The sequence below is a fragment of the Thunnus thynnus genome, chromosome 16, assembly GCF_963924715.1.
Source record: "Thunnus thynnus chromosome 16, fThuThy2.1, whole genome shotgun sequence".
Taxonomy (NCBI): Eukaryota; Metazoa; Chordata; class Actinopteri; order Scombriformes; family Scombridae; genus Thunnus; species Thunnus thynnus.
The window spans coordinates 26,306,184-26,428,677 of record NC_089532.1 but is presented as its reverse complement, the minus strand read 5'-3'; the positions used below and the strand labels follow the sequence as shown (position 1 = coordinate 26,428,677).

General features: G+C 40.9%; 3 protein-coding genes, 1 long non-coding RNA gene and 1 other non-coding gene across 5 annotated transcripts; 3 read left to right on the top strand and 2 right to left on the bottom strand.

Annotated features, from left to right (window-relative positions):
* Positions 1 to 19,212: 19,212 nt before the first annotated feature.
* Positions 19,213 to 22,282, bottom strand: LOC137200325 (uncharacterized). Its single transcript, XR_010931943.1, has 3 exons — positions 21,845 to 22,282; positions 21,352 to 21,403; positions 19,213 to 19,937 (listed from the first exon to the last, which is right to left on the bottom strand). It is a non-coding gene; the product is annotated as an uncharacterized lncRNA (long non-coding RNA).
* On the top strand, positions 20,439 to 20,520 carry trnas-gcu (transfer RNA serine (anticodon GCU)). The gene has a single exon. It is a non-coding gene; the product is annotated as a tRNA-Ser (tRNA).
* A 1,025-nt stretch (positions 22,283 to 23,307) lies between the features above and the next one.
* Positions 23,308 to 26,907, top strand: adi1 (acireductone dioxygenase 1). Its single transcript, XM_067615040.1, has 4 exons — positions 23,308 to 23,511; positions 24,044 to 24,163; positions 24,919 to 25,098; positions 25,745 to 26,907. Exons 1-4 carry the CDS (start codon positions 23,386 to 23,388, stop codon positions 25,859 to 25,861), a joined length of 543 nt encoding a protein of 180 aa, XP_067471141.1. The 5' UTR covers positions 23,308 to 23,385; the 3' UTR covers positions 25,862 to 26,907.
* Positions 26,908 to 26,960: 53 nt separating this feature from the next.
* trappc12 (trafficking protein particle complex subunit 12) lies at positions 26,961 to 63,392 on the bottom strand. The gene is made up of 12 exons (XM_067615038.1): positions 63,297 to 63,392; positions 61,049 to 62,380; positions 58,454 to 58,570; positions 43,314 to 43,427; positions 40,422 to 40,560; positions 36,503 to 36,615; positions 36,130 to 36,202; positions 34,854 to 34,927; positions 32,827 to 32,925; positions 31,486 to 31,589; positions 30,031 to 30,118; positions 26,961 to 28,302 (listed from the first exon to the last, which is right to left on the bottom strand). The coding sequence occupies exons 2-12, from the start codon at positions 62,369 to 62,371 to the stop codon at positions 28,060 to 28,062; spliced, it is 2,487 nt and encodes an 828-aa protein (XP_067471139.1). The 5' UTR covers positions 62,372 to 62,380; positions 63,297 to 63,392; the 3' UTR covers positions 26,961 to 28,059.
* Positions 63,393 to 63,490: 98 nt separating this feature from the next.
* On the top strand, positions 63,491 to 121,372 carry eipr1 (EARP complex and GARP complex interacting protein 1). The gene is made up of 9 exons (XM_067615039.1): positions 63,491 to 63,694; positions 64,983 to 65,066; positions 75,765 to 75,897; positions 79,324 to 79,480; positions 89,778 to 89,877; positions 99,568 to 99,704; positions 111,235 to 111,402; positions 114,943 to 115,110; positions 120,914 to 121,372. The coding sequence occupies exons 1-9, from the start codon at positions 63,653 to 63,655 to the stop codon at positions 121,086 to 121,088; spliced, it is 1,164 nt and encodes a 387-aa protein (XP_067471140.1). The 5' UTR covers positions 63,491 to 63,652; the 3' UTR covers positions 121,089 to 121,372.
* The last annotated feature ends 1,122 nt before the right edge of the window (positions 121,373 to 122,494 follow it).

The window sequence follows — 122,494 nt, the reverse complement described above, 5'->3', positions numbered from 1 at the left end:
CAGATAGTGGGATGCACTGTTTTTATCAATAAAACAATCTTTGGTTTTTGCTCACATTAAACTGTGGCAAGACATCTAGTTTCACTGTGATATATTAAGGATAAATTACTCTACACATCCTTCACTGAATTTTCTAAAATCCAGTAACATCAGGCCATATGCGTAATATTTTGCTGTTCATATAAACGCTGATCACTGTTAAAGCTTATTGGTGATTAAGAACTAAGACCTGAGAGGGATTCTCAGTGGAAAAAGATGATTTATGTGAAATCTTATTGTGTGCCGTATTTCCAAGCCTTGTTGAAATGCATTAATGTACAAATAAAGACTAAACTTGATGGTGGAATGCGATGCACTGTGGTCTGTTTACTATTGTCTTAGTAAACTTACTGTTGCCCCCCCCAAATAAATAGAATAGAAAACACACATGCACATACACACAAACAACAACAACAAAAATCAATTATTTCAGCTTTAATCTTTACACACTGGCAAATTTGAAGCCTTACAGGATTAACAGAGCTCATCACAACTTCAATGTTATTTTTTCTATAACATTATTCATTCCTATTGGTTGTAAGAAAAACCCCCAGGTTAACCAAACTTACTGTATTTGGCAGAGAAAACAAAAGCTCAACAGTTCAATTATTAAACTGTCTGTTGTGAATCCATCACGGTTTACAGACTGACTTCCTGATTCAACATTAAAGGATAGGTTCAGGTTTTTTTTCAAGTTGTCTTAATACAATACTGATGTGCCATTATGTACATGGAAATGGGTCTTGGTCGCTGTAACAATTCCCACTCTCCATACTGATCATGAAGCTATTCTCTTGGAATGCAACTACATATTAGGGGATGGTAAAACAGAACGCAAAGCAAATTTGCAAACTCACTTCATTTGTATGTATTTGACCTCTGGACCATTTGTGTTTATTCTCCCCAAACAGCCAAAATATCAACTGTACATTAGCTGTAAGCTAGCTAGCAATGGGCACACCAAGCGTGTGTGTATTCAGAACAGATTCTAATTGAACTCAGTGTATTTATGTTCATTTGACAGCTGTAGCCACAACTTGGTCCTTTCAGGATCTCTCATCTCTGGAACATATTTGTCCATCACTTGTTTCTTTCAAACACAGACGCAGACCATATTCCATGTCTTAGGCGCAGAGGCGGGAGCAAGTCGAGGTCTGGAGGACAATAAGAACTCAGCTCTGAGATGTCACACATACACCAAAACACTCAAAGAGTCAGAGCAGGTTGTTAAAATCTGCAATAATCACTTTGAAGTTTTGTCTGAGCTTGTCTTCAGTAGTAAAAGCCAGATAACAGCAACAGACTTAAACAACACTACCACAATTTATCCCACTCCCACAGCTCAGCAAGGAACTTTAGTCCACAGAAACAAAAAGATGGGATTTTGTATTAACCAGACTGTAACTTTAGAATATACCCAATCTAGCTAACTCAGACTGCTGAAGCCTCAGTTTAGCTTCAGCTTAATTTAGGAATGCATTTTTGCACAGAATGAGGGCTGTAGATGTTGTCCTCCATTTGTTGCAGTGTGGTCACATTTGGAGAGAATAGCTGCAAGGCCAGTATGGAGAGAAGAATTTTTATATGGGCCAAGGCCCATTTCCACGTACATATTGGCACACCAATACTGCATTAAGACAGAATTGAAAAAACCCTAACCTATCCTTTAATCTACCATACTTACCGTTAATGTATGTACAGATTATTCTGATGCAGTGAGGGATTATTAGCAACGTTTCAGGTATGCTCACTTTCAGTTTCACATCCAAATAAAGGGGTTTGGATAACCTGACTGACTCCTTAAGTTTCTTGACCTGTGGGACTTTGTTAGCAAAATGTTCCCAGATGTCAGTAATTACTTTGGTGAGTACAATGTTATCATAACTGATAGAGATGATGGCCAAGGCTATAAAAATAAGATCAAAATTATTATAACCTGACATTTACCTTTCACAAAAGGATAATGTAAGAGGTTCATTTATTTAGATTTAACTAAGAAACCTAAAACGTCCTTGTCATTTGGAAATTTCAACTGCAATCTCATACTTAGAAGGGTTAATTATAAAAAATACTATTATTATTATGTACTGTAATATTTTTAAGGGCCATTGTGATTTCACTGATATCACAAATGGAGCAGTATATTTGATTACTCATTACTAGGAATACATCGTTGTAATGTATCAGTGACACACAACTTTGTTGCCCAACTATGGTCACAAGAATTCCACTATTATATCTTTGTTTATGATTACACTCTTCATTCTTCATTCACACACACACACACACACACACACACACACAAACACACACACACAGCCTGTGGTGCCATCTGTGTATTGAATAGTACATGGTGTATGAGGAGTTGTGTCAGTAATGTAGGTCTGTCCATCTATTTAAGGCTGATTAATTAGAGCACTTTGAATAAGGCCAGAGAGAAAGAGAGAGAGAGAGAGACTACGATTATGAATAGTTAATCCATGTGCCAGTTCCACAGCCACCAGGGGGACTGTGGTGATTTATTGGGCCAGATGACACAGTCTGTTTGTCACACAGTCTGTAAAAATATAAGACCAGATTTACTGTAATTCTTAAAGTAATTTGAACAAACTTTTCAGGATGAGTGCACTATGAGAAAGATGACAGTCAGATTTCAAAGAAGTCTTCAGATTAAATATAAATGTATGGGCCTTTCTATTTTATGTTTTTTGTTGGTCTCCTCATACAGAGGCAGCAATAACTCTTTATTGCAAAGCAACTATAATATGTCTGCAGGGACTCATGGGGTTGTTGATCAATACAGGCTGTAAATGGAGGTCATTATTTTCTCTCTACTTACTCCACAGGAAATGTTTTTTAAAATTCCCAAACAAAAAGCTATTCTGAATAGATGCCCTAGAGTTATATTATGTTTTGTTCAGGGAGTTAAAATACACCCACTAATGTTAAAAATTTTGCTCTTTAGTTTCTGATTTTTTTTTTTTTATAAAGAATCAATAAGAATCAACATTGGGTTTACTTAGATTTCTTACTTTCCATCCTAAACTCATCACTCACTCCACCACCTGAAATTTCATTGCATAACAGGTACAATCCTCTGACTAATACTAACGATGCTGAACACAGGGAAGCTAATCACATCACTAGCATTAAGGCTAACCAAAACCTGAGAAATAGCCCAAAAACCACTGCTAGGCTGAGGGCCAGAGTGCTGTTAACTTTGCACCTGATCCAGACACTATTCTGATTGAGGACTCTATTACCAAGCATGTAAAAATGGCAAAGACTGAAAATCTAACTGTGGATAACACATCTGTCAGGGAGCTAACAGAGATGTTGCCAACTATCCTCTCTACACATCCAAGTGATATGAACATTTTCATACACACTGGATCTATCGACATTCTGCGAATGAAAACTGACTCTGAGATCTTGAAAAAAGACTTTTCCCTGCCACTGGAAAAACTGAGTGACTGTCAACTGCAACATTTATACATTTCTGGATCAATACCAAGTTTTGGGAAAGGAATTGAATCTTTTAGCAGACTCCTTGGCCTGAATACATGGCTGACATCAGCGTGCCTCACCCATGGGATAAAGTTTATTGACAACTTCAGTGTCTTTTGGAACTGTAAAGACCTATTTAAACTTGATGGGGTTCATGCAAACATCATTGGATCCAGACTCCTTAGCACAATCTACGTCATGCCCTTGGGAGGCTAAACACAAACAAGAATGTGTGGATAAGCGTCAAGGTCAGAGAATGTCTCTGAATGCTCTCCTCCAATCAGGGACCCAACAACCCCCCTCTCTCTCCCCTCCACCACACTCACCAATCAAGGTGTTAGTTAAAACAGCAAAAACCAAACTCATCACCACTCAGGTGTCCACAAGAGATGACCCCATGCCACTTCATTAAACATACTGGTGATCTTAAACTTGCAATACATGACATTCAGCCACTAGATGTCGCACTATAGCACCAACATCTCAGACCAAAACAAATGTTAATTTGAGAAAGTTTGTGATGCAGCCGCCATCTTGGAAACAGACGCGAAGGACACAGAGGGACTCACATGCACTAACATGCACGCGCAGATGGCACGGCTACCAAAACAAAGAATAGGGAAGCTTGGATAACAACACACACAGAGGGAGTGTGACTTCATTCACTGGTAAGGACGCCATTACTGTGTGATATCTCTACATAGTAAATAGTTGTTTTCTGACAACTAATACGGCTAAATATTGTTTATTTCAACTTTAAACAGCCGGTGGCATGGCTAAACACATCGTAGCAATCACAGATCATCTGTTACGTGTTTCAATAATCTTAAATTTGTTAATATTCAACCAGAACCAGTCTCCTTTCCTGTCACAGAATCCCAACAGCTTCTAAATGTCAGATCATTGGCTAACAAATCCTTCTTGATTAATGATCTGATAACTGAAAAGAATATGCATTGTATGTTTTTAGTTGAGACCTGGCTAAACAGCACTACTAGTGTAGCAACACTGATAGAGGCTTGTCCTCCAAACTATAATTTCTATCAGTCCGTCAGACTAAACAGGAAAGGAGGAGGGATTGCAGCCATCTTCTCTACACAGTTTGTGTGCAATGGCATTGACTTGGGTGAATTTACATCGTTTGAATATCTTGCTTTGGAACTCAAAGCAGAATTATTATCTATCATTACATTATGTCGACCACAAGCATATTCATCACTATTCCTACAAGAATTCTCAGAGCTCATTGGTGTCACTAGATATGATGGTCAGTCCCAAATGAGGACTTGAACATTCATATTAATAAAAAGAATGACTCCAAAGCTGTGGAGCCTGTAAATCTACTGAACAGTTTTGAACTCACCCAACATGTAAATGAAGCCACTCATCAGCATGTAACACTCTAGATTTAGTAATAACAAAAGGGTTAAACATTGATAATGTTTTAGTATTTGAATGAGCTATTTCAGACCATCATTGTGTGTTTTTGATGCCAGCCTAATCTTAACAAAGACTAAAAGGGAATTTTCCTTAATGACAAGGCTGAAACAATGTTTTTTAATATTATGAGATCATTTGAGCCGTACGGTTGTGACTGCTCTTTAAATGACATGGTTGAAAATTTCAACAATACATTGTCATCTGCTTTAAATACTGCTGCTCCACTAAAAGTTAAAAGAGGTCGACTGACAGAATCTCCCCATGGTTAAACAATAACAGTATTAATGAGATCAAGAGAATCTGTCGGGCGTCTGAAAGAAAATGCAGGAAAACTAGGCTCACATTTCACTGTAATAAAGAAGCCATGACTGCATACAACAAAGTAGTACATCTAGCAAGAAAGAATTACTTTTCCAAAATTATTACAGAGAATACTGGGAAATCAAGAATATTATTCTCCACCATTGACCAGCTGCTCATGTAGCCATGGGAAAATTCACCTGTATTACATTAACTGAGCTTTGCAAGACTGTCACTGAGTGTAACTCCTCCACCTCATGTATTGACCCTGTACCTACAGCATTTTTAAGAGGGTGTTCAATAGTGTTTCGAGTCATGAACATTATAAATACATCTCTTCAAACAGGCATCTTTCCAGATACCTTCAAAAGAGCTGTTGTAATACCCTTACTAAAGAAATCCAACCTAGATGGTAATGCACTGACCAGCTATACGCCGATTCTCGTTATGACCTGGTAAGGCTGTTTTTCTGTGTTTTGGGCATTAGAACCTTCTCATTCTACCTGCCTGTCTGTTTAGTCTCCATTTGGGTCCTCCACCTGTCTGCCACGCAAACACATTTGTAACATAAAGGGACTTGCCAATAACCCTTTAATAGGTCAAATTTGGTGATGAATTTGTTCTGAACCAACCCTGTCCACATGTTCTCCATTTGGGGCAGAGGAAAACAAAAATGTGTCATCAGGTTTGGGTACAAGCAGACATGGAGAACTGCATGCACTGGAGCTGGGGACAGCTAAACCATTTTCCAGCATATAGGTGAGCAGAGGTCCAGCAGGAGCAGAGCACGTTTAGCAAGATTAACCCAGTAAGCGTGCTGTTTCATTGGGGGATGATCACCAACATTAATATCATGGGAGTGGTGCAGGATGGAGTGTCTGAAAACAGAGGGATGTTTTTAATCAAATGAATGACATCTTTCTGAGCTGAATTATTCAAATGATGTAAATGGGATCTTGAATCTTTCAGAATTTCGGAAATGGGAACAAGGTTCAACACTGTTGACACGCAGGCTGTCACTCTAAGGAAGAAAGGAAGAAATAGAAAGATACAAACAGAGAAAAAGAGACCTGAAGTGAGATTGCAGCAAGAGTACACTCCACCTGCAAGCCCACACAGTGAACATAGGTCTCAAAGTAAAGTGCTAGACTATTCTCAAACTGATTTTGTAATGGATTTAATATATGTAATCTTAATGCCATTAATAAAATGTACCTATAGCAAAACCCTGTGTGAAGAATAACTATATGCTGCATTCTGTTTATTTTAGGCAGTGCCTTCAAGCTAAAGCCCAATCAAGAAACACAAAGAGAAAACTTTGTCGTGACTGAGAGCACAACTTGAAATGGATGAAATTCATAGGAGGATAGGATAGGATGGCAAGATGGCGGCATGAGCATTCTTTGTCTCTCTATTGTCTGCAAATTTACAAATAACTTGTGTAATACTGTTTTTGTCAGATTTGTCAAACTGTCTCGCAAAGCCTGAGTGCCTATTTTGAGGTTTGAATTGTCCCCATTTGAGAAAGACAAAAGACTTTGACTCTGAGAAAAGTGGCAACTCTGCATTAATGAATGGACTGAAGTTGCGTAATGCAAAACACAGTGGAAAAGAGAGTCCACAATAAAACTGACAGTCTGTATAGATTGCTGGAGAAGCTGAGCCAAGATATCTCGAAAGAGGTAGAAAGAACAGTCCAAGAATTGTGATTGAATTTGGAGCTTGAAGTGGGCATCTGAGCTCTAGAATGGAAATGACTGAGTTGAAAATTGCTGAAATCCCCAGAAACCTCAACATGGGGTTGGAATACAGATATACTTTTTAGCCATTTTATTGAAACTGATGTACTCCAATGATGTAGACTCTGTCTATATTAGTGGTGACATGAATAGTTGTATTGCAGACTTAATTTGATTGATAATCATAGTGGACTTTGTGACCAGTCAGTGCTGTGTCAACATTTCCAAACAGGAAAATGATTTACTAACCACACTATGGTAGGCTCTCAGCAACAAGTGAAAAGGCAAAATAGAAATTTTCCTGTTTATTTTGTTTCTTCAGAGATATGCCATAAAGCTCTTCTTGAGGTCATAGATCAATTGGAAAATGGCTGGAAACACAGGAGAATGTTGATCAATGTTATGACTAATTTTGTGACCTTACGTATAAAGAAATGGATAAATACTCTGCAGTAAAACAGGATGTGTTAAAGAAGCACTACAGAATAAAGCAACCATATTGGATGGACGAATTAAACAAGTTATGGGTTGACTTGTGCTTAGCAGAGAAACGTTTCTTTAGTGTAAGGGCCAGAGCAAGTGAAGGATTCTAAAAAAATTAATATAAATGTCAATCTAATTTTGATAGAAAGCTAAGGTTTTTCAAGAGATGTTTTAAAAGAGGACAAACTCTCCTGTTAGAATATTTACAATTCTGAAAGGAGGGAAATAAGTAAATTGGGGCCATAAAAGAGCAAGTTGATTCAAACACAGATCTTAATGGAAAATGGCGAATCTTCTTTTGAGACTGACCAGATATTGAAGAGGTGGGAAACAGATTAAAGGTATGTGTATGCATGTAATAGCTCATCTTTATTTGATGTTTGATTCTTTAATGAAATTTGTAAAGTAAAATGTGAGCTTGAAAACGGGATGAGTAATACAGCACTTTGCCAAAATCAAATGCTGAATAATGAGATCACTCGAGGAGGTGCAGAAAGTGGTAGATAAAGCTAAAGCAAATAAAGCTGTGGGTGTGTAGGAAACCCTGAACAAGGTCATTCCTAATTTAATGAATATTTTACATTGTCTGTACCAAACATGCTTTTAGAATGGTATTATTCCATCTGTGTGGAATAAATCTATGATCAAACCCATCCTTAAGTCTGCAAAAGTTGACCCTACAGTTCCATAAAACTACAGAGTATATTAGCTTGATCAGTACAGTGTATACATTATATTCAGCTATCCTAATAATAGACTTCATTCATCCATCATAACAGAACATTTCTGTCATGTAAACCAAATGTTCTGAAATATACTCCTCTTGAATTTGTGGAACTGTACATTATGCATTCAGGCCATTTTGGGTTGGGGCCCCCATCAATGCAGATCATGAGACCTGCCAATGAAAGACGTATGAAAGTTTACAATTCACTGCAGATGCCCTCTACCATTATGAAATTACATCCAGTGCAAACATCAAGGATATGTTAGATGCAACTATGGGAGACCTGAAATCCAAAGACTGTGCCTATGGTGATTGCCAGGAATGCCTTCTCCATGTCCCTGCAACATTGAAGATGCCATGCAATACATACATTGTGTTCAAGCAATAGATAATGGAAAACAGAAACCAAGATGATGACAAGAGGATCACCATAACTGTCAAAAAGGAGGTGACAAGCACTGAAACAGAACAACAGTCAACTTCATGACTCTTCAAGTTCTGAAAGCACATATTCAACATTAGATGACAATATGTAATCTACCGACATCTTAAAGAAAATCTGGCATCCAACCAGTGCTTAATACATGTGGACTTCAGCGAGAATTACACATGCAAACACAACCAGGAAATACAGTTTGTGCATTTTAAAAGGGTCTCACCAACAGGCTACTCTCCACACACCGTACTCTATACAGCCAGAAAAAATGAACCAATTACCTTCTGCACTATCTCCCCATTTAGGCGCCATGACCCTCATGCTATCTGGGCACACTTGGTTCCTGTGCTGAAAATTATGAAAAAAGAGTTTCCAGATGTGGACCAGCTGCATTTTTTAAGCAATGGGCTGGCTACCCCTTACAAACAAGAGGGCAGTTTTCTACCTGTTGGCTACAGAGCCATTCCACCAAAGGTTCAAAGAAGCCAGCTGGCACCTTTTTTTCTGGCCAGTCATGGCATAGGAGACCAGATGGTGAGTCTGGGAGAGGATGGGTCTGACCCATCGTTGTTATTTGAAAAGCTGAGGGCCTGTCAGACATCAATTAAACTCATCTTCAACACTGAGGAGGGTGTGTACTGTATATATTTACTGTATACATATGCAGTATACATACTGTCTATTCTGCTCCTGCTGACAGATGTAAAGGGGATGATGAAAATGCACTGGGCCATGAGCACCTGTCCTGGCTACCAGGTAGTATGATGGGATAGTCCACGAGATGATATTAGCTTGTACACTGATGACAAAATTGTGTGTTAATAATAAAAGATCACTCCAACTAGACAAACTGACGTGGAATATGTTATGTAGAGGTAGGCTATGTATCTGTTGGAATACAAGTTGATTGTTCTGACATATATCCATACTGTTGACTTTTTTCACTGTTTTATGTTTTAATGATATTATCAAAATGAGCTTGTTGATGAATTAATTTTCGGCCCATCAGGAAGATGTGGAAAAACAGTTTTATGCCTAGTTGTTCTGGGGCTCTGTAGCGTCTGTCAGAGGGGAGGAGTTCTGAGATATCATGGCTTCGGTGTTTAGTTGGGACTTTGATGAATTTTTCTGCAAAATAAATCCATGTTGTTGATTGTTTTAATGGTACATGCTATGACATTTTATGTAATTCCTTGTGACATTTTTATAAAATTCCTTGTCCAAGTTAAAATAATGTTGGTATTTTGTCCCCTGTGTTAAGGAGGGTTTGTTTTTTTTGTTTTTTTTTTACAATAATTGAATATTGTTAGAAAATGTAATCAATATTTCAATGCAAATGAAATAGTATTGAAGGGTCAATGATTTTAAAAATAAACAAATAAATACTTGTATGCATTTACTGTATGTAGCTGAAAATGAAAAGGTAAAATGAGGTGCTGGTGAGAAAATCAGTAGAGTAGTTAAGAGGATACATGGGCATATATTTTCTTAAATAATATACACATTGCACATGAATTTAAATTAGTATTTCAAACTGTCCTTAACAAGGTAAACATTATTTATCCACCATTTTAGTCACTTTGTTTAATAAATGCTGAAATATACTGTATATGCCTGAGCTTGACCAAAATAACTTTTCAGATGTTTTACATGTCCCTTTCATGATAATACAAGAAAAAATTCAAAAGCTGTGCACTGAATACCAATAATGACCCTAATGCATCACCACCATACACTGATCACAGTACTTGCACCTTTGCTTTTAGGACACAACACTCTATTATTCGCACAGCTACAAGAGATCAAGTTTTTCCTCGTCATAGATCATGTTCAGTGTTTGAGAAAATGATACTGTTGTTTTTCTGGAGAGAACCGTCTCACTGAAATACTGTAGCTGGTGGGAGGATCTGTTCATGTTCTGTTCATCTAACCAGTACAGAACAGCACTTTGCTTTACACCAGGTGCTTCTGGCTGGTCTGAGCAGGTGGGTGGCTGCACTACACTGCCTGATAATTCAGGGCAGGTTTTCTGAGCATGACAGCTTGTTTTTTCTGTTTATATGCGGTCATATTCACGGTGAATTACCACAATATCAACTGGGAACAAATGAGTATAAAAGCTGCATGTGCCAAGTGAAAATGCCACAGCACCACCACATAGTGTCATAAAAACACAGCCCTTTATCTTCCCATTGACCAGGCATTGATGGCTTTCTGTATCTGCAGTGACCATTAACAAAGTGCCTACATTTAAACTTGCCTGCTGCAGGGAGAGACAGCAATAATTAAGTTTAGCCCTGTCATCATCATTCTTTCAGTGATTATCATACATATTAATGTTAACAGAGGGACTGGCTGAGTATGAAAGTACTCATTCCATAAGTGTTTCTCTGTGCCTCTCTCTCAGTTAGGTGTCTTTCTCCTTTGGATTGTTGTGAGTTTGACAGTGTGTGGGTGTGTGTGTATGTGTGTGGGTGGCTGCTGGTTTTGGTCATTGTCTATGCATGTGTGTTTGTGTGTGTTTGTGTGTGTGTGTGTGTGTGTATGTGTGTGGGTGCTAGCTGTTTGTATGCACTGCATGTGTTAAGAGAGAAGGACGAAAGGAGCTGCTGAATCTCAGAATCTAACACACACACACACCACACGCACGCACACGCACACACACGCACACACACACACACACACACACACACACACACACACACACACACACACACACACACACACTCACACTCACACTTGCCAGCTTTTACTCAGGGTTCTTATTATCATCATGAGCTATATGAGAACATTTACCTACTTGTGCCACCTACATGCATCATGGAATTTGCCAGGCTGAGTTGAGATCAAATATTACATGTCAATGTACAATATGTTTCTTTTGTTGGGGATAGCAAGAGATGAAGTTGTCACAAAATAAACAAGGTCTTTGGTACAAGTAAGATGAGTCAAATCAGGCCCATTGGCATATTGACATCTTTTACATTTAAGGCATTTTTAAACCTCAGTCACCACATGACAAAGGCAGCAACAAAATGCATTTCTATGTTTGCCAGCCTGTCTGGGCTGGAGCAGACAAAAAATATCTGCCATGAAAATTACTCTGACAATTTTCTCTTACTCCCTCTGTCAAAGCTATGGAGGGGAGAGTGAGAGAAACAGATATAGGCAGGCAGAATGGGATACAAGCACTAGGATGAAGAGGAAGAGAAGATCAGGAGGTGCCGATTATATAAGACCATCACAAATATCATGGTAAAGACCTGAGAGGGAGCAGAGCTATTTTAAACCTGGGCTAGAGCTCAGAGAAAGAAGCAGTGTGGGCTGATATGTTGGCCATCACAGCAAACTGTGCTTGTGTGTGTGTAAAGCGTGCGTTCCCCTCCCTGCAGAAACCTGGCAGATAGCGGACTGGGACTTTAAAAGATGTGTTACATAATGCCGACTGGAGCTTTTATCACAGTGAAGCACCTCCAAATTTGTCTCCTGGTCAAATCATTCCAAAAAATCCTGACTGTTGTTTCAGGATTTTGCAGGAAATGGACAGTGCTGAACAAATTCAGACTGAACTGCCCAGGATTATACAGACATGTACTGTACAGAGAGTGGATGTATGAGATGCTGGTAAAGACATGTTTTATTGGATGAAGCAGATAATAAAAAGTCACCTTCTGCAGGAATATGGCACTAACTCAAAGATAAAGTGGATGCAATTTCTTCCAGACAGAAGAGCATAATTGAAAAGTGCATTGTTGTCACCAACATGCATTGCCTCACTATGTTAGCTAGCTTCACATGAAGCAGTACATATAAAAGGCAGAGTGGAGATGTGATGTAAGTTTAGCCACCTTAAATTTCACCCTGCCCCCAAATTTTTAACTTCTTTATTATAAAATCGTTTTTTTGTTTTTTGTTTTTTTTTTGATTAGCTTCACCCCAACATGTGTGACCCAATGGTAAAATTAAAAGTTGCATTAGTATGTTTCTTGGCCACTTGGGGGCACTGCAGCAAGCTGTTATTACCATATTGACATATCAACTTATAAGTTGACAGTTGCCTATTTAAACATCAAGCAGACAGTGATATTAGCATTCATTATAAGTTGTGTTTCTGGCCTTTTGACAAATGTAAGTCAATTTTCATTCTCTTTTTAGCTCTGTTTTGCTCCACAAACTCCTAAAGGAAATATTTGAGACCTTGTCTACACTTAGCCACACGTGTGTCTTGGGTTAGTTAGCTGTCAGATACCCAAAAATGCATCTAAAATGCAAATGAAGGGTTGGATTGAAATTTTGAAGTTTATGGATAGTCATTAACTAGCTGGCTAAACTGATTTTGTGTCAACTAAACAGCGAAAGTGCATATGTTATTCTTTGTCTGCATTACCATCACTCTACACTGGAGGAAGGCTTACCCTGATTTACATGTGGCCCAGGAAAATCAAGACTCCAAAACTCTTATTTGTAACGTGGCTAACAGAGACACATGCATTTAAGTTGCTAAGTGTAAATGAAAGTGCATTCAATTACATCTGGATGTTATCTAGACATGAGACAAACCACCTTTCACAATACATAGTTATTTGACTATGTATCCACTATGTTTAAAATATTGATTAGTGCAGCTTTAAACTGCATCAATATTAAATATTGAATATAATATTTGTATGTATTTCAAATTACACCAACGCAATTTTTTAAAATTTAATTTCAGCTACTGAGTTTTGCATTACTTTGCCACTTCATGCATATAAGCACCTATTTTTGATCATGACTCGGCTGCTACATCTTGCCTGGTAGAAATCACAAATCAGTAAAAAGAAAACAGCAAAAGATTTTGGAGCAAAAAACATTTTGGTAAATGACTTAATTTAACTAAATGAGAGGGGGAATTAAATGATACTTAAGTACCATAATTATATAACTGTCTTGTTGAATATAGTACAGCAGAGGTACAAGGCTCAGGAAAGAATGAGCATAAAAATAACATCTGTGACTGCACCCTCAGTCACTGATGGTGTTACTTTACTGTATGTTTATTGATTTTACATGTTGAGTCATTTGCTTTGGTGTAGCTCAATGACCTCAAGTCATGTTGTTTCTATAATTTTCTCCTCACCATGTAAAATGGGAGACCTATCCCTTCAAGAGATGAACAGAAATTTCATATTAGTATTTGTAAACATACATATTATGTCCTGTTTCTTTTCAGTATGCTTATTAAAATTCTAACCAGCCTGCAGCAGATATGGTTTAAAATGGCTTTGTATTCCAACAAACAATAAATGTCTGTCTTCCAGAGGTGATATTTTCCCAGCTGTCTAAGCTAGAAATCAAGACCAGATGATCTTTTAGTAGCTTTTATCCTTAATGCTTTATTAAAAGTTGCATACCGTTAGATCAGAGTGAAGATATTCAGTCTAAAGAAACTGTATCTGGGAAGATATGTGCTGTCAGGAATAACCTTGAGAAGAATCCCACTATTTGTTGTAGTTTGTACTGTGTGGAATCTAGTCAGAAGTTCAGGAAGCTATGCCACCTGTCTCTTACAGTATGCTCTGTATCTCAAAGCCCTCCACCTCCCACATGTCTTCTCAAGGTTCCTGATGGGAGGGTTCCTCACCTGAGTACTGCTAGACACCTGTCCTGAACCCTGAGCCAGGAACACTCATGGCTTGGACATTATGCACCCAATCCTCATCCCTACCAATCGACGCATTTATGCCTCTGACTTTGGCTTCCAGCTGCCAGATCATAATTATTCCATCTTAAAGTCCTGTCTGTAAACTCACAACTCCTTATTTCACCATAGGAAACAGGTGTCCACTACTGTCTGTGCTCAGTCTTAGAACAGCATTGCTGTTGATCAGCATGATGGGCTGGGCACCTCTTGTCTCACTATGTTTACATGCACAAAATATTGTGGTTTTTGCCTTTATTCCAAAAAAGACAATATTCCTACTAAGCTATTTACATGGCTAATGAAAATGAATATTCCACTAATATTCCCGTTTATATGCAGAGGGTTTTCGGGGTTTCCCTTTGCTCTAGTGGGAAGGGGAATCACAAGATCTCAAGAAACCACCAAGGTGAAAAATGTTAGTGAGCTGCTGCCTGATATTTATAAGTGATATTGATATGACTGATATTATAGATTTATAGTTAGAGGCACATCCAGTACCTAGGTTGTTCCACGATGTTTACTACACTGCTGAGTGTTTTTGGTCCATCACTCCGAGTCGTCACCATCAGTCCATGGCTGCATGTCAGGAAAATAACTGATCCCCTCTGTTGCTGTTGTGAAGAAGGCACGCTCTGTTTTTCCAGCCCGCCCTGAACAGCTCTCCACTCTCCTCTCATTCCTCTCCTCTGTCTGCCTTCCTGCTCCAGTATATGTCATTTTGCCCGCTCAGGGGTGCATTACACAACCATCTCGTCATGCATCTCTATCCCAGCCTTGCAAACTGTTGGCTGGTTGGCTTGTTTACAATGCAGAGCTTACCGTAAACAGGCAAGAGGTGTGTAGCAAACTGGCGTAAAAACTGCAGGTGAGACACATGTTCAGAATGATGTTCAATGTTCAGAGTCAGAGATATCTTTTTCTTTAGTCCACACATTCTTATTCCTTGTCAGAATCTGGCTCCTGCATCATCCACAATGCAACTTGACCGCCACAGCCAACAGTTCAGTTGGAGATTGGTGTGTTACGTTAGCTAATGTAACCTAGAGCTGCTAGCCTCCAGCAGAGATGAGGAGCGGGCTACAGAGGTCTGGTAACCTCACTTCTTTCGAACTCCGCACTCCAGATGTCTTTCATTTTAAATCTTGTAGCCTTCAGCGCCAACCAACACTGACTCATCACTTGAGGCAATTTATCAGATTTCACACAGTTCCCTCTGAAGAGACAAAAGGCTTTATACTACTACTAAATATTTCATATTTACTGTACAGAGAGGAGAGTGGTATCAATGTTCTCTAACTCTTGCTAAGAAAGCAAATAAGCCACATATTTCCCAAATATCAAACTATTCCTTAAACACAATTTGAGAGATTTAAAGTAGTGTCATGTAATGTTGTTTATCATGATGTACCAGTCTAGATCCGATCCTAAAAGCTAGCTAAACATTGTTTTGTAGAGTGTTAGGTGTCAAAGAAATTCTAAAGCTAAATAAATACAAGGCTACACAGGTTGACATTAGCGTAACTGTAGGTGATATTAGCATGTTGGGAAAAAGATCATGTGCGCGGTGAGACAACCACATGTTACAGATAATATACTGTATATATCCCCTGGAATAAAAATGACAGTTTCTCATCCTCAGTAAAAAATAAATGTAAAGGATATGGCTGGCATTTTCTATATTTTCAACAAATCTCATGTTTCAAGCAGGGCCTACAGCAAAGCCAGGGCTTCTTTCTCAACAGTGCTGTAGTTTCTCTGGGGTCTGCCAGAGCTTTCTGGAAAAATTGCAGGCAGGGTGGTCAATAACTTGAACCAAATAGTAAAGCTGGGGGCAGCAATAACTGGTGAGCTGCACAAGGATGGCTTTACAGCTTGGAAGGCTTGCTCACATCTGAAGTCCCACACCAATTCCCTAGCAGGACGACAAAGTCAGTCATGGGAGAAACAATGGCAGCAAAGTTATGACAAAATGCTCTACAGTAACCTGCTAACCCTTGGAAACGGCACAGCTGATGTTTGGTGGTGGGAGCTGGGTGCTCAGCAACAGCACTTATCTTGGCTGCAAGGGGCGAACCTGTCCTCGACCTTCTTCCTTGCCAAGATAAGTGATTGTGGCCTTTCCAAACTCACACTTACTAAGGTTCAGGGTCAGTGAGGCATTTTCAAGGCCTTGGAAAACAGCCAGTGTTCATGTGGCTCTCCCTGTCAGGTGAATACATTACTACCTCATCTAAATAGACCTCATAGTTAGCCACACCATACAACACTTTCCACATGAGTCGCTGAAAGATTGCATGGGCGTTACTCATGCCAAACACCATCACAGCGTACTGAAAGAAAGGAAGAAATGAAGTTGTCAGGAGTGGCAAAGATGGAGATATCAGAAGCTCTGTGTACTTGCCAGTAGCCCTGAAGCAAATCTAGCTTTATCGCATAGCAAGCAGTTCCTACCCTTTCAATGCAGTCTTCAATATGGGAAGAGGAAAATTGTGTCCATTATTATGTTAAGGTTGGCTTGGATGCCAAACACAATAATGGATACAATACCAGGAAAGAAGTTTACTGCATGAAGGTTTATTGAAATAAATTAATAGATAAATGAAAAGCATATACTAAGTACCACAAAGGTGCGGCTGCAGCAGGGAGAGGGAGCTAAACAAAAAGGCCTGCCTATGTAGGTTTAGCCCACAAGTCCACAGGTGCCTGCCAATCAAATGATCAACCTGGTGTTGTGAAAAGGAAACACCAAGACAGAATATAACAAAAGTCAAGAGGTTGTGATATGTAGCACAACAAGCTAGTGAAGCTCTGTCAACAGAACTGCGTTCCCGCACATGCTCAGTGGCATCTGCCTTAAATGGAACTAGACTGGAAACGTGATCACTGTTATTAGTTTTTGGAGCCATTTCTAAACAAACTAACGTGTCCATAATTTGTTGTGGTGAAGGAACATGTCACCCAACGCAACATTGTGACTCATTGATGAGTTTTTAACAACAGCTACAACTCAGAGGAATGAGATATATCAGGCTTTCGATAAACACACAATACTTGTTAGTAGATCAGTTCATTATTGGTTTGGGTCTGCATGTGAGATTTGTTGACAGTAAGAAAAAATATAGAAAAACATAGAAAATCATCAGCCTTATTCTTTAAAGTAGAACCTGGGATCACTCTAGACTGACTTGCTGCTATCCTGTTTTCATGACCAATTTTTGGCGTGTTTGTTTTGTTTGAACGCTGTCACATCACATTTTGCTGGTGGAATATATGGAACATATTCAGATCAAGCTGTCGAATCTCTGAAATTAATCTGAAGTTAATCTTTACCACATTCTGGGTCATTTCTTTGATCTCATGATGTTTGAAGTGTTGAGGCCCGAAGGGAAGCTGTCATTACATCAGAACCTGATGGTCTATCTGTGACTGGACTTACTTCTCTGCTCAGATGAGGAAAAACGCTCATGGTCTTGATGATTATCAGCTGAAACATAAACAAAAGTAAACAGCAAGGATCCAATTTACCTGACATGTCATCTGGTTCTTGTCTGACAGTGTTTGTATGTCTGGATCACAAATATGTTGAACCCCTTAAGGGAGTAAAAGTGGCAGATAGTGTAAATGCAGAGGCGGAATATGGAGAAATATATCCAAAATGTTAATACAAGTGAAATATTTGGCTGCTACTAAAGTGAGGTATAAACAATCATAAGTTCAGCAACTTGCGTCATTCATCATTTGTTTTATGGCAAAGAATCAATTTCATCACTCAGCTCCTGTGAGTCAACTGTGCTTAAAGGTCTCTTCTGGTCTGTGTCCAGCTTTCACACACAGTTCTGTTTCCTTCTATAAACCAGCAAGTAGTGCCAGCTGATATGACACATCCACATGACGTCTGATCTTCCTGCTGATGCTGCAAGTGTTAGGTTCACCTTGAAATAAAGGACAGTGAGCCTCCCTTGGTTATTTCACACATACTAAGCGCCATTGTCAAACTAAAATAGATATATTCCTCCTGCTGTTCAAGTTTTGTTTGCTTGAGTTCAGATGAGTCATATCAGGGTACAGCATCATCATTTCACAGCTATCTGGCCACAGCTCTCTAATCCAGTTTTATTAAACACCCTCCAGGTGACGCCAGGTGGAGTGTAGGCAGTCTCTTGGTGAAGTGTGGCGCCATCTGGTGTATTATTTTACACAATACACCTAGATCCTGCCTTTGGCTGGACTTGATTTTGACTTACTGCTGGTGACATTTTTATTATGTCGCTGTCATTGATTGCACTTTTTACATCAGTAATTTGGAAGCAAGGAGGATGATTTAGCCTTGTGGCCATCTGACTCTACATTTCTTGCAGGTGCTCATTATAACCTTTGTCTCCGCTATCAATCATGTTACTATAGGAATAAGAGACGTTTGTCTGCAGAATATTAGTACAGTGACCAGGTCTGTAGATGAGAGGTTTAAATATCAGCAAGAGTACTAATGTGAAATGGTTTTATCAGCTGTAGCTCATAGCCTAGAGCTTTCAAGTGTAGACGTTTCCATAAGTGAAAGCTTTAAAGAGTTCTTGCTGGTTTAAAAATGAAACATTCACGATAAAAAGATGGTACAGCCTTCATCAGTTGTTAAATGGTGACCTTGAGTGCAGCTCTTTGTGCCTCCTGCCTGGACATCATGCATTTGAGAAGCAAATTGTGTTAAAGAGATATACAGTATATGTTCTGAGGCCTTGGTGGACACACCTTGGCAAGTGCAGAGACTGTAAATCAAGCCATCCTCAGTAATTCTATACAGAAAATTATGAATGCAATTCTTTTTGTATTAGTGTAGTTCTTTGTTTTTTCCTCTGTCATGTCTATTCTGTGGCTGATTTAGCTTTAGACAGCAGGTAAAGCAGTATGTTAATGTGCTTTAATGTGCTTGAGTGGTTTAAATGATTATGGCTGTTCTCACCAAAAAATGTATTGTTTTGGCGAGACTGTTGGCTGTTAACTGACCTTATTTGATTGGGATATGACAAGGTGTAGGCACATGGCTGGCCAAGGCTGGAATTAGTAACCATGCAGCTGGCATACCCATGCTTCACACTTGGATTTACTCAGGGAAAATGGAGCAGCCCAGAATTTGTGCCCATTTTTGGAATAACAGAAACTACAATACAATCTACCCATGAATGTGTTATCAGACAGGCTGCACACAGTTTCAGATTTGATATATGGACAATGTGATTAGCTATAGAGATTATATCTGTATGATGTATACTGTATATGATGTTTTGGTACATGGAAGTATTCTGAAGAGTGTTTGCTGACAGTTTAGAGCAGCTGTGAAAACCAATGTGACTTTGTTGTTAACCACAATGTTCACTGATGCTCTGTGAAGTGCAGTAACTGATAACCATTTGACCCAGTTATGTGTAGCCTACATTACATGATAACACATACTCCAAAAGTGTACATTTTCTATATATATCTATCTATTTATCTGTGGGTTGGTGGTGCTATATATATATAACATACATCACCACTGGTCCTTGAGAGCGATTGTTGTGGGGATGTGTTAAAAGTTGGTCTACATAGCTGAAAGAGAGAATAGGTGGTTTACATGAATTCACTGAAAACAAAACCATATTACTACAACTGATCACATCACAATTACAAACTGGAAGGGACCGTTAAGCCCCCTGCCACATATCATTTGGGGAATCAGTGCTTCAACACTACAGCTAGGGAAAGTCTGCCATCAGAGACATGCTAGCAGCAGCCATAATCCCAATTTAAAGGTACAGAAAGTTAACACAATATGTTAGTTGGGCAGCTTCAGATATAAACTGCTGTAAACTAGCAAGTCTGTCCATTTTAGACCATTTATAAAATCTAAACATGGCTGTGTTTTAAGACAATGCTGCAAATCACACCCGTGATAAATGATTTGCCTGCTAATGAACCACATTCTCTGAGAACCAACAGCACACACCTCTCATGCCAAACTTCTCCCAAAACTATCCCACTGATGGCAGCCTATCTAATCAGGGTTGTACAATTTGTGACAAATCAGTACTGTGAGACACAGGGTATACAGACGAGGTGGCCGAGTGGTTAAGGCGATGGACTGCTAATCCATTGTGCTCTGCACGCGTGGGTTCGAATCCCATCCTCGTCGATAAATATCTGTTTTCATGCGCTTGATTTCCACGAGCCGCATAAACACGCGCCAAATAAAACTCACCTGGAAGACATTCCGTCCCGAAATGTACCGTACATGCACTCCAACGCCGTCAACACTAACACACGTGACAATTTTCTAAATAAAACAATCAAAATGGATATCGTTTGCACCCCACGAAAGTGTGTATTGTGAATATAGATACTGACATGACAATAAATATTGGTACTTGTGAGAATGATGGTAATATTCAGTATTATGTTTCTATAATTTCCATTCAAGAATGTGAATTGTAGTTCCTCACTGTGGCCACTGGAGCGCAGCAAATACTCATCATTGTCAACACGCACACGCACATGTAAATACACACACATACACACCCACCCACACACACACACACACACACACACACACACACACACACACACACACACACACAATCAGTCAATTCCACGAGTGTAAATCATGGCTGTAAAGACACAATAGTAACTAATAAAGCATTCTTCTCAGTTAAACCTATCAAATAAAACGGCTAATAGTCTGTCCATCCACAGTTAAGGATGTATTCATGCAGATATTATTAAACATTAGTGTTAACATGCAGACAGGTTGGAGCCCACACCAGTTTCATCAGCGGTAACAGGGTACGTGAGTGCAGCAGGCGTCACTACTGTATACAGTCATGTGACATGCAACGCAGTTTTTTTGCGATGTGAGTTTTGTGCAGCCAGCACATAGACTGTATGTGGGTACAGCACAGATATTGATTACAGAACACCCCGGTGAAGTGTAATCAGCCCAGTGCTATAATGATAAATGATATCTTACAAGACGTTGGGACTGGTTTTGGACTTTCTCTGCTTGCAGATGAAGATGCAATCTGGAAAAGAGGCATCAAACAAACAACTGAGCGACTGCAGGAAGCCTTAAACAAAACAGCTAATAGCGGTGAAAAGTGGGGACTCAAGATTTCAGTGAAAAAAGCCAAATATTTGGTGGGTAATAAAAAAACCTGAATGTCAGGGTTTATTTGTGTGTGGACAAGCAATTGAGAGAGTAAAAGAATTCAAATTCTTGGGAGTGCACTTTGATGAAAGACTAATGATCTACATGATAAGGTCAAAACTATATTATGGTTGTTTATGTTATGGAACAGCAGTCAAATTAAATCTAAAAAGGTTGGATGTAGGCCTAATACAGGCTAGGGCACTGAGAATATGTTGTGGGGCCATCTGTTCAATCCCGGCTTTACTTGTAGAGATATAAAAAAAAAACACTGCGAGCAAAATTAAGCGATATTACACGACAGGGTGTACTTTACCGTCATAGTTGGCACGACAGTGTTGTGGTCAGGAAGCGCCTCGTTCCTGACCGTCCGTTAGCGCGACGTCACGGTCTGTAGTTCTAATGAACGGCGGAGTAATAGTTTTAGTGATGAGGCATTTTTCATTTGAGCACGGCAAGGTGTGCTGTCATGCTGATTTGAGCACGTTCTAAATGTCTAGTTGACCAATCAGATTGCTTGGTCGGAACAACCTGTTGTATAATTGGCAATGCAGTAGTTACACCAAGGGGACATCAAGGAGAGAAAAAAAGAGTGTTTCATTTTCAATATGGGTAAAGAGGTGGAGAAGCTAGAGGCCTCTCAGATACACTGGTCAGTTATACCACCATGGATTCTACCCACACCAGAAATAGACTTCAGTATATCAGCAAGCATAAGAACATATGACAGTGCTGCATATCCGTGCATGGTAAAGAAAGGCTAAAAAACAACTGGGAACATTATTTCCAGATTTATGCAGATGGGGTCCAAGATCCCAAAACTGGAAAATCAGTCTTTGCCTTTTAAATCCCAGACAGTTTACAATTTACATTTTAATTTAGCAGATGCCTTTGTCCAAAGCGATATACATCTGAGAGCTGATACAACACAAGCAAACAGACCTTGAAACTGTAAAGCTCAAATGACTGTCTGAGACAGAGCTAATAGCTGTAATATGGGCACTACAGTGGGTAGAGGAGGTCAGGCTGAGGAGGGCAGTCATATGCTCAGACTCAGCCTCAGCTCTGATGACACTGAAAGAAAACAAGTTAGGGGCTCGACCAGACCTTGTGGTGGAGCTGTTGGTTCTGTTGTATAAAACTGAACAGGTCAGAGACTTGATGGGTTTTCTTTGGGTGCCAGCTCATGTTGGGGTGGAAGGGCATGAGGCAGCAGACATGGGATTTAAAAGGGCACTGATGAGACATTGATGTGAGTGTATGTATCAGGATACCTGAATGTTGATCTGTCATCATAGAAAACATAACAGCTGTGTGGCAGAAAAAGTGGGAAATTGAAAGGAAGGGTCGTCATTTCCTCTCGATACAAAAGAGTGTAAAGACAGAGCATTGCTATATGGGCAACGAGAGAAGGCAGACTGCCGTTATGACCACACTAAGACTAGGACACTGTGGATTAGCACGGGATCTATAGTGAAGATGGGCAGCATGAGGATGGACTGTGTGGAACCTGCAGAAAACAACAAACTCTTAAACATCTACTTATGGCATACAGCCTGTATGAAGAGCACAGTTATATACCACATTATCACATGTGGGAATACAGTCAGTCACAATGAGGAGCCTTCTTGTTCCCACTGAGAACCAGTCAAAGACTGTCAAAACAGTGTTTGAATTCATCGCCGCAACACGATTACAATTTTGAAACAGACTGCAACCTAATCCCGACCTGCGGGGGGCAGCAATGTGCCGCAAAGCATCTAGCCTGCCGGAAATACACAAGACGAAGAAGAAGCGCAAGCGTCCAGATAGATCCATGGTCCACCTGTGAAGAGGTCCTGTGGTTGTAGCTTCAGCATGTCGGGGATAGAAGCCTGGTACATCGACAGCTCTGATGAAGACCAGAGAAAGCCGCACAGACTGAACCCGAACCAGCCTGTTTCTCTGGAGGAATTAAAAAAGATCGGCGTTTTGCACTGGAAGGTAAGTTACAGCCACGCTAGCTGCTGCCTTTAAGTTTCTATGTAAAAGCTTAACTACGGTAAATTAAACGTTTATTATCTGAATAGCTAAAGATAAAGTTTGTGCTTTATGTCTAGTATATGTACAATATTAAGTTACAAACCCTCGCTGAACTCTGCTTTGTGTTAACTTACATAACTAATGAGAAGAGCGTCCGAACTGAGAGACGACGACACATATGTCAACATTTGGTGTGTAAGTTAGTTCTTAAGTTGTTCAACTTAACTGTTGGAAGGAAATGTTATGAATAAAAACCTGTGTTTAAGCTTGAGGACATGTGGAAATAAACACACAAATAAAAAATGAGTTTCAGTTTTCAGCGGATTTCTTACTGCTAGTTAAGCCCCAGTCTGTGCCTCTAATCTCATGACCGCACATGAGAGGCGCTATCAGGGGCCAACGGCTGTGATGTGTAAAAATGTGTTAAATTACAAAACAGATTTGAGTTTCCACAGTTTGTTTGCTGATCAGAACTGTTGTCCTGTGGTTGCAGCTGAATGCTGATATCTATGAAACAGACCCAGAGCTGCAGCAGATCCGGAAGGACCAAGGCTACTCCTATATGGACATCATCACTATTCACAAGGACACACTGCCCAACTATGAGGAAAAGGTCATTTTACACTTGTTACACAGTTCAAATCAGGTCATATCTTTAAAAAAAAAAAAAAAAAAATCAAATACAGTAATCATTTTATACTGTGATACTGTCACTTTGTTGGAGAAGATGTTTCACAGAGTGAAGTAACATTATGCTCCAGAGAGGTTTACGCACTCAGTGGTGAAGATGATGATTCAGTCCCTCCAGGATTTCACAGATTATTGTGACTAAAAATGTTTGATTTTGCAGCAGCTTTTCTCATAAATTGCTTTACAATCTGTGATGTTTTATTTGCTCTTTTTGAAAATGCAAGCAAAGGAAAATAATGTTATTTAAAAAAACAAAACAAACTACTACCAATGATGGAATCAGTTCCTTCTATAAAAAGCATACTGCACATCACAGAAACAACTGTATTTCTGTGCTAATTTTTAAATGTATTTTCTGAACATGAGAACCATGAGATCAAAGTTATACACAAAAGAAAATACAGTACATGAGTTCCATCTGTTCCATTCAACATCATCTTGTATTCTTCTGACTAACTCAATGCAAACTACATTTTGGGAATTGTTTGCTTGGTCTATGGCATCATTTTTGTTGTCATAAGCAGTTTGTTGATTTGGTCATTTCATGCTGGGGTGTTTTATTATTGTCATCACAAAATCGCAATTTCCTGGAGGGTCTGATTAGACAGTTTCCATATGTACTAGGTATGAAGTCTGATAATTCTTTCAAGAAAATACCATTCTTATTTGTCCTCTCAGCTGAAGATGTTCTTTGAGGAACACCTGCACTTGGACGATGAGATCCGGTACATCCTAGACGGCCGGGCTTACTTTGATGTCAGGGACAAGGAGGACAGATGGATCAGAATCGCTATGAGCAAGGGTGACCTGATCACCCTGCCGGCCGGCATCTACCACCGCTTCACCATGGACGAGACCGTACGTCTGACTGCTAAATTACATGAAAACAGGCAGACAAATAGACAGAATATTACTGACCCCAAAGATACAAGAATCAACTAGATGAGAGGTATAAATGATAGAAACATCAGTTGGATTGAATAATTCACCAGGATACATGTTGGTGATTTTCACTGATATGACAGCACATTCCTTTGAAAAACTTGCATGTAGTTACATGTTTTTTTAGCAATCTTGGGTAGCATGGATGCTCAACACTGACAGTCTCACAGTGCACCTCAGCATACTGGATTAGATGAGATGAAATTTAAATGATGCCTGAGGGGAAACTGCTTCATTGCTGCAGAAAAGACTAATATTTGAATAAGACCAGAGCAAATATTGACAGCACAAAGTGACAGTTACATTAACATCTTAAAAGAATGTAGAGCTGCAACGGTTAATTTATAGTTGCCAACTATAAAATGAATTTTCACCTACTTTGATAATCGATTAATAATTTAGTGTGAATATTTTCTGGTGTCTTTGGTAGTATGATAGTATAGTAGGAAACGGTGTTGGACATTTTTCACCACTTTCTGACATTTCACAACCAAACAACTAATGGTTTAATTGAGAAAATAATTGACAGATTAATCGATAATGAAAATGTTTGTTTCCACAGAACTACACTAAAGCCATGAGGCTGTTTGTGGGGGAGCCGGTGTGGAAAGCTCACAACCGGCCCGCTGATGACTTTGACATCCGTAAGAAGTACGTGACATCTCTGCAGGAGTCCTGAGAGAAAACTGCGGCAGCTACAAAGTCAACTCCATATGAACACTGTTCACACTAGATGCAGAACCTCTGATGTGATCGTGCCGGGCCAATAAAAAGGTTTTAAGTCAGAATGTTCAGAAAGATCTCCTGTAGCAAAGAAGTCATATTATGAACTGAGATGCTTTTTAGTGGTAAATGAAATGATGTAGACTGAAAAATACTCAAGTATTTTACTTTACAATACACAATTTGAAGTATGAGTATTTCTAGTTGATGCTACACTTTTACATTTCAGAGTGAAAAACTACTTTACACTTTCCTACAATTGACAAATATTGTTACTGGTTAGATTTAGATTCTACATACAAAACACATGATTAGATAATAATATTATGCACATACAAAGAAGTTTAAAATAGCTTCATCTCAACTATCTAGATTTTAATGCTGCTTACAGGTTAATCCATCATTAATGACAATTTGATAATATGTAATCTCCATAAACAGATATCTGCATATGAATGCATCTGTAGGAAATGGGACAAGTTGTCTAGTAAAGTGGGCGTGTCATGTAGTAAAGTGGGTGTGTCGTGTAGGTCTGTAGGACTGCAGATAGACCCTTCTCATATCTGCTGGCTACACCGGAACCTCTGAAATATCAGCCCCAGAAGCTAAATCATCATCAGACTGATAGCCGATGGATTCAGAGATGGAATAGTATGTAACATTTTGAAAGGGGCCCATTCTGTATGAGTACTCAGACATAAAAAGTAAAAGTATAATACTTGTGTACTTAAGTAGATGTTTGAATGCAGGACTTGTAATGGAGTATTGCTGTTTAAGTCGAAATACTTTTCTCACCACTGGACAATCTGTAGTGCCTTATTCCCTTAAATTGGTTGTTTTTAGTGTTAGGTGTTGTTAAACTTACCTCATGTTCTGAATCTGAATTATGCAACTAATATGCAGTTTCTATTTTCATACAGAATCTCTCTGAATCAGTAGCTAGAGATGTTGCGGCGGAGTGTCTGTTGTTTTGTTGAACTGAAAATAAACTTGCTATCATAAGTCTGATTTCTGTCTTTTATATCATCTGAACTCTTTCCATTAAACCAGACAAGTTAATTTAAAAGATGCATTTTATTTAGGATAAAACAAAATTCCATTTTTAATATACATAAATATGATAAACACAATCTGTAAACAGTGATGATTAAAGATCCAACAGGATAAATCAATAAAAGATTTAGCAAGAAAATCATTTTGATATCATTTAACAGAAAGAAATCACCTACTCTGATATGTACAATTTTGGATATTTAATATTTTACATGTTTTGTTTAGTGGAGAGGATACACTGCAATCTGAAGGGCTTATTTATGTTTTCTGTGTGAGTTAATGAACCTAGCACAAGCAGACAGCTGAAATCAAGTGGTCTTTGACTGTTAATCCAGTGTTACAGGTGTCTGCTGAGAAAAGGGGAGGAAGAAGCTTTATAAAAAGGACCTCTGTGGACACTTTAGTCTTTTAAGCACGCTGAAGCTCTGGATAATGCCCGTGTCAAGTCTCACATTATGAGCCTGCATCTCCCTTAAAACCACTACCAGTCTGTAGTGCAATGAACATCTGTATACTGAGGTCTCTTCAAACCACAAATACTTCATTTCATGATTCCTCTGTAGTAATGGGACCGGGATTTCTTTGATCAAAATGATCATGAGTTTAAAGGAATAGTTTGACATATTTTGAAATGCGCTTTCTTGCCGAGAGACAGATGACGTTTAAGAGCGGTATCCATCTTTTCGTCTAATTTTCGAAACCTTTCCTTTAATCTGTAAATTAAATTTAACATCGACTCCTGCACCTCCCAAAATGTCACTCCAGCAGCAGATGTGAGCTGGCCGCTGTTTTGTTTTGTTTGTTATTACTGGGTCACCCCCTCAATAGGACAGGAGTCCCCCCTGCGGGCTCACATGAGATGAAATGTGTACCTGGGTTTGGCTTCCTGAATCTATTTTATAGAAGAAAAGCAGTGCTGACAGATCGATAAAATCAACATACTTCTGAAAAACCAAACCAAGCGTTAAACATTTACTTTTCTGTTACAGGAGCTAGTTCTCTCTCCTCCTCTATATATTTTACTCTTGAGGTGTTATTCCCTGTCCCACAGAGGACAATGCAGTAGTGTGTATGTCCTCTACCAGTCCATCCTCTTGCCTCTTAGACCAGTTTGAGGCACTGTGTGTTAAAGCTGTCCCCCTCCCGGCAGGCCACAGACTCCAGCAGCGCCTGTTTCTTCTGGGTGCTACGCGATGACTCCAGCTCATACATAGTGGTCAGATTAAAGAGGACGCTCTCGTGGAGGTAGTGTGCAGGGTCCTGCTGCACCAGGCCCTCCAGCTGGCCCAGGGACTCCTTCAGCCGGCCCAGGTAGAGCAGGCACACTGCTGCGTTGTTATTGGCCTGGGATGTATTGATGGAGGGAGGGAGGGAGGGAGGGAGGGAGGGAATGGGCATAGACAGAGGAGTTTAAATGTCAACTCATCATCATCATCATCATCATCATCATCTGTGTTGTTCTATTTGGAACTACGCTGCTGTGAAAGGAAAACTTTTTCAATCTGGACCAGGACCAATTTCAAAAACTGTTGTCCCCATTAGTCACTTACACACAAAAAGATGGGAAAATAGGACCCAGGTAGAAACATTCTGAAGCTTTCCTTTAAAATTTTGAATTAAATTTTTGCCACTTGAGTTCCACAAATGAGATTACTTTCAGCACATAGTACTGGGATGAGCTTCATACAACCATAATCACGTGGATGAATCGATAGCACTTCATGAACTGTCCCCTGAAGCTTATTTGAAATGATGTTTAAAATAACCAAAATGTAGAGACTAAAATTAAAAATGGATAAAGAAAAAAGGGATGATTATGTTAATTAATGAAATACTTCAAAATTTTGGAAGATACACACTTAATCACGTTCTTTGTGTGAGTGACATGAGAAAATTACAGAGCTGGAGTCAGGATGTGGTTAGCTTAGCTTCAGCCTAGCCTAGCTGAAGACTGAGCGTAGGGGGAAACAGCTAGTCTGGCTCTGTGCAAAGATAAAAAAAAAAACACCTCCCAAAACCTCTAAAGCTCCCCAATTAACATCTTGTATCTAATCTGTTTAATTTAAACACAAAAAGATACGTTTCAAGGGGAGTTGAACTATTTCTTGGTGATAAACAGCAGGGCACAGGGACTGTGTGCAGCTTCCTGGAGAGAGGTCCTGGGCGGATGGATACATGGTTGTTTGTCAATAAATAGTTCCAGCACATAACTCCCCCTAAAACCACTAACTACTGGTTTTACATTTCTGTTTGAGTGTGGATTAAACAAACAAGATTTGAGGTGTTTGTAGTTGTATTTTTGAACTTTGGGCAGAGCCATGATGGCCGTTTCCCTGTTTACAGTCTTTATGCTAAGCTAGGCTAAGCTAGCTACCTGTCTTCAGCTCCGTACTGAATGCAGACATGAAATTGGTATCGATCTTCTTATTTCACTCTCAGAAATAAAGAAAATAAGCTTATTTCCTAAAATACTGAATGATAGTCCAACATTTTATACAAATGTAAAAAATGTTATTACAGTATCTGTATATAATATCAACTAATATCATATCTGGATCAAAGTTTCCTCAGGCTGTGAGACTCCTCAATTCATCCTCTGTACTCCAATATAAAAAAAGTTTTATTTTTATGACTTATTATTTATTAATCCATTTATATAATATCTGTTTTTGTGAGTAGCATAAAGGGACTACAAACTACATTTCGTTATCCAACCTTGTGTAGTAAAATGATAAAAATAAATGAATCTTGAAGATGAAGGCTGATTGTTCCAATCTATTCCATCCAAAAAAACCCAAACAAAAAGATCTTAGTTCTATTTAATGGTTTCAATTTTAAAAATATAAATGTTTTAAGGACCTATGAATATCAAACAATATCAGAGAGTGTCTTCCTATATGGAACTTCCAGCTTGCTTTTAGCAGGAGATTAATTTAAGCAGATCCCACTAATATAATATAAAGCTAATAATTTCACCAGTTCTGTAATTTGAGCTCGTCTCCAGCATTTAACGCTGCTGTAGAGTGAAACACTTGTGGTGTATTACAGTGTAGTGGATGTGGCAGCACTTACCACAGGGTTTTTTGGGTCAATTTTTAAAACTTCAATGAAGGATGCGTGTGCTTCAGCGTAGTTGTTCTGACTGAGGTAGACGAACGCTCTGGAAGACATACACACATATACAACGAGTCATATAATGATGAAATATGACCCAACAACACAAACACGGCAGAAACAAGAACAAGTGTTTTCATACTGGAGCTGCGACTGAACATGTATTCATGGCCAAAAGTATGTGGACATCCAGTCATCACACCCACATGTTATTGTTGAACATGTCGTTCCCAAATCACAAGCATTAATATGCCACAGCCACAAGAGCATTAGTGAGATCAGTCACTAATGTTGGATGTTAAGGTCTGGCATGCTGTTGGTTTTATAGCTCAACCCAAACGTGTTGGATGGAGTTGAGGTTTGTGCAGGCTGGTCAATATTATCAATTCAAGTCTTGGCATTCCTCCCTCCAGCTTATACAGATATTTGTCTTTTTTTATAGTGACTTTATTATACAACAGTATCGGAACAGCATATTGAACTGGTGTTTTAGGCTGATATTTTCCTTTTCAAATCTAGAACTGCCACTTTTCTTGGGTACTCTGATTTGTTTACTCCATTTCCTAAATTTATGGGCAGAAATTCCCATGTTTTTCTTGTAATCATCACTAAGAATTTGATGTCAATACTGTCAACACTGCGTGAGTTTCAGCCATGTTTTTCAGCCTTCTTAATCAGTACAACCAACTAATTGACGCTATAATGGCTCGTGTTTCACTCACAGGTAACAGCAACCCAACAACTGATGGTTACAAGCTCTCTATTTTGCAATCTTGTGTCAAATTACAACTCTAAATGAGAGTTATGTATGTTGCTATGGTTCTATGAGTTCTGGATGACAGCCACCGATGGTATATAAAGGGTTTCCATAGTCTGGTGGTCAGAAAGAATGACAGAATTCTACGTTGGTATTTCTAGATTTACATGTCTTGATAGTTGATGGTTATGATATGAGTGGATGTGATGTTGCCTTGTACTTGAGGAGCAGGATTATGTCAATCTATGACATTTTGTTTTAATTCCAGTTTTATTCCCCATGTGATTAGCCTGCTTTTTACAGCTAACTCTACGTTAGTACCAATTTAAAAGAGTATAAATAAAAACAACCAAACACTATAAATAACAAGAGTGTATGACGATATCAATCACCTGCCTTTGTAAAGAGAGCATCAACACACCCAGTGTGAGCGAGATGGGTTCTGTCACCTGAGCTGTGCCTCATACTCTATATCTCCTCAGGCCAGAGCTACAGAGGTGTGACCTCTTGTGCTAAATCACACGCCAGGAGGAAGCACGAACCTGCGAAAAGCCCTGAAGGAAGTGCCGCTACTGTGGAGCCAAAAATGGTCCTGAGCAGCATAAAGTAACACACACTGTACAGAGTCGATAAACGCATGACACACACACACATACCTGTTCATCAGCACACATGTGGTGTGACTGGGCTGGCTCCCTTTCATCTGGCAGGCTTTTTCCACATCCTGGAAATACTTCTCTGCTGTTTTAATGTCTCCGATCTGGAAAAAAGCAGCAGCAATGCATTAACCACTGCTCTTTGTGTGTGTATTAAGGTGTGAGTATACTGTATATTGTACATGGAGGAAGCACCAATTCAAATAAATTAGATTACATTTCATGATCCTCAAGTGAAAACTGACTCATTGCATCAGCAAAGGATACACACACGGGTGGCTGAGGCTCATGGGTATGTAGCAACATAAATATATGTGACATTGAATTTTCCTGGAGACTCCAGTGATCCTTTGTTGAGGAACATTGAGAAAAGATATAATAAACTCACATAAGAAAACAGATTGACTAGATAGTATTTAGCAGCATAGCGAGGAATAGTTGTGTGTATCATGGATGGAATACTGAACTGACCTAGTGACTCTTACCAACATTTCTAGTGAGAAAGACAAAGAGCGGGATGTCCTGATCCACTTTTATTCTCCTGATCTCAAACAGAGAAATTAAATAAACAGTTCTATATTTTGGGAAACCACTTTCTTTTTCTAGAGTTACATGAGAGGATCAAATGCTAATAATGAGGAGTTACATGTTGTAACCATTTCTTAGCAAACAACAGCCAAATACAGTGACTTCCAGAGATTTACTGTCACCGTGAGGTTGCCAGGCAACCCGTGCTGTAGAGGGGGATGTTGCACAAGTGCTGGGCTTTTTACGTATAGATTTTAAAAACAGAGTTTTATATACTTTGTACAGAGTCAAGATGGCTGTTTCCACTGCTTCCAGTCATTTTGCTAAGCTAAGCTAACTCCAACTCTGTACTGAACACATACACATGAGAGTGGTACTGATCTTCTTATCCTGCTCTGGAAAGAAGCAAATATCTGTATTTTGAATGTTAAACCTTTCCTTTAACACTGATGATCTGATGATATATACCATGAATACCATGAAACAATAAATAGTCATTAACTGGGTTACTGGGCTCTTATATAACCTTTGCATCAATGTAATAAATATGTTGATTTGTCATTAGTATTTAATTTGCTGACATTACTTGACATTCCTGTCCTGCTTTTACCTATTTTTGCAGGAAATTTACAAAATCGTGATATAAAATTACATGTACTGTCATCTGAGATTTAATCACTACTATCCACTCCTAATTTTCATTGTAGTTTTACTTTTTCTCTACATAATGCAGTTTCACAGCACAACAAAACAACAGCATGTATGGTTAACCTGTAAAAGTGTGTGTGTAAGTGTGTGTGCACATGGGTGGACCTGCAAGAAGATGCGTCCTATGCCACTGAGCAGCTGCACTCTCTGCTGGGGTTCATACTGGATGATGGAATGATAAGTCTCCACAGCTAGAACATAGTCCTGATGAGAGAGAGATGGAAGAGAAAAAGAGGTAAAGAAAAACATGAGTTAAGAACGGAGGGCGAGAGAGGTAAAGGTAAGAGATGTCAAAGACGAGTGAGGTGAAGTGAGGTAAGCAGCGGGAGGCAGAAACAGGTGGAGGGTGAGCGAGGTAAAGAAGAGCAGAGTTGAGGCGCGGAGAGAGAGAGAGAGAGAGAGGGCATTAATCAAACATATGGAGTATTAGCGGGGCAATGTGACCCTCCTCCCACCTCCCACACTGCACTGCTACACATCGCTCACATGGTGACTGGACTGCTGAGCAGGGCGAGGGAGAGAGGTCAGCAGGGTGTGTGTGTGTGTGGATAGAGAGAGAGTGTGCACTGCATATATGTATGTAGTGAAATACAGTAGTTTATGATTGATTTGACTCAATGTGCAAAACTCTTGACATTGGACTTAAAATCTCATACAGCATGCAACTATCAAATGCACCTTATTTTATTAACTGTTGACTGTACTGTGTCACAGTAAATGGATGATGTAGTCTAGAGTCGGACTTCACTACACTTCATCACCACAAATTTGGAATTTTATTCAGGACTCGGTGCTGTTCACTGGTGATATTATACATTTTCTTACTGTCAACAAATCCCACGTGCAGACCAAAACCAACAATGATTTGGTGTTATTAGCATGTATTGTGTGTGTGTGTGTGTGTGTGTGTGTGTATCCAGAGCCTGATATATCTTATTTTCCCCAAAACTATTAAAAACACATCAATGAGTCACACTGTTGCACTGGATGACATGTTCCTTCATTACCATTAACACACACACTGTAATTTATCTCTCACACACACATAATCATGCTGCTGGAAATACTTAGTAGAGCACCAAATGTAGATTAATCCGCTGCTGAAAATAGTCCCCCTTCCTCCTGTTTATGTAACTTTGCCAAAAACTACAGTGCCCAACAGTTTTAAAATTACTGAGCCTTTTTTTTAAATAATGAAATTATACATTTGTGACTTGTTTTTAAAGATTTCAGTGGGGAACCAATGGGCTTAGGCCACAGACAGATTGAGAAAGTCAGAGAGAACTGTGAGGCGACTGTTGCACTGTTGGTTTTGGTCTTAGTTGTTGAAAATAAGAAAAAATTCAGAATAATGCCAGACATATCCTTGAACTACAAATCATCTACACACTATATTGTAATTGAATATTTTCCCATGCACACTGGAGAATTCCAGATGTGAGTTTTTCCTCACTCATTTTTATACAATTTAAAAAATTGCTTCAGTTGTGTTACCACTCACACAGACAATCATGTCTGCCTTTTTTTATTTACTTCTATACAGTATTGCTTTGAAAATCCTGCACTGCATTACCTTACAGAGATAATAAAACACTGACAAAAAACGATGCAATAACATCCTACATCCTACAATGTGCAAAATCACTGGTATGGTCCTTAACAATTTAGTTTTGCATACTGAAAATTTAAAACCAAATACTGTAATTTGGTCTCTCACCAGTAGATGGCACTGTGGTTCTCTCTACAGTCTGATCCACACCCCATCCCCTCTCTCTCTCTCCCTCTCACTCTCTCATTCGCTCACTCTCTCTCTCACTGACCAAGAATCCAATTAGTGGTCAGTCTGGGGGGATTTCACTGTGAATCCTCCACCAGCCTGGCATCAGAGATCTCTGAGTCTCACACACACACGCACACACACACACACACACACCTACACACACACACATACAGAAACACTCTCTCCCGCAGACACACACAGGCAGACTCAGACACGCATACAGGGACACATTCACTCAATGTGTCTGCTCTGCTCTACAGGTGGCTTGTTAGCCCAACTGGGTTGTACTGGGTTGTGTGTGTATGTGCGATACACACACACACACACACCATAGACACACACATACACATACCTTCATCAGCAGCAGACAGTTGGCCATGGAGTACATGACCCGGCTGAGACGAGACCTCCACAGCTTAAGAGACGCTAAAAACAGGAAGACACAGGGTTTATTATTTTTTTTTAGGGTGACTTCCTATTTTCAACTGGTTTTTTGGGCGTCTCTGCAATGTCACCCTTCCCCCCCCCCACTCCTCCATCGCCTTATCCCTCTATCTCTCTCATTACATCTCCCCTCCTCCCCCTCCACACCAGGGTTTATTTTAAGGCGAGGTGGTGAGGAAGACACTGCGGCACACTCCACTTTCCTCTTTCCCTCAGACAGTGCGCCCTGTGGAAGAGCTTGTGTGCAGGCCTATTAGTATTCATCGCTGCACACGTGTGTGTCTCTGCGTGTGTGTTGGGGGAGAAGAGCTAATCACTCAGTAGGGGTCTGATGTGTGAAGGCAAGGCCCTGCGTTATTGACTTGACTGCCGACTGTCTGCGTGGGCAGGGAGAGGAGAGACAGAGGGCACAGCTATTACACTGCTTTTAGAAGGGGAGAAACTGGCGGAACCAGCGCACCCTCACACATACATTCATACGCGTGTCACCCTGCCAATTTACCCAATTACAAGTAAGCGACGTGGTACATTTAGATCAACTTCAGCACGTATATTGTTGTTATTAATTGCCCTGAATTAGGTGATTAAATGGCTTCTAGTCTCTTTTTCAAAAATTGACCCTCAGCCTTGGAAAAAGTTGCAAAATTTTTAGTCACGAGACCTGCAAACACAAGAACGAGAGAAGACTGCATTAAGATGTAATTCTGTGTCTTTGAGAAGAGAAGTCCATTTACATCAGGTTGTGTGGACGTGTGTCTACCTAAAAACTGGTGAATTTCAGATTAAGGTGCCTGCCTATTTCCCCACCACACTTGTGCAGGTGTGAGTGGATTGGATCGGATTGATCTGTATTGATCTGCTTGGCATGAAGGGCTGGAGAGACCATTTGATATTCAGGGCGAGTACCGAAGCAGTGAGGTGCTAAACACTTTTAGAGCACCGCATTGGTGTGTTTGTGTGGTTCAAAGTGTGTGTATGTGTGGCCGAGGTATGCTGCAGTCCTGCACCAGGTGTGCCTCTGCTTCAGTGCTTTGTGTGTGTGTGTGTGTGTGTGTGTGTGTGTGTGTATTACCCACTGGGGCCCATGACCTCACTCTCCTCCCACAGTGTGATGCAGTCTGGGACTGGGGCCAGGTCTGTAGCCAAAAGTCTGTGCGCGTGGGTGCGTGTGTGTGTGTGCTTACCTTGCCTGTTCTCCTGTGTTAGGGTGATCATGCTGCCATCCTCAGCCAAGCCTTTCTCCAAGTTCTCCAGAATCTGTTACGGGTGGGGGGGGGGGGGGGAGAATTCAAACTTCAAAGGGGGAAGTTGTTTCACTGCCAGCACTGAAGGCTTTTCATGTGTGTATTAGAATCTGCATATTCAATAATGCTAAAATCCAACCATATTTGGCTGTTTACACAGGTGGGCTCAAGGATTTGTATGGCTAATGTGCTTTTCTGTGGGTGTGTAGTTTTATTGTGTGAATACTACAGAGTATGCATATCTTTATGTTCATCCAGAGGCTGTGTTTTTGTGTGTGTGTGTGTGTGTATGTGTGTGTGTGTGTGTACTAACGGTGAGGCAGACGGTTTTGAGATTGTGCAGGCGGTCCAGAGCCTCCTGGGGCTTGGCCAGGTACTGGGGAAGCTCGGCATGCAGCAACCGCATGGAGAATGGCACCATGGAGCCTGGTGGGAAGGGAGAGACGGAGGGAGGACAAGAAGAAAACAAGAGACGGAGGGAGAAAATGTGCGAGGGAAAGGGGGGAAGTAAGAAACAGGGTGGGATGAGGCCATAGCGGGAGAGAGGGAGGAAAAAAAAAGAGAGGGAAGGCGGAGAGAGACAGAAAGACACAGAGCGCTAGATGAGAATATAAACCCATCCACCCACACACAGACTGCACACAGCCCTGGAGGCAGGAACCTACAGATGGCATTGAGCTACGTATGGCTGCTTATTAAACCCTCTCATCTCTCTCTCTGTGTGTGCTGCACAGCTCCATCACTCATCTCTCTGCCTCATCCCTCTGTCTCTCTCAGCCTCTACATCATTCACACTGTCTGTCTCTCGCTCGCTCACACACACAGGCGCGCACGCACACACACACACAGGCACACATATCCTTGAGGAAGAGCCTGTATTCAGGTGAGTCCCCGGGCTTTGATCAGGGTCTCTTTGATATTGTCATCAGATCTGAAGCTCAGCTCACTGGTCCATCTTTGGCTGCTGCTTCTACCCGTCTATGTATCTCAATTTCTATCTCTCTCATCTATCTGCTTGTGCTTCCTATCTACCCATCTATGGTGCAGAATACACTCTCCTTTTTCCCATTTACCCCAGTGTCTGCATTACTGCCCTCTGTTACAGGGAGCAATGTCTACCGAACTGGCATATGACGATGTCCACAGTGAAACATTGTGATGGATGATTCTTGTTGGGGGTGTCTGTCCATCTTCAATTCACCTGGTTCACAGTCTTCACCACTGTCTGTCTCTCCTTTGCTCTGTGTGTGTGTGTGGAGGGACTGAGCCCCGCCCTCGGTGAAACACAAAGAGCAGAGGAGAGAAACTAGCGCGACCGTAAATGACAGCAAAACACAGAAGAGACTCTCACACTGAGCTGAAATGAAACAAGTGCACATAAATTAGGTAAATAACATAAATAAACATATTTTGTTTTCAGGAGCCGTTGGTGGGACCCCCAACACTCCTTAAAGAAACAAAATATGTGTTTAATTTCAGCTCAGTGTGAGAGTCTCTACTGTGTTTTGCTGTCATTTATGGTTGTTTCTCTCCTCTGCTCTCCGTGTTTCACTGAGGACAGGGCTCAGCAACGGTGGAGACAGTGAACCAGGTGAAGTGAAGATAACGTTTTACTTGAGTTGACGACAACTACACCGGTGTCGTTACTGTGAGTGCAATAAAAGCTTTGTGAGTAAAAAGCCAACAAGAGAAGAGTAATTTAATAATGTAATCCCAGCAAAAGATGGACAGAAGACGAGAGGAAGGGGCTTTTAAATCATGATGTTACGATGGAGGAGGGCTCAGTGGCTGATTACTGTCAGCCATTGGCGATGGACGAGGCCCAGCCCTACTCTGTTACATTATTTTATCTTTCTGCTGACCGAACATGGCTCTCTCTTGGCTTAATTCTTTATTCTGTTTCTCTTGGGGTGTCAGCAAGTTTCATCAGCTTAAAATTAAGACTTTTAATGCCTTTACAGTGTCTGTTAGAAGAGTTGGAGCAACTTTGTAACTGAGAGGGAAAACAACCTATGAAACCACAACACTGTGAAGCCCCTGGAAAATATATTTTAAAAAGGTACCCTGTGGAGGTTTTGACCACTACGGAGCAATGTTTTGATGTGCTGGTCCTTATTTTGTTGCATCTCATGCTCTGTCAACACAAGTACACACATGTATGTGCAAGAGCCTGTAGGAGATACGCATTCCTGCCAATGGTTTCAGGGTACAGTCAGAGCAAACTTTATAAACGCCAGATTTCTGAGCAATATTACTTCATTTCAACCATAGCTAATTATTTCTGGGTATTTTGGAGGATGCGACTACACACATAGTACAAATGTTTTTAAGGCCCATTTTGATATTTTTCAGGTGCAGTATCTTAAAATTTGATTGTTTTTAGGCAGAAAATAAATAAATCAAAACAAAAAGGTTTTTCCACCAGAAGCACATATGTGGCATGTATAACATATGTGGGAGTATAAAGAAGGTCTTGAAGTACAATTTAGCCCATAATGTAAGGAAATAAAATGTAAAGAAAGTGAAACTGATCCCTAAATTTAATAGATAAAATTTTGGTGTTCTTTTGTTGCATTTAGTTGGTGGCTAATCAAATATCTCTTAGGTGGGTGGGGCTACCCGCATGCTACTGTACAGCGAGATTCCACATGTTGGAAGTGGATGTAACAACAATGTAGTAACAACGATTTAACAGAGCAAATGAAAGCAGATCAGGAAAACAAAGAGGCTTCGTACTAAAATATGAGCAAATATACTTATCAAACAGAGGGAATTAGAAATAAAGGCTCTCTCTAATATAAGCCTGCTTCCAATAAAGGCCTGGTATCCTCTGCAGTTTGAGGTAAATAAATTATTTGAGGAAATATGGTGGATTCAGCTTCAGACATTTGACCACTAACAAGACTTGGAGCTCCCCTGCTTTCTGCCTACCTGCCTGCCTCAGCATATTAATTCGTTTTCCAAGTCTTGTCAGCGTGGCCATCTTTTTGTTTGGCTGACATGTAACCAGTTGACTGTGTTTTTTTTTTTTAAAGAGCACATGTGTAGAGGCTGTTATTCTTCCATCCAGATGAGGAAAAAAACACAGGGACCCTTTTCGAAGAAGCAGGGAAGAGTAGTGTTTGACCACAAGCACATTTTACTTGAGACTTTACCTGAGAAGACTGGTATATCTCTCTCTCTCTCTGTTAATGTATTGATTCGTACATGAAAGGAATCTAGACTGAAAGGACAGTGTAAAGATACAGCTTTAAAAAGGACATGATTGAATGCAACTTTTCAGGCATGTGGCATTCAGGTCTTAATATTTCTGAGTTGAAATTGGACTCAACTTTTCATTTGGCAAACAAATTAATAACTGACAAACATTGATTCTTTCTCGAGCGCTCGGTCAATCCTAATTCTTCGGAGAGTGATACATGGGCAGCCGTCTCTTAAGGCGTTCTAAGAGTGTGATCATGGGTAATAGATAGTCGATGCAAGCGTTGGGCCGGAGAAATGTTCGACTTCTGATGCCAGGCTACAAAGCTCGTGCCAGTTTTGTCTGCGAGCACCTAGCAGGGCACAAAGCGTTTAATATTGAGCAGTGGAAAGTCAATCGGTGCTCTCTTTAGAAGGCTGTGCGGTGTAGCATCAAGTCTGCTTTTGTGTGTGTGTGTGTGTGTGCAGCTGTGTCTCTGCTACTGCCTTCACTGTGGTAGCCTGAGGGGCGAAGCAGATCCAAAGTAATGGGAATACATTAGAGAGCAATTCATGCAGTGTAAAAAGAGGAAAAACAAAACCAAAGAACTGCTGGAGACAAGTAGAGTTGTTGGAGCTTCTCAACGATACAGTCTAATATCAAGCTCCTGGCAGAAACTTTCCTTTGAATATTTAATAGGACAGTGGTGGTGTGCTTGTGCATCCTAAAAAAACGTGGGTAAAATGCTAAATCTTTTCAGAGACCGGGCTAATAACGCAATCAAAACTCACAGATACCAGTTTAAGAGATGCTTTTCAGCACAGTCGTGAATACTTTTCAACCCTTAAGCCAGCCTTTCAAGAAAATTTATATAACAGCTTTTGGACATATGAAATGTGAAAAACGATATGATTTTACCATGCAAGAGTATCTATATAACAGTCCTGGGGATCCACATTTGAAGCGCTCAACAACATAAAGGTAATAAATAATTACCCTAGAGGAAGGAGGATGGTATGGTTTATTACAGGCTGTGTATGCATGTATATACCTCTCCTTCCAGGGTAAACAGCCGGGTAATACTCATAGTAGAGGTCTGGATGATCCAGGTTGCCAAAGGGCTCAAACTCCAGCTCAGCATTTTGGAAGAGGTTCAGCTTGGTGAGGAGGGCCAGCCGCACAAACCAGAGCTGGAACACACACAAACACACCTCCTTCTGTTTGTAAAATGTATAAAACATGAATCAAATAGTTCCAAGTACAAATACAAGATGTGAAACAGTTCTTGTTCACAGAGGAGAGATACATCATGCAAATCCTCCAATGTCCTCTGGTCACAGCTGTATTGTACTATAGAAACTGTAAATAATGTAAGAACATTTCAACAGTAATAACTTAATCTATAATGTAATACCTTATTACATTATTGGGTCTTACATTAGCGCAGAATTTATTAAGTAATCTGTAGTTCAAGATTTAAGATTCATTTATTATCATCATTTTACAAATAAGATTGTATAATGAAATGTAGTTTGTCGTCTCTTTATGCTACTCACAAAAACAGAAATGATATAAATGGCTTAATAAATAATAAGTCATAAAAATAAACCTTTTTTATATTGGAGTGCAGAAGGAGACTGATATATCGTTGGGCTCTAGTTTTAATTTTTCTAGGGCTGTGACTTACTATTATTGTCATTATCCATTAATCTATATATATAGAGTCCATTATTTGGAATTACATTATGGGGTTGCAATTCTGACCTGACCAATGCTGGATTTTTGAGGCCGATAATGACATTTTTAATATAAGTATCCCTTAAATTTGGTTATTAAAGACTTCTGACCAAGATATACTACTGAGTGGAGACACTTTATAATTACAGGTTAAGTTACAAGGAAAATTAATAAAAATGGCCAAAAACAATATATTTTAAAGAGCAAAAATCACTGGAAATAAAACTATAAATATCAGGTATTAATAACAACTATAAGCAACAACACAAATACAACAAAACTGAGATATATCTTTGACATTTCTCTGGCGTTTCTGTGTTGCAATTTCTTGTTAACAGACATATAAACAGACTAATATATGTTATTTAGCTAAAAAAGGCCAATACCACCCCAGTTCATGTACCATTCCCTTTATTGTTCCTCTACCAGCTGATGGTCCTCTGTGTTTGTCTGGTGTCTTACTGTTTGTGTTTGTTGTACGTTGGAGGACCACCATGGAAATAACCCACTAGGCTTTATAGTATTTCTATCCTTAAAGATTATAGCTCTGCAGTGTAGAGTTACTGCAAATATTTTAATCGTTTAACAAAACCCGACAACGGAGGATGCTGTACTGTTGTGTGGGCCTTCTCTACATCTGGAGGTCACAGGCTGTTCAAGGACCATGTTGTGCAAATTCAAGAGCTTTTGACAGCACAGAGCCAAGTGCACTTGGACGGAATCCCAGACACATGCAGCGGTATCCTGATCTGATCAGTAATCAGAGATGGACTATGTCTCTGAGAGACAACAACATGGAAGGATCTAGAAGCTCCTAAACAGCATGTGAACCCGCAGAGAAACTGTTCTCTCGACCCCTGTCGTCACTTTGTAGCACCACAACACTGCCTCCTGCTGTTAACACAGACTCTCAGATGTCAGTAGGGGCTGCATAACTAATAGTGACGACACAGCCTGGCGGAGTTCAGTGTTAACAGATGAACATCTTTATGATGGATTTGGAGAAGACTTCAGAGCAAAAAGGGAGCTGATGTGAATGTATATGTGTGTGATGAATTATTTACTATTTTTAATTAGTTGTTAGAGGCTTGAAATGAATTTGGACAAATAGCACTTCTCACTGCCAGACTGCTCTCAATGCAGGGAGACAGCATATTCTCATGGTGTATAGTTGTATACTCTGCCTTGCATTACCTGGATTATTTATACAGCAGGACATCCTTTTTTCAGAAATAATCTCATCTATTAGTAATACATATATCACATGTTCATATTAGATTTGTAATTGAGAAAATAATTTACAGATTTATTGATAATAAAAGTAACATTTAGTTGCAGCCTTCGTTCATGTGCGTATAGCTTTTTATAGTGCTAGCAGTCCGTGACAGTTCCACCCACTGCTTGGGTCCTGTGGGTGGAACAGTGGGTGGTAAAAGGTTAACAGAGCTGCCCAGCACTCATCATTTTGTTCTGATGCATATCCCTTTGGAATGAGGATGATGTTTTGTTTTATGGCTACAGTTCAGGCTATCCAGCTTAGGGAAATAAAGAAAAAATATCCACAAAACACATTAAAGACACATCCTTTAAACCTGGACTTTAAAATTGCTAAGATGGTTAATTCATGGTTGATTCATCTCAGATCTTATGCACAGAACCAACCATGGGGGTGGGCTTCTTAATGAGCTTATGCAGCCATCCATCTTCTGGATAGAGCCCCATAAACAGGAACAAAAACTGTGCTCACATCAACACTGACTGAATGTATAAAAGCAATGAAAACTATGCGTCCTTTTTACAGATGTCTGTGTTAGATGATACCTAACCTACTGTGCAGATATATTATGGAGGAAGACAAATTCTACATCTATCCTCTCGAAGTGAAATCCAAAATTATCATCATATCATCAGGTTGGAAACCAAAAAATTGACAAAAAATAGGGTGTTAAGTAATCAGGGAAATGGTTATACAATATCAGTAAGAGCATTTCATTACAATATTCAAGTACAAGCATATTTTTAGGTCTGTCTTCAACTAAGTTAAGTCCAAAATATATTTCATTTTCACTTATGATTGGGAAATTATTACATTATTGTGTCATACAAGACATGTCCTGGCTTCAACTCTGTCCAACACCCACAGAAACCCGGAGATAGACAGACAGATGAATGGATGGATTCAGAGAGAAAGTCACTGGCGTGCTACCTGCAGTGAGTCGGTGGTGTGGGAGGTTGGCTGGCCAGCCTTTCCATATCCCTGACCATGAGCTGTCAGCAGTCGGCCTGTCAGATCCACTGCAGCCCGCCAGTTCTTACTGCTCTGCAGGGGGAGAAGAAACACAACATACAGGATCTGAAACACACACCAACATGACTGAATGATGAAAATATGGAAAAAGACCTGGGGATAAAATATATCAATGTGATTCTACTTATCATACTCACAAACACACTCAAGAGGACACATTATGAACAAGGTATCACTATCAGGCACCTGGTTTTGAGTGTTCAAATGCATCTATTAACAGTTTCATGAGGAACATTTTAGTCATGGTAGCAGCATGGCAATGTCAGTCTGTAAATCAGACAATCATGGTCCCCAGAGGATGAATCCTGATTACTTTGGTCATCCTCTGACTTTACTTTTAGTGCCACCATGACGACGCTTTTGTTTTTTAGTGAGTTCTTTAGTCTTTACAAATATTGGATGGATTTCCATTAGGCTACATTTTGTACAGACATTCATAGTGCTCAGGAGACGAGACCTAATGGTCTTTGGGGATCCTTTGACTTTTTATCACCACCAACAGGTTAAAGATTTTCATTCATTCATGGTCCCCAGACAATCAATACAACACACATTGGTAATCCCATGATTTTTACCTTTATTGCTGCCATTATGTTGACATTTTTGGCTTTAGTGAAATCTCTTGACAACTATTGGATGGATTTCTAGGAAACCATGACCCAGACCATCAATGTATGTGCAAGATTTACGCATAAAAATGATGGCAAAACCAATGAAAATAAGACCCAAGTTGTAATAGAATGGAATACATTTACAGAGCTTTTAAATGCCAAATTAATCACATGTCAAACTAATATCTGCAATGGGAAAAACAACAACACAGATGGTATTTGAACAAACAGTGAGATTTTTCAGTGGAAAAGTAGTGCAGTAAGAAAAAAACAGGATATTTAAGACTTCTAGAAGACAATGTTTAAAAAAAAGAAAAGAAAAAAATCAAAGCCAAGGATCTTTTTAGGCCTTAAATGTACAGGGGTTAATATTTGGGACAGCTTAGATGCAATAAAGGGTTGTTCCATCATTACTAATCATCAATCATCAATTTCAACTGATAATAATGTGAGGTCTAATGCTGCAAAACAAAGGACAGCGAATGAGCCAGGTGTGTTTGTATGTAGGCGCACAATTGAAAGCCTTTACACAAGTGTGTAGAACTGCCAGCCATTGAGGCTGGAGGACAAAGCGCCCACACACACACAAAAATGGTGGACAGGTGAGTGTGTGCATACATATACACACACAAAGACACGCACACTCCTAGATATTAGCAGCATCTGCTTCCACAGGAGGTGGCACAATAGGTAAGAGGGGGTGCAGAGGTGGGAGAGGGGTGTAGAGTCACCCCACCCCATCAACACACATGACAAGGTCGGTTCGCCGATTGGGTCCTAAGTGCTGTGCCATTCATCACAGCCAGGGAGCTAATTAGCAGAGAGGAAAGAGGGCTACTTTCTTTCTAGTCATCTGTATCACAAAACTCATCAGCCTTTCCCTTCTTCCTCCTCTCACCAGACTATTTTCTTTTGCCTGCCTCGCTGCCTATCTCTCCTCCTCGTGAATTCTCCCACAGTCTCCCCTCTTTCCACCCCTGCCTCCATCTTGCCGTTGCCTCCTTCCTCTCCCTTTCTTCGAACTCTGGTTTCTGCCTCCCCTCTTCTCCCGCTGTCATTGCTTCCTCCTCTATTGCTCCTTCCCTCATCCCTCCCCTCGCTCATGCCCTGTGCCAGTAGCTGCGCTGCCTCTGAATCTTCATTAGGGGGGGAAATGAAGCTGAAAACGAGGAGGCAGCCAGGATGGCCAAAAGCAGCTGCAGTCACTCACACACACATATCCTACAGTACGCTACAGTACACCGCTGCCCTGCCACAGGGCATAAGAAGACAGGTGTGAGTGTGTGTGTGTTTCTAGGTTGTCTGTGTGAGACTGGGATATGGGGTGAGTAGGGGAAATGAGAACAGCCAGCAGTAGTGAACAGTCTCTGCATTCCTACACACACACACATACATACATACATACGCAGAGAGTTAAGACAGGGCACAGAGGGATAAGGAGTTTCAACAGAGGTTAAGCAGGATATGGATGGAAGAAATCTGGCCCACATGTATTGAAAGAGTGCAGAAGTCAATGTTGGCCATAGTGGAAGGAAGAAAGAAAAAACTGAAACTCTGGGCCAAAAGAGATGGAAGAAGAAAAGAAAGAAGCAGTGGGTAGCAGAGTGGAGAGCAGGAGATGAAGAGAGGAGAGCTGAGGGCCAAAGCAGCTGCAGAGAGGCACTGGGAGGAGCTATAGTGAAAACCCCCTCCAAGCTGAGAAAGTCAACTTCAGCTCAGGACTTATGTAATGATGAAGCATCGCTGCTACGCATAGCTTTATGGTCTGATATTATCTCCTACTAGCCTATAATTTAAGGCCTTGAACCAAAGCAATCCAAAGCAAAGATTACAGGCATAATAGAGGAGCTGTGATTTGAGTGGACAGCAGGCAGGATTTGTGGTTCGATAGGCGATCTTCTGTGACCTGAAGGCAATGGGTTCAGTCTCCATTAATACTAGCGCCAGGCTGTGAATGTTTTTTTAAAAGAGAGATATCGACGGATGTCTCTCTGCTCCGCTGTCATCTCAAATGATTGAACCTGAGCTCTGACCCCCGCTGATGAAAAAAGTGTAAGAACAATCATAAGATAGACTCTGTTCAAGATGCTAATCTAACATTAAGAAATGTATGGGGTCTTGTCTTCAGCTGTCAGATTATATTACATTGATTGAACTTCCTATTCTGTCTTTTTAATTTCACCAGGTCAGACTCTGATGATGTCTTTTCCACAGGAGCAGAATAGCCCACTTTAGCCACCGCTGTAGGCATGGCATATAACCACACTGAACTTGTTTTTCAGAAAAAAAAGCTAAAATTGTATGGCTCCAGCTTCTTAAATATGAATATTCTCTGCTGTCTTTAGTCCTTTATGACAGTAAATATTTTTGGGCTGTGCTCTGTTGGTCAGGAGAAAAGAAGACATTTTATAGACCCAACAACTAATAAATTAATCGAGAAAATAATCAATAGATTAATCGATAATCGTTAGTCAGTAGTAATTGTTAGCTGCAGCACCTAATATATTTGACAGGCAGATAGGAAATGTGGGGAGAAAGAGAGGGGGATTACATGCAACAGGTCACCAACCAGATTGGTATTGGGGACGTAGCGATGGTGGCGTGGCAGACGTCTTTGCCATTTTAGCCCATTTTATTGTGAAGCAGGTACAGGAAATACATTGTTTTTGTCAATTAGCGTTGCTTTGTTAGCAGTGCTACTGTTCAAAATAAATTGGTCTACGCAACAATATGAATATATTCAGCAATCAGTTTTAAATATTATAGGAAAAAATGGTTAAAGAACCAAAACCTGCTGCTGGGTTTGTTTCCATTGCTTTAGTTGGGTTTCAGAAATGTTTTTATCTGAACTTTACAATGTGGCATTCATACATTTGCTAACACAAATTGTAACAAAAATGATACATTCTATTATGATATGCGTAGAAAGTTCAGGTAAACTTATTTCTCATTCACACGAGAACATACAAAGTGTTTAACGATAGCTTGCCGTAAACGCCATCAAGCATACAGGTTTGAGTGATTTCAATTAACACCAGAAGGGCGGCGGGAGGACAAAAAAAATAGAATAACAATAGCTTAATGGTGATTAATAATTTAGCTCAGCTCAAATGACTCCACAATAAGGCATAATCAGATCCCTCCAAATCAAATGAGGAGGCATTACCATGGTGATTTATTGCCAGTGATATTAAATGAGCAATTGACTACAGAGGCTTGGTGAAAGAAGTGTGCTCAAGCTCAAGTTTTATTTGTCACATACACATTATCAGGACAATGGCAGTGAAATATGTCCACCCCCCCCGTCCCCCCTCATTTAATACCTGGGCTGTCTGAGGAAAGAAGCTCCTCCTGAGCCTCTCGCTGTTGGTCCTCAGGCTGTGGTATCTTTAGCCTGACCGCAGCACTGAGAACAGGCTGCGGTCCGGCTGACTGGGGTCCCTAACTATCCTCACTGCCCTGGTTTTTCACCACCATGTGTAAATGCCCTGCAGGGCAGGTAGGGGGCACTTAGTGACACGCTCGGCTGAATGCACCACAGCACTTTGCGGTCCTGCTCAGAGGTGTTGCCAAACCACGCCGTGATATTCCCAGCCAGGAGGCTCTCGGTGATGCCTGCGTAAAACGTAAAACATCCTGAGCGCCTGTGTGGAGAGCCTGAGATGGCTGCTGTACATAGCAGGGATCTAGGGTTCTCTCACTCCTGGTGCTACACCTGATGTGTTGGAAAAAGTAAGGTAAAACTTTTGGTATTGACTGAAATGAGCAGATGTCCTTGTATAGAATAGAGAGTGCTGTATCGATGTCGGCCTGTGGTGGAATACAAACATTGACAATTACAGAGGAGGTGAATTCCCTTGGAAGATAAAGGGGTCGACACGTCAGAGCCAGTTACTCCATGCTGGGTGAGCAGGACTATCCACAAGGATATGGAGTAGCCAGCCATTGGGAAAAAGTAGCCTGCTTGGGGGGTCCGAGGCCAAGCCCCCCTGGAGAAAAATTATGGCTGTAAAAGTCCAACTTTGGTGGCCTTTGACACATTCTAATGCCATTATTCCATAAGATACACTGATCTGAATTTACTGCATATTAAAAATGACCTTATTTATTATTTTTTTTATTTATTCATTGACACCTTCACTGTGAAGTTTATCAAGACATGCCACAATGATGGTTAATGTATTGTTTTACTAGAAACATAAATGTTCTTTTATTCAACAAAACAAAGTTATTTTTAGGGGGAACACGTTTTTAATCTCATGTCTTATCTAGTCTATGTATTGCAACATAGACTAGATAAGACATGAGATTAAAAACACAGCAATGTACTGATTCTAATATACTTGATCAACTGACTGACAATTGTCTTCTTTAAGAAGCCTGTCAGTCTGTTGATTTCTACCAGCTACACTCTAGCTTCCTTTTGGGTCGTATCTTTCCTCTCCCTTCTCTTCTCTATTGATATACTCCACACCTAAGGCCAGTAAGCAGGTATGATTTAATTATAATTTGTCAATGCCAAAAATTACAAAAGTGTTCTAGGATATTTTAAACTGTAAAATTACAGTGTGAGGCTCAGCCTTCATTTTGTTCATATGACACAGGCCTGTTACTTTGACAACACTGTCTGTTGTAATGTGTGCTTGCAATGCGTCTTAGAGATGGCTCTGATGTAAAAAGCACAGTGTAAATAAAGATAATTCATTCATTCGTTTATTCAAACCCATAAACGTCTGTGTGGCGTATATGGAAAATGCAGCGCTTTCATTGGACTTTTAATATCATCAAGATGCTGCCACCGGTGTCCCCTGCAATTATGTGTTTTCTCATCAATTATTTTGCTAATATTTGTCAAACATTGAAGACGACTCTCTGCTCTCTGCTCTACAGGACAGCAGGCTCTGAAGTCCCACTGGAACCTGATCCTGGCACTGAGGTCCAGGATTGGATGTTTGCTAAGAGGATACAGGGCAGCAGTATCCATGTGTGCCCGGGCCTGCAGCTCGTTCTGTATGCCGGTGCACTTCCCTTGGTGTTTCCTCCACTGCCTGGGGGAAAGCTGGCCTTTGTTCTCCTGGCCCCTGAGGAGCTCTGAGGGCCAGTCCGAGCTGGGGTGAAAAATCTCATAAAAATGGTGAGTAAAGCTGGTCTCATCGGCTAGAAAAGTTTCCAGGTCATATAGTATTTTGTGCGAAGAAAGTTCAGAAAAGTAGACATACGACAAAGTAATTCCACAAAGTTCTGGGGGCAAGAGCGCAGGCGTCCGTCGTAGGCGGTGCTATCTACTTTGCCATCTGCCTACACGCAAGCCATCGTGTACGTAGGCATGTCTCTAGCAAGATAATGGGGAAGGGCTATTTTCTTTTGTTCCTTGTTGCTGGTTTTTGAGGCCGGTCGGTAGTAAACCTGCCTTTGTTCCTGGCACAATAGAGATACCAGATGAAAGAAGAGAGGAGAGAAAAAAAAAAAAGAGTGGAGAATCCAGATGTGACCCCACAGGGTGACGACGCTGCTGCGCTGAAGATGCTTCCCCAGGAAAATACTCAAATCCAAAAGCCACTGAAGCAGCTCAAAATTTCCAAAGAGAAAATAAATCCAACAATTTTTTATGGAGTAATAACTTCTATTTATTACTCATTTCGCATTGAAAAAAACCCCATAATAGCCAGTTTTATTTCTCTTCTGCGGCAGTAAACACAACACACGAGCCCTTCAAGATTCAATGCTGATGAATCCGACTACTATAAACAGCATGACTGTGTACTGGCATTCCTCACAGATGTACAGATAAAGTTCACTGATAAAAGAGTTACAGTTATGTTACATGCTTGTCTTGCACTATTGGAGCACGTTTCTATAGTTTGTCTGATGGGTTTTTGTGTAGTTAACTGTATTACCTTTTAATATTAATGGGTTTATTGTATGTTGCTCGGACCCAAATGTTTTATCTATTTGTGTTAATAAAATAACTAACTACAGACTTGGAGAAGCTCTTGTAGGACAGACGTTCGCCCAGCTACAGCACGGGTAACTATCCAGCACAAACATGGAGACGGAGACTTAGAGACTGTAAATCTTCACTTTGATAAATGAGGGAGGTATAGACACAATCGGTAATTCAGTGAGCACATGCCTAAAGCACGTTCAGCATAAGAGAAAAAAAACAACATTCATTGATTATAATTAACAAATGTGACTTCAATAGTGTTACAATGCTTCACACAGACTCCTACATGCTCACACCCACTCAGACAAACGCAATACAAATGTGCACACATTTCCATCCTCTATCTCTCTCACTCACACCCACAAACACGTATAATTAGTCTCGTTGCAAGTTTAAAAGGGGTGAGGCTTCTTAATTGTGTTGAAGATCGCAAGTTCAGTGTGTCTTTCCTTTGGTGAGTTTTTTTTTTTTTTTTTTTTTAAAAACCTGCATAACAAAGCTTGATGAACAAACGAACGCCCACTTGTTCTCTCGCAAGACCCGAAGCCTCCAGGCGAATCAGACTTAAAAAGGCTTCCTCCACCCAGCTTTGGTTAACACAGAGCTCCCTTGCAACTTCAATTAAGCTCCGGCATTTTGGATTACACAGAGGGTGTGGGGAGGGGGGGAAAAAAAAAAAAGTAATATGCTAAAAGTGCATGCCAGTCACTGTAACAGTGGCTAACTTTACTTTGATGCCTCTGTAGTTGATGTACAGACACTTGAAAACAGGGGACAGAACGCTGCCCTCCAGTTGGAGGACAGCCTGCTTGGCTACTGTACTGATATGAACTTCACACAGCAGCCATTTTGTCTCCCACAGGCAATTGCTGGACTCTTCAAAAAAAAAAAAAAAAAAATCACACTGAGACACAAACTGGCGTAATATATTATGTGAAGACGCTGCGGTAGCTCATGCCTTGCGAGAGAACTCCACACACTCCCTGAGATGGTTCAATACAGCTTCCAAGTTCTAAGCGATGCTCCTCTGGGTAATATCAACCACTGAGTGACTGGTGGGCAACTGGATAGCTTTTGATGGCTTGGTTGTCAACAATAACAGCATGTCCCATTTCCCTTACACTTTTCCTCTGAGAGCGCTGTTGAAGACAATATTCAAGATAAGTTCTGTCTCGCTCTTACTTCACATCCAATGACTCCTAAAGTATAGCACGCACACAGTAAGTTTTCCCAACACTGAGAGACCTGAAGTTGATGCTGACTGACTTGGGAAGGTTATTAGTTGGCCATCATTTCTATTGGTTATGATAGCATTGTTCTCACAAAGCTAATTGCTAAGGGAACGTGGTGAAATTGCTAGCGTGAAGCGAATAAAGCGAGAAACAATTAGCCAGCAGACGACTGAGGTTAAGGTGGGGGCATGCTTGAAACTAACTAGCTCATACGACGCGTGGTCTGAACATGTCTGAAGGCGAACGTGTTTATACCTGTTTAGAATGGTCACAATAAAACGTGAGGTGAGGGGCGATAATATCACAAATGGGAATAACCACTCACACGTTGGGGACAGTCTCTCCTCGAAGGCAGCGATCGTGTTGCGATCATTTGTTCGTAAATGATGGATGTAATTGTGTGAAGAATGAAAAAGAAAAGCCCGCCTACTTTCTCCCCCTCTGGCCAATCACCGTGCAAGGTGTGATGGTTAAAAAAGTACAAAAATAAAACACCTTGTAATAAATAAGCAGGCAGAAAGAACAGTCTTAACTCCATCTGCACTTTTCCAGTAGGTCTGAGCATATGGCTGCAGCCAACACAAACAGAGCAAGGTGAAAACAACTAGCACTAAGGTTTAAACATGCCCTTCAGCTCTACAAAAGCTGACAGTGCATTACCCGGACCTCAGCTTGCAAGTGTAACTGGTGGTGGAAATGACAGCTATGTAAAAAGGTTACGATAATGACAAGTAAAGGTTACGGCAATGATATCAAAGTGCGGTGCGGCAGCTGGGTCGTTGCAGTGATTATGGGGGTGTGTCTGTCTGACCCAGCCAAGGTGGGTCTCTCTCTCTCTCTCTCTCTCTCTCTCTCTCTCTATCTCCTGCACGCACACACTCGTACTGGCCCCCGGCCCAGACGGCATCACACTGTGGGGAGGAGAGAGAGGTTTTGAGTCTCTTGTGGGTAGTACAGAAGGAAGGAAGGGAGAGAGAGAGAGAGACAGAGATGAAGGAGAAGGAGGGAAAGAGGAAGAGGAGGAGGAGAGAAGGGGGGTAATGAGAGAGACAGATGAGGCAAGCCCAGGGTGGTGCTGAGCCAGAGACTAAGCCCACTGCTGACCACACCACAGTGGGGACACGAGAGGAGACAGAGGTCACTGGGAAGACAAAGGGAGAAGTAGAGGGGAGGCCAACACAGTATATCCATTTTTTTTCTGAAATGTACTATTTAAAAGAGCCGTCCAAACTATATGCAGCACAACCAACGCATTTCTTGCTAGTCATTCTTGTTTGCCGTGTTATCACTAACCCTCGCACCGGTATCGTTCGCAGAGGCCAAAATCAAACTGGGATGTGAGTAGGATCTGTGTGCCAGGAAAACTGTTATATATGTAGTGCAGATTGGACGGGATCAGAGAGACAAGTGTATAGCAAGAAAACATTTCTAGCAAGTCAACTGAGAAAAAAAATGTATGAATAGAAACTGTGATAATCGATAAATTATTGAAGTCGTCTGTCAAGGAAAAAACCCAAACATTCTCTGCTTGCTGCGTCAAATATGTCAAAAATGTGCAGCTCCTATCTGTTTTATATCATTCTAAATTGATTATCTTTAGGCTAAACAAGCAATATGAAGACCTTGAGCGCTGAGACATTCTGATTGCTGACATTTTATAGCTTAAACTTTTAATAAAACAAACCAACAGATTAGTTCCTTTTCCTTTATTTTTCCTTTTACATGCATAATGACTTATTGACTCATTCTTTAAAGAGACATGAAAGTAGAAGTCATAGCGCTGCGATAAAGGTACTTCCAAAAGATGGAGGATATTTCCACAGTCCTCCTCATCAGTGGACTGCTGTGCTACAGCTAGCCTGACGGAAACATGTGAGGTCTTACTCTACATGAAGATTCATCAGAAAGCAGTACTGAGAGCGCTTCTATGTCCATAATGGCAGCTCTCCTACAGAGTGCCTGATGGGTACTCGCTGGTGGATGTCCACATATACTAGATAATGAGAGAGACACATACAAAGAGACAAAGAGAGAGAGAGAGAGAGAGAGAGAGAGAGAGAGAGAGAGAGAGAGAGCAAATGCAGACTCTTCTTCTCAAGCCTCTTGTGTGTTGAGTGTATTCAGTGTCCGTGTACACGGTTGCACATGTGTGTATGAACAGAGAATAGTGTGCGGTGGCAGTGGGTGCAGTCACACTCTGGCTCTGCAGCATGACTCATTCTGCCAGCTCATAGCAGAGCTCCGCAACACACACACACACACACACACACACACACACACACACACACACACACACACACACACACACACACAGAATGATGCCACACGGTAGAATAAAGCTCTATGGGGTGACTACCACTTCACTTCATCCATGCAAAAGGCAACACACAAAGGATAATCACAGCTGACGACAAGTACAAAATAGGGAATACATACGTGTACATACATGTACTTGACACCCCTGACATGTAACTACAATCACACACAGGAAGAATGACACACACATACTCACATGTATAAAAGGAAAACGGATCAGCTTTCAGATTCTAAGTGATTGATCAGATGTCTCGACGAGCATCGAGCCTCAGCAGGCTTTTAATGACCACTGGCTTACTGACATTTCCACTTCCCTATGTATGCACGTGTGTATGAATAAGAGTGTGTGTGTGTGTCCCATTTTCTCCATTTCAGCCTCCCCTCCCCGCTTAGCGAGCTACATCACCTACGACAGCTTTGATCTACGAGTTTGTTTGATCTTAGAAGTTTGGAGATTTCATAATTTATTGGTAAGTAAATCATCTGAATGCAAGTAGATGGTAGTAGATGGAGAAGGCAGATGGTGTCTGATCCATTCATCAGTGGGAGTGACTCAGTCAATGATTATTATGTCAGCGGAGCCGTTGCATGTGGGCTGCTCCGATCAAGACCATACCGTGCTCCCTTATTATTAGGGAGCGGGATTTGTTGGCTCCACAGTAGGATATGGAGTGAGTAGAAAAGCTGTCCTTCAGCTGTAGGGTCCGGGTGAGTCGGCAATCATCTACTTTATTAAAGTGTTGTTGAACAAGACACTGAATCTCTATCAGCATCAAGAATGCTGCTGTGTAGCTGACTTTTGCACTCCCAGAGAAAAAAAAGTGAATGAAAAGAGAATTTTCTGTCAAGGATCACAAGTATCACATTATACTGATTTTCCTGGTCTTGGTGATGCCACTATGTGAGGGCCTGATGACATCATGTTCTAATTTACAATAAGAGGCATAAGATGTATTCATGTCATGGTGTCTGAACATTCATCAAGGGGAATCTAAGATGTTTCTAGACATTTGTAATGCCATTAAGAATGAAATATAAGACAGTGGGCATCATTGATGTAAATGTGGCAATTAAGAGTCACGACAGTCCTGTAAACCGTGACGTGAATAGCGACAGTCAATCGATCTGCTGCGGTTTACAGGGACATGTGACTCAGGATGGTTAGCTGACTCTGGATGTAGTGGATCTAGAGATCACATCTATGAGACGGATTGATCTGAGCTCTTGGTTTGTGTTTGTGAATAAGATATTATCTCTAGCAACAAGATGTGAAGCTGTGGAAGTTGACTGAACTGTGTTTGGATTCTACTTATACATGTACAATTCAGCCAAGGAAATAACAGTGTTGCTTACTTGTTGAGTGTAGATGAAATTTAACTTCCTACAATAAATTAAAAAGAGCTTTCAACAATATTCGTATTTATCTCAATGAATCAAGAATTGAATTGTAGTGAATCTGAATCGAAATGAAATTAATTGATTCTGGACTTTGTTAATTGAAATCCAATTGAATCAGGAGATCAGAAACCACAAACGTCAGCTTCATGGTGGCACTTGAGGAAAAGTCAGAGAATCACCAAAGTCGGTAGGATTCATCCTCTGGAGACCATGAGTGTCAGCACCAAATCTCATGGCAATCCATACAATAGTTGTTGAGATATTTCAGTCTGGACCAAAGTGGCGGACGGACTGACATTTCCATCCCTAGAGCCACACCACTACCTGCAAGACAAATACGACCTATAACCTTCTGCTATGGAAGCACATGGAAGGTAGCATGTTCTCTGAGGATGACGATAAAAAAGTTGGTAGACCTACGATATTCACACTGCAAGTTTCCACCTGGAGTTGGAGGAGAACCCACAGGAGAGCCCTTGAGCAAGCGTCAAAAGACTTCGCCCAACATAAAAAAGTTATAGTATGCTTTTTACATCATTTATGTCCAAGTTTAGACAGGAGTTTCCAGAGGTCATGGGGTCATGAAGTTTTCCATGTTGAACTCTCTTTGCCTGGGGATAGTTTATGTTATCTATAAGTTTTGACACCAAAGAAGACACATGTATGGACTCAGGAATGGAGTAAAGTAACAGATGCTGTTTATTTCAGCATATACAGTATAAAGCAGGCTCATGCTCACTCCCTGCCTGTGCACTGGATGATCCCAGCGCTTGTATTAAACTACCTGAAGAAGTGAACTGTGTCGTCTGATCCATTCTTAGCTGTGCAGATATCTTTGGAAAATCATTATTACAAAAGGTAGAGCAGATGAAATCACAACTCAGTGTTTCCCCGTGCGCCCCCGTACGAAAATTTTGTACATTTCAATTAGTTAAATGCATCAATCTGGTGCACTCTGAGAGCAAAATTAAGAACCTAGATCTATGAAGAACTTTGTGCTCTTGTAAACAATTTTATCATAAACACATTGGTTGTATAGATATGAATGGTAATACTATAATAATATTATAACTATTTACTGACACTGTTTTGTGTTCTCTACTTATTTCTGCTGGATAATAAAACAGTCATTTTGAAAAGAAAAATGACAAAATTTGCCGGTTGCAGCTTCTCAACTGATAATTCTAAGGTCATAAATGAAGGTAAACTGAATATATTTGGATTTGGACAAAAAGTGACATTTGAAGACATCACATTAATTACAACAACCAACTCTAACTTTTCTGATATTGTGTTTATTACTTGTTTCTGCTTGTTTCACAGGAGGACAAAACATGAGTTAATGCAGGTTGAATGTTTTGTGCCACTGTGCTCAGAGATATCAGTTGAGCTAAAATTAAAAAGGGCTCAGCTGAGAGGCGGTGAAGCCTGTCAGTCACTCCAGATACCCCGGCAGCAGCCAGCGTGAGTGGCCCAAGAACCAACCATACCTGGCGGCGGGAGAGGAGCCGCCGTCTGGTTCACAATGAGTACAGCTGACTTTGCTGCGCTCAACACTGGAGCACAGGAAGAGAAATGAGCTGTTTGTTTCCAATACAGCTACTTTAGCTCTTAGATAATGTTAAGACAAGACCTTAACATTTACAGACGGTCATGCTGTTGTCCTGTGTTGCAAGTCGACGCTTGAAAACCAATATTGAACCGTTTGTAGTTTTTTTCCCCAGATTGAATGAAGTAAACTTATAATGCCAGCACTGAGATAAAGTTGTTGCTCTATCTTTCAGAAATTCCTCTCTTTATCGGTGAAATGACATACTGAAGTTGCAGCTTTGTGTTAACTTGGAGCCATGATGGTCAGCTTAGCATGCCTGTAGGTAGTGGCGGCTGCTAGCAGCTAAAGCTACCTGTATTTAACCTGCATGCAGCCGCAGCAGGCCTCCGGTGTTGGCAGCTGAGTGAGAACACACCTACAGTCTAGATAATTAATGGGAAACTCTGCACAACTTCATCGAAAGTTTGACTGCCAAAGATTTGCTCTCTATAGTTAGTCAAGAAAAAACATGACATTGAACTTTTCTGGATGAATCACTGAGATAAGCCAGTAGAATAACATTAAGATGTGGAGCGTGGTTGTCCAGTGACACAGACTCCTGCCTTAGTCATGAATTTTGTATTGTTATGTTTCATTTTAATTGACTTGTAACTAGATGACTGGGCATTTAGTCAGGAGAAAGTTTTAATATTTTAATATATGTGAACAGGGACTGCTTTGTGTGTTATTTTACCTTGGGATTCAGAAAATGTTGACTTTCATGATAATTAGCTACAAATTATCAGAAAATCTAACAGTGAGATTCCCACCCATAGCAACCCTCACTATTCCAAAGTTAAGCATGTGCCTGTGTGTGTGTGTGTGTGCTTTGGGCCAAGTGAAGCCCTCTTCAGCCTCCATATCTCACTCACACAACATTGCTTTCTCTTTCTTTGCTTGTCATTTCTTGACATCTCTGCTGTAGGCCTACATTACCTTTCTAGCTCACTGTCCCTCTCCTTTCTTTTGCCTCTTGCTTCAGGGAGCCACCCACACCAATTGGCAGACAGTGTCTGATCCTCTTACACACACACACACACACACTCACCTACACCATATAGTGTAATTGACTGCAAGCTGAAAGTACCATCTTGTGTGTGTGTGTGTGTGTGTGTGTGTGTATATATATATACAGCGAGTCCAGAAGGCCCTTGAAATATGCACAGCAGTCCCATGCATAATACATGGGCACAGCAGGAGAAAAGAACTTGTGAGCCAAGTGGATCTCCACCTCTCCATCTCTCCACTCCACCCCTCCCATCCTCCTCTCCACTTTCCCCTCTCTCCATCACACTGTCTGCTGCTGCTGTGCATATGTTTTAAATAACAACTGTCTCTCAGGGTCATTTGTGGGTCAGCAATTATGATGGAGGGAACGCATGAGGGCTGGAGAGATGGATAGATAGATGGCAGCGGGAGAGGGAATGAGGTGAGACTCGCATGGTCACAAAGAAAGACGCGCATTTTTATGCTTGGCGGAGGAATCAGGGAGAAATGTAATGTGAGGAGAAAGGAGACGAATATGATTCACTACTTTAAGTCAGCTGAGGCCTGACCACCCAACAGTTTCATTAGAATCACTGACTGTACAGGATGACTGTCAAAAGGTCAGACAAGCTGCCGAAACAACGGGATGTTAAGCTGTAGTAACCTACCGGTGCGCTTCCATTTACCTTCAGAAAGTGAGATGATGTTTTCAGAAAGCACCTGCACTACTATACTCAACATGCACATATCCAAAAGCGACTGAATCAGAAGCCACAATACTTAAATACAACCTTTTAGTCAAGTGAATACAACTTGAATGTGTACACAGTGTAGGCACAGATTCCTTTCATTTTTATGGGTCAGGATTTCATTAAGCAGTGAATAATGGTCTGACCCTCAGAAGTTTTTTTCATTTACAAATTAGTCATAGACAAAAAGTACACTGAGTGACTTACGATGAGCTGTTTGAGGCCTGTGAAGGACTGTTCCACAGAGTTAGCGTTGAGGACCTGACGCTTCATGGCTGCCTGCTCTCCCAAGAAACGAAGCATTAGGTCTTTCACAGCGTCGCCCTGTAGCAAAACACATGAATTCCCAATCATGCAAAAGGACACCACAGAACTGTGCGAGTATACTGCATGTTTTCACAGTTTCTTACAGTGATTTTTGTTGTAAGAGATTAATTGAAAAATTTCAAGAAACTGCTTATAGTGATCACGTCTGTCCGGGTCAAATTGATCACTACAAGTGGATGATTATTATAACTTATTTTTTTCTTTTTATTTATTTCTCAAGCAGATTACCATCTAATTAACATTTTTATATTTATTACATGAATATAAAGTAATGAAACGGGCAGCTCTGGTATTTACTGAATTTTATTGACTGTTTCAAAATAAAGTACAGCTGTTTCAAATACTTGTTCTTTCGCTGCTGCATCTCATAGGCTTGTTTTTGGCAGTTTGTCATAAGCTTCAAGGAGCTTTTCATTGAGAGACTTTCTTTTTCCCGTTATGTTTTCAATGTGCATGCACCACCAGCCTCAGGTAATCCCCGGAAGCAGATGGGATGTGCGTTTAGGCTGCGGGGGTGGGGGCCGCAGCGCCCTGCAGCGAGAAAGTTGAACCATCAACTTTTGGAGAATTGCAACCTGTAATTCTCTGGAAGCCAATCACAGCCAGTGATCAGACTGATTAGAGCTGTAACCCTGCCATGAGGGAGGACAAAAACATTACCAGAAAGAGGGGAGGACATTTCTCTTCATTTGATAATGTTAACAGTAAAGTTAGGCTTTGCTGACTGCTTCCCAACTCATTTTAAAAAAGACGAGAGAGAGAGAGAGACAGAGAGATAGAGATAGAGATAGAGAGAGAGAGAGAGAGAGAGAGAGAGAGAGAGAGAGAGAGAGAGAGAGAGAGAGAGAGAGAGAGAGAGAGAGAGAGAGAGAAGCAGCGGTCGAGCGAGCTAGAGAGTGGATGATGAGAGCGAGCAGTGGTAGCAAGAAAGCCGGTGAATGAGAGGAATAAAACGTTATTTTCTGCTTGTTTCACAGCGGTTACACATAAACACCCACACCCTGCACCTCCACACAACCCTGTGGAGGTGTGCCGCAAAGCCTGATAATGATGCTGCAGCTGCTAAATGCATATCAGATGTGTATCATGGGAGTAAGGGAAAAAAATAGAATTACTGTAACACTGTAAGCAGACTACTTGATTACTTTTTGCAAATGATTTAAACAGCATTTGTATAGGAATGATTCTGTCTTGAGCTTTTTGATCCATATAAGTGATTGATCACTGCAACTGTGATCACTATAAGCGGTTTCCACTGTACAACAGCCAAATAGTCTGCTTAAATCTTAATCTTTTAACTGACAAAAATTTATTGGAAATCATGTTTTCTCATTTTATCTTTCACCGCATTTCCTCAAATAGTTGCCAGGGCCTTACTTTACCTCAACCACAGAGGGTTCCAGGCCTTTATTGGAAGCAACCTTATATTAGAGAGAGCCTTTATTTCTAATTCCCTCTTTTGATAAGTATATTTGCTCAAATTTTAGTACGAAGCCTCTTTGTTTTCTGTTCTGCGTCCGTTTGCTCTGTTAAATTTTTGTTACTGCATTAACGGTAACCCACTTACTCCGACGTGCAGAATAATAATTCTAGGGCTTAAGTTTCACCTGGAAGGTTCTGGCAGTGCACCACTTAGCTGTAGCATACAGGTAGCATGCATTGCACTTACAGTATCATAACGAGTGTAGTTGTTGTCAACTGGAGTACTTCACCTGGTTCACTGTCTCTCCTCTCAGGGCTCAGCCCCACCCTTACTGAACCACGGAGAACAGAGGAGAGTAGCGCAACCATACATGACAACAAAACGCAGTAAAGACACTGAACTGAACTGAAATGAAATGAGTGCACTTAAATTAGGTAAATAACATAAATAAAGACAGTCTCTACTGCATTTTGCTGTCATTTATGGTCACTGTACTCTCCTCTGCTCTCTATGGTTCAGTGAAGGTGGGGCTAAGCGCTCCGTGCGTGTGCTGCACACACAGTGGAGCAGAGGAGAGACAGTGATCCTGGTGAAGTACTTGATTTGAGGACAACTACACTCGTTCATTACTGTAAGTGCAATAAAAGCTTCACGATTAAAATCCAATAAGTGTAATTTATCAATGTAATCCTTGCAAAAGATGGACAGACTCCAAATGACAAAAAATATTGCCGTGAAGAGTGTGATTTGTGACACAACGAAATAAACAACAGAGGATAATATGAAATGACAGATGTTTTCCTATTGTCACACGATATGTATCATCATATCGCACAGCTCTAACTACTGTCTTCCCTTACAATTTTCCAGAGTTGAAGGTGACATATTCAAAATATTTGTTTTGTACATCGTACAGTCCATAACCCCAAACATTCAATTTACTATCACAGAAGAGTAAGAAAACCAGAAACAAGTGAGACATAGTGTTCTCAGGGCTTTTTAAAGACACATGTTGTATAATAAGCATTTTGCTGCCAAAGTGCCTGTCCTACCTGCAGGTTGTCAAACTTGAGGCCAGGCATGGTGAGTCTGCTGCTCTCTACGTAGGCTGGGCTGTACTGCTGGGTGGCCACAGAGATCAACACCTTCCTGGTCTCCTCAGACGCCAGCCAGGCATCATGGCGCCGGTCCACCTCACTCAGGCTCAGCGCTGTTGCAAATGGGTCGTCGCTACCTGAGAACACAGCCTGGAGCTGGTTGAAGGGCTGCGGCTGAGTGGCCAGGGCTGGGGCGGCAGGTTGAGTTGGAGCTGGGGTTGTTTGGGGTGGAGGAGGCTGGGGCTTGGCAGTTGATTCGGTAGGGGTGGGGGCAAACACTGAGCTAGATGTGGGAACACCGGAGTCCAGAGGTCCTCCAGGGGTGGAGAGGGAGGAGGAGGTGGAGGAGAGCTGGTGCTCAGGGGTGGTGGCTGTGGGTGCGGGGCTGGCGCCGGGAGGGATCTCTGCATTGGGGTTAGAAACGGAGATGAAGGAGGAGGGGACAGTAAAGGAATCAAAGAAGTCAGAGGCTGGATTTGTCTGTCCATTGTCAGTGAAGAACTTGCTGAGGCTGGGGCTGGGCTGGCACACGAGCGGAGCCGTCAGCTTGCTGGGGGTCACTGCCTCATCGCTTCCCCCACCGCTCCCCATACTAAAGCTGGGGGACTTGATGAGGGTGGGCTGGAAGCCGTCAGGCACCAAAGACTTCGGTTGGGTGCCCTGGCTGAATATGGTGCACACCGGCACAGGCTCCTCTTTCGGGCTCGCCTCTTTGGCTGGTGCTGGTTCCTCACTTTGAAGATCATTTGGGCTCTGTGTGTCACTTCGAGGTGTAACACAGGCCGTAACATCCTCTTGTGTGTCCGTCCCCTCCTTTGTGTCCTCCTCTACTTTGGGCTCAGAATCTTCTTTCTTCTGCTCCTCGGCTGAAACTTTGATCTCAGTTGTATTCTGTCCTATCTCAGTTTGTTCCTCCTTGACACCCGGGGTCTCTCCTGTATTCTCCTCTTCTTCTCCCGCATCCAGAAAGGAATCAATGGGAGCCACATCATCCTCCTCACTGTTATTAGGCGAGTCGGAGATCATGACGCTCTCCATCATCTGGTCATTGAGCTTGTCCATCAGGCTCTCGGAGGGCGTGGCGCTGCTTTCCTCCTGGGGCGTGACAAACTCTCCACCCAGATCGATGCTGTCCTCCTGGGGCAGAACGTTGTCTATGGAAGGGGTCTGGTTGGTGGTTGGCTCTGGAGGGTCTGCAGATGGAGCTTCCTTGGTTACATCCTCTACTGTGATATCCAAGGTGACTGGCCGTTGAGCAGGAGCCTCCTCACTATCCATCTTACTGCTCTGGACAATTAAAACACTGTGTTAAATGGTATTACTTTTTAAATGTAATAATAACATTCATTTAAATGTGGAATATATGGTTGGACACCGTACAGCAGCTTTCTTGGTCACTTCCTGTCATTGTAAGCAAACGCTACTTTATTAATTTTATTAATTTATGAACCTCTTCTATCACTACAGCGTCTTCATGCTGTAATTGCTGTAACGGTAAGGCAAGAGCCGTTACTCGGGAAAAGTGAATGATAGTCACTTGCTACCGATGTTTAGGTTTAACAAGTGACCGTGTTAACTGGTGACTGTAAGTCGAATGCGTCCGTGGTTGTCGTGGTGACGGCAGCTGTTGAGAAGCCTAAAAGCCTTAAATGATCCTAAATTGAATGTTCAATGCAGTATATATTTGTCCGCTCCTTTTTGTCCTACATTATGTAAATCAAACTGGTTCGCCAACAAGAAGCATTCACATTTCTTTCTCAAGTTACTTTTAATGTGGGGAAAAATATAGATTAGCAGAGCACCTAGAGTCTACAGGGGAAATTGACATTATTACACAGGTTAACTGGTAGAATAAGAGTCACTTCATATTTGAATATAATGGCTTTTAGGAGGACACCTAAATTAGGAGTTCTGTTCGTGTTTTCAACAGCTGTCGTCACTCTGAGAAACCATTCGGCCAAAAGTCACCAGTTAACACGGTCACTCGTCAATCGAAACACCGGCTATCCTGCTAACGCTAGGTTAGCTGGGCTGGATACTGTAAGCTAACCGAGCAGCTGATTGCAAGTGTCAAATTCATACTTCACTAATAGCTACCCAGGCTTTAAAAAGCGTAAAAGACTACCAAGCTACCTGCACCACTATGCAATGACAGACAACAAGCGATAAAGTGGAGCACAAACACACGGTTATGTTTCCTTACCTTACTGCAGAAACGGCTACAACTCTACTGCGCATGCACGGCTACACCAGAAAGCTACGGCACTCCAGAGCTGACAAATTTCACGCCAGCGAAGATTACGGGATTCTGGATTGATTCTACGTACTTTTAAAAGCGCACACAACGTTGCACGAGTACGGTTACGTTCTAAACTTGACTAACTTGATCTAGTACAATTTTAAAATCGCGGAAGTGCAGAACCGACTGACTTGTGTTTTGAGCAGTACGTGTCTACAATATATATATATACAACGTATATATTTTAAGTGTTTTCATCGTGAGGTGACGCTTTTCTTGGAAGAATAAGAAAGCGCTAACTCTGACACCAAACTGCAAAAATGGAGGACGACGCTCCTGTCATTTATGGTCTTGAATTTCAGGTACGTTTACCCTGATGAACAGTTAACTCAGGCACTGTGCAGTAACCCTGAAACACAAAAATACTCACTGCACCTACAAATTATACATATTTATTTTAGTCTAAAATACAAAATGTGGAATACATTTCACCCACTACTGTATATATGAACAAGCTGTATATACTGTAATTACATAACCACCTACTATATGTTTTTTTTTTTTTACCATTTAATGTTTATCTCAGCACTCTTTGCACTATTTGTACCCTGTTTACAGTCCACAGAAACGCTGTCACCTGTGTATATACATTCCTTGTGTATATTTGTGATGATTGTTATGTTATGTGTAAGTACATTGAGAGCCACTAAACCGGAATCAAATGCCTTGCATGTGTAAACATACTTGGCCAATAAAGATAATTCTGATTCGGGGTATTGAATGCTGCTCCACTGTCATTACTATTTACCCTCTATACTCTTTGCTATTTATTTCTCCTCTTTGCTATTATATAATAAAATTGTAGGCTTAACTGTTAGTTTAGTCTGTTGAATAAGTTGTTGCAGATGTATGTCACAGTATTTATTTATCAGCTCTTTGCCATTGCCTATTACAGAAAGTGTTATTTTCTAGTCTGTAAATTAGGGATGCACGATATTGGACTTTTTGCCGATATCCAATATGCGGATATTTCCAACTCATTGTGGCCGATTGCAGATGCTGATACCGATATATGCACATATTTTTTCCAGCTGGCTGAGGAGACTATTATGCTTGCAAGCATAGATTGTACCATGATCAAGAAAGACAATATATGAAGGAATATGGAGTTCAGTAGCTCAGCATTAAAACTTTAATGAACGTGCCAAGTTGGTGTAGCAGTAGAGTTTTCTTTGAGTTCATTAGACAGACAGGATTAATGTGTAGGATTTAATCTCTGGTCCACACTCCGGAGCAGAAGGTAGCGGTAATGCACCTAATATGCTGGTTGCCACCCGCTGGTATAAACCAAAAAGAAGTTGTTTTTTCCCCAAACAGAGTGGTACATCGTGTCAGCCAAAGTGTTTCTTATCTGTGCAGCTGAACACAGCAGCTCCCCCACAGGCTGTTTCACGCTGACGGTCCCGGTGTTTCATCTGCAAGCTCCACTTAACTCAGCTGCCCGACAGACCCGCTGCTTCCTCCCACTTTAAACTGAATAATTAACCGGGACCGAGTACCGATGACGTGCCGATAATATCGTGCATCCCTACTGTTAATTGAAAATGTGTTGACAATGGACAGTCATGTTCCCTTGTATCCACTTTACAGGCACGAGCACTAACTGCCCAGACAGCTGAAACTGATGCCATTCGTTTCCTCGTGGGCACACAGTCTCTGAAGTTTGACAACCAGGTAAGGAGAGAGAGAAAAAAAGACTTAAAACAGACAATTTCTCCTATTCTCACTCATTCAGTTCAAAGTGTTGTTTTTGTGTCCCTTTGCAATGTATATCTATTGTAGTAGTTTTAAATGGGTAGTTAAAGGGTTGTATTATAGTGTTTGATAACCACTCAGAGGTACATGATGCTGCCTCTGCTGGACTAACTGTGGACAAGAACATACTAGATGTAGATATGTTTTAAGATCCCACCAGACATATAAAAAAAAGTCACATATAATACTTTGAATAATATTTTGTGTCTGATAAGGTTTTTCCACAAAAACGTACAATTACCTTGTAAAGTATTCTTAAATTCACACTGAAAGATTCCCAATCTATGCAATTTTATTTCAAATCTGCTGGACACAAGACGTCTCCTATTTAGGAAGGAAGTTTTCCACTACAGGAGGCAACTGGCACACCCCTGTTCTTAGTCTTGTAGTTCACTGTGGTAGTTTATGTCCTCATGCAATCTGTTTGAGTTTAGGTAATAATGGAAATGAAGTGTTGCATAAATATATTGCTGTCTACTGTGTGACCCTTTCCCCAGACATACATGATGCCACACCAGTTGGGCTCAGTCAGTATAATAATAGACCATATTATACCATGTAGTAAACTGGAAACATCTGTCATAAATAATATACTCACACACAAAATGTACCTGAAATGAGAAATTGAAATGAGAGTCAAAGACAATCATTAAGTTTCTAGAAGAGAACATAATACAAGTTGTCACGATGCCAAAATCTTCATGAATGTCCAGAGTCAAGTTGAAGGGGCCAATTTAAAAAAATATTCTGATTGTCATTGACATGAAGAAAGTTTATCATTTCATTTCAGCGTAAAACCTAAGACCTCAATGTTAGACCTGAAAAAACAGTTTTGATTTTGGTCAGGAGATTTATTTGTGGTCAGGTTCAAGAGTTTTTTTTAAGGCAATCAAATCTTGAGAGCAGAGAGGGTGAGCTATATTTGTTAAGGTGGTGTAACACAGTAATCATGCAGAAGGTCTTAGTCCTGCACACCTGCACAGAAGCAGAGCTCAAGATATAAAGAAACCAGGATTCTGTAAAGACACTTTTGTTTTGCCCATGGCCCACGAGCAGGCTGTCCACACCTTTATTTTTGTGATGAAGATACTTTCTTTTTCAAAGAAAAAATTGTTTTTTGCTACCTCAGTATGAAAAAGAGACAAAAGGCATAAGAAGTGGATTTGTATTGTCAGATAAGTGTCTAAATATTTCAAGATATCATAACCTTGACATAGTATTAAAAAGAAGAAGCTATCAGAAAACTGAAGAACATAACTGACAAGTGTAATATTTGGATAGTTTTTCAAACCTTGTATTGCTGATAATCTGTAGCTTGTTAATCTCTCTTTATTCATGCTATTCACTGCCAGCTCCAAAGCAACACTAGCCAAGGTTATTACTAAATACATATTTATTTGAGTGTGCTTAGTTCCTTTTCTTTAAGTAAGAAAATAACATGTATTTTACTGTGTGTGTATGTTTGGTCTGTTAGATAAATATAATGTAAAGGTTTGGTCTTTGGTATTGTGGTGCATGTGTGTGTGTGCTGAATACAAGACTTGTTTAGATTATTAAATTTAGTTCTACAACAATGACATAGAAACCATTATTTGAAAATGTATCCCCAACAGTTTCTATAAAAAAATCATTCTTAATTTAATATAGCAATACAAAGATTTTATATATACAAAGATTTTTAGACCAAATGAGTAATTGAAAATATATAAACTGGAAAATAATAATCAAAATAATTGTTAATTGCAGCCCTAAATTAATTAACATTTGAGAATCTGGAACCAGCACATGTTTGGTATTTGCATTTGCTTTAATAATGATGATCAAGATACTGCAGTTAAGTATGGTAGCTGTTTGAGCATCACTTGGGACCACAGGTGTAGCTCAGCACAGACAGTCTCAGTCTGGCCATCAAACACCATTAACAGCACTTAAAGGTGCAGTGTGTAAATTTAGTGGCATCTATTGGAACAGACTTGGCAGAAACAGAATATAATATTCTTAAGTATGTTTTAATTAGTGTGTGATCCCATGAAAATAAGAATTGTGTTTTTGTTACCTTAAACGGGGCTTTCCAGCTGGTGGGAAAAAGTAGCCAGCTCGGGGGGTCCAGGAACATGCTCCCCCAGAGAGAGATTTTGCTGTAAAAGCTCAAATTTGGTGGCCTTTGGCACATTTTAATATCACTATTCCATCATATACGCTGATCTCAATTATTGCATATTTTAATGAGTTTTAGCTCACACAGCCTGTAAATGTCTATTAATATTAAAAAACACACCTATTCCTGACTGATCAAAACGTTTGTAATTAAGAATCATTAGACCTTATTTATTTTATATTTATTTATTGACACCTTCACTATGAAGTTTATCAAGACATGCCACAATGATGGTTAATGTATTGTTTTACCAGAAACATAAATGCACTCTTGTTCAACAAAAATAAACAAGGTTATTTTAAGGGTGAACATGTTTCTAATCCCATGTCTTATCTAGTCTATGTATTGGTTTTGATTTAAATTAGTTATAAAATATACCTATAGCAAATCACAACTTGTTAATCAAAACTGTTTTATTAGAATCAAAAATGGATATAATAAAGTAGCTGGCTTAAATGAGTCGTCGGCTGTTTGGCTGGCAGCCGGTGCTTATGGAAAGCTCTACTTAGAATGAGCCCTTAATATCTACATAGGCAGCGGGTCCTCCTCCACAGAAGCTGCCATGTTGCACCACCATGTTTCTACAGTAGCCCAGAATGGACAAACCAAAACTGGCTCTAGAGAGGGGCTGTCGTGTTTTCTTGAGTTTCATGTCCACCGTAGATTCTCCTACATGCTTGGAGGGGGAGGGAGAGGGGGAGGGGTATTCAGTTGACTGCAATCTGCAACCTCACCACTAGATGCCACTAAATCCTACACACTGCTCCTTTAAGCCAAGTGCCATCCTTAATAATAGATCTGAATCTGTTGCATGTACATCCATGTTGTGTGTGCATCCAGGGTTTCTCTGCAAAAGTCTGTGTGTGTGTTTGTGTGTTTTTTTACTTTGAGTATGTTTGTGTGTCTGTGTGTGTGTGTGAAGGAGGAGAAGTGTGAGAGAGAGGAGTGCGTGCATGCATGCATGCATGCACGTCTTGCAGAGGTCATTACAGAGACAGATGACAGAAACAGTTGGCTCTAAACGGGGGGAGAAATAATTAGCTCTCTGAGAGCGAGAGAGAGAAAAAGAGAAATGTCTGCCTGGAAAAAACGAGCCTATTTTCTGGCAGACTTTAGTGTGAAAATGGTCTGGCACTGAATGCAGACCTAGTTCAATCCAAGTCTTGTGTTGCGAGTCTAATACAGAGCTTGTTGGGAATGGTGACAATGCATCCCAGTCGATCTGTGTGATTTCTTATTACTTCTCCCAACACTTCCCTCCACTGTAGCATGAGCATGGATCTGAAACACAAGAAAACCAAAGAGGTAAATTCTTTGTTGTAGTGTAAATCAAATCTTAGTACAGTGATTTGATTTTGTTTTAATGAGGGTGCTAATGGCCAGGGGCAGATCTGGGGGGGGGGGGGGCAGCTGTCGTCCCTTTAGATTCCCCTACCAAGCCCCCCCTAATTTTCCTGCTCCTTAAACTGTAATTGTAAAATAAATGTAATTTTCAGTCACCACTATGGTCTTAAGGTGTCCAAAGCACTGAAATAAGGAAGAACTAGAAAGAAAATCCATAATTCATAATGCTCACTTTGGCCCCTGCAAACTGTTGGTATGGCATTGTGCCAAACACAGACAGACAGTGGCAGCCAGTCAGAACAACACAACACACGGAGTGACTGAGCGCTGCAGCATCTGGAGGTGAAGTCAAGTCAGAGGTTCTCCGTGTGAAGTTTAACCACCATAACCAGTTTAACTCAAACAAAGTTAAGTCAGCAATGAATGTAATTACTCTATGCTAAACTTCATTCAATAACCAAAGCATGTCTGTAATAACGTTAGCCTCAATTTTAGTAGATATCAAAAGCTGCAGCGTTGTGGTGTTAAACACTGTGAAGTTAGGTTTGAATCCATCACGTTTAGGGAATGTGGGTTGTCGGGACCGTAGCCTAACAACTACACGTCAGTGCTATTTTTGTTTGATTAGCAAATATATAACTGCTCTTCTACCGTAGTACAGCACAGAGTCAACACACACACAGGCTGCTGCATCCTTGACTGTCAGACTGAATATATTAGTCATCAGGGGATTAAATATCACTCAGTGCTAAATCTGATTGTTGTTTTATTGTAGTTTATTAACCACATGCTCCTACAGTGTAATGAAATACATGGATTTTAACCATGAGATCCGTTTACATCTTGACTAGTGTAGGTCAGAGTAGTTGGACTGGTATGCAGTACAGACTGAAAATGAAAAGTCACAGAGAGAAGAGATGAAACAGGAGAAGAGAAATATAGTTGTTCTCAGTATTGAGAACAGCATAACAACTGTCACCTTAAACCCCCCCTCTAGTGTATTTTGGCATTTTTAACATATTTCATATTTTTCGGAGTCATTTCCTGACAATGTTGATTAGCCACACTGTTTGCTTAATATTTTTTGACAAATTACTTAATTTTACACCCAAAGTTCAAAAATGTAAGCAGTTGCTAAAATGGAACAATGATGTATGACTATAGTAGAACGCTGCAGTAATACGTCATCCTCATAAAATCCCTTTGTTTATGAGAGCGTCACATAGGCTGCTGATACAGTATCAGGCACCTGTGTTTCAAACTAAATACTTGCTGCAGATGTGCTGCAACAACAGATTAATGCTTAAAATATAAATAATTAATTTCAACTGAACACTCTCAAACCAAAATCAGCACAGAAATTAATGTTTAATGTAGTTAAAGCAGGAAAGTCAGTCAATCAGTCTTCAATGAACTATAAATGAATGTGTGTGATTCTTACAGTATCTGCTGTCCACAGCTGCTTTATACTGTATGAGAAGCTTCTCCTTCACTTCATTAAATCCCTGCAGCATCTGAAGGCAGCAGGACTGATATGTTGATAAAACCACAGCCAGAGCGCAGTGCTGTTACACACAGCTGTTCACTAAACTGCCTTAAAACAACACCAGGCTGCTACAGTATAACCACACACACACACACCTCTACACACAGTAGTAGTAACTAGATGATCCATCAATAAAGCCATTGTCTAACTTCACCTATAGATTTCACATATCTCTGATACTGACATGTAAGCTAGTCTATATAGCTAATGCTGTTGTAAGCGGTTAGGCTATAACATCACTACCATTCAGACACAGTGTGAGTGCGCTAGAATGGCATTCTGGTTGCCATGGTAATGTATTACTACTATTAACCACACCCCTATTCTCTGTTTGAGAAAGAGCGTTAAACAGGAAGTAACACTGGCTGGAGTACGGCTTTAAGCTGTCATAAACTGTGGTCTGATGGGTAGTGCAGAGCCAGTAAGACCTCACAGTTTTTTGTATTAATGCTGGTTTCTTGTTCATAATGCAATGTAAGAATAAACATTGTAAAAAATATATTTGTGGATCTTTTGTTGAATCCATTTACCTACAAAAGTAGAATTGTATTTCTATTTGGGGACCCCCACATACTATGCCCTTCCATGCCACCCTGCCATAACTTCTTGCCACCCCATGTAAAATTTTCTAGATCTGCCACTGCTAATGGCACATACTTGCACAGATTGAAGTTGACCATCACAAGAGAATTAGTGGTGAAATCTTTGGTTGTCAATCCTAAACAGTGGTCCTAGATCTCAATGTGATTCAGCGCTTGAACAACCAAATGCAGACCGTCAAAATTCTGACAGTGTCAAGGCCTCAGTGTGCGTCAAACAAAGCACTTATTAGATAGTTGAACAGCCCCTGAAACCCTTCTTTGGATGTTGGAAAGAGTGGGCGGCTTTGTCTGTCAGTTCCTGTAACTTTTTGGAACAGACAATCTGACAATCACGCCCACTTCGCACAAGCATTGGCCAGGTGTGTGAAATAAAGGTAGGGTGTTAACGTTTTGAGTGCAACACCATGAATGTCTTCAAGGAGAGACTGTCTGAAAGGGTGTGCCGTCATCCCCCTTTTTTTGCATTGAGACCGCAAAGACGTGCAGAGTTCTTGCATAGACGTTGGGGAAGCAGTGGGATGTAGCCAGGACGAGGCAATAATGTCAGGCCCTTTGCCCGGCCTTCGAGTGTGGCAGTATAGAACACGATTTCTTTTAGACGTGATCAGACATGTTGTACGAGCTAGTTTGTTTGGAGCATATCTCACAATGTCACTGCTGCTACAACCTTTCTACAAAGCAACTAACTGTAAAACAGCTTTTTTGATCAAAGAAACCCTGCTAGTGTGTTGACCAATGCTTGTTTTTTTTTGTTTTGCCACATTTATGAAATGTGACAGTTTATGATGTGTCTCCTTGCATATTTTTTTCTTTTTCGTACATTGTACGATTTACCAGGCCTTTATTCATCAAAATTGATACCCTGACAAAGATTTAGACCAAGATTTGATTGCATCTTGTAAACATAGTTTACTGACTTGTTTCTTTGTTTTCTGGTAATGAAGTCGAAGAGTGTTCGAAGCTGTAGATCCTAAAAAGGATCATTATTCATTTTTTTTGTCATGACCCTACATTTTAATCAGTGGTTGAGTAAGTGCAGTCGGTTTTAACCATGAAGCTCATTGTCTTTTCCTCTCTGCATAAGTTTTCTGGCCAACATTGGTTAGCTCACTGTGTCTGAGTTTGAACTTGCAATATGAAAAATGTTTTTTCGATTGGCATTTCAGCCGTGATAGCTCCTGCTGTACCCATAAGCCTCCTGGCCTCTCCACCTCCCATTAAGCATAATGCAGGGTGGAAATGTCTCTCTTAACTCGCCGAGCACCTCTCAAATCCCTCAGAGACCAATAGCAGGAATGACAGATCGGAGGGCACGTCGGCATGGCATTTAAGGCTGCTAACGAGATAAAGCGCCCGAGCTTGGCACCTCTCACCCGCTCGCTACTCCTCCGCCCCGCTTACTGTCATCTGTGCGGCTAAAGAGCTTTAGTGTAGAGGCCCCTGAAGTGGGGGCCACGAGCCAGCTTGGCTTTATCCCTCCCTTACCCCCTCTTCCCAATCCCCCTCCTCTCCTCCTCCCTGCCTCAATTCCTCCCACCTTCGGCACATTAATAAAAGAGCTGGGCCGGGTGCCCAAGTGGCTGAAGGCTATGAGTCACTCCCCAGGCCTGGAAGAGTGAGGGATAAATCACCTGGGGGAGGAGGGCTGGAACTTCTCTCTCCCCTCACACCTGGGTTCATTCAGGGGGACCCTATTACTAGGCCCTCCAATTACCCTGTCCCGCCGGCTTGAATTTATTTGTACCGCTCCCCCACCACCATAAAATTATAACTTTGCGTAATAATTTTTTGCTCGATGCAGTCCAACCCAAGGTTAATAGCCGCCTAGCTGACTTTGAGGCGGCTGAAGGATGCTGCCGCTCCGATGCTCTTCTCCTCCTCCTCCTCACGCCCCCTCCTTTCATCCTCTTGTTCAGCCTGTAAAAGTAGTACAGGGAAGGGGAGTGGAAGTGCCTAGCAGGAGTTATTGTCCAGTGCAACCCCATTAACGGTCCCCCAAGGTGCTGTAAGTGTCTTTCTTATGGGAGAAACCGCCATTAATTGTCTGATCAAACCTTGAGACCCTCACTGTTTTACTGCATTGTGGGCCCTGAACTGCATTCAATCGAGGGCCCTCATAGAATAGATTTCCATCTAATGAAAAGAGCTCAGTAAGGAGGACTTCTTATTAACGTCTTATGGATAAAAGTTTAGCTTGTTTGTTGAACTTGTGTGCTGTAAAGTTTGGACGGCAGTGTTTTCAAGTGCAGCCAAGTCCTCGGCATTACACCTGGTCAAGGAGCTAAAGCCCATCATGCACCAAGTATTTGTAGTTGAGGCTCATATAGTAGTTTAGGTGTAATTGTTAAGTTTTAGGAATGCATCTTTGTATACTTGATCATGGATCCCTGAAAATGGATACTGAGCTTGTGCGAATTGCTGAAACCTGCAGTGATTAAGCAAAGAATTCTGGTCCTGATACCAAAGTTATTTTTTGATACCTTACTTTAAGAACTATAAAGATGTTTTTCTACAAAAAGCATTTTTCTATATAACAAATGAAGACAGGCTTCTCAAATGTTAAGTGTTGTTTTTACAAAGGCATCTGTCTAAGATCTGTTGTAGAAATACTGTCTAAAATTGGGAGAAGTATTATTTGTGTCATACCCTTTTGAGAATTTCAGCAAGCATTCAATGCCAACTTTTGGTACTTTACAGTTTTTGATGCTCAGGGCTATGGACACACTTGGTACTAATAAAATATTGAGGTTTGATTTCCTATGTACAGCCTCATTATATTTTGGCATAGAGACAAGAGGTTTCTCTTGAGTATCCCAAATAATATTGGTACTGGTGGACTTTTTATTGCCATTTAAGGTTTTAGCATCAGTTATTCAAAGAAAACAGGAATTTGCTGATTGTCTTGATTTAACTGGAAACCTTCACAGAGGGTTGTGAAACACTGCTTTCATAGATATTAAAGTATACTAAAGGAACTGTTCAACATTTTGGGAAACACACCTTCCCTTTCTTTCTGAGAGTTAGATGAGAAGATCAATACCACTCTCATGTTTATGTGTTATGTGTAGAGTCTAGCCTAGCTTAGCATAAAAACTGGAAGCATGGGACAACAGCTAGCCTTGCTCTGTCCACAGTTCCTAAACATGTCCACCAGCACTTCTAAAGTTGTGTTAATTATTAAGCTTTACAGGTGTTGCGTTGGTATATTTTTCATTTTGAAAAGAGCCAGGCTAGCAGTTTATCCCTGCTTCCAGTCTTTACACTAAGCTAGGTTTATTGCTTCCTGGCACAGACATGAGTGGTATCAGACTTATAGTCTAAAGCCCCTTTTTAGACGTGGAATATGGAAATCTGCTGGCTTTATCTATCTGTTCAAGTGATGGATTTTTTTGTCATTCAGACATGGGTGTCTGTTACGTTAATGTTCCTTAGAGCTTGATTCATTTACGGAAAGAGCCACAATACGTGCACAGTATCTGGTGGCATCACTGAGAAATAGTGATGAGTTTATGATATGAAGAAGGAAAGAGTGTTCTCAGTTCTTTTACAGCCTGCGTTACTGGTGGATTTTAAAACATATTCTGCTGTTGAAGCCTTAATTAATGACCATTAATGAGCTCCTCTTCTCACTAGTGAATCCTCTAATAAATTAAATAATAAAAAAGTTTCATCTTACACTATTAGAAAAGGAATTCTGCTGCCTAGTTTATGATGCTCCACAGTACACAAGCATGTTGAGACGTTAAGTTGGGGCTCTCATTTGATCTATTTTCAAACATGCTGTATGTGAAGTGTTTTGCTGGATTTTCTGTTATTCATCCATGCTGTTGACATGGGTAAAACTGCTGGTTGGATTATTATTGTGTTTTTTTTCTACCTCTCTTTCTTGTGGTCACACTGCAAGAGGAAAATGATTTTTAATACTGGCAGGTGGACTGATCTGACATGAGAAGGATCTCTTCAACTTAAAATTGGCTCATTCACAGTGTGTTGTTTAACAGACGGGGTCTGAAAGGGCTTGATTCATGAAAACAGATAAGCATTTTTCCCTAAATGTTGTACTATAAACTCAGCAGTTTATACTGACGTTTAATGATCATAAAGCCAGAAAGACACTGCGTTCTCCACTGAGAGCAACTTCTCAACACTTTCATAAGGTGCAATTCACATTTTCTACACTATCGCTATGGCATTCTTCACCTACAGCACATGTTAACACCTGAGGGCATTTGGGATTTTCAGTAGTATCAGTAGTAGTGTCTGAGTGGTACATTTAGACTGCAAATAAAGTTACATTCTGTAAATACTGCAGAAAGGACATTATTCTGTATTGTTTCTGCCCAACTCATGAGTGCCATACTATACTCAACTGAAGTTACACACTCACTATGCAGACAAACCAGACGTTTGAAGTTAGAGCACTCTTAGCTAAAGCTAAATTTTCCATCTGCTGACAAAGGCTTGCTTACAAGAAAAGACTTTGAAAAACAACACAATTAAAGCTCTTTCACAGGAAAGCTCTCTTGGATAATGCACCTCATCCCCAGCCCCTTTTAGCACGGCTATTTGTCTAAAAAAAAAGATGGAACAAGCTTTTATCGATTTCCCTTTTTGTTGTACCTTTTCCACTGACTCCTCATATGCAGAACTCCCATGAATCCGGCATGACTTCTAAAAAGTGTCTTAATCGTCGCTTTAAAGGCCAAATCAAGATGAAAAGTCTGCAGCCGTATGAAGTTGACGACAGGAAAAAAAAAGAACCAAAGCGACGACTGCCTTGAAATTACGTTTACTGTCATATTAAAAAGAGGAACCTTCTTCTTTTTTGGGGGAGGGGGGGGGGAATCAGAGGAGCGTGTGGAGCTTTGAACTGTGCCTGGTGTGTGGAGGGAGGAGCACACAGTGTTTTTAACTCTAGCTTCATCCTCAACACATCTCCTCTCTCTCTTTTTCTGCTTTCCTTCCAGATCCACATCATTGACTTTGATGATGAGAATAACATCATTAATAAGAATGTCCTTCTGCACCAAGCTGGGGAGATATGGCACATTGGCGCCAGTCCTGCAGATAAGGCTGTGCTTACCACCTGCTATAACAAAAGTGAGTCCTACTGTTTCCTTCTGTCTCTGTTTCCCCATTCGCTGCCTCCTTATGCATCATGTTTCTCTTTTTCTTCCTTTGTCTTCTTTTTTCTTTTTCTCCGTGTTTCTTTTCATCAGATTACCTCATGCAGTTTAGTTGAGAATCATAACGTGGAGTCGCTCTTTAACAGGTGATCAATAACAGCTCGTCTGTCTTCGCAGGTCCGACAGCAGCAGCTGTGTTAGGAGTCATGTTCAGACTCTGATAGAATCAATACTAATGTGTGGACATGATGACCCACATGAGGGATAATAGCGGCAGCTGCAAACTCGCTATGGCTGGAGAAAATCTGTGAACCTCACATGTAGATCATCTGTGTTTTTATGTGAGGTTTTCTCGTGAAATTTACGTTTTTTTTTTTCTTTCAGCGTTATATTTAATTGGAAGTAGAGAAAAAAAAAGCTTCTATGATATAACAATCCTAATAAAGAAAACCTGTTTAGCAAAAAAGTCCTTTGGGATTGCAGGAGAAACTGTATCAGCGGTGTCAGAGCGTGCCAGTCCAATTTTGTTGAAACTGAACCTCGTATTTTTCAGCAGTGGTTACAACCACAAAAACCAGCACCCATGGCCAGATTAACAATAATATTTTATCACCCTCATAACCCTCTCAGTGTGATACAGTACACTGCTGTAGCTTTGATAAGAAACACTATTTTTATTTCAAATTGCAGGTGATAGGGCCGTAGTTTTCCTCCCCATTAACACATCATAGAGTAATAGAGTTATTCTAATCATTAACATGTGTCAAGATGCAAATACAGTTTTTGGAGGTATCACTAAAAATAGAGCCTGACCAGCACTGATACTGAGACTGATACTGGTTAGTTCTTATGATCCACAAGCGAACAAGTGCAGTTTCATATGATGGATGCAGTTAGCTAGACATAAAATCAAAGCCACATTTGATTTGATACATTTTTGTATACGCCCCTGAGCTCAAGATGAGTCATTAAACATATGAAAATATTTTATAGGTTGCATGTAACAAGAAATAACTGAACACAGGGACACAGGATTAGAACTGGGAAATGTATATTTTATTTCACTGTGGCTTTAAGTATCATTTATCTATATATACATATTTATTTATTAACACTCAGATGTGACGTTCTATGTATTAATATGCATTTATACATACGTATGCCTACAGTATTTTCATACAGGTTGCGTTATATTTAGTTGTTCAGATAACTGCCTGTATGAGAGTGCACATGTTATCTTGTATTGGGAGGAAGTAGGAGCTCTTACTGTGAGGATTGAAGAAACAGGTTGTTTTGTTGATGCAGTCGTTGCACGTGAAGCGTTTTGTGAGCATGGCTGTTGCCAGTAAAGCAGTTATCTAGTAACCCAAAAAGTCTTCTTGTTGAGTAACACAGAAACTCAGGTATTTCCTGTTTCCTGAGACATATCACACATAACTCTCATCACATTTAGACTCAAATGTTGCGAAATCCTCATCAAGACTGTTTTTGGGTTCATGTAGGACTCATCACTTACTGAAACTGAAGACACTGGGTTTTCTCGACCTCTGAGGATTTCTTGAATTTAAATATTGAAGAATTTTAACCATGATATGTATTTAACGAGTCAGTACAGTTGAAAATGATCTCATCAGTGCTCTGTGGTGGACAAACTATGTGATGGCGACATCGAAAAACAACACTGGCATTTGTACACCGCAGTTGTACGCAGTGTGCTGTACTGTACTGTACGCCACACCAATGCAGGAGTGACGCTTAAATTATAGATTACAATCTAGAGCTGCAACAATTAGTTGATTAATCAATCGACAGAAATTGAATCACCAACTATTTTAATAACCAATTAATCGTTTTGAGTCATTTAAAAAAAAATTATCCATGTTCCATCTTCTCAAATGTTCTGGTTATTAAGTTCTCTATGATAGTGAACTAAATATGGCTGGGTTATGGACTGTTGGTTGTTTGAGGATGTGACCTTGGGCTTTGGGAAACATTGATAGACCAAATGATTAATTGAAAAAATAATCAACAGATGAATCAATATTATTTATTAATCAATTTTAAAAATAATCATTAGTTGAAGTTCTATTACAATCTCATTTTAGTTACAATGTCCTGCCTATTGGCCAAGTGTCAATCTTAAACACAGTATATGTACAATATGTACAGTCTAGGCTATAGTGCTTTCTAAGGTCAGAATGGTGATGTGCCACTTGTGCTGTGTGTGTGTCAGAGAGTGTTTTTTAATCTCTGTGTGGACCAAAGTGAGCTAGACCTCGAGAGTGAGGACACTTCTTCAAAGGGTTGTTTAAAACTTAACACTCGGTTTTCAGATTGAGGTTACAACTGGGTTAAGGTTATGGCTATGGCTAGGGAATACATCATGGCGATGAGGGTCCTCTCAGGTGTAGAAGAGGTGTGTGTGTGTCTGAGGTTACGTCATACAGGAGCTGACAACCATGTCAGATGGGGCAGGGAGAGGTTGATGCAGAGTGCGCTGTAGGCCTTTAGGGGTAGATACTTCTGGGACAGGGTGTAGTCACTGTCTCCCCTCAACCTCCACTGCCCTCCTCTTCCTCTCCTCCTTCTCCTCTTTTTTTCTCCCCCTCCGTCTCTCGCTCTCTGTCAGCTGAGTTCTACATGCTTGAGTTCACAGAATGACAGCCACTCTGGACCGGGCTGAAACCCAGACAGCCCACTACGCACTGCTGCACACACCACACACACTCACACACACACACACACACACACATATATATACTGTACATAGAAACACACATACACACACACAGGAGTAATAAACACAAACACACATACACAAGTGAGTTCATATAGCGTTTCCATACCGCCTCCCACTGGCACTTTAGTATGTGAGCAAGAAAAGGCTTTTGTTCAAGATGATTGCTTGCCCACTTACTCCAAGTGCAAGGTTGTCTAAAACCACTCAAGAGCCTGTGGACTCGCACCACGTTGCTTTTTAATTTGACAAATAGGCCTAACGCCAGTTTTTCATAGCCCAACGCCTGCCCACACAATATCAATATCTACACCAAAAAGAAATTAGGCTATTTTGCTCTCACTTTTCTTTCTTTCTCTCTCTCTTTCTGCTCTGTCTCTCCCTCTCTCTGTGATTGGTTATGCCCTCCAGCCTCAAACTTTTACTCCAATTACTGTATCAATTCTACATTTAGTCCACTGGTTCCAATTAGCAGCTCTGGCTCTGGTGCGCTTGTGCCAAAATAACTCATTTGTGATGTGGATTTGGAGGAAAGTGTGTCCACGTCACAGCGTCAGCGCCTGTCCGCCACACACACACACACACACAGACACACACACACACACATAAAATAACAGTGTAACAGTATGTGAATGATTGTGTGTGTGTGTTGTTCTCTTCCAGCTAGTGACAGCAGGGTGGTGTCCTGTGCGGCAGTGTGGCGGATGCCCTCCGATTGGGAGACAGGAAGCCACGAGTCACCTGACGACTCCGCCCACAACCCCCAAACCCTGGAGCTGCTCTGTCACCTAGACGACAGCGCCCACGGCAACACTTCCTGGTAGGTGTTGCTGGGGAACAGTTGCATTCGGGTAAACTGCTGTGAGAGTTATAGTACAAGTGATGCACACTACGCATTACAACTTATTTTGAAAGTTTGAAACAGTAATGATAACTCAAAGTCCACTTACTAGCATTTTACTGGCGCTTTCACCTGAATCTCACAGTCTTCATCAGGAGACCATGTGTTGAAACCACCAGAGGAAAGAAAGCACATAGGTAGACTTTGAGTTAGAATTATGCTGTCAAACTTATTTTTTTTCCAATGTCTATAATTAAAACTTTGACACTCAACTATTTTGAAGGTGCTTCCTAAAGCACAATTAGTGACCCACATGATAGATTTTGTGCTGATCATGGTAATAAATAGGAAAAAGTAATACATACAGAATAAATCCTTGGATTTTATGGCACTATGTAAACCAACTATATAGCTTGAAGTTTGCTTGTATATGATGCCTCTATACATCACCAATATGTGCTCTGAAAAGCATTGGTAGGCACTTTGCTGTCTGATTTGCTTTCCTCAAATGAAGAAGCAAACAACCAACAGGTAGATTCAGGAAGGATATTTTCTTATACTGATAGAGGTTCAAAATTCAACTGGAATCATTTAGAAACTACAGTGAGCAGTGAAATCACTGCAGGTGGCAGAGATACAGGTTGTAGCCGGTAGGTTGTAGGCTCTCCTCTCCTCTCCTCTCCTCTCCTTTCTTGTTTCCTCCTCTGCCGACCTCTCCTCTCTTCTCTCTTTTTTCTTCTTCTCCTCTCCTCTCCTCTCTTTTTTCTTCCTCTCCTCTCCTCTCCTCTCCTCTCTTGTTTCCTCCTCTCTCCTCTCCTCTCCTCTCCTCTCCTCTCCTCTCCTCTCCTCTCCTCTCTTGTTTCCTCCTCTCCTCTCCTCTCCTCTCCTCTCCTCTCCTCTCCTCTCCTCTCCTCTCCTCTCCTCTCCTCTCCTCTCCTCTCTTGTTTCCTCCTCTCCTCTCTCTTGTTTCCTCCTCTCCTCTCTCTTGTTTCTTCCTCTTCTCTCTTGTTTCCTCCTCTGCCGACCTCTCCTCTTCTCTCCTTTCCTCTCTCTCGTTTCCTCCTCTCCTCTCCTCTCCTCTCCTCTCCTCTCCTCTCCTCTTCTCTCCTCTCCTCTCCTCTCTTTTTTCTTCCTCTCCTCTCTTTTTTCTTCCTCTCCTCTCCTCTCTTCTCCTCTTCTCTCTTGTTTCCTCCTCTGCCGTACTTTCCTCTTCTCTTGTTTCCTCCTCTCCTCTCCTCTCCTCTCCTCTCCTCTCCTCTCTTGTTTCCTCCTCTCCTCTCCTCTCCTCTCCTCTCCTCTCCTCTCCTCTCCTCTCTTTTTTCTTCCTCTCCTCTCTTTTTTCTTCCTCTCCTCTCCTCTCTTCTCCTCTTCTCTCTTGTTTCCTCCTCTGCCGTACTTTCCTCTTCTCTTGTTTCCTCCTCTCCTCTCCTCTCCTCTCCTCTCCTCTCCTCTCTTGTTTCCTCCTCTCCTCTCCTCTCCTCTCGTCTTTTGTTTCCTCCTCTCCTCTCTCTTGTTTCTTCCTCTCCTCTCTTGTTTCCTCCTCTGCCGACCTCTCCTCTTCTCTCGTTTCCTCCTCTCCTCTCCTTCCCTCTCTCTCATTTCCTCCTCTCCTCTCCTCTCCTCTCCTCTCTTTTTTCTTCCTCTCCTCTCTCTTTTTTCTTCCTCTCCTCTCCTCTCCTCTCTTCTCCTCTTCTCTCTAGTTTCCTCCTCTGCCGTCCTTTCCTCTTCTCACGTTTCCTCCTCTCCTCTCCTCTCCTCTCCTCTCCTCTCTTGTTTCCTCCTCTCCCCTCCTCCTCTCTTCTCTCTTTTTTCTTCCTCTCCTCTTCTCTCTAGTTTCCTCCTCTGCCGTTCTCTCCTCTTCTCTTGTTTCCTCTCCTCTCTCTTGTTTCCTCCTCTCCTATCCTCTCTTCCCCTCTCCTCTCTTCTCTCTTCTCTTCTAATCTCCTCCTCTCCATCTATACTCTTATTACCCTCTCTATCTGTATCTCTCCTCCATCTGAATGTTTTTTTATTTTTTTGGCTCAGACTATTGACTGGCCCACATCTCAGATTGTAGTCACGGCTCGATCCTTTTGTCTTACAGTCGCAGCTCCTGTGCACAATGCCTCGCCATAACTCACCGCCTATGAGAATGAAAATCAATGGTCATTCCCCTTTTTAGTCCACTGTTCATCGGCTGCCTCATGATTGCTATCATTTTTAGAGGCGCCAATCAGTTAGCGTGATGCATACTGTAGCAGGTGTGTGCGAGCGATAGATAAAGATGGAGGGGAATGAGGAAGAAGAAGAAGAAGGAAAGAGAAAGATGGAGAGAGGCTCACAAAGAAGAGCGCGAGATAGGAGAAGAATGATTGAATTAGTGCAACTGGGTGTATGTTTTGTGCTTGTGTGTATGGAGGAGGGGGGTTGTATGTGCGGGGGTGCACCCATGTACATTTGTACAGTATATATGTGTGTGTGTGTGTGTGTGTGTGTGTGTGCGTCAGGGGGCAGGTCAAGCAAGGCTGATGGCTAAAGATTGATGGCTGTGGACTCCACCATCTTAACACCCTGAGAGCTGTAACCCTCACAAGGGCACCACACTGTTTCTGTGTGTGTGTGTGTGTGTGTGTGTGTGTGTGTGTATGTGTGTGTGTGTGTGTGTGTGGTGAGGGAACGTGCATTTGGTGTTGTGAAGCCTGTAGCCTATGCTGTGCACTATTGGCTTCCCTAGATGGATGGCTTTGGTCTGCTGCCCACCTCCTCCATCTCTCCATGTCACACACACACACACACACAAACACACACACGCGCACGCTTATCCCCACTCACTCTGATAATGCTGGCAGCTTGCACCACTGTTAGTGTGTGTGTGTGCATGTTTGTGTATTTAAGCAGACAAAAAGTAAAGAGATTGGAGTTTGTATTCTTATGAGGTTTTTTTGTCTGTTTCATGTGTGTGTGCGTGTGTTTGTTCACCTGCCCGTGTGTGTTTGTGTCCACCGTAGCGTGTCTGCCCGTGTGTAGCCCGCATCCTCCATTCGTGTGTTTTCCGGTCAGCGTGCTCGCTTGCTGGTGTCCCTCCACTCCCACTAACAATAACACTTTCTCCTTCCTCCAAATCCCCTCATTGTTTGGGTGGGCAAACATTTGAGCCTCTGCCCTGTTGTGAAGCGTGCTCTGAATGGAAATATCGGCAAAATACACACACAAAAAAAGAACAGGGCTAAACAAAGCTCGGGGAAAATCATGTTTTTTTTGGTGCGTATGTGTGTGCATCATGGCGTTTTTTTTTTTCTTCTTCTCATTCTTCTCGCACTTGGTTTCGATAGGGAGCTGTGCCAGTTGAGCGAATCGATTCCCATGGAGCCATTTGAGCCAATCAGGGCCCTAGGAGGGAATGGTAAAGCGCAAAAGGCAACGAGGTTGATTTTCTAAAGTGGGGTGTGACAGGAGGGGGTAGGAGGTGTTTGTGGGTGTGATTGTGTGTGTTTGTGCACACACGCATGAATGCAATCATGTGTATTATTGTGCAATCATTTCGAGTGAAAGGCTTTGAGTCTTTCACTCGAAAGTATATACTGTATGTCTAACTCCTTTCATCCTGTAGTGCGAGAGAGGGTCTCTGTTGTCTGTGTATGTGGCTGGTCATGCAAACGTGTGTGTGAGTGTGTTTAGGTGGTGTGTATATGTGTGTAGCCGATATCTTGGTGATCACTGAGCGTGATTTTCACTGTGAGGGTCCCCTAGTCCCAATCAATTGGACCCCGGTAGTGGGCTCTCATGCAGACTATCAGCCCTGTGTGTGTGAGATGGGGGCTGTCGGTCGATTACAGTGCCTTTGCAATCCAGCCTCTTCAACCACATCTTAAATTAAACACCATGAGGTGGGCGCTGCACTGAAGGTTGTGGGTCTGGCGGTTTTTCCTCCAGGGTTTGCAGGTGCTAATCAAAAACGTTAAAGTACGTTATAGGATAATTACGATCACTACAACTTTCAGACTTTTGCCCATAACTTCTGTTGGGGTTTGATCATAGTTTATTGAATCAGAATCCAATATCAAAACAGCTTAAAACCACCGGTTTACATTGCATTCCTATAACATTGTTGGACTCACGATATCAGTTTTTAAAAATGAATCAAAATTGTTGCAGCTGAATCAGAGATATCATCTTTTTTTATTCCATGCATTCTTCTTTGTCAAAACTTGGAGGCTACATTACCCGAAATACAGCTCAACGGCTAACAGTTCAGTCTGAGATTCGGGGGTGTTATGCTAGTAGTCTGGAGCTGCTAGCCTCCAGCCCCTCACTTCTTTCTAGCTCCACACCCCCAGATTTTTTTCCTCCTTCAAACATGGAGTCTTCAGCTCCAACCGACGCTCACTCATCACTTGAGGCAATTTATTAGATTTCACACAGCTCCCTCTGGAGCCACGAAAGGCTTTATACAACTTTTTACACATTTGCAGTAGTACTCCTAAGACCTGTTAACTGACACTGAGGTGTAAAATCAGTGGAGTTCCTCTTTAACAGAAGCTAAATCCCTTATCAAATCTAATTAGGTTCAAATTTCAACAGTTGCAAGCAATTTAAGTTATAGCTAACTAAAGCTCCAAGATCTCTTATCACCCTTTGTTGTCTGACAGGGCAATAACCGTTTTGAGTGGCAGCCTAATTAATGTTCACAACCTGTAGCTACAACCTAAAAAGGAGATGAGCAGCAGAACATATGAAATGTTGATTAATTATGTATCTCATACATTGAAATAAAAGTTGTGGCCTACTTACTTTGCATGCATGGCTGTTTAATGACCTACTTCCTCCAAATACTGTAGGTCCTGCTTCAAAAGTTGATAAGCTTAAAGTATTTCTATGACTGAAAGACTCTCCTGAAATTGGTGTGATGCAATCAGCTACATCATTTATCTAGAGAGTCGCCACTCTGTTGGTCTGGTTGAACTACAAAAACAAACAACTGACTCTCGGTCAGTGGTGTTACAGAGTGATTTATCTTTCTCCTCAGAAAACTAGTGTGAGTACAGCTGATAAATGTTTTATTTTAGCCGTTACTGAAGTTACTCTTTGCTGATAAAAAAAAAAAACGGAGTGACAAAAGGATAGATAAGAGATATGTTAGTAAAGTGATATGTTGGCAAAGTTTTGCCTCATCTTGTGTCTGTTTGCCCTTCAAAAAGGTTTTCCCATTTCTACAAATAGTGTTTCCCACACCATGCCATGTGTGGTTGGGGTTAGGGTTTAGATCATTGGTTGGGGTTAGGGTTTAGATAATTGGTAGGGGTAAGGGTTTAGATAATTGGTTGGAGTAAGGGTTTAGATCATTGGTTGGGGTTAGGGTTTAGATCATTGGTTGGGGTTAGGGTAAGATTGGTGTGAGGTTAACCAGTGACTCTTGGTAAGGTATGGGGAAACAGACTGATAAAACACTGCATCCAAAATGGAACCAACAATTGGAACCAAAGACTAAATAGAGTTCTACTCATGAAGTTAATTGCTGAGATCTCCCTGATGTTGCTGCAACAAACTTTGACCTACCATACTTACTGATTTTTCTTTTGCAATCTGGGTTTATTACTGGCATAGACAGATACAGTTGTACAGTTGTAAATTGGTTCAGATAATCTTGCTAAACTTTAATGTTTATCCTGTCTGATCATCTGAAAATTAGTGCTTTTTGTCCCGTTGGACATGTTCAGAAATTATTTTTTTTGAGTACATCAATATCATATCCATTTGAAATGATGGCCAAAACTACAAAAACAAGACTGATTGGACTGAAAGATTGGAAACCATGGTAATTATTCTTTAACCCCAACCATCACCTCTACAAAACCTAACACCACTTTGCAAAAACGTCCTCTTTTTGAGCAACTAAAACTCAAACTGGTTTCACATACAGCAATATACACACACACACACACACTGCCCTTGGTGTCCCTGTATCCATGCTAAAATCTCAAGACACACACATACACACACTGTGTTTGTGTTGGCTCTGTATATGAGGGGCTGGAATTAAACTCATATGGATGCAAAGCACAGCAAAGCGGGGGAACAATCTGATGAGCCAGAGACATAGAGAGAGACAAAGAGAGAGAGAGAAGTGCATTCTGTCCCAGACTTAGATATATGGGGCTGTAAAACCTCCATAGCTCTCCCAGACAGTATTTACATACCATTCCAGTAGCCAGTGTGCCAGCTTGTTGCAGAGCTCAAGGTCAAAGGCACATAACTTATATTCTCTAATAAGAGAGGCAAGGCAATATGAGATACTGTACAACTTACTGTCTCTGCCTCTCCCTCCCATCTATTGCATGAATTAATTGATACTATAGGGAAGCATACGGCGTGTAAACCCTAAAGTGGGAGTATATTTTAATTGGTCCTATGGTGTGCTGATGTTTGGGAATGTGTGTGTGAAAGAAAGAGACATGCTGCAGTCTCCATCTATAAGGTCTGTGAGCTGCATTGAGGTACCCCACCAAGCTTTGTGTGTGTGTGTGTGTTCCTGTTCTTAATCACATTGTGGGGACATAAATATGTTCACATTATTGGGTCTCAACAAAAAGCTGGTACTATAAAGGTAAAGCATTACACTTTAAGGCTAAGACTTGATTTCCAGTTCAGCGTTGGTGGTAGGTATGTCGTGGTTATATTTCAAGGATGGGCTGAAAAAGTGTTTTTCAAATTTAAATTTAAAATAGAAATCATGATTTGGGAGAGTGCAATACAGTTATCATATTCTTAGAGCCATTATTTTAATTTGGCTCAAACTCAAGTTATTAACAATGTCTTAACAAGCTTAAAGGTGGTGAAATTAATCAGCGAGTTTGACAGCTAAAGTGAGAGCTGTTGCTGGGGAATTTACTCAGCTACAGCTAATTTATGTTCATTTTGAGTTGTTGAAACTAAAAAAAAATGTTTTTCTTGGCTGTTGTCTGGTTAATATGCTCAATGTTGTTATCTGTACTATTTACTCTTGGCCACAGATGATGGCATGACAGAGGATGAAGTCTTTCTCTAGATAAATAATCTAGCATTAGCTGGTCGCATCATGTTATTCTCAGAAGAATATAATTGTATTGTTTTTAATTTTTATTACCTTAAAAAATCAGTTGGGACCTTCAGGTGTCAGGTTAGCTTGTCAGTCTGTGAAGCTAACGCTAGCTGAAGCAGTTACAGTGCAGATCTGTCAACTGTATTATTAGGGGTCATGAGTCAGATATTAAAATATTGTAAGATGTGAGTAACTTTAAAGCTGCTCTAATCAATATTTTTTATATTAACAATGGATCAAATGTGAAACCTAACCCTAACCCCCTCCCCTTCCTTTAACTGTCCTTCAGCTAATTGTTTTGCACTATTTTGTTTCCCTCTCTCAGTCCTCATCAGCTGACGTTGCGACTAGCAGGGGAACATAGTGGGCTATTTAAAAGCTAAGAGACAGATATTTCCCTCAGGAGTTGGTGGAGACAAAAACAGAGCTAAAAGAGAATGAATATTGTTTGCTAACGAGTTTGCCGTTACAACTTACAAGGTGATGATATGTCAGTGAGTTTACAGCTGGTCTCCACAGTGCTCAAGTGGCAAAAAATCAGGTATTGCAGGTTTATGTTAATTTAATGTCTAAAGCATAGGCTAAGGTTGTTACAAATATTGTTTTTTGGTTTATTTTACTGAAAATATTTCAAAAAATTGCAATTACATACAGTATTTCCCTCAAATTGGTCCTGGTATTTGTTTGTAGGTATATTTAAGGATGAAGATACCCACTTCATCTGTTTGCATATTAGCTTCAGCTGAACTTGAATGCATCTTAGCACAAATGGAGGTCTCTCATCTATAAGTTGAATGGAGAAATTATTACACTGACCAATAACTCTGTCGCTTATGGCTTGTGAGGATTGTACTAAGACAGGAAATAAAGAAGCTATCTTTAAGGTTTAATTTAAGTTAATACAGTGTCCTCCTAAGTGACAACAAGCAGTTAGTGTGTGTCTGTGTGTGTGCATGTTTCTGTACATCCCAAGTCCATGACTTTCTGCTCCTCAGGAGGGCAGTAAAAGCTGTCTCTCAGCAGCCAGGAATTTACAACCCTTATAAACACAGCTCCTCACCTCCTCCCCTGCCTCCCTGCCACATTCCCTCGCTCGCTCCCCTCCCTCTCCTTCTCCATCTCCCTCTCCCCCGCTCCACCTTTTCTAATAGGACTATGCATATTTGAAACTGGGATTAAATCCAAAAGCAAACTTTAACTTTGTCTTCCCTCCCTTCCCCTGTCATTTCTTTTATCTCCGGCGAACACACTCACTTTCTATAACACACGCTCTCTCTCAAGCACTGGCATTGTTGCTGCCGCTTCAAGTTGACAAATGAGTCCAAGAAAATGGAGTTGTCTAATTGATGAACTCTTTAAATAAATGGCATCATTTCGTAAACCTCTAATGACAGAGGCTTTAAAGCTCTGACAGACTCAAGACATCCAAACCTTCAGCCAGACCACGTCTGCACCTCTGTGACATTTTACATCCTTTAACCCAGATTAGACACAGATTATTTTTTTTCTCCCGTGCAGAAAAGTCACACTGAATCAAAACCTTAACAAGCATATAGCAGCTTTTCCAGGCCAAGGTTATGTTTAGCTTATTGCCGGGTCTCTGACTGTACTGACATATTGCTTTTAAAGTCGACAGGACTCCCGAGTTAAAAGCACTGCTTTCTCACTTGGGTTGTGTCCTCTTTCTTACACTATGTAGTCGTGTCTCTGCCTTTATTTCTCTGTTAAACCCTTCCTAACTAAAAAGAACAAACAACAAAACCATACAAGTGATCCAATCAACACCGAGGGAATTATAAAGCAACATTTTGGGCTCCAGTGTGTCAGGTCTGGTTAGGTCCCTAAGGCTCGTGCACAGAATACATACTTTAAGTAAAGCGCAGTAGAGAATGAAAAGTCCAAGAAGCATGCAGTGAGGAATCAATACTCTGCAGAAAGTAGTATGCAGGGAGGAATCAAAGCTAAGTATGCAGTAAAAGCTACCACTCCTTTAACACCAGCGAGGCAACTCTATCCCACTGCTGTGTTTGAACACTAGATTGACAGAATTGGGGTGCTGGATTTGCCAATAAGTATTCTGTGCTATCCATGCAGAACTCAGTTGTATGCGATTGTCACTTCCTCAGGCCGTTAATGATCAGCTACTACAGCCCAGTTTGTGCAGATTAAACCTGTTCAAGGCAACCTCTGATAGAAGCCCGTAACGCTAAGGCATTCTATATGTTGTAGTTATCAATAAAAAGGGGTTTGAATTTGATCAAACTAGAGATTTCAAAGGATGTGGGGAAAAAAACTGAGAAATATCGGAAAATCTTTGACTACTTCTGTGCATCGTCTCAGGGGTGGGCCACAGATTTTTGGTGTTGGTTTCTGTACAGACACAACAACAAAACTGGATACAGTCACTATTCCCAGCTGTTGTCCGCCAGGAAAAAGTTCTAGCATATAACTTTCCATAAAACCTTAAAATGAATGTTTGTTCATGGATTAAACCAACGACATCCGATGTGTTAGTCAGGGTATAGGCAGCCTAGCTTAGCATAAAGAATGGAAGAGTTTTTGTCTGTCTATGCACAGGTTAAACAAACAGGATACGTCCTGTTAATGAGTGAGCTTTAGAGGTGTTGGTAGGTGAACACAACAGGGGTTATTTTGAGTCAATCACACATACACTACATACTGATGAAATGTATATGAATTTTCATCTGATAATAGTCCCTAACAAGTATTTGAGTCAAAAAAACCTCACTGAGCCTTCAAAATGAAACTATTTACTGTATTTCTGATCAGTTTTGAAAGATTTTTGCCTTCAGTAGGAACCAGTGGGTTTGAGTGCTAAAGTCAGAGTAGGGAAGTCAGAAGGTATGCAGACAGACTAACACATTGTTGGTTTTTTTTCATGGATCTGTTGAAAATAAGAAAAATATAGAATAACACATCTTATTTTTGAAGATGTTGCTTATTGTGGTTTGTCCGTTTTTCTCATTCACAATATGTATGATCAGTCCAAACATAATACATCACCAGCTTTATTCCATCCAAATACTTCATCAACACAGGACTGCTCTAGCAGGCAATCAGTATGCAAACCTAACAAATGTGATACCTTTTATAATGTGTAATACTGTTGTAACTTTCTGTACACATGTTTGACCAACAAAAGTATTCTAATTGACTGTGACTCTGTGGTTTTATGTGTGTGTCTTTGTGTATTTACAGCGTGCTCTGGGAGCCCATGGGGGATGGCAAGCATGTGATTTCATTGGCCGATAACCACGCACTACTCTGGGACCTGCAGGAGAGCTCCACACAGGCCACGGTAAGACACACACATACACACACGTACACACACACACACACTGTAAACCACAGTACATATACAGACACGCACACCATATCACACAATAGCTAACTCATTATTTGATAACCACCATATCGTCTTGGTGTTATCAGACGCACACATCCTCTCTCTGCGACAACAGCAGAGTGTCCACTATTCATTCTGTCTCTCACACACAAACACACACACACACACACGCACAAACACACACACAGACGAATACTCACACAGTATCTGGGCAGGTTTCTAAGTTGTGGCCACTTTAATATTATTCTCTTCAATCTCTCCCTCTGTGATAGTGATAGTCTTGTTTAATAAGTAAGAGAAGTCACTCACTGTATCTGTTTTCACAGTTCACTGAAATAGTGCTGGTGCAGTGTCACACATTGTGTTTCACATGAAGCGTACAGAAACTGTGCTGTGCTACGTATGTGTGAGTCCACATACATCTGTGGATGTTCAACAATCATCCATATGGGTTAGTGGAACATCTCATTGCAAAGGTGTGGGCATTATTATTCTGTGATTAGTGTGTCTCAGGGGACCAAGAAACTTTTAAGGAACTCAGGAACTAAACCTGCTTTTTGACCAGAGGAACCAGGGACTAAGTTTAGTTCCTGTTTGGTAGTTGCTAGTACCAGAAATAGTCCCTGCTCTGAGCGTAGTGCTTTCCAACTGCTCAGGGACTATTGGAGCACAGTTTGCAGGGCATGTTGTTCAACGGTCAAACACAGACCTGTGTACAGCTTCATTCACAGGATAAAGAAGTATTTGAGCGGCTCTAGTATCAATATTATGATGTGGGGTGGATTAATTATTAATGTTTATTAATGTGAAAAACAAAGTTTTGCCGTCAGGTTCCTGAGTAGTTTAAAAAAAGATAAAGAGAGGGAGACAGTCTGTGTGTCTCCCAACGAGCCTAGAGGTCGAGAGATATAGTGAGTGAATGAGAGAGAGGGAGCGGCAATTAGAGAACAAAGCCAGCGAAGGAGAGAAATATTCTTCATTTGGTAAAGTAATAAAACACTCAGACGATGATGCGACCCTGTCTTGTTTCCACGTGTGAAAATTGCGTTTCAAACGCCGTCATTTCTTAATCCATCATCAAATGACTTTGCTTAATCTTCAGCTCCTTCACGTGTGGCGGAATTGAAAATGGGATTGTGCAAAAGGGACTTTTTTTTAGTTCCCAGTTAATTCCAGTGGTTCCAGAGTTCCTGGAAGTGTTTGGTGGAAAAGGGCTTTTATATGCAGTAACAGCCTCCACCCATCTAGGATGCTTTCCACTAGATTTTGGAACCTGCCAGCACTGATGCTGAGTGATAAGCGGTCTCTCTCTCAGTTGGCGTTCCAGCTCCTCCCAAAGGTGTTTGATGGGGTTGAGGTCAGGGCTCTGTGCAGACCAGTCAAGTTCTTCCACTCCAAACTGAGAAAAGCTTTTCTTTATGGAGCTGGCTTTGTGCATTACATGTTGAAAGAGTTTCCCTAAACTGTTGCCACATATTTGGAAGGGAGATGAACTCATTCAAGACATTTCTGCTCAGCTCTGTCCTATCCCTACCCCACAAAATTCCACAATAATGGCTTTTAATAAACTAAAAATAAACGGATCACTATGTAACTGGTGTGTGTAAGTACTTTTGGTCAGTTCACTTGTAGTTGTGTCCTTCCTAATGCAAGGTGAAGAGGCTCTTCACTGTAAATTCCCTGTCTCCAACCCACCGGCTTTGCAATTAAAATGCCCATTACGTATTTAAAGACTCAAGATAATGGTGTGTGTCAGGTGTACATGTGTGTGAGGAAGAAGTAATAGAGTAGCTGTGTGTGTGTGTGTGTGTGTGTGTGTGTTGTTCCATTAGAAGCCACGAGCGATGAAGAATATAGATGAGTCATTAGTAATTCATGCACTCGTTGAGGGACTCGCATAAAGGGCAGCCAGGTCACACACTTAAGAGATGTGCATGTGTGTGTGTGTGTGTGTGCCTGCACGTGTGTTCATTTGGTCACTCAGTAATCTGGACGTTTGAAAAATCACTGGTCAGAATTTGGATAAATGCATGCACACTCTCGCCCCCGCTCTCTCTCAATCTCTGGCTCTGTCAATGTACGTCTGCAGGGAATGTACTCGATTAATTGATTATTGATTATTCTTCTTAATTCACATTCACATCACTCAAGGGCATGCGGGGGCGTTTAACTCTCCCCCCGTTTTTTCAGGAGGTGTAATGATTACAGTTGTCCGCCAGATGAAGCAGCCTAACACACGGTGCATATCAGGGTAATAATTAGTTTATCTGGCAGTCGGAGGAGACGCGTTGTAAATATTGCATTGAAGAGAAGTTGGTCATGTTCCAGGATGGCTGAGGAGTCATGAATGTTGCTTCATGTTGCATGGCCTCACACCAACATTTGTCCCTACTGTGCCTTCATGAATATTAGCTTCAAGCCAGCGTTGTTCCCTCTGTGTTGACACTTTCCAACTCTGTTGGCAAATTAAAGTTGGTTGCCTATAAAGTTTTGTAACTCTGCTCAAGTGTGTTTCTTGTTTTATTACATGCATAGACTTTATCCTCCGGGCTACCTATATACTTTATACTGTGCATATTTAAGATCCCCTTAAAGGGATGCACATTTTCATTATTCATACATTTTACAACCATGTTTACACATAGCGTAACTGTACTGTCATGTTCATGCTGAGGTTGATATTTTGGAGGGAGAAAACTCATTCTGGAAGTCTGGACTCAAGTCTTGCCTCTTAGTACACTGGAATTTACCTTAATGGTTATTGTTTGATTGTTTTTTTGTTTGATTGTTTTCTGCATTCCTTCACATACATGGGGACTGGAAGTGTATACTGTATGTAATTATGTTATGCAGATATTTCCTGATTGGTTAAACAAATCCTCAATAAGGAAAACTGAAACATAGTGCACCAAAAGAAAGCACAAGGAGTGCAAAAAGCAACACTTGTCTTTACTCTGGCTATGCTCTAACCGAAATAACTACCACAGTGTGAAAGCAGGAAGCACTGACATTATAAGACCAATCAGCAGAGACTTCATTAGCGTGAACAATTATCTCATTGTGACGTCATTGTATTTTTTTTAAAGGTGGTAGTGAAGCCGTGAGTAGAGTCTAGACACTGGTGGAGGTGATGGATAAAGAGAACGGTGAGTTCTGGATGATGAGAAGAGGAGCGGGCCTCTGGCGAGCTCAGACCTCGGCGCTGAAATGATGAAACCGGAGGTGAACGGGGGGGTGGAGGAGGAGGGTCGCAACAAATCGCACTGAAATGACAGCTGACGGCAACAGAGAGAGGAACAGATTTCAAGTTTGACAGCCAAGACGTGATTGGCTGATAGAGATCGCGGCAAAGTCTGATTGGTTTAACGCCCCTAATCAGCTGGTGGAAGCAGGAGAAGAAAGAGAGAGAGAGAGAGGAGTGAGAATGAATGAGTAGTCTTTCTGCTTGAACTTACGCTAAACTTCATATGTTTGTTAAATTTAGAGCAAAAAAAACAACATCCTGTAAATTCTCAAATAAAGCAAAATCTGTAAATTGAACTCACTACGCGGTTTGATTTAATAACATCAACATAAATGAATCAGCATGAACGTAAAGTCCATATAGACAAAGTAGAGAGGAATGGCTGAACCCAAAGCTAATACTCATCTCACTTGGTTTGCACTGGTAAATTTATTTAGTAATCTGTTTAGCAATCTGTGTTTATTTGCCACTAGTGCGCTCTTGCACCGCCCCACAGCAAATGTAACGTTGAGTCACGTCTTTGCATTTGCTTAACATGCCTCTAAAATTCACTTTTAGTTCAGTTTGAACACATTTTGAAGGAATGAAACACAAACATCACATTCTTCAGTTGGCGTGGAACACGGCCTACCACACTGCAGTATTTACAATAGGATATGTCAGCCTGCCGCGTACGTACACCACATGACCTAAAATAAATAAGAAAATCTGATAAATAAACATTAGTGGATTTATATTTTCCTACAGTATAAATCTCAGCACCTGTAACTATTATACATGGATTTGTACTTCTTGTGATCAATTCAGTATCTGGTTGTTTGTGTGTTTGCGCGCGTACGTGTGTGTGTGTGTGTGTGTGTGTGTGTGTGTGAGGTCGAGTAAGACCAGAGGCATCCGCCGACATTGGACAACACAGCTATTAACTCCTGTATCGAGGGAGAAGAGGAGAGGTGGAAAGTAATAGGGGGAAGTAGTTTAATGAGAAAGGGAGGACAGAGAAAGAAGGAGCGATGGAGGGCCCGGCTGATTGGAAAGATGGAGGTGAGGAGAGAGAAAGAGGGGGAGATATGGATGAGGAAAGAGAGTGGGCTTGATGAGGAGAAAGGGAATGAAAAAGAGGAGAAAGAGCTTGGCAGCCAAGACAAATTCCTCCAGTGCTGATGAGAATGCTAATCTCCTTACCTCCGTCCCTCCTCCCTCCTTCCATCCCACTCTCCTCTCTCCCGTTCCCTCTATCTGTCAGAGGGTGATGTGTTCATCTAAAGCCGTGTCCAGCTGCAGCATGGATGTGTGTCTCTCTCTCAAGGACCTGGCCTAGATTAGTGTGTGTGTGTGTGTTTGCGTGAGTGTGTGTATGCATATATAAGAGAGGATCATGAGCATAAGCGTACCAATGTGCATTGTTTGAAGATTTGTGTGTGTGCGTGCGTGCGTGTGCGTGTGCGCGTCTGCATGTGCATATGCATGGCTCATCAATTAGAATCGCTGGTGGGATTGAGTGAGAACATCTCCGCTGGCTCACTGCACACCCACACACCTTGTCCTGCACATCTGCTCACACACACGTACACAAGCACACACACGCACACACACACACACACACTCTGTCTTCCGGAGTCTGGAGGAAGCATAAATGCATGGCGATTTGACAGATAGCTTTGCATTAGTGCCGCTTGCGTCCTAAATGAATGCGTCCCCTAGTGTTGTGTGTGCTGCCTTGTTAGGGCCCTTAATTTGGTTAGTGCACTAATAAAGCTGGGAACCTGGGATGCACGAATCTTAGGCTTTGCTGTTGCACCACTAGAGTATCTGCAGAGGAGAGTCCTACTCCAGGTTTCCCACTGATCATAGAGTTTTTATTCTGTCAGGTGAACTTGATAAAAAGAAATAAGGGAATATCAGCAAATATGGCAAATGAGTCACTTTGCAGAAAGATACCAGAGGATGTTAGACAGCTTGTTTCAAGTGGAAAAATAAAGACAAAATATATCCTTTCTTTCTGTGTTTGTTGTGTATGTCCAAAAAAGGACTGTATACATAGATTTATCCAATCAAATATGGTTTTGGGAGACGAGCTCACGCTTCTCATTATATTGTAGTAGCTGGATTAGTGATGTGAAACAAGTCTTTCAAACTCAATTTAAAATTTTTTTTTTTAAAAATAGGTAGTTAGTCATTGCTATGTGAGTATTTTCTTATCTGATGCCCCTAATGGCAGGATGACGCTGTTTGTCAGTGGCTTCCAAGACACAGTAAGGGTTAAGATGTGGTTAAAGGTAAAATCAGCGATTCTAATCCAATGTACTTTTTGTGAAATTCAGCGAATGTCTCCTCACGGTCTGCTAGCTGTCCTCTCTGTGTTCATACACAGCCCTGGCTCTGTAAATGGGAAACAAACAAAGTGACTGGTGAACTGGAGAGAGAGAGAGGCAGTGGTCAATTCACATAGAAGGTGTTTTCTCACAGAACAGATTAACTTCTGTTTTATTAAATGTATCAATCCACACTGAATCCCAGACAGTCTCACCGAGGCCTCTTGTGTTTTTTTTACACTCTGAGTTTGTTTCTGTCGCGTTTAGTGAAGTGTAATCTGAGCAGGCAGCTGTTTAAATCACATAAATATCCCGCTGTATGTGTGTTTTCAACTTATTAACTGTACCAGTGATTTCTTCCCCTGTAGACGACATGCAAACTATTTTGGTTCAGTAAATCTGTGCTGTCAGTCAGTCTGGTGAAGGTAGTTTGTGCGGCCGCTGTCCTCTCAGCTCTCCAGGAGCTGCAGCTGACAGACGGCTGCTTCTGTGGACAGAGACGCTGAACGCAGGTCGAGTGAGAAGTGAGGAGGCTGCAGAGAGGTGGAGAGTGTGGCTGGACTGTTGTGCTCACATGAGACAAATTTTTTTTTTCTGCTTGTGATAATGTGTGAGAGGAACAGAAGTGACTCTACAGCTGACACATTGCTCTGGATTCTACCATATTTCTCTTTTGGGCGCTCCCTTGGCAATGTGCGTTCTGAAGGAGCATGAAGGGAGGAGTGTATTTCTTTGGATGTTTAGTTCAAATATCAACAATCTTTCTCCAGAATGACTGACTTTACCTTTAAGGCTCAAAAATGTCTGGGTTAAGGTAGAGAAAGATCACGGTCATGGTTAAACCGTCATTTACTGGAAATGGGAAATGAACAGTGGCCTCGTGTGTTAGACTCACACTATGTTGACTCATATATCCACCCTGAACTCTCCCCTAACTGGCACTATAACAGTGTTATGCTACACCTGCCTTTGCTTTTTGAGAGACAGTCATACTTTACTTGGCTACTTGGCTACAAAAGGTCCTTCGCAGGTAAACTGTAAATTTACATATGGGTGGTGTTTTAACAAAACAACCAATACTGTCATTTTTTACTCAATCAAATAAAATCCCTGAATGATTTGATCAAGTTCCTCTCATATTGCACATTTTTTCACTTTGACATTGTGGCCAATGTTAGCATCATTGTTCACATAGTGACCTACGTACTTTATACAGACCTGCTGGATTATAAAAATATATCCATTAAAGATAAAAATTTAATCATCCCTGGCCAATACTGGAATATCATCTTTGAGATCTTTAGACTGAAGGGTCGGTATACTCCTTCAGACATGCATGTCACATATTAAAATAGCTCCAGAAACCCAGAAATTCCATTCCACTAACTGACAGCTGTAAGACTGGGTCGAAAGCTCTGAAAAAAGCCAGTACATATATGAACTTTGATTTTAGAGCATGTATTGCGTAACATGTGTAAGGGTTAGGGTTAGGGTCAGGGGTTAGGGGTTAGGGTTATAGGTCACTATAGTGTTAATGTTAGGGTTAGGGCAGTTGACTGTTGACATTACTTCACATCCTCACCAGAAACTCCAGTTCTTTCAGTTATTTCTCTCCAGTCTCTCTAATTTTTCCTCTCCTCTCTGTACATTTAAGGACATTCATAAAGCCCCAGAATTTTTTAAGGTTGAAACATTTTCTACTCACGTGTACACATTTTGCGTCACTGTGCGCCGCCCTGGGCGAATTCACGCCTAATTGCGTCTTTCCATTGATTTTGTATGCAGTCGTGCCATCTTGAAATTCCCTTCATGTTCTGTCTGAACACACAGTAAAGATGCTCTTACTGCCATTTCATTGTGCCTTTAATGTAACACGTTGCAGCATATCTGTTTTGCTCATGATTCGTCTGCTCAATAACTCCAGTTTAACATAACAAATCTTGTAAATTACCACTTTGATAAACCAAGATGCAAGAATATTTTTATTTAATGGAGCCACTCTGATTTCGCCATGAAAATTCATGGAAAAGTCCTGGAATTTTATATCAAGGCCACAACGGAAGCCCTACTTTTCGCTCCATGTCCGATTTTTATCTGCCCCCTCCTCCTCTGCCACCTTTCACCGGTTCCTTTCTTTGGGCTCCTTTCCTTTCTTCTCTTCTTCAACCTCTTTGTTCTCTTTTATCCCGTCTGCTTTTCTTTCTCAGTCTTCCTCCCTCCCTCCTGCTCTGTCGGCCTCTCTCTCTCTCTCTCTCTCTCTCTCTCTGTCTCGTGTTTGCTCTCCCTCTGTCCTCTCTAGCTGAAATAATGAGTGTACCAGGGAGCTGTGCGGTGACGGGGCGATCGATGATCCTTGCTCCAACAAGCAGAGATGGGGAGAGAGAGAGAGAGAGAGAGAGAGAGAGAGAGAGAAAGAGAGAAATGGGAGAAGGAAAAAGATGAGGATAAAAATCCACAGATGGTCAGAGGGCAGAGAAAAATGGAGCAGTGTGATGCTGCTTTTTACAATTGTTAGATGCATCATAGTTTAAGGGAAAGATAATCATTTCCAAAGCCAGCCTGCAGAATTAATTGGATTCCATTTTTAAAGTAGCCTGATGAAGTGATACGCATTATAATTCAAAGTCCTTAAAGTGTGTTTGACTTTTATTAATTTGGCCTTCATTGTTGCCCTGTAAAATATACTAGCAGATTTGATAAATATTCAATGACAATCATGTCGTGTTGTTTGAAAGGCCGTAAATGTTACAATTTAACCTGACTGCCTTTCAGCTGAACTGCTCTTATTTTTGGATCCAGTGACATTTTGTCAGTTAAATGTTTTTCTGTTGAAAACCCTGAGACACTACAATACATTTAAATGAGTTTCAAACAGCCTAGAAAGGCTTGTTCGATCCAGCTTTCAACACTCATCGGTATTAAAAGCTCCGAGGGCTCATGTTCGACTCACCAGTTGATCCATAAGTAACTGAGCGATCTAGTGGATAGATCCCCACCATGGGACCAAGGAGAGACAGGGGTCAGCAGGGTCTGCTGACTGAGCAGCAGGTTACAGAGGAGACGGGCACAAGCTGCGACCTCCCACTACACAAGGAGTATGAGTAGTTGTTCTCATTTCAATGCCCATTAGCACGTGAGCATTTCTCACATACTAATCCATATGTAGGAGCATGCTACAGGCAAGAGAGAGTGGAACAAATTATGAAGAGATGCCTTCATTGCCAGTTTGTATTTAAAGCTACAGGAGCAATGCAGATTATTAACGCTCCTGGTGATGGTAACTTTTGGAAAGACATGGAATCTAATTTCACTTTATTGTTCAGTCCAATCACTGCAATACTTTCTAGCTTAACAGGTAATTTAAAGCTGCACTTACTGATATTTTAGCCACTAGGGGGCAGTGTAGCAAGCTAAAAACACTATAATAACATATTATCACCTTGATATGGCAAACAAGCTAGCAAACAGTTGCTTATTTACACATCAAGCAGACACAGAGCAACATTAGCATTCATTTGGAATGTGAATCCAATACTTACTCTCTTTTTAGCTCTGTTTTGGTGTCAACCAAGTCCTGAGAAAAATGTCATAAAATAAAGCTGCTAAATATAAGCTTTAGCTTTAGCTGCAAACTATCTGGCTTCCATACCTCTGAGTGGCTGCCTACATCTCAGGCTGTTTCCACTAGTTGGAGAAACAATCAACCAATCAGAATTTAGTAGGTAGGATTAAGAATGGCGGCCTCATCTTTCTACATAGCATAGTCTGATTATTAACATGATGGTCGCCACGTTGTCGTTAACTTTTTGTCTGCCATTTGGTGTTTTGCAGACGGTGTACAAGCTGAAGGTTTGGTGTAAATGTGTAAATGTGCAGGCAGTTAGCCAATAATGCCCAAAATATTAGTACAGAGTCATACTGAACGATCGTAGTTTTGAGTGTGTGGCCTGCAGAGAAAATTACTTTTAATAATGCCTCATTATGCTGATTGAATGCACTGTACCGGCTGAACCTATCACAGATATTTGCATGAAATTGATGTCCCTGCTCAGAGATGGTAATGAGGTATGTTGCCGCTCTCTGCAGGTCTCCAGCACTGCCACCCTGGAGGGCAAAGGTCAGCTCAAGTTCACCTCCGGCAAGTGGAGCCCACACCATAACTGCAGCCAGCTCGCCACAGCCAACGACACAGCCATCAGAGGCTGGGACCTTCGCACCATGAGGTGAGCTTTACTCACTATGACAGGTCTGAAAATACATTATTCCAGTACATTCTGCACACATGTACTTTTTCTGTATTCTGAGCCCTTTCTGCAAATCCTTGTATTGATACTTTAAAAGGCTTTTTTATGTCATGAAGACCTCTCCTCCTATTTTACTGAATTTATCATTTTCCAAAAAAAAAAAAACCCCACCGTTGATAAAACATTTACTATTATATGCTGAATAACGCTGGTTGCCATTAATCCAGTGCCAGGAAGAAGAGTTTTGACGCAGTGCTTTGGTCACATTGTGGATTGAACATGAGGCATGTTGTCTGTAAGCTTTGCCACTCAGTATTAAGATACTTTTTTTAACATGGCAATTTTCCACACACACCTGACTTTAAACCAGTCTGATGTTTTCCAACAGCCTGCGTTTAAATCTGACAGTAGTGAGTCATGTAAGAGCCATGTTAGTTCAACTCTCATAGCTTAGCAATTCCAGCGTGTGTTTACATGTCATTACAAGATATTTCAGCGCAGTACACACAAATGTGCCTTTAATTTGACTCATCATGCTGAATGAAAATATTACAGATGAGTTTTGCCACTTTTCCCCCTAATCCACATCAGCACCGCACATGTGCTGCACTGTGTTTCAAATGTAAAAAAACTCTTTATTCATTTAATCCAAAGCACCTTTGTTTATATGTTATTTCAATATTGTGTTATCCATTCAGTGATATTTAATCAGATCTTCTTAGAGCTGGGTATCGCTACTCAATACTGTTTTGGTACCGACTGAAATTTTGCATTTTTTAGGAGTACATCAATTGATGAATGATTTAAAATGTTGTGAGGGGCTGCTGCACCTGTTGCATCATGCTCGTTATGAATGTGAGGTATCATTTCTTAAAGTCAGGTGTCAACAAATGATAATCCACAGTATTGCAATCAAGTCATATCCTGAACTCCTTGGAAAAAAAAAAAGAAAGAAAACATTAATTGCCACACTTCCTCTTTCTCTAAGAATACTGTTATCAACACTCACATTCACGTTCTGAAATGTTTTGCTGGTGCTAAGTAGCAAGAATGAACACAAGGAAAAAAGAGCAGAAAAAGCCTGCACTGCACTTTTGTGTTCCAAAATACAATTTTGATCCACATTCCACATTTTGTGTTCACGTGTGAAATGAGCATCCAGGAGTGTGTGTGTGCGTGCGTGTGTGTGTGTGTGTGTGTGTGTGTGTGAGCAGTGATGGGAGGCAGAGTGTTCTCTGTGGAGGAGCAGAGACAGCGGCGGTGACAGCGGACTGAGCGGCAGAGGGAATCTCTGTGAATTTCCTCTTGTCTTGTTATGACACATTTTGTTTGCAGTCCTGTGGTTGTTCATGAATCTAATGGAGTGCACGCATCTCTCCGGCGCATGATAAAGTGCGAGGCGGCGGAACACTAATGCTCCTGCTTGACATGGAGCATGTGTACTACCACACGTTAACCTTGTAACTGCAGGTTATCAGCAACACACCTTCCAACCTCTATTTGTGTGTGTGTGTGTGTGCTTTTTGTTTGCGCTCCCTGTGTTTTGCGAGGTGCGTGATGAGTGAGGTCAGCACACGTGTACGTGTGGGCTCTGCCGGAGGAATAATAATCACCTCGCTATCGATCGCCATGATAACAGCAAAGTGCCGAAGAGATTGAGAGAGGTGACGGGTGAAGGAGAGAGAGAGACGGGAAGGGAGAGAATATATTTACAAGATGCGTATCACAGGCCCAGATAAGATGGTTGAATCATTGATATCACTCCCCGTCAGCCCCATAACAAATTAAAGAGTTCCTGCACGCTCCGTTTTGGCCGTTCTCCTCCCGCTGTGTATTTTGAAAGATGCAACAGTGCTGATTTGGCCGTCGGCACAAGGGGAAGGAGGGGGCGGCAGCACAGGGCTTGTTAGCAGAGACCACAGTCTCATCTCTGATATGTGAAAACACACTATTATTATTGGAGGGGACAGCTGCAGCCAGTAGAGGGAGCAGCATGCTGTTACTTTTTACAAAACGTCAAATTTTCCACCTAAAACTGGAAAAGTCATCTTATTCCACACTGTCTGACCGTATCACATCTTCACATATATTCACATATATATACATCACATATTCTGTATCAGCTTGTTGCAGCTGAAATAGTCAAACGTCATCAAATAGAAATATTCATTGTATTTGATCATATATCATTATAGACATATTTTCGCAAAATTCAGCCTGTCATATTCAGTATCCTTGGAAACTTTGGGACCTCCACTAGAATTTGAAATAAAGATCTGTGGGTTTGAACAATATTTGGGTGCACAGTATGTGTTTTTACTGACTAGCATATTTGTGGGCTGCTGCTTGTTAAAATAGCTTTTAATTGAGCCAAATATAAACATCAAGGTGTCAACAGGGCTGACATGAATGATTATGAAGTACATTTATAACACAGATGATACTTTTATATGGATAGGGAGAATATTAATGTTTATATGAGGAATAAATTCCTGATTTAAGCCTCAAAAGTCATTGAAGTTTCCCTTATTTGCAATGATGTCAAGATACAGAGTTAAAAAGAAAATACGCAGAGTTAAAATCTATTAAAAGAGGAAAATACTCAGTGAAAACAGTTGAGCACTGAGATGTTTCTTCACTGGAGATATTTGTTTTTCTTTGTATTTATAGTATCTTTATGTCAGGGAATAATAATAATAATAACCTTTATTTATCACTTTTTCTTGAAAAATAAAAAAGATAAGGACTAGGAGATAATACTCAAATAAATGTGAAAGATATAGTTTACTAGATTAAAATGTATAGAATTGATAATTAAACAAGGCAACAGAAAATCAACAGAAAAACAATAAGCAAAACAAAATAAAACAAAATTCTCTCTCAGCTTTTCAAATGTGAAGATTTGCTATTATAATATATATATATTATATTGTATAATAATAAACTGAATCTTTTTGGGTTTCAGACAAATCAAGCTATTTGAGTATGTTTACTTGCATTAATGGACACTTTATACATCAAACTATTAACAGAATCATTGAGTAAATAATCTGCTTAATCTTATAATAATCTTTGATAAATGTATAATGAAAATAATCTTTAGTTGCAGCCCTAAAAATTTACTAGTTAAAAAAAATAGTTCCTTTTTTATTGTTACTTTGAGCAGCCCACATCTAGTTGTCTAACATTAAACCAATGAAATATTAACAAAAGAAAAGTTTACAAAAAAGAAACTTAATATCTTCAGGTGATGTTTGTGCTGTCAATTATAGGTCTGTGGTTTCCATGGTTTCCTGTCATTTGTTCATTGGAGTGATTTTTGTTATTATTTATTTTTATCTTACTTTGTGACCCGCTGTGTGAAAAGTGTTATATTAAATAAACTTAACTTACTTACTGTAAATGAATGAATATCTGTATCCTCCTTTACTCCTTCAATCCAAGGTTTTAGACAGACAGCAACCAAGGGCACAGTGTATGTGTGTGTGTGTGTGTGTATGTGTGTGTGTGTGTGTGTGTGTGTTCATGCATGCACATCAGTGCGCCAGTGTGAAGTGGTTGCGAGTGGAAAGCTTGCAAGTGTGAATGAGCAGTGAGTCACATTTGTGTGTGTGTGTGTCTGCTTGAATAAGTGACTTGCATGTGACAAGTGACGCTGCTCTCGCCTGTGTTTGCTGCTTGCTATGTGTGTATATTTCTGCCCTTGTGTATGTGTGTATGTGTGTGTGTATGTGGTGTTGCGTCTTCATGCCTGTACATAAATGTGGCTTGCTTGTGTGTGTGTGTGTGTGTGTGTGTGTGTGTGTGTGTCCAGTTGGTGTGGCAGCTGTGTGATGGCAGCCTCTCAGCATGCTCCACTGCCTCCTCAGACGACCTCTGAGGTGTCCCCACACACCCGCACACACACACACACACATGAAAATACACAAACACACATAGCAAACACTCTTCTCTTCTCCCCCTTCCTCCTCCTCCTCCTCCTCCTCCTCCTACAGTCCCCGGGCTTGTCACCCACTCTGCCAGCCCAAACACTGCTGCCCTGCTCAGAAATAAGGACAGGGAGAAGAGCCCAGCAGTAGCAGCGCCTCTAGTTAGTTATCTAACACCCTGGAGAGGAGCACGGTATCAGCACCCCGTCTCCCAGACACACACTGCTTCAAAAAAAACACAAAGATAACACTGCTTATAAAGTTATAAAACATATATGGATCCTGTTCTAGTTTGTACTGATGTAATATGCAGCATTATGTAAATTATGGAATACTCCGCTCCAATATTGGGGACAGAAAAGCGATGTTTAATGGAAAATCCTGACACATTTTCACTTCTTCTCAGCCTGTCTTTTTCATCGCACCTTTGCTTCTACATTATTCAGAGCCCAGTCCCTGCTGAACACGACTGCTGTTGTGATTTTTTTTTATTTTTTTTTTTTAGGCAAGGTCCTTTTCATTAATGCATTTTTGAAAGGTCATATTTCAGTTTTGCCATAGGTCATCAAAAAAGTGCTCGGCAGCCTTTGCAGAGTCGCCTTGATGAAGGAAATGTGCAAAAAAGTGTTTATTTTAAAAGACTGATGGTTCGTGTGTCAAGTATGACTTTACAGCATATTAATTACAGACACAGCAGATCAATAAGTGTGGAAACCAGAGATAATGTAGAGAAATCTAAACAATTGAGATTGATGTTCATAACAGTTATGATCACATTTTCACACATTAAATCAAGACTATGTAACAATATTAGTTTACAAATGAAAGCTTAAATCCATAAGTAATAAAACAGATTATTGATTAATTTAATGCATATTAGAGTTTTTCCCTTTTTTGTTCTGGTATGATCAGTAGTTTATGGTGGTGAGTGGTGTTTTGGGGTTTGTTGGTATACGTGTCTCTTCTACCTTTAACATGTCACAGAGGAACATTTCAGGGGTTTGATCATAAAAGTTAAACAGAAAATAAACACACATCCTCACCATGAGTTAATCCTACAATCACCATCCTGCTGCCGCACCTAATGTGGATTAATTATTGGGAAAAATAGTCCCTAATAATAGAGTTTTTTCTTATTTGAGTAATGCTTTGAATACTGCCAGCCTTATACTTTTAAATGTGTCATATCAATATTCAGAATTTCATAGGTCGTAAACCCTGTCGCTGTTCAAAGATGGTCTCTGGTGTCAGATGTGAATGTCATCCTTGATCCTCCTCCGGTCGTCCACTGACTCCTGGTCTGACTTTGACCCCTTCCTGATCAATGCTGTGACCGGTAATGTTCATAGACAGCTGAATGTTGCTGGTGATCTCTCAGCCTCTTCACCCAGGTTCCTTGCCATTTCACCAACGTACTGCTCTTTGAACGTTGCACGCCAGGCAGTGATGGTAGTTTAGACTGTATGTGCAAGCATGCTTACATAAATGTATATTTGTACCGTGGTAGCAATTCTGTTAGTAACTTCAAAATGTCTTTATAGAGAAATGATGAAAAACTGTGTTGTGTTAGTTTGGGGAGAACCAACTGTGTGTCATTCCTGGCACACTGGGGTGCTTTGAGCCTTTGAATAATATTAGGCTAGCTAACAGGCATGTAGTACTAGCCACTGGGCATACAGCTCTGTGTGTGTGTGTGTGTGTGTGTGAGGGAGAGGGAGAGAGAGAGAGAGAGAGAGAGAGATGCCTGTCATTGGGGATGTTCTTACACTGCATCTCCTCTGAATTCCCTCTTGGACCGACAGTCCACAGTGAGGGGCCACACACACACACACACACACACACACACACACACACACACACACACACACACACACACACACACACACACACACACACACACACACACACACACACACACACACACACACACTGAGCTGTGTAATAGCTGTCAGGCCTGCGGCCATACCATGCACTGCAGGGTGCATACTGAAAAGCAGTGCAGTACTGCAATGAAGCATGGACTCTCTACACCTCCCCTGTGGTGTGTATTTGTGTGTGTGTGTGTGCGTGCGTGTGTGTGTGTGTGTGAGTGAGAGAGAGAGAGAGAGAGCAAGCAAGAGAGGCAGCACAATAAACAGATATGGACAGAGAGAGAGAGAGCTTAAAAGAAGGTGAAATGATTGATAGCGGTGCTATTTGCTCCTTCACAATCCGGGTTAAAAGCCAGCAGTCTGTTGGTAGAAAGACAGGAAATAGACAGCACCAGAACTCCTCATCCAGACAGACAACACAGCCTCCTGTTCACACCACCTGACCAAAAACATCCTTTTCATTAAACCTATTCAACAGATTTGGCATTGCTCCTGCGTGCCATAATGATAGGGTACCCAAGGTAAACCATTATTCAAAAGCCTTTTCCATCATATTTTATTCACATATTCAAATATAGCACCATTATGCAAAAAGCGTTGCCTATTAGGAGTATCATATTTCACATTCAAATATGGGCCATTATGCAAAAGATGTCAGCTGTTTTTGAAATAGTGGTATTCCATATGCCGCTGTTGATTTGAGGGCGACCTTTTGAACCCTGCTACTGTCAAATCGATCATCTGTAACCTTTTCATGTGCTCCCAGTCCTCCCCACCCCATTAGACATGAACCAGACATCATATTGTAACTTTCATAATGGTGTGTTCATGACCTTATGCAGACCTTGGAATTAAAGAACAGAAAGGCACAAAAATACCTTTAGATTTATGATACCTGGAGTAAATCGACGGTTACCTTTTATTTGATAGTGTAATTATTTTTATAGTCAGTTGACTGTTCACTAATCCCCATCCCCCTTAGTTACCGTTACTACGCCAGTCCATTCTCATAACACATCTATGCAGATTATGTTTTTTTAAAACAATAAGTCCTTGATTTCAGAGATGGAACGAAAGCAGACTTCTCATTTCTAACTGCCAACAGTCTATTTTTCCAGCTGAAATGACGAGGAGAAGCCGGTAAAAGGGTCTTAAATATACACTCCATGGCTACAAATATGATGTCATGCTAAATGATTGAGGCTGAAACTTTTAGGTCCCAAGTAATCAGTCAACATCCTCACCGGTTGATGATCCGTGCAGATGGAAATTACAGGTTATGTTTCCAGTGTTGGTGGAGTGTAAAGCACATCCAAAAAGGAGCAGGAAAGAGCCGCTAACATTAGCATTAGCATTAGCCTGAGCTCTGTGTCCAGGGGCTTTTTTAACCTAACCTGAACAAACTCCTGGCCATAGTTAGCCAGACATACAAACAATTAAAGCTCATGTTTAAACAGATAAGCACAAAGAGTAATCATTTTCTTTACACTTTTGCTCTTGTGTTTTTGGAATGGCAAAAAAGACCTCCAAACTGTTTAAATGCTAAATATCATTCTCACTAAGAGGTTTAGTGAACGGTATCATTATTATGACGCCAAGATGTATTGTTTTGAGATTAATGGATATAACTTGTGGTAATATGATTGCTTCAGTATTATTGTCAAGTGTATGATTGTTTAATTACAATAAAATGAAGCAGAGGGGATGAAGTTCTCAGCTAGTTTATTATTCTCATGCTGCACCGACCGACTCTCACCGATCCTCTCCTCGACTATTGTGAAAGCTTCTCGCTAATCGTGAAGATCTCCCCCAATCATTTAGGCTGCTTGATGTAATGATCCCTTACTTTTATGCATGGGCGGACTCCCCCCCCCCTCTCTTTCTCCCTCCCTCCCTCCCTCCCTCCCTCCCTACCTGCCTGCCTCTCTCCCTCCCACCTTTCTTTCTCTGCCATCCCCATCTCAAAGCCAGGCTTTAATTTTGATCAGCGATGAAATGATTGCTCTCCTCTTTCGATTTTTCTTTTTCTCCCCCTCCCTTCCCCCAGCAGTTGTCATAGAAACAGAGACGTGTGTGTGTGTGTGTGTGTGTGTGTGTGTGTGTGTGTGTATGTTTGTGACTGTGAGCGTCTGTGTTCCAGTCGATCCCCTCAGCAGAGAGATTTATCACCCAGACTAAGCCACGAGGTTGTGTGTGTGTGTGTGTGTGTGTGTGTGTGTGTGTGTGTGAGTGAGTGATGGCCAAACGTGTGCTTGTCTGTCTACTTTTGTAGCTTCCCCCCCTTACACACCTATGTCTTCTTCTGTATTTACACACATAGTATTTGCCAGAGTGTGTTTTCCTATTTTTATGTTTTTATCTGTGTGCGCCTAACAGTGTGTGTAATTGGTCCCTTGTCCCCTCATCAACCCCCCCATCACACACACTCACACACACACACACACACACTCAGACTAGCTGGCTGGATGACATTAGATTGAGTGTGTTCGGTGGCTTAGGCCAGCCACAACTATAATCCCCCCACACTCATACAAACACAAATACACTCACACACATACAAAAAAATTCCCAGGTCTCTCCACTATTAGCCAGGGCCGAGGGAGTGTATGCGTGAGCGTGTGTGTGTGTGTATGTCTCCGTATGTGTGTGTGTGTGTGTGGAGGGGATTGCTCAGAGACACCAGAGAGGGAAACAGCGAAACTAACCCAATTTCCTGCTCCATTTCCCTTTCACGCGGCAGGCGCGTCCCATTCCACGGCGGCCCGGGTTGAACACCAGCCATCCTACAGCCCCGGGGTCACGCCTTTTACCTCAGAGTCACACACAGGAGGGGGGGAGGGAGCACTGTAAATAAATCGTGTGCCTCAGCTCAAAATTACACATGAAATTGCTATTTCGAGTGAAATTGAAGTTCACCAAAAGTTCCAAGTCAAGTGAAATTCGAGAGCTGCCAGTGGAGTCGGACTTGTTTCAAATATTCAGATGGATGTATTGATTCTTATGTGTGACCTTCATTCCTTAAAATCATGTTCCTTAAATAAATAAATGTTTAATCAAACCTGTGTCAATGCAACTTAAAATACCTTGTCAAGGAGTGGAAAATATGGACAAAACCCTTTATTACGGGCAAACAAATCATCTGTGTACTGTATCGTCATATCCCTCAACTTAAATCAGAGCAAAGATGCATTTGTAAACCTCGCTTGAGTTCGCTACCATTCAGCAACACACACGGGAACACTTTTTAACAAAATAAGACTCTGCAGCAGAGCTAGTGGCTCTGTGAGGCTCTGCGTGACAGATGTCCAGACATTTCTCTCCACTAATGTCACAAATGTCATATTCATGGTGGTGCTTGAGGAAAAGCGAAGGGATCATTAAGGTCATTAGGATTCATCCTTCAGGGACCATGAATGTCTGGACAAAATTTCATGGTAATTCATTCATAGCTGTTGGAATGTTTCAGTTTGGACCAAAGTGGTGGATGGAGCGACTGCTAGTGTGGCTTAAATGAACCCCGGCTGAGAAAACAGACTCTGGAGAGGGACTCTGGAACACTACAAATCTGAGAACTTAACAGATAGCATGCTAAAATGTTTGGGTTTTAACACTTTGGTTTTTTTTGAGCTGTTACCAGAGCTATTGCACCACTGTCCTCAAACGTTTTGCCACTGTGCATGGCAGAGCAGGACAAACATCTGTATCAACACCATCCTTAAAGAATTCAAGTGATTCATATTCAACACATGCAGTAGAAATTAGTATATCATACACAACTGGAACACGACTCATGTTTGGAATTCTTGACATATCCAAATACCATGTTAAGCAAAAGCCTCAGAGTGTGTGCATATATATGCTAATATGTGCAGATCAGTTATGAATGTATGTACACTCATTTGTACAGAACACATCATTTGGAAGGTGCATGTGTGCTCACTCTATGCTCCATGAAAAATTTGTGTTTTTAGCTCTTACTTGTTATTTGACATTTTCTGTCAAGCTCCGTATGCTAACACTGACGCTACGGTCCAGTGGCAGTGACAGCATGTACAAGCACGCACACGCACACACACACACACACACACAGAGTCACACACACAGTCTCTGAGCTGTCTTGACCTAATTGAAGCCCAGCGGTCTGCCCCAGGTCATTCTCTTATACCTCCCTTATTTTAATGAGATTTTTAATTAGCATGTTAATTGCCTAACGTGATCAGCAGGGTGACTAGCTAGCTGGCTAGCTGCTGTTGGCATCCATCTGGGCCATAACACTGAGGCTTTCCGCTCCGCTGAACAAAACCGAACCAAGCTGAGCTTTGCTAGGCTAGCCTGGAGAGGAAATGGTGTTGAAGAAAACAAGTGTAGATTTTCTACACATCTCATGTTGCATTTATGGCGGAGGCAGAGCTGTGGAGCCAATTAATTACCAGTTTATTCAAATGGGTTCCCATTCTGCGACCCCCAGTTGATTTGCTGCTTTCTTCTTTTATTTAGAGAACAGTATCAGGAGGCTACAAAGACAATAAGCTAAAATTAGCAACTGAAGCGTTATATGGCTTGTAATATTACAGATTCACATATGAAAGGGCTGTTGAACAGCGTATCATAACTTAAAGCTGCTCTAATCAATATTCATATATAAACAATGATGACCCCCAACCCAGCAGTTCCTTTTAGCTCTGTGGAGTGTTTGAGCCTCTTTTAGCTCATTATTTTGTTTTTTTTTGACCCACATCTTCTCTGTTTTGGTTGATTCTCACGGCTCTCATCAGGTGTTGTTTCCAGCCACAGCAGGCAGCTCTTCAAACCCACTGTGTGCTTCTTACTCAGCACCACACAGACTAACAAAGGTAGTTATAGAGAATATTGGTTGTCAGGTGGACACAAAACAACTTTAAATGAATGCCATATCTGTGAATGAGCAACTATTTACTAACACATACAGAGATAATATGTCGGCTTTGTGTTTTCATCTTGTTACACTGGCCTAAATGATCTGAAAAATCTATTTATTCAAGCTTAGTTTGTGGATAAATTTGACTGTCGAAACCATGGCGATATGTAAAGAAAAGTCTGGGTGTGAAGGTCAGTGGAGCAAGCAAATAAAAGAGAAGCGATAGTATCTTAGTATATTTAAGGAGAGAAGCTGAGGTGAGCCAAGGAAAATATATAGGAGATAAAAAGAGGTGGAGGTGGAGGAGGTGGCTAGAAAAGATGGAAAAGAGACACAATGCACAGAGTGTCTCTCTTCCTCTGTCATGTCATTCTGTTAGCTTCACTCTAGCAGGAACTCAAGGCTGTCTGGTTATGAGGCTTGCCTTTATAATTTACCACCGCCGGTGTGGGCTTCTTTATTGAGCCTGGCCTTCTCTGAGACACACAGACACAGAGGAGGCTTTGATTTAGCTTGGGAATGTTCTCGCTTGTGTGGACCCTGTGAATCATTCTCTCTTTCTCATATCTGCTTTTGTTGTTCTGTCATATCCACTTCTCTGTCTCTCCTTCTCTTCCATACCTCTCTCTCTCTCTTTTATCATTTCTCTCTGCGGCTGTTCCTTCTCATTCTTATCCCTCCATCCTAATTCTTTTCTCTCTGCCTCTTCTCTCATCTGTCTTTCCTTCCGTGCCTCCTGTGTCTTCTTCCTCCTTTCTAATCACCTCTCTTTTTTTCTCCTCCATCCTTCTCTCTCTCTCTCTCCTCTTCAGTCAAATTTACTGTATAGAGAACGCTCACGGCCAGCTGGTGCGTGACCTGGACTTCAACCCCAACCGCCAGTACTACCTGGCCAGCTGCGGAGACGACTGCAAGGTCAAGTTCTGGGATGTCCGTAACGTCCAGGAACCTGTCAAGACCCTGGAGGAGCACTCGCACTGGTGAGTGGATTGGTGGTGGTGGTGGTGGTGGTGGTGGTGGGGGGTCCTGAGAGGTTCAGGCAGGGGTGTGTGAAAGGGTACTGTCCTTGAACTACAGGAAATGGGTTCAAGTTCCCCTTTCAGCAAGTATCCATTCCTCTCAAGTGTCCCTGAGTGTCACACAATTAGTCTTTGACCAGTACAGGTCTTTGAAGGCCAGTTGCAACGAGCAGTCAGTCCAATAGCTGGTATTATGTGCTAATGTACAATACAATATGGATATGTTGCAATGAAATGGCATTTTGAGAGGATCTTGCTTCCTACATTTAATGCATTTTTCCCTGTCTGACATAATGTAAGGAAGGGTCATTCAAAAGATGATAGATCAATCTAATGAGTAAATTCAATGAGATATCTCTCATAGAGAAGTTTGATTTGGCAGAAAGGCAGGATTGTTCAAAAATATTTGATGACCCTAGTGGTTGAACTGTGTGTGCAGCATGAGATCACCTTTGAAACAGCATTGTTTTACAGATTTCCAGGAAGTTTAATCCTCATTTGAGTGGGCTGGTTCATCCAAGTTTTGAAAACGCATATATATTCTCACTTACCTCATGCGGTGTCTTGCCATGCAGATATTTTTTTGTTCTATTTTCCCACGTTTTGAAACATCCATTTCTGCCATCAACCTAATACAATGGTGATGGAATTTCATTTGACCTTTTTTTTTATTTTTTATTCTACAATGACCCCATGATGAGGGGTATGGACATACTTACATTTGAAGGAACATTAAGAGGATAGCAATAATTGTTGCCCAGTAATTGAAATCAAATTCTTGGTAATTACAATACAATGAAAGAGATGGCTTTCAATAAGGGACAAGGACGAGATGTCATTTTAAGGAATTTAACTTGAACTTTTTTTGTGGAAACCGTAAACCAAAACCATATCAGACACAAATTATCATTCAAAGCAGAATATTTTTAAATATCTTCAAACATGTCTGGAGGGAATCTGTAACCATAGAAATCCATTTAGACTGATATTTACCACTGTCATATAGTTTTTATAGCGTTAAGTAACACATTACATGATTATGTTTTTGGGGGCACCACCATCACTGCCATTATAATGAAATGTTATGGCCAAATACTCATAGTTAGAGATGATTTCATTCTGTTCACCTGCTTTGTGTGGAGGCAGAAATCTCAGAGACTGGTATCCCAAAATCTGAGCAAATAAAACTACCTACATGAGAAAATATGCTGAAAATATGCACCAACTATTAAAACTACAGACATGAGAGAGGAAGAGGTTAAAGTCTTACATGATGATGATGATGATGATGAAGTGGAGATACTGGATGTTAGGGATTTGATATAAATATATCAGGAAGTCAATATTTTGTTTTTGTTTGTTTGTTTCAAGAGACACTCCAGGATTGTGCTGTAGTGCCAAATAGTGCTCCAAATCCCAAAGTTCCTCGCTGATGTTCTCAAACTTTGTGCACTTGTTGAGAGCATAACATTTTATCTTTAAATGTTGTTATTGAAAAGGCTATTCACAATAAATATTGCAAAACCAGGTGAAAATGCCATTCATCATGTCATTAAATGTAACATTTTAATGTGGGGAAAAAGGATTTCCTATGCATATCTTAATTGTATCTGCATAATAGGCAAAAAAACCCCTCTTACACAGCATTAGAGCATAATTCAGGTAGACTTTATTCAGGAAAATGCACTAACAATAATGATAAACATGATGATAACTCCTCGGCTCCACTGTTGATTGGTTTCTGGTTTTATTAATGACTTTATCTCCTAACTAATGAAATGCCCTAACTACTCCTGGTGCAATAAAAGGTAGTAATACACTAATTACAAATTAAACAGGCTGCTACTCGTTTTGTCAGTGAGGATTTAACCACTGTGGCTCCAACACACTCCAGTCCTGCTCCAGGTTCTGTTCTGCTCTGTGAAGCTTCAGGCACTGCTAAGAGCTGAACACAGTGTACTGCAGAAGCTGTGTGTGTGTGTGTGTGTGTGTGTGTGTGTGTGTGTGTGTGTGTGTGTGTGTGTGTGTGTAGGTGTGTGTGTGTGTGTGTGTGTGCATGGGAGACGCACTCTCCTGTGTGAGCTGAATAGATGATCAGTGTGTCTGCAAGCCAAACTGGGCTACTGCTGCAGCACACCAATCCTCACCTGATAAAGGCAGACACACACAAAGGCGCATACACGGGCATGTGCAACACACATGTGCCTTTGTGCATGTGCACAAAACACACACACACACAATACACACACTCACAGGCGTTATCTCCAAAAGAAAGATAGACTTGGCAAACATATCCATAACTGTAGATAGCTGCAGATGGGATCTCTTCTGATAGGAGATAGGTGTATGTGTGTGTGTATATGTGTGTGCACGTGTGTGTCATGCGTGTGTGTGTGCTCATGTGCCACCATCTAGTCTGTGTTTTTGCAAGGGCTTTCTTTTTATCTCTATGTGACTACACGTAATTGTGTGTTCAAGCGTCTCTATAATGCATATGCATATGTCTCTGTGTACACTTAGTGTGACGCGTGTGTGTGTGTGTGTGTGTGTGTGTGTGTGTGTGTGTGTGTGTGTGTGTGTGTGTGTGTGTGTGTCGTGCATGCTCATTTTTTCGGAGCGCAGCCAGGATATGGCCTCAGGGCTGCTGGGGGTATTAGGGACTATTTTTTAGTAGGGAAGCAGATTAGGGGAGCGCGGGGAATGGCGTGGCCGAGGCTGATTTTCTGTCAACAGCCTCGGTTATCCCTCAATCCCTCCCTGTGAGGGAACTGGGACCGCACTCTGAGCTGTGCCCCAGGCTCAGAGAGAGAGAGAGAGAGAGAGAGAGAGAGAGAGGGATAGACGCACATAGACAAACAAAAAGAGAGGGAGAAATAGGATGAAAAAGAGCAAGAGAGGGAGATGGTGTTGACAATCGGAGTAATAGAATGAGAGGGACGAGAACTGATGGAGGAAAGGTGCGAAAGAATTGGATTTGTAAGAGATAGAAAAGAAGTGAAACGAAGCAACGAATAAAACCAGGATCAGGGAATTTATGATAATGATCATCAACTCATGTGAACTAAGCCCAAATATAGACTGCAAGGTACCAAATCCCCATTATTGGCATCTGAATACACACCCAGATAGGCATATTTTGCTGTGAATCCCACTGTGAGAACGCAGCATTTTCTGCATGATTTGTGTGGGCACGAGTGTGTGAAAGAGAGATAGAGACAGGCAGTTTCTCTGCACGCCTCTGTGTGTGTGTGTGTGTGTGTGTGTGTGTGTGTGTGTGTGTGTGTGTGTGTGTGTGTTTTAGACACCCACTGTAGTACTGTAGTATCACTGTACTCAGTGCTTGGTTACTGCTGGTTGGAGCTTTGTTGAGAACAGTGAGGTTACATACATGGCTCCACACTCTTCCATACATCCATGAATGAATGTAACATGTACTTCCAACACATTGCTGCTTTGTTAAGTTCTGATTTCCAGTCTGGTAATGCATGTGTTTCATCCCAGGGTATGGAGCGTCCGCTACAACCACAGCCACGACCAGCTGGTGTTGACAGCCAGCAGTGACAGCCGCCTCATCCTCTCCAATATGGTGTCCATCTCCTCAGAGCCCTTTGGACACTTGGTGGACGACGAGGAGCTGAGCGAGGGCGAGGACAACCACCAGGACGACAAGTAAGAGCAACTCAGGCTAGTTAGAGAAAGAAATACACGTCAGTAGCAGTTGCTTTATCTCAGGATAGTTTGGTTTAAGCCAGAAAGAAAAGAAAAACTAGAGTTTAATACAACTTGGGTTTTATTTTTGTTGCTTCATTTGTTCCGTTGGTTGTGGCCATAACTACATAAATAAAATTTTAATAATTTTAAGTTTTCATTTAGGTAAAATGAGGAACATTTGAATTTACTGCGGTTAGAGAATTTTATTGTAATGAGAGATTTCTTGTCACTCGTAAAACTCACTCTCCTATACTGCAGTGCAAACAGCTCAAATAATGTCCCATAACATTTCACCTGAAAAAAGAATGATTGTTATTAGCACACTTTTTATTTTTAGAGTTATTTGTAATAAAGAGAAGAGGCCTTTTAACAGAAGACATGACTGGAGAATCACAGGTATAAATAATAGAATTATTTATTGGTGCTGGTATTGTTTACACTGGCTCTCTGTCACACTGTTCTGTCTACTGGGACACTTGAATAGAACAGAGCCATCATTAATGTTATTAGTGTGCTTTCCCTATTATGACAAGTCTTAATAATGTCTGTCTATATTAACTATATTAAACTAAAGGCCCCGAGATTCCACTCAACATTTGTTGGACAAAAACAAACATGCTGACTATTTGTTGTTCCTAAAAGCAGAAATGTCTCTTCTTGAGGAAGCTGCTGCTGGAAATTCATGAGATCATTAAAATGAAAAGGGTTCATCCCCTTGGAAGCATGAATCTGCTGAGTCTGATGCAACTTTATGTGATATATTTAAGGCTACAAGCAATTATTATTTTCATTATCAATTAATCTGTCAATGTTTTCTATTTCAATTAAGTGGTTAATACCAAAACACAGTGATAAATAGACAGTTTCCTGGAGCCCGAGATGATGCCTTCAAATGTCTTGTTTTGACCGACCAAAAGTCCTAAACCCAAATCATATAAATCTGAGAAAACAGCAAATTATCACACATGAAACACTGGAAACCACAGATACTTGGCATTTTTCTTTGAAAAGTGACTTAAATAATGAAACAGTTATCAAAACTGTTTATTTTCTGTTGAGTGAAATTTTGACATGATGGCCTGGTGCTGGTACTGGAGTAAAGTTCAGAGTAAATGTCCTGGCAGTCAACCAAAATTCATGCAACAGTGTAAAGACGGAGAATAATCTTACTTCACTGTGACCCTTCAGAAGCTCACAGATGTCTTTGTTATTTTTTTGGGGGGGGCGCTTTGCTTCAAGAGAGTTGTCCATTTTCACAAATACTGACTAGACCAGAGGCAAATCATTTGGAGTTGAGTGGTAAATCATCAGCTCCACTGCCAGTTATTGATGTTTACAACCATGTATAAACCATCCCTCACTGCCTCCTGCTATTAAACATTAACAGGGACCAGCTTTCATTCTTTCATTCATGTCTGAGATTCGCTGCATTGAACATCTCCCATACCTCCTGATCTACCAGTGACCTTAATCATTTTCAAAGTGTTAGGAAATGATTAATAATTGGGATGTGGAATCATAACACAGTTTTAAACCACAGACAGTCAGCTTTCATCACATCATATCTGATGTTTTTTTTTTTTTTTAATAAACCTTTCTGGAGTGCCACAAGGATCCTAATGAAACCAACCATGAGATAGTAAAGCGTGCACAAACACACACTGTATATGATGAACTGTTGGTTTGATATTAGTCCTCCTGAGATTAAAGCTGACTGCCTGAACCTTCACTTTGATATTCTTTGACACTCAGAATGATAAAAGTGGAAGAGGTAAAACATTAAAAATATGTTACTGTCAAAACACTTCAGGAGTTTTCTCCCGTATAGCGTTTAGAGTTGATTTTCAAATTGCAGGGATATCATCTGTAATGGTTACCATTCAGTGCTTTCCAAATCTGCCACTGTCCTCTATCCATTATGCTCCTATTCCCCCTCTTGTCCATAACTACCTGCTCTTAGACTCAATGATGGACTCTCATCCACAATTATCAACTCTTCTTCCTAATCACCAGCACTCAGCTTTAGTTTTAACCCTTCCACTATAGTTATTGACCCCTCTTGTGCGTACAGTACGTGTCCACTCCACACCGCCTGGACACTACATGCAGAGACCCTCCACCGCTTAGACTGTTTTCTAACTTTATATGCTTGCTTTTTTTTTTAAAATGACAATGATTATTTTTGAGATATCACAGCAGTGGAGGCTTTTTTTTTTTGTTCTGGAGAGGAATATTTTTTTGTGTTGTTTTGTTTTTTTCATATGTTTGGCCTTTTTTTCAACTCCGTTCCAACATCTCCTATTGTAAATGTGTTCAATAAGGTTGAGATCTGGCAAATGTGACGGCCGTAGCGTATGATTCATGTCGTTTTCATAGTCATCCTACCGTTCAGTCAAGCCCTTTGCCCTGTATGGAAGCATCTGGATTCGTTATAGTTCTCCACTTTTACTTTTCTTCACATTTATTCAGGGTTTTTTTGCCTTTGTCACCTGTGTGTAGGTATCGAAATTATACATGTCTTTATTCATTATTCATTCAGCCTTCACTTCAGGGCTGCCTCAGCATACACAGTGTTCAGTGACATGAAGGATCTACTATTCTACTGATATAAATTTATCTCAATTAAATTCACATTTTTCCATTTTAAGTTTTAAGATATAATCTCTACCAATCATTAAATATTCCATCCAGACATGTTTATGACAAATAAAAACACTGCATCACTGCTTTGGATATTTTTTTGTCTGACATGGTTTTTCCATAAAAAACAGTTCAGTTACCTGGTTTCTTAATATGACATTTCCTCCTTCTGTGTCACTGAAAAATCCTGAATATAGAAAAATACAAATATTGTTCATTTTAAAAGTTTTCCTGCTGGACACCAGATGTCTCCTACTTCACTGTGTGTGAACACTGTTCTCAGTGTTTGTGCACCGGAGGCTTCAAGATTTAATGTGAGCACAGAGAAACTTTCTCTCTTCAGCAGATGAATGTGAACAACAAGCTCTGCAAACACATCATTCTGCATGTTTACTACTGTGTATAAATTATACAGTATACACCTGTATATCAAATGTCAAATAATACACTGCACTGCAATAAATCTCACCACTGTGGAGATTATATACAGTAAGAGGAAGGTTACCCCCCAAAAATCTTTCCTTATAAACCATCATCAGGAGTGGTTTGATTATACAGTGTGTGTTCATTATATCAGTGGATCTCCTGGTTTATGAAGGTTATAATGTTTTATGTAAGTGTTAATTCAACCTTCTGGTCATTTTTGGAGGTTTTTGAATTGACTTGTGTTATACTGAGGAGTGTTTCTAATATTTTGTCCACCTCATTTATATCATTGAAGGTATCAGTATAGCACACTATAATTCAACAACCTTCAATAATGACTATAAAGTTGAATTAACACCAAAAACAGAACATTATAATCTTCATAAGCCCTCATTGATGTAAATGTGGTGGACAAAATATTAGAAACACCCTCAGTATAACACAATACAATTCAGCACAAACTACAACCTCCAAAACCAGCATAAAGCTGGATCACTACCTCTATAAAACACAAAACTGAACTTTGAAAATTCATCAAGGTAGCATTTATGAGACTGTATGAATTGTAGCTAGATGTATCTAATGAACTGAGAGTATATTTTCAATGAAAGGCTGCTGAAAACGTTGCCCCTAATTGTGGTGTGTGATACAGTCTCTTAGCAGTTAAACTGTCCAATGACCTGATCCCTAAAGAGCTTGTAATCCTTCAGGCTAACCAAAGCAGAGTCCGGCACGTTTTAGCATCTGTCAAGTGCTCTCACACACACCCTCTTGTTCTTTTCTTCCCCAATGAATCTATACGAGCAGAGCACTTAGAGTGTTTTTATTTTAGGCTGCAGCCAAGGGGGAGCAGTTACTGTCTGTGTGAAACAGTTAATGTGTAAAATAAATCCAAATATGTATGTCAGGGTTTCCCCTCAGGAGTACTTACTGCAGTGGGTTTGGGAGGAATTTGGGGTGGCAATAATGCTAGATCATAATTCTAAAATTTTATTTGAGATTGTCACATTGTTGTAGCAGTGGGAGAAATGTTTCAGCACTGTGGAGGCTGCTGTTTGTGTATGAATGCAGAGAAAAATACTGAATAAACAAAATGTGTGTGTGTATGTGCGTTGTCCACAACACCAGTGAGATAAACCATTAGAGGTGTTGTGTTTGTGTGTGTGAGGGCATGTGGAGAGAAATCAAAAGAATCAAGAATTTTTTTATTTTTTTTTTTACATGTTTTTCACATTACTCAACTCGCACTTGAAACACAACACACGGAAACCAAAGTGCTTCACAACAACAAAACAAAACAACAACAAAAGGAGAGGACAAGGAAAATACGAATAAAAAGAAAATCAAATGTGTTTGCACACAGAGGCAACAAACTCATACACAGTCTGTATGAGTTTGTTGCCTAGGTGTAAGAAATAATTAGTACATTTATTTTATTTAATTTAATTACAAAAATGTAATTCTCTTATTTTTAGTCTATTCTAGCATTTTATTTACACTACTATTATCATTAGCTTAAAAGTGATGCAGTAATTATGCGATTAGAAATGCAACAATTAGTGGCTGGATCAATTAGTCAATCGACAGAAAATTAATTTGGAAGAATTTTCATAATTTATTATTCGTTTAAGTAATTTTTCATGCAAAAATGGCAAAAATTCATTGGTTCCAGCTTCTCAAATATGAATGAATGAAGTTCGTCTATGATAATAAAGTGAATCTATTTGGACTGTTGGTCAGTCAAAACAATACAACTGAAGACGTCATCTGGGACCTGATGAACTTATGAACTTTATGACGATTTACTGATATTTATTGATAGATAAAGAGATCAATCAATCAATCAATAATGAAAATAATGATGAGTTGCAGTCCTAGATAGACAAAAGTACATGAAATCATATATGTTGCAAGTTAGTTGAAGTGTAATTTTTTTTAAATTTAGCAGACCATTTTTGTTAACATAATGCTTGACGTTACTGGACAGGACCACCAAAACTACATGGAGGTAATCCTTGTCCTTCTGTATGCAGGTGTCTCTGCCTTTATGAGCCAATAGCAGACACCTGATGCTCATGAAACTTGAAATAGTATTCATGAGATAAGCAGCAAAGCCCCCGATAATAATACATTTTGGAGGGAATGAGTTGTTTGTGGGTCTGTTACATTATAATTGTTACATTGTTAATATCACAAGTATACCATAATTAAACTTTTATTTTAATTTTTATTTATTTAAAAGTTAAAATAGGTTTCTTTTGAATAAATAAAGCCAAAATATTTTTATTACGACATGACACCAATCGTCCACTTCCTACTTCCTGTTCTGTACTGATGGTCCGGTTGGACTTTCTAGCTGACTTTGAAAAAATCCAACGTATCCTTGATCTGATTATTTATTTATGGCACATTGGCTGTATAGTGAAAACAATAAGACAGCAGCTACTGTGCCATTCCTTGTGTGTTATCTAACATCTCCAGATCATCCATCCGTTGGTTGTCATGAGTTACCTGATTGATCTGCAGAATGATTGAATTATATAAATCCACATCGTGCTTTGGATTGTTCACATTTTTATCTCTGTGACCAGACCACATGTTGACGCACCGCATAGATTTTGTGTCTGCAATGTATTCAGCTCACCTCGGTGCTGTTGTGTGTGTGTGTGTGTGTGTGTGTGTGTGTGTTATCCAGGGGTAAGGAGCCCCTAAAGGACAGCGTGGTGTCCACCTACGAGGAGCATGAAGACAGCGTGTACGCGGCAGAGTGGTCGTCGGCCGACCCGTGGCTCTTCGCCTCGCTCAGCTACGACGGCCGCCTCGTCATCAACAGGGTCCCCCGCGCCCTCAAATACCGCATCCTGCTCTGAGAGGGTGGGGAGGGACAGGTCAGATCTGAGTGTGTGTGTGTGTGTGAGAGAGAGAGACAAACCTGTACACATCCTTTGCTACTACAGTACTACAACCATTAGACATTCCATTATACTCTGGTAAGTCCAATGTAAAAGACAAACTACATGTGATGCTCGCAAAAGGCAAAGAATGTCTGTGTGTGTGTGTAATGTAAATATAGTACATATGTTTCACTGATCACTGTAAACAAAACATCTGTGCTGCTTATGGAAATTAAAGTAAAAAGATGATTCCTGGATGAGCGTTGGACATGTGTGTGTGTGCTTCTTAAATGTTGGATGTAACCTCGGAGAACCGGGTGATAATTCTCTGCGGGTTTGAAACAACGAGTGACCTCTTTGACATCACACATACTCAGACAAGAAGGACAAGAAAATGTTGGAAAATTGGAAAAAAAAAAAAAAAAAAAAGAGCCCATATCACAATTTCCCAGAGCTCAAGGTTCTGTCATCCAGTTGGTTTGGTCCAAAAAGCAAACAAACATATTCTTCCAATGATAAAAGCAGCAAAGAGGCTGCAACCGTTGAATCTTTAGTATCTTTGCTTGATAGTTTACTTGAATTATTAATCAGTCATCAATTTTTTTCTGCTGATCAACTGATCATTGTGTGAAGTGCTGCTCTTCAATACAGTCTTACCTAGCAAAGCTAACTAAGCTAGCTTTTAAACCAAGAAACAATGCAAACATACATCTCACCACATCTGAGCCACTGGCAGAAAACCCCTGCTGTTACATCACTGGTTGGGGTGTTCAGAGCGGGGCACGGCCGCTTTTTGTGTGTCCTTTGTGATTCATTTTTATATAATCTTAAATATCCCACATATCCACATCCCTCACTCTTCCCTCTGTCCTCTCTCGTCCCCCCCCCCCCCCCCCCCCCCCCCCCACCCATGCCCACGCTTCCCTCCCCCCCCCCCCCTCTCTCTGGCTCTGTACAGTGTGCGTTGAGGCTGGTCGATAGTGACAGTCCGAGCCTCTGTTATGTCAGACACCATTGACAGGCCTTTTAATTGCAGCTTGACTCTATGGATCACACATTCACACACACGGAAGTGCCAGGGGAGGGGCGCAGGCACTTCATTAGCCATGCCAGTCGGGGCAGGCAGTGCCATGGCTGAATACAGAGTACATTCGGCTGTCTAATCAGAGAAGCTGCTCACACACACACACACACAAAGAGCCGCACACACACATAGAGCCCTTGTTACCCTGCAGTCAATTATTGAGAGGAGGGATCAGGGTGGAAATACAGAGGAATGGTGAGCGCGGAAAAGGTAATCGTTGAATTTCGCCCATCTAGAAACTTGTGATGCTTGTCACAGACGGACACGTGCAGACGTACACACATGTAACACTCATTGT

Excerpts from the sequence above, each read along its gene's own strand:
- adi1 (XM_067615040.1), top strand. The coding sequence starts at position 23,386 with ATGTCGGGGATAGAAGCCTGGTACATCGACAGCTCTGATGAAGACCAG. Across the intron at positions 23,512-24,043 it reads TCGGCGTTTTGCACTGGAAG|CTGAATGCTGATATCTATGA; the intron begins GTAAGTTACAGC and ends CTGTGGTTGCAG. Across the intron at positions 25,099-25,744 it reads GCTTCACCATGGACGAGACC|AACTACACTAAAGCCATGAG; the intron begins GTACGTCTGACT and ends TTGTTTCCACAG.
- trappc12 (XM_067615038.1), bottom strand. The coding sequence starts at position 62,371 with ATGGATAGTGAGGAGGCTCCTGCTCAACGGCCAGTCACCTTGGATATC. Across the intron at positions 43,428-58,453 it reads CAGGCCTCAAACAGCTCATC|AGCAGTAAGAACTGGCGGGC; the intron begins GTAAGTCACTCA and ends CTCCCCCTGCAG. Across the intron at positions 36,203-36,502 it reads TCAAAACCGTCTGCCTCACC|ATTCTGGAGAACTTGGAGAA; the intron begins GTTAGTACACAC and ends CACCCGTAACAG.
- eipr1 (XM_067615039.1), top strand. The coding sequence starts at position 63,653 with ATGGAGGACGACGCTCCTGTCATTTATGGTCTTGAATTTCAG. Across the intron at positions 79,481-89,777 it reads GCCCACGGCAACACTTCCTG|CGTGCTCTGGGAGCCCATGG; the intron begins GTAGGTGTTGCT and ends GTGTATTTACAG. Across the intron at positions 89,878-99,567 it reads AGAGCTCCACACAGGCCACG|GTCTCCAGCACTGCCACCCT; the intron begins GTAAGACACACA and ends CGCTCTCTGCAG.